At 44.6% G+C, this 140716-nt stretch overlaps 4 protein-coding genes across 8 annotated transcripts; 3 read left to right on the top strand and 1 right to left on the bottom strand.

Moving 5' to 3' along the window:
- Nucleotides 1-8641: 8641 nt before the first annotated feature.
- LOC104063990 (homeobox protein CDX-4) lies at nt 8642-17055 on the top strand. Its single transcript, XM_009566277.2, has 3 exons — nt 8642-9169; nt 14083-14228; nt 16867-17055. The coding sequence occupies exons 1-3, from the start codon at nt 8740-8742 to the stop codon at nt 17053-17055; spliced, it is 765 nt and encodes a 254-aa protein (XP_009564572.1). The 5' UTR covers nt 8642-8739.
- A 12637-nt stretch (nt 17056-29692) lies between these two features.
- LOC104063994 (cysteine-rich hydrophobic domain-containing protein 1) lies at nt 29693-52113 on the top strand. 2 transcript variants are annotated; one of them, XM_054075520.1, is made up of 6 exons: nt 29697-29932; nt 36740-36794; nt 43871-44026; nt 46770-46826; nt 47259-47318; nt 47997-52113. In XM_054075520.1, the coding sequence occupies exons 1-6, from the start codon at nt 29760-29762 to the stop codon at nt 48045-48047; spliced, it is 552 nt and encodes a 183-aa protein (XP_053931495.1). In that variant the 5' UTR covers nt 29697-29759; the 3' UTR covers nt 48048-52113. The 2 variants fall into 2 exon arrangements, with proteins under 2 accessions (XP_053931496.1, XP_053931495.1); XM_054075521.1 differs by lacking the exon at nt 36740-36794 and having other exon boundaries at nt 29693-29906.
- Nucleotides 50350-86836, top strand: LOC104063993 (pre-mRNA 3'-end-processing factor FIP1). 2 transcript variants are annotated; one of them, XM_054075519.1, is made up of 16 exons: nt 50350-50488; nt 55641-55680; nt 61781-61865; nt 63381-63487; nt 64544-64602; nt 65733-65843; nt 68535-68665; nt 69857-69981; nt 72896-73001; nt 74412-74610; nt 76861-76887; nt 78786-78843; nt 79693-79748; nt 81054-81240; nt 83172-83330; nt 85920-86830. In XM_054075519.1, exons 3-16 carry the CDS (start codon nt 61854-61856, stop codon nt 86050-86052), a joined length of 1470 nt encoding a protein of 489 aa, XP_053931494.1. In that variant the 5' UTR covers nt 50350-50488; nt 55641-55680; nt 61781-61853; the 3' UTR covers nt 86053-86830. The 2 variants fall into 2 exon arrangements, with proteins under 2 accessions (XP_053931494.1, XP_053931493.1); XM_054075518.1 differs by lacking the exon at nt 50350-50488 and adding an exon at nt 54141-54906 and having other exon boundaries at nt 85920-86836.
- A 1756-nt stretch (nt 86837-88592) lies between these two features.
- Nucleotides 88593-123067, bottom strand: LOC104063989 (ligand of Numb protein X 2). 3 transcript variants are annotated; one of them, XM_009566276.2, is made up of 10 exons: nt 122924-123067; nt 108882-109290; nt 106209-106435; nt 104197-104393; nt 102526-102894; nt 100061-100240; nt 98797-98971; nt 98413-98623; nt 92345-92503; nt 88593-91275 (listed from the first exon to the last, which is right to left on the bottom strand). In XM_009566276.2, the coding sequence occupies exons 2-10, from the start codon at nt 109268-109270 to the stop codon at nt 91140-91142; spliced, it is 2043 nt and encodes a 680-aa protein (XP_009564571.2). In that variant the 5' UTR covers nt 109271-109290; nt 122924-123067; the 3' UTR covers nt 88593-91139. The 3 variants fall into 3 exon arrangements, with proteins under 3 accessions (XP_009564571.2, XP_053931490.1, XP_053931492.1); XM_054075515.1 differs by lacking the exon at nt 122924-123067 and adding an exon at nt 111050-111083; XM_054075517.1 differs by lacking the exon at nt 122924-123067 and adding an exon at nt 109452-109551.
- Nucleotides 123068-140716: the final 17649 nt, after the last annotated feature.

Raw genomic sequence — 140716 nt, 5'->3', positions numbered from 1 at the left:
TGCAGGAAGCCTCTACCAGAGGATGCCCTGCTGAGTCTGTGCCGTGGGACAAGCATCCCTACAGCCACACAGCCAGGTGGGCAGGCACTGGGCGGGAGAAGAGCCGAGGAGCACGCACGGCCACTTCTTGCAGTATACTGCAGGCAAAAAATCCACAAAAATGGGCCGCAGGCAATACAGCATCGCTAAGGCAGTAACAGCAGCTCTGCCTGTCCCTCGCCCCTAGGTAAAGAGCATATTTCTTCTCCTCTGAGTTCCACCCAGGTTCCATCTACTCAGCTCACTTTCATGGACATTACACATGGACCCTGATAAGTGAAAACCTGGCCTATATGTTTGGACTCACTTGATGGAAAGCCTGGGTCATGGTGGTGGCACTCACTACATGTTAAGGGCAAAGGCCAGGGACGAGCCTGTTGGGATGGTTTGGGTTTGACAGGTCTGATCTCCAACGCTCCACACACTGGGATAAACCTGCACTCTGCAAGGTTTATATATTAAACGTTTCGAAAGCATTCTGGAACTGTGAGCCTTGGCCCAAATTCATTTCTGACAGAAGAAAAATCATGTCAGACTCATTTTATAACCAAAAAGAAAGGGAAAAGTGGGGGGAAATCTTTTTAAGAAGTGCAGGTATTGTACAGAGGGACTGCATTTCATGGGGTGGGCTAGCCCATGGATGAAAATAAGCCAAATCAATGACAGACACAACAAACAAATATTTCGCTTGAAGATAAGCTCTTAGCATTTTTTATGTGGGTCTCAATTGCTGAAGTGCTGCTCCCTTCCATACTAAGCAGAGCTCAGCAGGTACTCAGCACTCAGGAATGGTGCAGATAGGTACTTTCTAAGATGACCAACAATAGCATGTGCAGAAATTGTCTGCAAAGGCAACATTTTTAAAGCACACAAGTGATTTGGGAATTTATACCCTGGTTGGCAAAAGCAATATAGACATTTAGGTTTCCTATTCTCGCTAATTTTCAAGGTGTTCTCCTAAATATCCCTGTCACTGTTGCAAATAAGACTTAGGAGCATTAAGTCATTTAGGCACTACATTCTTGAGGTTTTCCTGAATTATAACAAATAGTACTATTAGGTCATCAAAGTGTTGGCAATGTAAAATTACTTTGCATATAAAAGACATTAAAATTAATTACTTTTTTCGTAATCATTTTCCAATGTGCTGTCAGCTACTGTAGCAAGAGAACATGTGGATTTTCATGATTAATCTGTTATTGAACTGTAATATCAGATTTAAAGGCAAGGTGACGGTAAAAAAACTCACAAAAAGCAGAGGAGAACGGTGAGTGCGGAATGGTTCAGGCAGCTGACAAGTTTCAATAGTGCTGAATTTCATTTATCATTTCACGGCTGCAAGAAGTGAGTCTCACCAAGTAAGAGTAAAATATCTACACTGTACAATTCCCACTCTTCCCTTTCACGATGCCGCTCCGCTTGCTGGCAAAAGGAGTTTGAAGCTTTGCACAGGTAACACAAATGAGATGAAGAAATTGTGATTCAAAGTTCAGCAACAGAAAGGTTCCTCCTGATGTCCACGCATTGTGAAAAGCAGAACATGCTACACGTGAACAGAAATTATTTACCATCCACATTGATGAGCCTGGCAATCCCACCAAAACACTGCTCTCCCAAGAGAGCTATCCAGTGGATGAGTCCAAAAGAGGAATTTGTTGAAATACACAGAACAGCTACTCTGTGTACAGAGGGAAATGCTGGAGATAGTTTACTTACAGTGAACACATACACAGCCACACACTGACCAATTAAACAGAACTTTGCTTGCACATTAAAGAAAAACCAACAATAATGTCCAGATTTGGACTTTCCCAAGGTAAGAATACAGAGAGAAACTTTTTCTGCTTTACTGATGCACAATAATTTAGGACCCAGTTCTAGCTAAATACACAGCACACTGGCCCCAGGGGTTTGCAGGATCAAGCCCGTAGCTGCCTGTTTGAATCACATTTCCATAACACAGCTTAAATTTGTATTAAAATTTCAGAAAGGAGAAAGTCCTTCAAGAAAGAGCTTTAAGAAACATATCTGACTGCAACTTCTTTCTCTTTAAAATTATTTAAACATCATTCAAAGAAGGGGAGATCTGGCAAAATGACCTGGTTTATCTTGTTTACATGTAGAAGAGTTATTGAGGAAGATAAGTGAGGGCTTTGAAGATGTGCCTCATTTCTGCTCCAGTTTGCTGAAAGCATGCTTGCTGTAGGTTGCTATGTGTTTCCAATCAGAAGCTGTTAAGTACACAAAATAAGGCTAGATTTTATTTGCAGAAGCACATGTTCAAAGGTTAAAATTTATTGCTCCAAAAGCAGTATCTATAAACCAGGGCAATACCTTAGAGATTATTAACTTTCTAGTTATGCCAGTGGTTGCTTTAAGGAGTACAATTTTTTTTAAACTCACCACCAATCTATCCAACTACATATTTCCAGTGTGCTTTAATCCTTTAACCAGTTCCCCAGGAAAAAGAAAAGAAAGCTATTTTTCTCTAAGAAGCTTGTGCAGTGCTGTTGATTAGAAGCTGTATTGTGTGTAATCAAAAATAAGAGACATAAAATTACAGCCAAATCAACTGGAAGAATCTTGGCTCAGCATCGTGAGTCATGACATACTGGTGCTAGTCCTCACAACAACACTTACTTTCGTCCTGACTTTGGGTGTATAACCTATCGCTTCTATCAGATCTAAAAAGCAGGGGCACTAAAGCAGAGTTGCTGAGAAGATGGATTGGTTGTTAGCACAGTGCCTTGAAGAAGAAAAGCATACTCCAGACAACATCACAAGAATACCTAAGCCCTTAATCCTAATTGTGATTAAAAGAACAATCAAGGTACACCCCATTTTCAGAGGAATTCACTAACCCTGGGGTTTAAAACCCCATTGCCCAGTAAGAGTTGTGATCTGTATGGTACAAAAAGACCAAGAAGAGCACAGCACCTTAGGATCTTCTACAAAAATTTCATGCAACTAAGCAAGAGATACAATTCCAAATGGCACTTTTAAAACAAAAGCCTTCAAATGTGCAGTGTCTGCAATTGCTTAGGGGTTACTCAATCATTAATGGACATACAAGAGCACATCAAGTAGATGCTACCTCCTGCCCAAGAGCAGATTCAAAAATGTATTCAATCTGGACAATCACATACAGATCACAGAGCCTGCTTTAGCACCTATATTCGGTTCGCACATGCAGTACAGGCTTACTCCAACCAAAGCTTTTACAGCTGAAATGACGTGTCCCTGCGAATAACTCACAGCCGGTCACACTTCGGAATGGCACTGGGTGTTACTGGTTGGACAGAACATCGTGCAGACCTCACCGTGTAAAAGAATAGGCACAGGTTTCATGATTAAAACATCTACCAGCTGTTCTCACACTCAAAAAGCAGAAACACTTTCTTGTACATTTTGTAACTCTGTTCTTAGAGGTGTCACAATAAATGGAAAGACTTAATGAAAATACACTCCGCATGTTCTTGGTCTGCTCAGCCACACTAAATGCAGTCACTCATAGGCAGGACAGACTTTATACAGACAGTGATCTTTCTTAGCCAAGAGTATGACAGAAGAGTTAAAATTGTGCAACAGAAATGCCAATCCACCATGAATATAAATCATGGACATGAGAGAATGGCCAGCAGTAAAGGAAATCAGTTCCTTTGCCACCTTGTGAAAGGCAGTCCCCACCAAAGGCTCTCTAGGACCCCATGGGGAGCACCCAGCAGCCCAGCCAGCTGCACCCTGGGCAGCATGTGCAAGTTGCAGCACACAGAAGCCCCATTCTACACGGCCCAAGAAGGGAACCACATCACCACCAGTAGAAGATTTGCTGTTTGTTTTCATGATTCTGCTACACATAAACAATTAAGCTGAAGTTCACCTGCACGCTCTGTAACCTTGCCATACGAAGCCTATTTGCTGAGCTGAGCAGAGAGACACGCTCTTCAATATCGACAGTATGGATTTTGTAGCAGATTTTAAATTATTTGAATTTCAGAATAGTAAGCCCCTCCTTTAGCTCCAGACCATTCCTTCCGGGCAAACACAACACTGACACAGGCCATATATGAAATATATCGTCACTTTTAATAAAATGCAGAAGTTCACATTAAAAAAAGAAGACAGGCCATCATTAGCAGCAGTTAGGAAAACAGCAGCGGAACAAGTAGCAGGGTAAATACAATTGCTGTGCACTCAACAAGTAACTTCTTATCATCTAACAACCAAAATTTCAGAGCATGGAATCAAAAATGAAACCATTGAGGAAGGCTTCATGGACAAGTGACATACTTATTTCTACTGCTGTTCTCTCATGAAAAAGAAACACACATTAGGAATGAGAGAAACATCCAGCACAGAACTGAAACATGGGAACAATCCCTTTTTCCCCAGAAGAGCTCTGTCCAGCAAGTGAAAACAGCTCAGCCTCTGCTGCTCGCTCAGCTCTCTGGGCCACGGCATATCAGAGGATAGAGACACAAATTGGTATGTGCTTACATTGTAAGCCCTGACAATGAGACCTAGCTAGGGTGTTGAAATTAAACCAGCCCAATTAAAAAGGGTAAACAGAATTTCCAGCAGCTTTGCATTTGCTGAAGCTCCAGTGAAAGCACAAGCAATCTCTTTAGCTGTGTGGTTTAAAGTTTTCAAACCAGCTGCCTTCCTTCCTGACTGGTTGGTTGTTTCCCATCAGAGCTGACCTCAGCTGACAGCGTGCCACGTGCTGACTGACCTTTCCTCGAGACTATACAGCTGACCATTAATGTGAGGAGGAATGGGTGCGCATGAAAAGTCCAACCGGAGTAAAGGCTCACTGATACCTGCAAAACACTGCATTAGAACCATCAGCAACGCACAGCTCACTAACAAAGTCCTCAGCTGCCCATTGCACCGACATTCCAAGCACGCAGTTATAAATGTACATGCAAGAAGCATTCCTAAGCCTGATGTTACTGATGTGTTATTGGAGCAGTCATCCAGAGACAAGACAACACCACATCTCTTCCTTAGCCAGAATGGGACACTCCAGATAGATTTCATATCATTTTCAGTGTTCAAAGATGGACAGATTTCTTTCTTCTTATTTCCATATAAAAGGAACAGTAACTTTATTGTTAATAAAATAATAAAAACTATCACTGCCATAACACCTTTGATATAAGTCATTGTTGCACAGGTCAGTTGTAATCCACGAGGAGTCCTTGCAATTGCAGTTATAATAGCTGTCATTAAAACATTTAATTGCATGTTGGTGATTATATTATTACCCAGTGTGGGAATGCTCTTTAGGACAGCACATCTACCATAGTGTACCAGCTACACTGCCTGCACAAACAACACTTCAACGGTTCCTTTGGCTATCTAGCTTCTTGTTATCACTAGATTTTCATCAGCCAATTCTAGGAAATCTAGAAAATCTTCTTCCCCAAATACCTCAAAGTACATTTAATTTTACATACATACAATTCACTTTAAGACTGAGGCAACTTGTGGACACTGGCTAAGCAGACAAATTACACAAGTCATTTTAACAGGTGGAGAACGTGGAATTAAAACCCTGGAGTTCTGTTATCCTGGCTTCCACCTCCCTGCACCATGGCAAAGAGCACAGCACTCTGGCTGCCAACACTACAGAGACTCTTCCTGTCCTGTATATCACCCACTGCAGAAAATGGTATCAATACAACCACCCACCTGGATGAGTTTTCCATATGTCTTGCCCTCTCCAAACTGCCTTTGCTTTCCCCCCAAGAAAGTCAGGAGAGGGCCCACACAGCAGTTTCAAAGCACTTTGCACAGGCACAGGCTGCTCACCCTCCCGTCCTCTGCCACCAGCAACTCGCTGCCATCCCCTCACAGGGCAAACATGGACAAGGCAAGAGCAGGCCACTCTTTTCCCTTCTTGTTTTCCGTTTTTTCTTTTCTGTCAGCAATGCCCACCAGAAGTGTTCCTGGAACTACAATGTAAGTCACTGCCGTATACTGAAGACGCAGCCATTCTACAACTCTGAAGTTACTGACATGCTGGAACCGAGCAGGAAGGACATGTACATGGTCAGGAAAGAACTCTTGAGAAGGCAGACTCATGTTAAAAGGCAATTAGCTCTCACAAAACACCAACCCCAAAATTTTTGTAGCCTCAAACTACTAGACTACACACAAAGATATGGCTCCTTTTTAATATGTCCACATGGTTCTGTTACACAAAATGACTGGCACAAGAGCCAGGGTGCAGGAGATAATTTGAATGCTACCATTTTAGTTATCTTATTCTCACTCTGGTGTTAGAAATCTGCATCGCTACCCAGCAATCTTATCCTGTTACGTAGCTCTTTTTAAACAAAATGCCTTACTCAAAGCTTACTATTGTTAGCCGATATCAAATCACTGTAGCAATTCACCATGGGCATATCTTGATCTAATTCCGTTCTGGAAAGAATCAAAATAGATCTAAAGTAAATTCAGATAATGGAACAGGCAAAACAAGAAAGGGAAAGGAGGAGCATAAACAAAAGATAAAAGTAGAACAGAGAATAAAGGATAAAGCTCTGAGGTACAAAAAATAGGATTAGGTGATACTGAAATTATCGGGGGTATGTGCAGAGGCATCCCATAATGAAATTAATGTCAGTCATGGAGATGTGAAAGTGGGGTGTTTAGAACAGAAGTTTCTCAGTGCATCTGGTCTGAAATCTCTGAGCAGCAATGTTCATTTGTGCCATGCCAATGGATTTCAAATGCAGTTGATGAAGACCAAGCTCCACCCTCGTGTGGCTCTGCCTGTGCCCAACAGCTCTGCACAGCACCCAGCAACACAGCGGAATGCATCTGCTGGCATAGCACTGGCAAATGGGCCAAAGACTCCAAGGATACCAGTACAGGAAACACATCATTTAGTGTGGATGATGCTCAGTGGAGTTCTATTTTCTTTTTAGCACACATCAGTACTATAAAGTCTGTGGGCTCTCAAAATTTGTATTACAATTCCTTTTCTCTTACGAGGAAGGGAACAAGTGTCTCCCAATTATTTGGTTTTTGAAGGGCACACCAATTACATATAGCCTTACTTTGTCCATGACCTATCACATGATGCAACTTTTCTCAACGTTCTCAGGATTCCAAGGATTAATAAAGAAATCTGTAAATATACCAACATCAATTATACATATTTTGCTACACTTCTCAGTAAAAATTCTTTCCTCAAAAAACCCCCAAACCCAAACCAGAAGAGAAATATCTTTCCTGTCTTTAGGTACACACTTAGAATCCTTCAGTGCTGGAATTAGAAGGGATGTGTGAATACAAGTAGTGTCAAAATACAAAGGGTACTGAATGAAGAGCCACACCTTTGCAAAGGGAAACAACTCATTGTAATTTGCACCTCTTTTGCAAGCAAAGCCCTTGACAAATCGCTCAGTGCAAAGAACCCAGCCAAGAGAAAAATACATCAAATTCACTCTACAAATTGTAGCCAGACAAGTGCACAGAGGCGATTCTCACAGTTGAAGGTATGGTTTAGTTCCCCTTGCCCTGTCAATATCAAGCTCTGTATAATGACATACAAAGTTCTCTCCATGGGAACACATGCACTGACCTGTGGAGCACCCACGTGTCTGGCACTCAATAGGAAAGCGTCATGGCAGTCTGGATCCACTAAAGTGATAGCCCAGCGGTTTCTCCCTGCACGTTTCACTTACCTAAGCTGCCACCACGGCCATCCACAGTTCCAGAGGAGGGCACCCAGCCCGGCAGGCAAGTAAAGGCTCTCTTCAGTTTGACACAGAAGCCAACAATATTACTGGGCCAAACCAAAGACTCTTTTCACTACTTTTTACAGCCATTATTTTGTACTTCTGGCACCACCTGAGTTAGGAATATTTATTGTCTGCTCTTTAAAATTTATCTGTTTGCAATAGACACCAGATGACCGACTGTCATGGGGAGAGTGTGAATACATGCTCTACAGTCAGTGCCTTAACTTCTCCCATGCTGGAAACAAATATCTTGTTTGAGCATCTCCCATGCTCTTACAAACACCAATAAAGAGGGGAATGGTTCTGAGACAGTTCAATCGAAGACGTGCTATTTACAAGATGCTCTGTGTTCTGAAGCCACTGACTTACAATTATTCAAATTGACCATGTCCCTTAATATAAGAATAAAATAAGAGTTTTTTGAGTATCTGAGAAATTAAGCGAGTATTAGATTTACTTGTTGATTGATAACACATAACCAATAAAAGCTTCAGATAAGAACCATTTGAACGGCAAGCATTGCTATTACAGTTACCACTGTCTTGTCTTAAGAAAAGGTCTATTTGCCAAGCTACAAATACAAGCAACTATTGCAACATCTGACAGTACTGCAACTGCTGTGGAATATCAGGGAAGGTTAAGAGGATAGATAAAAGTTCTGTGAAAGAGAAAGCAACAGAGCCACCAGAAAGGTGGGGTTGGTCAGCCCTTCATTTGAATGCAAATGCAATTATGAGGCAGGCAGTTAGGCTGACGTCAGACAAGATCTTGGTAAACCATTACCACCAGTACCTGGTAACACAGTTGATAATAAAAGAGGATGAAGTAGAAGATTCCAAGAAGAGAGACATTATTAGAGAAACTCAAACACAATTAATTTTAAGCAGTGGAAGAAAATACAGAAGAACAAAATGTTGTGACAACGTATTTAAAATCTGTGAGCATCATGTATGTGAGCTCCCTTTTGGATAAAGAGACCAGCATGTACCCAGGATCTGCGAGGGGTAACAGCAACCTGCCAGTGCAGAACTTTGTGTCTACTCCAGCCTATTCCGATTACATGGGATATCATCATGTGCCAACTCTGGATGCCCATGGACAGCCGGCAGGAGCCTGGGGATCTCACTACGGCCCACAGAGGGAGGACTGGAATGCTTACGGCCCAGGACCTTCCAGCACGGTGGCTGCGGCACAGCTCAATGGCTCGCCTCCTGCCCAGGTCTCCTACAGCTCTGCTGATTACAGCTCCCTTCATCCTGCTGGAGCTGGGGGGTTGCCGCCTGTAGAAACAATTAATGCACAGCAAATCTCTCCCAGCAGCCAAAGGCACAGCTCTTACGAGTGGATGAGGAAAACGGTGCAAGCTAACACTACTGGTAAGTGTAGATTCAACTTCCAACCTGGGAAAGCATCTTCTGCTATCATTAATCTTACAAATAATTAACTTCACTTGAAGCACACAGGTTGGTGGGTCATTTATGACACTTATTTAACCCACTGCTGTTTGAGGCAGTTTTAACTAACTTTGCGCTAGTTTCACTTTCATCCCATAAACACTTGATGTGGTTCCTGCAGCAGAATGGCTGCTGTGATCAGATATGGCTGCATCTCACTCAAGTCCAGGAATCTTTATTCTAACATTCTGTAAAGATTTTTGGATGAAAAACATAATTCTCTTGAGAAGGTCACAATGAATGCAGCAACATTTAACAGTTACAGGAAAAACACTAAAGAATTATTTTATGCTGCAAGGTAAATAGCAACATAAAACCAGCTTGATATTTTTAAATCTTTACAGACTTTTCAATATTTGTAAAGAAAATTGTGTGCTCTGATCCAGCTGTAGTGATGACACAACTTTCCACTCATGTCCCTGTGTCTTTTACTTTTCCACCTGGACCTATTAGGTGAGAAGAAATAATCCTAGAGAAGCAATTTCACTCAAATGGCCAGCACAGACTATGTTGTTTGCAGACCACTAATCTCATGAGTTAAGCTTCCTTTTCATTCAGTTTCAAATCAGATTTACATATTTTTCTGGTGTTCTAAAATTTTGTGGCTTGCCACAAGCACACAATTAAAAATTACTTTCTTTCAAGTGTCGCTCATTGAGGCGCCTGGTTTCTGTCACGAGCTGCACGCCAGATGAACCTTTCGGTGTATATTCCCAAGGTGTGAATTGGGTGTAGCAAGGTCTGCTAAATCTGTTAAGGTTAAAAGTAGTAAGTGTGTGTTAGAGAGCATCAAAGAAAATGCTGTATAGAAAGAAGAGCAATTACAACTAAAGGAGTCTTAGAAGACACAGAAAATCAGCACTGCTCCTTGAGACACAATCCTCTTTCAAATAGTTATTATTCAGGAGTAAAATTAGCCTGGTAATTGTTCTTAGTTATAAAGCAGATACACATGTTTTTCCCACTGTTACTAAATATAAAATGCCAGGTGAACACTGAAGTAGCACAATGCTGTCCTTCCACCTCCAGCCTCTAACAAAGGCCTTCAAAGCCAGGCAGATTTAGTCTGTTTTCTCCTTCTGTAAACTCATGTAAATCAGCAGCAACTTCATTAACATCCTTGGAGATTACCAAGTGTAGAAGTGATGCAAGACCTGAATGTAGACCAAATTCAGCCGAGACTACTGAATGTCAGGGAGGCAGCCCTGTGTCTGTTTTGTCGACACTGAATTTTAAATGTGTTGGCATTCTCAAACAATAAAACAGACTCAAAAATCTAGTTTTACACTTATTGCATAAACACAGAAGTCCCTGAAAGATTTCTCACACGCTTCTCAACTTCATAAAATAGAAATGCAATTAAGAACAGCAGATATGCGCTGAAATTCACCTCTGGACTGAGAAGCACTTAGACAGAGTGCACGCAAATGCAGTAACACTTTATGAACTCACTGGACAGGTGAGGGAAGGCCTGTCACAGATACATGTCCTGGGGCCCCGCATTCCTTGAGCCTGATCCTTTGAAGTATTACAAACAGTGCAGGACTTCACACAAGTGGGCTCAAGGCATCAACCTAGCTTAAAAAAAGGGCTTCGGGCAGTAAAGCATGAATGTGGTATTTTGCAAAACAAGAGAAGCACCAAATAGCTTGGGCTTTCCACTGGTGTTTTAAAAAAATGGTAACTGTAAAAACGGGGAAAATTTTAATACTGACACATAAAAGTTGTGAAAACCAAAAAGAAATTCAAGCAGATGAGAAAGCTAAAATTATGTGCATAACAGCTACACACCAAATGATCAATGCTTTCTCTAGAAGATCAGGTAAGAGAACTTACTCAACTCAACTTACTTACAACCGCTCGTTTAAACAGACCTGCTCTTTTTGCCTCACTGCCATAAGATTATTTCCATCAAAGTAGCTACTAGCTCCTCCCTTCAATACTATCGCCACTCTAAAGTTTCAGAACCACAGCTCTAAATGTTAAAAATATATTTGTATACATAAATATGCGTAAATCCTTTACTTCACTAGTGGCGCATACTCACATCTACTATCTAAGCAGCACGGAGTAACAGAAATCAAAACATATCTCCTGAAACACTGCCCTAAAGCTGAGGGGAATTATCTTGGAGGACGGGGTGGCAATTTTTTTCCCCTCTATCTCGACCACATCATATACACAATATCTTAATTCAATATTCATATTTAGCATTTTATAGAAAGAAAATAAGTTGCAGGAAAAGTAAAATGAAAATTTTCCTGACCAAGTCAATTCTCAGAATGAAAGTGCCACGAAGACAGAAGTAATGTGTCCTTTCAACAGATATGAATTGAAATGACATTGACAGACCGAAACTCCATATTCAGAACAAACCTTGTTTTATTTCAATTACACAGACCTTGTAAACAGATGAGGCAGTAGAAATTTTAAAAAACAAACATCAAAATGGGGTTTGGTAAAGATCTCTTCCCGGCAGGCTATCAAACTGAGAAAAAGAACAGACTGTATCCTGGTTTTACTAAAAACGAATGACAAAATGCCCTATCGACTCCAGTTATGTCAGCATAGAACTTCAGACCAATTCACTTGTAAAAGCTGTGTAGCCAACAGTGTAAAATGTGTATTCTGTGAAAGCAAGTGAGCCTGCAAAGCATGACCCTTCCTGAGAAGAAGGGTCTAAACAAGGGTCTGGAAAACAGACTCCATATCTTTTAAAACTTTACATGAAACTTCCTCAGGGAGTGACCCTTCTCAGACAGAAGAGGACTAAACAAAAGGGTATTATTTTCATAGTTTGCAACATCAGCCTCTGATGTTTTGGGGTTTAACTATAGTCAACAAATTCTATATCTTTGTTTAAACAAGCAGTGATGTACAGGTAATTCAGATTACATCACAACAGAAACAAAGTCAGAAAGCAAAACAGAAAAGCATGGAAAAAGGCCCAGCCGCTGCCCTGATGCTAATTTATTTTGCTTTGTAAACTAGTTGTGACATTATTTTCCACTGGCCTACATTGTCTGAGGTTTTGAGGCCTATCTGTCATATTGAGGCAACAGACCCTTTCAACACTTCTCTTTGCTTTGATATGCACTCTTGTCTCTTCCTTCTCCCTCTTTTCTTCAGGAGTTATATTGCCGGAAAGGGTGATGATTTTCACAGCAAATAAAGAGGCCTTCTCCCAGCTTTATTGTCTTCAGAAGAAATGCTCTGTGAATTTTATGGCCAAGGGGAATGGGGAAAACTATTCCTTTTCTCCACCCCCTGAAATCATGGTTATATTTGCTGATTATAGTGAAGCCAGAATAACTCTGTTGAATTTTAACTTGTTTTCAAAGATTACCTCCTAAGCTCTCAGTTTACAAGGAACCGTAATATCTACACTATTGTTAGCATTACAGCTGTCGCTTAGAGCAAATATTTCAAAGCCAACAATTTGTACCTTGAAAACAAAGTAAATTTAGTTTGATGATTGGTTTAGTCCTGCAATTTTAGGGAGGAAAACCTTGTACACGAGAAGTCAAAGTGGCAAAGGATTTGGGGAAAAGTCCTTGATTAATCATATTTCAAATTATCTTAAGCTATGTCTGCCTCCAGCCTCCAGATACAAATATCACAGACTGTCCTCAGTGCTGGTCCAAAATTAAAGAGAACTCAGGAAAAAGTATTCCTTCATCTATTTCTGTCCTTTTTTCCTCTGCGAAGATGAAAGAGTCTGACATTTGTTTAGGGCTTGTAAATTCCAAACCAATTGGCTTGTGTTTCTGAATGTGAAAGGGGTTCTTGATAAGATCTCCTTGTCGATCCTTTGTGTGGCGTGTGCTTCATCTTAACACCTCAATGGATTTTAGGGAACCATTTTAAAGGAGTCTTTGTCCTACAGTTTGTTCCAGAAAACTCACATCAAAAAAAAACCTGTGAAGATCAGAAGAAAAAGGCAAACCATCTCGTTGGCAGTTGAAAGTGCAATGAACAAATAAGTTGAAAAGCCATCTTTCTGTACTATTATTACATGAAGAATTGTTTAAGAAGTCCTTTAAATGAGAGCTATCTTCTAAACATCAAGGAATGTTTCCCTTAGCAGTATGTTCATCCAATATATCTAAGAGTATTTAGTCTTTATATTGGAGATGATGATACTGAAATCCTTTTACAAGTATTTTATTGGCTCACTTTACAAGTTGCCAAGCACCTTCAACCAGAGAGGGAAGCTCAGTGCCCTCAGCTCCCCCAGAACAGCTTTGTGGGCACTCAGCAGCTTGCATAACTGGACCTTTTTGAAAAAATGAATTCTAATTATTATTGAACTTACAAACATGTCCTGTGGCCACACAAGAGAAGAAATACATTTCTACTAGGACATTTCTTTGTGTTAAGAGGTGATACTTCAAAACTCAAAGAATTAGGACATGGTACAAAAAAACAAACTGCAAGCGAGCTTCAGTCCTGAAATTCCGTGTATTTCTGCCTGCATATACATGGAAGTCACTTCAGTGAGCACTGAAATGAAACCCCTCTGAGATCAAATATAGCACCAATTAGGTACTTCTATGAATTATTTAAGATGCTTCGGGGTGTTTTTCACTTAAGAGCTTTACATTTGAATGTATGTTTACAGAGAAAGGGAGATAGAGAGTGAAAGACAGTTATGATAACCCATACTCATTGACTCCTTCACTCTGCACCTCATATTCCTTCTCTCTCACTTAGAAAACAATCCCAGGCAAGCACCCGGTAGTTTAATGAATGTTTGTGAAAGGTTTGCACGTTTGAAAGAAAGATGTTGTAGAAAATATAATTCAACATATTAATAACATTTCTTTCTTTAACAGGCAAAACAAGAACAAAAGAGAAGTACCGAGTGGTTTACACAGATCATCAGAGACTAGAATTAGAGAAGGAATTTCACTGCAACAGATACATTACAATCAGGAGGAAGTCAGAACTGGCAGCAAACCTGGGACTCTCTGAAAGACAGGTACACAGAGACTCCAACATACGTACGCGCCCACGCACCAGACACTGTTACTGCCAGAGGACATGAGCAGCACTCACGTTCTGTGTCCAAAAGTAGTGCGAAGGCAACTGTGATAAAGTTTGTGAGTATATTTGGCACACAGAGAATACACTGCGCAAATACAAATTAATAAATAGGGTAATTTGACAGAAACCTCCACTTATGGGTAACTAAACATTAGGAGTTCATTTATACTAGAAGTACTTATTCTCACATGCTTAACTGCTTGCTAGACAGCTAGAATTCAAACAGTCCAGTTTAACATTATCTCAGCCACGTTCTCAATAGTTAGGACATTCTCCATTTTATTTCTTCTTGAAATCACACAAACTGGGGCCCAGAAAATTCTGAAGCATTGGATACATATCAGCTGTAAGCAGAGAAGATGAAAACTCAGCATTCAAAAAGCAATCAGTCAAGATATCTGTGTATTTTTGTTATGTCCACAGGCCACACTCTCCCTCAGTCAGTCAGATTTCAGCACATTCTAAGGAGTTTTTACAGCCTTTCATTGTCAAGCCAGGACTCCTTTCTGCTATTATGTTCACAGGTACTTCACCTATAGGGGGTTCACACCTACTATATATTGAATACTTTAGGCTGTAAAATTTGATGACAAATTCTTATGCCTGTTTTCCTGTATAGCCAAGACTACTAAGACTATCCACTCAGGCTATTTACAAGGGCATCCTTAGATCCATTGCTTTTTGGGAAAGCAACTTTGTGTTCATACCTATTAAGTATGTGCACATACACATACACACTGTCCTGAATAAAGACAATCTCCTGCGCAGGGCCCAGGTATCCGAGCTGTGTTCATAAAGACTAGGGAAATGCAGGATAAAGAATTTCCTAAAATCACCGTGCTGGAGAGCACACTTACAAAGCACAGCTCTGCAGTCTGCAAATACAGTCATTGTTGAATCCAGCCCTTCTTGTGCAACAGAATTCCAGTGGTTCTGGTGCAGCTGGAGGATAAGGGAAGATTTGGTGATACTAAATAAAGCATCTCACACCTTAGCAATCAGACTTTTTACCCACAGGTACACTTAAACAGGAGACCTTTCTTTTTAGAATTTCACAAACCTCTGTTCCTTCTGAACACGCACATTCCCGTCTCTAAAAAATTCTGCTCTTTCAGTGGCCTCTGCTTCTGCATTCGGTCTGTGCAAGAACACGGAATAGAGCAGGACCGATTGAGGCTGGAATTGTAAGGATGCATAGACAAGCAACAGTATTTAGGGATCAAGCACTGGACTTAAAAACATACTGTAGTGCAGCGACATTCAATCCCAGACCCGAACAATGCACACAGTACACTCTGCAGACTCTAAGTGGCCCTAGAAAGTAACTACAAGTCCATCAGTGATGGACTAAATGTTGTTATACATCAGGATGTAGTTGCACTGGAAAATGTTCAGAGAACTGCAGTTAGGAGAGATTCAAAACCTCCACCTTAACATGACACAGGCTTGCTGGTTTAGAACACTGCCATGCCTGGAGTAACCCATGATGCTGCATAAGACCTATTGCCTCCTTTCAAACAGCTGCTGCTCTTTAAGCCACCCCATGTTTGACCAGAAAATTTCTGTCAGGTAAAATGTAGACAAACCAGGCAATCTAGCTGCATTTCTACAGGACTCACAGCAAGCAAAGCTAAATGCTTCTCACTGTCATGATCAGGAAGGTAATTAAAAAAAAACCCAAAAACTATTTAGAAAATAAGAATGAGATTTTTAATACAAAGCAATGTACAACTTTCTAGATCACCTGTATTCAACACACATTAAAGGATATAACAAGAACTATAAAGAAAGAAAAAGAAATTAATGATAAAGAAAACAGAAATGGGGTTTCCTACTCATTCACACTTTCACATAAAGAAAGAAAATATAGATACTTAAATGAAAAGTAGATTTCAAACAGATAGGAGTCTTTACATTTGCACAATTAGCCTGGGAAATTCACTGTCATTAGGTAATGCCAATGCCTCTATTTATATGCAGGACACAGCACACATATAGCTGTAAAACACATACATATAAACAGAGCCCAGCAACAAAGACATTCCAAACTTGTAAAATACATAGTAATATATGTGCACACAAAAATAACTCTCAATATAAATGAAGAAAAAGAACCTTCACTACTTGATCTTGAATTAATCTGTAACACAGATGACACAGACATCTTGACAATTATTCCGTAGTTGCATCATCCCAAAGTACAACACGCCACTGTCAGAACTTAGATGCAAACTAGGCAGACCCTGAGCCCACAGGAGTAAGTCGATTACTATGTCCCTATAGATAACACAGCAGGTTCACTTTACACCAGGTCTAAGAAAAGAAAGTAATTTTCTGCCAATGATGATGCAGAAAATGACTATAGAGCAACTGAAAATCTTTAACTGCACAAATCCAGTGTTTTGGTTTGTGGGTTTTTTTTTTTGCTTTGGGATTTTACAGGATTTTGTGGGGGTGTTTTTTTGACGGGGTGGTATTTTTCTTTTTAACATATCTGCATTTTCATTGCTACTAGTACCGTAAGAAGTTGGCCATTACTTTGAATTAATCAGATACCATTTGTAACACCACAGGTGAAAATCTGGTTCCAGAATCGCCGAGCCAAAGAAAGAAAAATGATCAAGAAGAAAATATCTCAGTTTGATGGTAGTGGGGGCTCAGCTCAGAGTGACTCCGGTTCACTCAGCCCAAATGAAATATCAGGTTCTCTGTTCCCAGCACCACATGGACTAAATGGATTACAGCCTAGTGACATTCATTAGGTCATCGTTTCAGAATGAACAGGAGGGAAAAATGGAAAACAAAGAGCAAGAATGGATTTCCACTGCCCCCCCCATCCTCAGAAACTCAGATTTACAAAGGACCATTCTCATTAATGTCTTCAGAGCGCTGATTTCTAACACAGTATCTGGGACTGGTATCAAAATACTTAGTGCAGAAATCTCAGGGAACTTGTGCTGCTAAGATTCATCACTCAAAATCTTTGAGCAGGAGGTAATTTGTTTCAAACACTGACACAAAGAGTGATGCAACTGCAGATTCAAGTAAATGTAGTTCTAGTCTGATCATATATGTACCCAGAAAACTAAGTGAACAGATTATAAAATAGAGTACTACTGCATAAAATATAAGATGATGGGTGTATTTGGTTTGTTACATTTTATATAATTAAACTGTAGATTTAATAAATATTCACTGAAGTGTACCGAAAAGAATGCTACTTTTTGAAACAACAAAAACATTGAAAGCAATTAAACACAAGAAACATAACTATGTTGCTATACCAACATATTGTATTATTTAAAACAAATCTTCTCTGCCCTGTGCGGTTGCATTACAGCATGCCAGTCTCCTAAGTGATAGTTACAGGCCTATGATATCACACCAAGAGCTGTTCAGTGGTAGGAAATGCAGCAATTGCTCACACACATCAGTAACTGCCACAGTGTTTGCGAGACAGAAGTTATTACTTCAGGCTCCAACAAATGCACATATTCTTGCTCCAAATATGAGCACAAATGTAATGGAAACACAATTGTTACCATCAGCAAACTACCCAAATGCAAATAATGAATTTGTTTAATGTCTCTAAACCTCTAAGTGAGGTTTGGGCCACTGATTTTATATACATGACACTTACTTTGAGCAAAAGGCAAGAAATATCCCAAAACAGCTGAGGCTGTATTTTGCAGCTATTACAAAGCAGCTTACCACTCACAAAGTCACAGCAAGCACGTGACATAAGGATCATTCACACCATTCCGTACTCCTGAACAAGCACAGGTTAGGGATAAACACGCTTGCGGTGTGGTGAGCTGTAGTCCTTGGTCCCTGTTGGCTGGTGCAAAGGTAGCAGTGGTGTGTAGAAGACAGCTGATGAGTCTTGAAACAGCAGAAAGAAAACCCGAAGCACCAAAAAAAGCCCAAACCCTTCAGCAGTGCAATTCATTGAAATGCCATATCAGAAACTTCTAGGCAGCATACAAGTAAGTGCTCTATTTGAAAGATTTTATATTACCGAAAATTCCATCAGAAGGAAAGGTAATAGAAAGGGAAAACAGAAGAAAACAAATAGAAAACATATCTGGTATATGAAAAGTCATGCATCGTATCTCAACATCAAATTCGTGGTCTCAGGAGCCACTGATCGAATTCTGCTGGTCTGAATGTCAGTGAGCATTGACAATGCGCTGAGCAACACGGGCAGAACTTATCAAAGCACTTCTCATCTGGATTCCATTAATTAGATAACTTAGATCTGAGATGTGCCTCACTGTTTTCCAATTACATAAAAACAACTGTTAGAGTAACCCCATGAAAGTAATTCTGTTAGGAGTTACAAGAATAACACTCTTCAAAAAAAACTGCTAAATTATAACATTGCAGACAGAAATGTCTCAGATAAACCAGGAGGAAACTCTGTAGCACTGGGTAAGACCTTACTGATTGCAAGAATTGAGTGGGTGGTTCTCCAGTCAGTACATCACTAATAATTCTTGTTCATATGGTTAAAATAAGTAGGCGTATCTTAATGTAAACAAACTGCAAAACAGAAAATTTTGCGTGTGAAATATTTATAAGAATCAGCCCTATAATAAATTGAGGCTACATCTGCAAGGCTTTAATTCCAGATCTTCTAAAACTGTCTACTGACAGTGCGGTGTCCTATGATTGCAAGATAGTTCAGAAGGCAGAGCATGTTACGGAACCTGCACAGAAACAGACCCACTTCTCTTTCTATGTATATCTGAATACATGCTAGCAGGCAGCCACACACATCCATGCTGCTCTTCTCTGCTTTTCATTCAAAGAATTCCATGCATTTGCTCTAGAATAGATCAGGGAGAGGAGGTTTTCCCAGTTCCACCAGCCCCTCTACCCATGCTGTCCTTTTATACAGGAAGGATGTAGAAGATAAAATGACTTCCCAGGAAGCTCATGAAGAAAGAAGCTGTAGTACTTCAAATGTACAAGAAAAAAGGGTGGAGGATCTTTCCCTTGCTCCCCAAATCTCACATCACCAAAAGGCCTACCTTTTAGCAGGCCAACCTCTACAGAAGAGCAGGAAACAGCTTTTGTGAAGACTCAGCAACAGAGGAATACAAAGCAAGAGAAAATGTTTTTCCTAGTTTCTAGATTTTTTAATGCATGATCAGTATTCAAACTAGCAAGGATGAATAGCAAGTAGAGAGCTATAAAAATACATGTCATCCATTGTACTTGTGTACTAGAAATGCATGGCTTCACGTAGAATTTCTTTCCTTCTACTTTATTTCAAACTTGAAATAAACAACTTACACAGTTATTTACAAGGTTCACAGTCAACATGTTCAAAATCACCACCTCTCAGTCCCTAACCACGCTGCAGCCTACCTCTTCAAACTGCCAGGCCATCAAGAAACCCCACGCTGTTCTGACCCACTGGGCAGCAGAGCCACGGACTGCACCTCAGAACAACCACTGCTCACACAGGAAATATTTTAAATAGGGCTATTTCAGATATCAAAGGGGAGTTAGAATGGGATACAAAGCACCCTTCTATGAAATGTTTAAAATCAGTCTTGTCAATAAAAACTGTTTTACTTTTCTTCACCCTGAATTTTTTCCATCAGGTCTATTTTAAATTTATTCAAAGCATACATTAATTGGTATGTGTGGGAGACAGTCTCTTTCATACACAAGATAACTATCTCTAAGCCTAAAAATTACATGATTTTCTCTGCAATAGCTAAGTCAAATAAGAAGTCATTCCCCTACCTTGTACCGTGTATAATGACCCCCCGTCTAGATCATAACGTCCATTGAAATCCAAGTTTGGTGCCACAGCTGCTTCTCAAAATAACCTAAGGGAAAAAAAAACCCAACCACATCATTAATTCTTTTAGACTAACCTGGATCATTTTTAGTAAACTTAATTCCAGAGTGATTAAATATGTAGCCATATTACGAGGACCAGAGGCTAGAAAGCTGCAGAGAGGGGAAATGGCAAGTAGTTGGAAGAAGGAAACTCTTACTCTGCCTCTGACAGGGTTTGGACATTGTCTCTGACTGTAGCCTATGCCATTTCTTTTGCTAAAAAACATCATCCCAAATCAAATTACAATTAGGAACTCCATGCTGGCATAGTTTAACATCCCAGTAAAGACTACACAACAGCCTGACAAGAGTTCATCCTATGTTCACGTTCTGCCAAGAGCAGCAACAGAACACGGGGATCAGGATATGTAGTTGGGTGGAGGCAACGCAACCATTAAAAAGTCCCTACATCGCTATTATTTTCCAGGCAGCTGTGTTCGGCTCTTCTGCATTGCATACGTCAAGGAAGAGCTTCAGAAGATGTGATCCAGCCCCTGCATTTAATTTTTGTATTTATGTGAGTGAGAAGAAACACTAAAGGCTACAAATAATATTTTCTAATATTTATCTTTCCTCCTTTGAAAACTTCTCCAGGGACTGCAATTAGACTCTCCCTTAGCACCATTAGGCAATTAAAATAATAATAAATCAAACACAATCCCTCTCACCCAGTGAGTATTTTCCCCAAGCTCTCTCAGTTTCCCATCTTTTTAACTTTATGTAAATACAAAGCCATCACAGCTGTTTGATTTGTATTTCAAGTTTGCAAAGTAGTGAGCTACTTTAACACCATGCTGATATCAAAAGAAAATTCTGCATCACACAACTGTCTCATTCCAGCAGCCAGCAAATCCCTTCTGACATTTGTCAGAACCATCTTTATTCTTATGAAAATACTGTAGAGATGCCAATGCTTCGGGAGCAATAGCCCTTCTCAGTCCCACTACCTATAAATACTTAATCAAGAAGGAACACTTCACCACAAACTGGTCATGCTGAGCCTCAAATAGCAGCACTGTGAGCTGGCTTCATTAAATAACTCCTGAATATTGATCTGTGGGAGAACATAAAGAAAACTACAGAATTGTCTGTAGTTACAGTAATGACAGATAGTTTAGACAAGAAATCGAAAAGGACCTTATTGTAAGATATTTTTAAAAACCTGATTTACAGAGAAGAGAGCAGAACTTAACCACTTAATGGGCTGCTTGTAGTGGTAATACAGGTCAAGTAAAAAACTGGACTGACAGCCTCTGGAAACTAAGATTACTATTGAAAACTGATCTACATTAGGCACTTTCAGAGTAAGCAGCAGAGAGTTGCAAACCCCTGCACAAAGCCAAAAAAACTTAGACATTACAAAACATCTGTATCACAAAAACGCTTTCATTAAACCTCTTGCATCACTCTTGACTTGCTTTACTTCAAGAAAAGAACATGTCCAAATTTGCCTAATGAGTCATACATTTCTATTTCTAAGCAAAAGAATGGAGCAAGACAATAGATATACCCAGAATGGCAAAAACAATTCTTCTAAGTGCAACAACCAAACCCACAGAAACTACCAAGATCTTTTTCTTGTAGCAAATTCCACAGTGTTAAACAGGATCAGTCACAGTTCCCAGTGCAAAGTTATGGTTTCACTTCCCAAAGAGAAAATTGGCAGGAAATGCTAATATTTTGGGACTTATTTCAAAAAATCTCAGGTACTTCTCAAAGTATCTTAAAATGTGTGATTAACATTATTCTTAAAAGAAAATATTATTTGCTTTGAAGGAACAGTTCTTATTATTCCACTGATGCGCTAAACACTAATGACCCTACCGGAATGATCTGCAGCACATGGTACCGTGCTGTTTGAGTAGTGGTTTCATAGTCTGAGAATGAAAAACACTGTCACAGGTGAATGGCTCAACAGAGGGCTGAACGTGAGATGGCTAAGTTGTAATCACTGATCTGAAACCCATCGTTAGCTACTGCTCGTGTGCAATTTAGGTTAAAAGTGTTTGAAACGCCCATCAAATCTTATCAGCTTAATATTTTGATCCATTAACTGAAACTCCCTAGAGCCTGATACTCTTTCCACTGCCCCAGGTACCAAAAGCAAAGCAAATAAAATATGAAACGTTAAGATCAGTGACAACTCGGAACACTGTCTATGCATACCTCGAGAAAAGATGAGATATGCCAGTAAACACCTCAACATCTCACATAGCTGTTTCCTACAGGTTGCAGGGCTTCTCTCTGAAACCCGTCAGCAACACCAGTTTTCAGGCAGCCAGTGCAACTTTCTCTGAATGAGGTGCAATTCTGCCTCAAGACATGAGCAAGACCGTGCACGATTGTAACACAATGCATTCAGCACACAGCCACCCAACAGCTGTAGCTCTGAGCACCAAACGCCCCAGCACCTAATAGGGCTGCCCAGGCAGCACAAATGCACCTTCCCTCGCTCGCTGCACGGCTGAAGTGAGGGGCAATAAGAACACAGCGAGTTTGAGACAGCCGAAAACAAATTTAAACACTGACCTCACAACAGTTGAATTTTCAGTGTTTGTCACAATTCCAGTCCGAGTGACGCAGCCACAGAGGCTGCCCAAATTTCATTGTGCTTCAGGTGCTGTTAAATGGAACGGTCCAGATTCTTAAGGTTTCTCCTAACTAACCCTTTATCTGCTTTTCATGGAATAACTTCAATCAGATTAATTTCTTGACTTGGGAAATGGATGCGTATTAGTGGGAAAATCATAACTCAGCAGTATTTTAGAATTAAAAAATGGCTAAAAAACATTTCCATGGCTCTCTGGGCAGAGCTTTCTAGCACTGCAGAGCTGGTTCATCAGCATGAGTATTACTTTATCAATTCAGAGGCACAGGTCACTCAATTGCATTAGTGGAAGTCATGGAATATCCCTCCTGTAACAAGGCTCAAAATCGATAAAACAAAAGAAATTCAACTTATGCTATGAAATATCATGTTGTTTAAAAGCTGTTTAAAAGTATTACTGGAAAAATATTTGAGGTTTTCAATGATAAACATCATAGAAACAATACTTGCAGTCATTTCCTTTGTCTCAAAATTCAGTATGTAACAAGAACTATCCTGAGCTCAGATACTGGTAAACATTTCCATGTTAAAAAGCTCAACAGTTAAGCATGCACCACTACGTTCCAGGATTAAACCCAGCCTAGATCTGAAGTAAAAGAGCAACCTGGCAAAGTCATTGTTTGCAGTAAGGCTTATATACACCATGCACTGGCAGAGTGAGAAACAGTTGGATGTGGAAGAATACATTTTTAAAACTGGGTATGCAAGTAAAAATGGAAAGACAGAAGAAAATAATTCAGCACTTAAATCTACCTAGATAGAAGCGTTCTTGACAGAGAAATGCACAACTGCCCCTAGGCAGGCTTTGGTAGTGACTCTGTACTGAAAGAAAGAGCAAGGCCTTGCACTCACAGAGTAGCAAGACGTGAGCAGGCTCTGGGGGGTGGAAGGCTGCATGACAATGTGACACAATCGTACAGTATGCATCTCGGCTCTTCCAGGTTCCAGCCCCCAGCAAAACAAAACAGCCTCTCTGGCTTATGGGCATGAACCCATGTGTTAGTGACCTCTGCCTTCTTGACATCTGGTTCACCATCTACATTCCACACAGCACACAACTTGGTGTTCAGTCCCGTCCTGCCCCGCATGCCACAGCAGGATGAGGGGGCACAGCTACATTGCCGCTTCTACATCCAACTTGCAGACCGTTTTCAAGCTCTGTTTTCATGTGTTCTGCTACAGAGTGACTGCCTACTGCCATGGCAAACTCTTTAAATGCACTCAGATAGGACCCCTTGCTGCACCTTCCTCTCTTGGAAGAAGACAAAGTGCAAAAATCAGTTTGGAAGGCAATGTGAGTCACCAGCAGCTTACCGCATCCAGGGCAGCCCAGAAAACACAAAGCCTCACTGAAACAGGCTTGAAAGCAGCACTGAAAGCAAGTGGTTGTTCACCAAAACACTATGAAGCATAAACACAGATGTTCTGACATCACCAAAGCTTAACTTGCTCCTGTGTGAAGTTAATCCTGATTAACTTGCCTGAGGCAAGTTCTCCAGAGCTGCTCGTGTGTCATGTAGGTACAAACAGTTTTGATGAAAACTGCACTTTTTACATCACACAATGATTTCACATCAATGGAAATAATTTTCCATGGTCTCTCAAAAGTGCTTTGATTTAGTGCTGTGCTTTGTTTTAACTCCTGTTCTCTTGCATTCACTTCTCATGTTTCATGCTCTATACAAGAGCACTTTTTATTCCAAGAAAGGAAGTGATTTGGGTGGATAAACATTGCCAAGACCATCACCTCTCAATAAAATATTCAGGTTTTATGACTTAATAGCTTCATCTACTAAATGGCATCCTAAAAAAAATAAAATTAAGCATCTAACTATTTTTTCCTGGGAAGCCTTAAAGTTTGATAAATCATATTGAAAGAATTCCCTGTAGTATTTACATCTGAAACTCTATACCAAGCAGGCATCCTTAAAATAAAGACCGGGGCTGCAAAGGTAATTTTCTAAAATGATCTCTTTTCATTCCAGATAATCATTCCTCCTGCTAGGAGAGCTCACCAGAAATAAAAAAAATAAAGTCTACTGTAACTTCGGCTGAACTGTGACTTTAGCCTATTAATTAAAAAGCATAAGACTTAGATATGAAGCCAGTACAGCAAAGTATCTTTTTTAATTAAAGAGACTTCCTTTCCTGGTTTGCTAATACCTCAAACACTCATTATAAAGAGGTCATGCAGTATATTATGCCAAAACTCTACACCTGCCCGTTTTACACATCAGTTTAGGATATTATTTTACTACCTGTTGAGCACCTAAGAGAATTCATGCCTTAATTCCACCAAACGCTCACTTCTGTCACAGTGTCCATTTAAATGTCTATAACATCAGCTGCTTTATTAAATTAGAACACAAGCTGCATTAAAATGCAGACCTTTAAACTAAGCACGCGTTTCACTGCTGCTGGATCCTCACTGTCACCACACCCTTCCCCATTACCAGCATCTCATCATTGTCAGATCTAATGGCGAAGCCATGAATAATTGCCAACAAGTACATGGTTTCTTCAGGTCACTTCATAGTAAACACGCTGCCTGCCTCTCATTTTGCTTCATCCTTCTAAAGTTTTCAACATTTTTTTTGTTTGAACAAAAAGGAGTCCATGCAAGGAACAGCAAGCGGGCTTGGCTTTAGCGCATGGAAAGGGGTCCTAAGCGCTCTAAAGAAACCTAGCACGAGGCTTCTTCAGAAAGGCTTGACTCACATTGCCACGTCAGTGCAGAAGCACTTCTCCCAGTGAAAGCTGGACCATGCTGGTAGGGCACAGTGTTACAGTGTTGTGACCACACGAAATCCCAGACTACAGCCCTCACAGGGTGCCCCTTTTGCTCTCGTTTATTCACATAAGCATGCACGTTAGCCACCTGTAACAGTCTGCTCCCATGGTTTGCCTTTCTCCTTCACGGATCAAAGTGTTATGCAGAGCAATAGGCATCAACTGTCAGACGAGGCTGAAATCAGGTTAACTCTCTCACTGGCACTGTGCATACAGAGCCAGTTTTGCCAACAGACAGATCTCAGTGGCAACCTCTGTCACCCCCTGATTCCAAATAATTTATAATTAAGTTGAACAGCACTTATGGCTGCTGCACTTCATTAGTAATCTTTCCCTGGTATTAGGACTGTCGTTCTCACTATCTTTTATCATTTAACTGGTCATTAAGCCACCAGACATCTCTCATCTCAGAGTGGCTGAGTTTCAGCAGGGAGACATTTTTATAGAGAAATATTCTGAAACCCAAATATCAATGCAATTTGCCACCAGTGTATTTTTAGTCTTATAAAAGCACACCCATACAAAATCACACATACTCTAGCAGACAGGGACAGGACCTCTCAATTCCTAAGGTTACAGAGAGGCTGTTACAAGTGGTGAAGAAATCTTTGCTACTGACAAACTCACAATTCTATTAATGGGATTATTGCAAGGCCACAGTCCACATAAAATAATAATGATAATCAAGAAGTACAGAAACTGATAGTTAGTTAAACACAGAAACCCATATCATGTATCTTTATAAACATGCCTTTATCTAATTATTTAAGACAATGCATTTCATATCTGCCTTGGTAAGAGTTAGAAACCCAACCTGCGGCTCTCTATTCAAACTATTCCTTTGAGTAGGGAAGCACTGTGAAAACTCTTCACTTGTCAGCTTAAAACATTCTAAGGAACAGAAATATTACTGCAAGGTTCATAAAAATCAGTGGCCAAACAAAGCTTTAAAATAAATAAGTGTTGGAGCACTGTGAAGAAGACAAAGCAATTAAGCTTTCACTGTTTTATTCAGCATTCTGTAGGGACGGTGCTAGAAAATGCTTCCATAATAAACTTACAACATGTTCCACAGATGGCTCTGAAATAGTACCAGAGCTGACTGACCTCTGCTCAGCAACAGTATGCAACCTTGAACCCAAGGGCTTGAGTCCAGCTCTTTCTAGTAGGAAATGCTGTCCAAAAGGACAGCAGGTTACCTCCCCTGCAGTTATATTTTAAATAGAATTACTTTTCTCACAGACAGCTCACCAAAGCTGCCAAGAACTAAGACCATCACACCTAATATTAAGGCCTGTAATGTCAACAAACTGCACCAGACCTACCATTTCCTGAAGTGTTCTCAGGTCAGATTACAAGATCTGTCATTCTTACTTTAACATCAGTTAAACCAAATACCCCAAATCAAACTGAGAGCAAAGCAAAGGCCAGTACCTTATGAGTAATCTCAGATATAACATTATTGTAGTGGTTTCAAGACTTTCTTTCCCAAGTGCTATGAATGCTAATCATGAATACACAGATGAAGACGAGTGGAAAAACATTAGATCCTCAATTATAGGATAATTTTCACTTAATCGATGATTTTAAACAGGACATCTTTTTAATATATGGTCAATGGCAGTGACATATATTCTGTCCCGGACTTACTTCCTCTGGAATTCATTGACAATATTCATCACTAAACAAGTAAAAATCATTTCAACAAAATAGGGAGAAGACAGAGCATGTATTTAAGTTTCATTTTCTAACAAATATGGTCCCTTAGTTATGATTTTTTTCTCAAGTCCTTACAGCATGATTTACCTGCAACTCCTCCTAAGCTGTATAACAGGTGAAGTAAGACTGTGCGGTGCTGATAAAACTGTAGATCACATAACTTTGCTTTCAGAAGCAGCAAAGATTTTCACAATCAAGTCAACTCCATTTTGCTGCAGCCTAGAAAGTCCTGAAAAACTGAAATTTTATCTGAAAAATTATCACAAAAACTGAAAATTATCACAAAGATAATTTGTGAGAGAAGTCTTTTCCTAAAAACAGCAGACAGGGATGGAGAACCAGTCTTCCTCTTTCAGGAGGAGCTGAGCTGCCTCTCTCACAGCAGCCATAGGTCACGAATTCAGATTTGGCCACCTACCAGACCCAAAACATCACTTCACAGCAGCTACGCTAACATTAAAGAAACCCACACAACCCACAAACCCACTCAAAATTTTCTGGTTCCTATACCACAATTACCAACGCCAATGCTTTTTTGGCTTACTTTCCACTTCCGGTGGGTGGTGAAGTGCTTAAGCCTACCTCAAAAAAGATTTATACCTCTGTGTGTGGAGATTCATCTGCTCTCAACTGCTCTGACAGAATTTTCTTCCTCAGTTTTGGTACTCCTCCTGTATGGATTCTCCTCCTTCACCACCATAACTGAGTTCCCTCCACCGAACTCAATTACCACACCAATCAACAAACCACAGACAATCATCCCAAAGCTTCAAACAATCATCCCAAAGCTTCAGAAAAAGCTCCTCTACTCATACACCCATACCTGCACACTTTTAAACTGCATTCCTGAGCACTCATCTTTTAAATCCCTCCAGGGACAGTGACTCAGCCACCTCCCTGGGCAGCTTCTTTCAGTGCTTGACAACCCTTTTAGTGAAGAAATCGCTCCCAATACTGAAGCTAAACCTCCCCTGACACAGCTTGAGGCCATTTCCTCTTGTTCTACTGCTTGTTCCCTGGGAGAAGAGACCAGCACCCGCCTCAAACATCCATCTTTCCAGGAGCTGCGGAGAGCTGATGAGATCTCCCCTCAGACTCCTCTTCTCCAGGCTGAACAGCCCCAGGGCCCTCAGCCTCTCCCAGAACCCCTGGGCTCCAGACCCTTCCCCAGCTCCGTTCCCTTCTCCGGGCTCACTCCAGCTCCTCAAGGTCTTTCCTGGAGTGAGGGGTCCAAAACTGAACCCAGAATTCAAGGTGTGGCCTCACCAGCGAGGAGTCCAGGGGGACCATCCCTTCCCTGTTCCGGCTGGCTGCACCATTCTGTCCTATGACAATGATGAGATGCCCCCTTGGGACCCTCATGCCTCCCTCAGTACTGATCCAAGACGGAGTTACCATTACAAAAAGAGGAATATTATTTAAGCTAGAGTTAAGTTCCATCTAAGTAGACAGAATGACCCTCTGAGAGCATGGTTTCTTTGAGAGCAAGTTTTCTTTCAGGCAGTGTTTTTCCACTCATTCTTTGGAGATGATCACGTCTTTTGTCCACTGTGGTCTGTGCTGGATGTGTCTCCTGTGATCCCGTCTGGAGTTTCTCCCCATCTCAAACGCAAGGTCAGGCAGAGCGGGAGCCAGCTCTGAATTACCAAGATATTTGACTCTTGTGAAGCTCAGAATCACATTAAATCAGACCTCAGAAAGTAAAGAATGTGCACAAGAATGCTGGGGGCCCTTATACACATGCACGCGAGCAGGAAATCCACCCTGACCAGCTCCTGGCTGCACAGCATTAATGGGGGGCGCTCCCTCGTGCTGCCCAGCCCTGATGAAAGATGTTTGCTTTCTAAAGCTCTCAAACGACTCTCACAGAGTTGATCTGCGGGCATTTTCGCCACCAGTCTCCCGTCGCAGCCCTTGTGTCCCCTCCCCCAGCGCCTCGCACGTGCCTGTGCCCCGCACCAGCACACAGTGCGCATGCACGCTACTCCTCCTCCCCCCCTCGCGCGCGGTGGCAACCCCCCACCGGCGCGCATGCGCACTGCTCCTTTCCTCCGCGACCGTAGCTGTGCTGTCACCAGCACTCAGTGCGCATGCGCGCGACTCCTCTCCCTCCCCCTGTTCTGTGCGCGAGGCTGTGCCCCCGCCAGCACAGGGTGCGCATGCGCGCCGCTCCGCGCTCACTTTCTCTTCTAAACCACTCCCCCCGGCTTCCTTGCGCGCGGATGCGTTCCGACTTCGGCGCGCGCCGCGCATGCGCGCGCTGCTCCTCTTCCTCCGCCCGTTCCTCCTCTTCCTCCGCCCGTTCCTCGCGCGCAGCTGCCCCCCCTTCGGTGCGCAATTCGCATGCGCAGTGCTCATCGCCCCCGGTTCCACGCGATGCGCATGCGCAGGCTCCTTCCCCCCCCTCCCCCCCCGCCTTCTCCGCCGGCCGTCCCTCGCCCCCCCTCCCCGCTGTGGGGTGCGGCTGCGCGGTGCGGGGGGGGGCGGGTCGGGATGAGCGTGCTGCTGCCGAACATGGCGGACTTCGACACAATCTACGAGCTGGAGGAGGAAGAAGATGAGGAAGAGGAGGAGGAGTCCGAGTCGGTGGTACGGAGCCAGGAGCTGCCCCGGCCCCGCGACGCGCCCGATCCCGTAGCGGTACGGGGTGCTGGGCACATCACCGTGTAAGGAGGGGGCGGCGGCGGGCGGGCACGTGGGCGCCGCGGGGCCGGGAGGGCGGGGGCCAAGAGCACCGCGAGCCCCGTCCCCTCTGTGCCTGCTCCCCTCCGTCCCCCTGCCGTGGCCGCTCCCCCCCGGTCCCCTTCTGTGCTGCTCCTAACAGGTTAAACCAGCAAAGTTTGCTTTTCCGAGTTCCCCCAGACCCTGAGGGAACGCTGAGGTGCAGCCAGTGCAGGGGCTGCAGCCCTGTCAGCCCTGGCTGTACTTGTTCCAACCGATCCATTAGATAAAAGCGACCGCCCCTTCCCAGCCGTTCCCCTGGCTTTCTCTCCCGGTTGGGCCACAGACCCCGCTCTGCACTGCGGAGGGCTCGCGGCTGGCGCAGCGGGATCCACTCCAGACTCAGTTGTCAGCTTGGTTTAGGTTCAGTGTTTTTATCGTTAGAACGCAACACGACCCAGATGTTTGCTACTCTTTAAACAGAAAAGCATGTGGCCTTATACGGGATGTTTACTTGTAAGGATTTTCTCAATATCCGTACTTCTGGGAGTGGAGGACTTGCTATAACAAAGCACATCTCTAACAAGCCATTGGTTACAATCATTTTCCTGGCAGAGAGGGAGGTAGTGGAATTCTGTGTTGCAGAGACCCCCCCTAGGCTTGTGTGGCTGTGGGTCTGTCCCTGGACTGCATAAAGGAGTGTTCGTTACTCTCTGTGAATAGGTGCAGCGTGATATACCTACCCACAGCAAACACACGGGGTGGGGAAGGCTTTCTCATCCTAAGAGAACTAATGTTGGATTTGGTACTGTGTCTGTCATGTAAGTCGATAAACCAGGCTCGTGCCAGTGGGTCACTGCTCTGCGCACTGCAGTGTACTTGGTTGTGTAGACGGGACTTCCTCCTGTCCTGACCCCAAACAGCATGTGGCCTGACAAATGGGAGGTGTAACGGAAGCGGATGATCAGGATACCCCATACCCATCTGGTTGCTGATCTGATTTTAGCACTAAACCATAAAAAATGTTACACGCTTATCTGCTTGTGATGCTTTTTGTGTATTAGCGGTGTTACCTAAAAGTTCCTTCTTGGCTCCAGCATCTCTTGGGGATGGGCAGGAGCACTTCCAAGAACTCTGTCAACCAGTGGTGTCTACATCAAAAGAAAGTGATATTTGTAAATGATAAGTTAGCATATGTGCCCTCGCAACTACTTGAGCTCCCATCCACTTTGTTTTCCTTTTCTTCTACTCCTCCCAGTTCTCTTCCTGTAACAGGTACCTGCCTGAATGATAGGACACAGCTTTTATCCTGAAAGGACGCATTTTTAAATCTATTTATAAAAACAGTCAGTCGCTGTTATTGCTAAAATGCAGGTAAACCTTGGACGCGACAGCATGTCATCCTAACCTCCTTATAACATGGGAAATATTTTGCCTCCTAAAGAATTCCTGCTTAGTATGCATGACGTCTGAAATTCTCTCGCTTTTTGATCACACAGATGCTGCTGCTTTTGAGATCAGTTGGCTTCAGAAGCAGCCTGTTCTGGTTACCAAAGTGAGATACATCATCCAGTAAAACTTGTGTGTGTTTTCTGAACCCATCTGGAACATCACTGATAATAGCTTCTGTCCTGACAGGTCAGACACTCTTAATAAAAAAAAAAAAAGAAGAATCGAAAAGCTGTTAATTCATAAAAAGCCATTGCTTTCATTGGATTTTTGTTTCAGATGCCTTCTGTTCCTCTTATCACCCTGGCCTTTGTGAATACCTTTATTATATAGAGAAGGGATAATTCTCTGATTCCAGGGTCACCTTCTGGTCCAGCTTTTCATGTAAAGTCCTCTTAGAAAACTCCCAAGTTAGTAGATTCAAACTCTGTATTAGTTTCTTGCACAACCTGGTCAGTGAGCTGCTCAGCCTAACAGAGCTCTGCTGCAGAGTCCAACAGGACTAAATATAGATTCCAAGAATCTTCTGAGGGTTTTTAGCAGGGTCTTGCTTTTTCCACTGATGATTTTGCTAACCCTTTTACCCCCCATGCATGGTAAGAGTGATCATGTAAAGTGTACTTATTCTGTTTTACTCAGAGAGAGAGAGTATGTGAAAGCAGTTAGCAAACTTATTCTTATCTTGCTCAATGCTCTTTCAGTCTGGAAGATCCTTACATTGAAAAAATTAACTGTCATGTTTATTGTTTTCAGAAGGCTTTTGAGTTTTAGCGCAGAGAAGTTATTAAGACCAAATAAATGTCTTTTCTTTGCTTTTGAAATTGTGTTTTAATGAGTTCTTAAGCCATTCTTCCCTGTTTCTTGTGTAGTCGAGATGATTCTGGTTGGTGTGTCCAAATATGTCATGATAAACATTTTTAGTGGAGGCTGAGTCGTACACCTACCCAAGCAACAGCAATAACTTTCAAGAAATAGAGTGGCAGGCAAACTCTAGCTTGGTTTTAAGTTTTTTATTTATCTAATATAATTTTTCCATCTCATTAAGTCCATGTGGATGGGTAGTGACGAGGCAGTGAAATGGCAATTAAATGTATTTTTGCCTTTAGTGTGCAGCTTGTGATTCTTGCTAATGCCTGCAGACCTCCTGGGTTTTGATGTAAGTTGACTCTTGTTATTCTGTAATATTTTCTTTAGATGTGCCTTGGGGATCCACAGTCCTGGTGCAGATTGTCATCGGTTGGGGAAGGCAGGGTGCTCTCAGTTGGGATAAGATGACAATTATTGTCTGATATTACTCCATCTTCCACTTAGTTAAAATAGCAAAGTACCTCAGCCTTCCTCTAGTTACGAAAAACTTAGGTTTCCAAAACATCATCCGTGGGTAGGGATGCTCTGGTAGTTCTCTTGGCTTCATAGGAAAAGGGCCTGGGCTGGAAAAAGGGCCTGTCTCTAGTGCTGAACAAGGCTAAGATGATTCCTTGTAAAGAACAGTGTGTAGGAACGGAGTTCAGCTGTTCTAGACAGGCTACGCTTAACCTGGATTAGTGTGGGGAAAGGAGGCAGCAGAGCCTACTGTCTGAGAAAAGGAAAAGAAAGGTGAAGCACCTGTAAGTGGTCTGCTCTTGATACGAGATATTGTCCTCTTTCTGGAGGCCACGCCTCCTTGTGCTTTGTAAACCAGGGGAGAGAATTTACAGTGTAGTACCTGTTGCAGGTGGAGTTTCCAGCTGATGGTTCAGGGTGTTCCTTGCAGTCTGTGATTTCTGTAGGATTTAGGAATATGTCTTACTACAGCTCCGTATGAGAAGTTGCGTTCTGTCTGCTTTACAAATGGGGAAAAAGAGGAGAGGACTTGTCTGATGCTGTACATTCAAACATGGAAAGAGAGGCAGAAAGAACTAGAAACTGAGGCCATCCTAGTTCTGTTCCAGTGTTTTATGCCTATAGGCAACAGTGCTTTGCTTTTGGAAATGTTTATCATCCAGCAAGGCAATTGCAACCGCAGTTTATGGGTGACTTCCCTGAATGTCTAAATGTTGAGCTTGGGGCAGCTTTCCCTGAGGAGCCGGAAAACCAGCCTGGAGACAACCTGTCACCAACTGATGTTTTAAATTATTTAAAGGACAGGTACTGCAATTTATTTTACATAGTGATTTTTATGTATATGGAATTTTAGAAGACTTCATAGACCAAATCATGCTAGATCATTAGTCTGTTGTTGAAGGTCTAAGGAAGTTACTTATCTCTTAATCAGGACTTTGCTGCGTTAAATATTCTAACAATGCTTCACTACTTTTACAGAATTCCTAGCAAAGCTGTAGAACTACACAACATCCTGCTCTTATGTTTCTAAGAACAACATTTCTAAAAAACATGAAGACTCCAGGGAGACCTTAGAGCAGCTTCCACTGCTGACAGGGATTTCAGGAAAGCTGGGAGGGGCTGCTGATCAGGGAGTGCAGGGATAGGATGATGAGGAATGGTTTTCAGCTGAAAGAGGGGAGGTTGAGATGAGATCTCAGGAAGAAATGTTTTGCTCTGAGGGTGGGGAGGCCCTGGCCTCGATTGCTCAGAGCAGTGGTGGCTGCCGCATCCGAGGAGATGTTCAGCGCCAGGTTGGATGGGGCTTTGATCACCCTGATCCAGTGGGAGGTGTCCCTGCCCATGACAGAGGGTGGAAACTGGATGGGCTTTGAGGTCCGTTTTTAGTTTGGTTCTTTAATTGCCCCTCTCTAATAGGAGCTGACTGTTTCCGAGCTGTGTGGTGGATGATCTCAAGGGCAGTTTGTAAGATCTCTAGAGACCCTTCCCTTAAAACTGCTGATGACCAGCAGTGATGCTGCCTGCACACAGTATCAGTGCTGCATGGTCATGTTTTCAGTATAGCCAAGGGCTTTCGTGTTCTTCCAGCTGTTTGCCGGTGTAAAGAGATGCATTTCTGTTATTGAAAGGAATGTTTTGGCAACTGGTAAAAGTTTTGGATTTTAGAGTGTTTCATGACACTAGCAGCCTTCAAATTGAACTTAATAAAATGCATTGCAGTCTTTTAAAGCATGTACATCACAAAGCACTGATTTGTTATTCTCTGTGGAAATTGGTGGTGCAGTGGGGATTTTAATGAGCCTCTGTGACCAATGAAGTAAAGACACTCACTACTTGTGGCTTAGGCAGTTTTTTAAGTGTAAATCATTGAGAGTCAGAAGAGTGTTCTGGGTTTGCAATCTCATTTTCTTTGCCTGTTTCCTAAGCATCTGCTCCTGGCCACAGTAAGAGTCCATGTTCTGGGCCAGGTTAGCTTTGGCTCCATTTAGTGGAGTTACTCTGTATATGGGTGGAACAAAAGATTCTGCAGCGTTACTTGAACTTCTCAGAAGCTGATTAATTATGTTTTCTGATTGCTACAACTTTGTGACCATTTTGGGCAGTTTCATTGCTGATAGACAGAGGAGTCCATGTCCTTCAAACCAAGCTTGTGTCTGGGCATAGTGTTGGTCTTTTCTGGACTTTTTTAAGGCTGAAAAGATTACCTTACTGCTCTCTAAACCTTCTTAGAAATAAATACATAGTGTAACAAAACTTGGAAGACTTCAGCTAAGAAGAACAGCTATGAATTGTGGAGGCTGACTTGGCACATTGCGGTCACAGCGAATGGAAACGTGTTTGTATGAAGTAACCTTTGTGCTTGCCTAAAATTTTACTGGTTTCACTGTTTGGTTTTGTAGCACCAGTTTCACACTGGAGCTTTCCAGTTTACTGGAATGTGCGGTAGCCCCTGCTGTGCTGATGTTCAGGTCACTGCCATTCGCTGCCAGAAACCTTTCAGTGAAAACGTGTTGGGTGGAACCTACACAAATAGGTGGGAATTGGTTACAGTGCTTAGGATAGCTCAAGAGACCAAGGTTGATAGACTCTTCAATTAAAGTCTACTCTTTGTTTATTTTTTTGTAATGTTTTACTCGCCTTGTGCTCTAATAGCTGCTCCTCACAGGAGTCAGGGTTCTGACTTGGGTGAGCCATTGGAGAACTTGATTGGACTGCACCAGGATTGTGGCCAACATGTTAGTTGGCTTTCTGGAGTTCTAAAGACAGCACAATTTCTTTCAGTATGCTTCTCTCTTCTTTAAGGTTTATTTTACATTTTTTTATCCTTCTAAGCAAGTGACATTGGTTCAGATACCCAGACTTGGCATTACGCGGTGCAGACAGGTCTGTCTGTGCTGTATAGTGACTGAGACAGGTGACATTCCACCAATACCAGTGTCTGTAAGGACTGCTTCAGGTGTCAGTTTGACTCGAAGCAAATAACATCTCTTCAGAAGGTTTGTTTCTGCAATAAAATACTCCAGTACCAAGTGGATTTGTGTTCCTCTTTTTGGCTGTGATCCTCACTCAGGAGAAAATTCAGCAGAGCTGAATGGGAACTTGATGCACACTATATTTAACTTTACAAAATGAACACTAAGCTCTGTTCACATGTAAAGGTTGTAGCTGCTGCTGTATTTTGTTAAATTACTGAATTGCAAAGGTATAGGGGACGGAGGATCCACGTTTGTGCTCTGCAGAAGCTGGCAGGTTTAGCATCAGAACCTGGTTAACTTCTTCCCTACTTACGTGCTTTAAATAAAATAAAGAGTTCATGTCGGTCACACTGTCAGTGTCCTGCGGAACTACAGCACTAGATTGTGGAAATTCTTCTTGGTTCCATAGGTTTGGAGGCAGTGGTAGCATAGGTTTACAGGCAAAGCCCAGCTCCCTGTAGGTTTCACTGGTTATAACGGCTTACCTCTTGCTCAAAACCAGTAACGTTGCAATGAAGAACAGTCACAGCCATACCTAAGACTTAATTTTCTTGAAGTTTGTAGTTGTTTTGAGCTGTTCTTTGTGTAAACTCTTACATGTATTGTGTGAGAGAGTTCAACTCAGCCCAAAGCGTCTTTTTGAAAATAAATGGTTTTAAATTTCTAAGATGATGATGAACAGGTTCGTTATACCCAGCTTTATCTGTTGCATGTGAATAAATTGCATGAGTAAGAAAAACAACAGTAAAAGGATTATTGACCCTAGAGAATGCCAAGATTGAAGCTTGCCGCTCTCTAATCATAAAAATTGTTGCACTTTTAGCAACTTCAAGTTATTGCAGTAAGGTAACAAGCTATTATTGTGTGTCTCATAAATGACCTAATGAATGACACACAAGACTTTGTGTAAACCTAGGTTGAAAGCTCATGAAAGGATGTAAATGTAAGGGCAAAAGAAATTAATAGTTGGGGTTTTTAAGTACAAAATCTATTACTTTTTTTTTGTGAAGGGAAACAAAATAAGTTAGGTGGAATATATTTTTTTTTGTCTCTTTTGTTTTCAAGGTTTGGCTTGAGCAACAAGTTTGATACAGAATTTCCTTCTGTTCTGACAGGGAAGGTAAGTGTGAGATTAAACTGTTCTTTTAAATGGGAAGATTTCCCCCTCCCCCCTCCCCCACCGCATCCAGTGGTTTCTCTGTTACAAATATGTGCTCCTGAATCCGCAGGGCAGTGCAGGCCAGGAGGCTGGGATTACCACTGTCCTGCACAAACCAGCTGGTTTGATCACCTGTCCCTAAGATGTACTTTGAGACAAGAAAAAATGATTTGCAGTGATTGCTGTCACTATTAGTGTTCTAAACACAGAAAAGCTCAACATGGCTATTGCATAAAAGCAGGACTCGCTGCAGCTGGCCGTGTAGCTGTCTGGAGTTTGTGTGAATTAAATCACATCAAATAGCAGACCTCTCTGATGCCTCTGTCAAGCCTTCAGTTTGTGTTTAGACACATCTATGGAAGAGAAACTTTTCTCTGAAGCTTTAAGGAACAAAACATAGTGTTAAACCTGTGGATTAGATAGGAGTTTTTGTGCATGTTTAAGAATAAGAGCATTGCTTAGTTTTGAAAATTAGTGTAGACAAGTCCCTTGCTTTCTCTGGAGTTGTATCACCTTACTAAATGCAACATTAATAAATATTCATTTATAGCTATTAGCTAATGAAATCCTGTAACAAAATTCTTGGTTACGGTTCTGAATTCTTCTCATAAAGGTATTTTATTTTTAAGACTTCAACATTTTGAATTATTTTTCTCTTGCACTTTTTTCACTCTCTAGTGGTTTTCTTTTGCTTCATTTTGTTTCCGAGATGCCTTGTGTATCTTTTCCAGAATTTGTGAGGAAAAAGTTTATTTGCCTCCTACTGCTTTCTCTAATGTCACACCACACAGCTACACTGCCTCTGCAGTAGCTGTTGAGCCATGTTAGCAATGTACTGGAATGCAGCTGGATGACATTTCCCACTTCTGCCAAATCCATCTGGGGTTTTTCTCCATCAATTTCTTCACAGAGTATAATGAGGAAAATCATAGAATCATGGAGTAGTCTGGATTGGAAGGGACCTTAAATATCATCTAATTCCAGCCCCCTGCCATGGGCAGGGACCCCTCCCACTAAATCAGGCTGCCCAAGTCCCCATCCAGCCTGGCTTTGAACACTTCCAGGGATAGGGCAGCCACCACTGCTCTGGGCAACCTGCTCCGGTGCCTCACCACTCTCATTGTGAAGAAAATCCTCCTTATGTCCAGTGTAAATCTGCCTCTCTCCAGTTTATACCCATTGCCCCTCATCCTATCACTCCAAGCCTCTGTAAACAGTCCCTCCCCAGCTTTCTTGGACCCCCTTCAGGTACTGGAAGATTGCTCTAAAGTCTCCTCAGAGCCTTCTCTTCTCCAGGCTGAACAACCCCAACTCTCTCAATCTGTCCTCTTGTGGGAGGTGCTCCAGCCCTCTGATCATCTTTGTAGCCTCCTCTGGACCCGTTCCAACAGCTCCGTGTCCTTCTTATGTTGAGGATTCCAGAACTGGAAATAGGGCTCCAGGTGAGGCCTCACAAGAGAGGAACAAAGAGGCAGAATCCCCTCTCTCTCCCTGCTGTCCAAGCTTCTTTTGATGCAGCCCAGGACATGGTTGGTTTCTGGGCTGTGAGCACACGTTGAGCTCATGTCGAGCTTCTCATCAACCAGCATCCCGAGTCCTTCTCCTCAGGGCTGCTCTCCATCACATCATCCCCCATCCTGTATTCAAACTGTGGATTGCCCTGACCCAGGTGTAGGATATTGCACTTGTCCAGCTTGTTTTGACAGCAGTACAGTTTTAAAGCAGGTTGCTGATCGGAGTTTTCAGTGTTAAAGGCATCCTGGGAACTCTAGCCTTGCTTCAGAATCCCACTGAGCTCCAAAGGAAGAGTCTTACTGATTGTGCCGTGCCTGATACGCAGGCTGGGGATCACGCCATTTGCATTGCACTGCCTCGCACGTTTGTGGTTTATTCTTCTCTGAAAAGAACTTCACAGTCACTGAGAAGCCATAGGATGCTTTTTGGAATTAACAGATCTTGTTATTGGTAACTCTTAGTCAAGTTTTCATTTGTTATAAATAGGCCTATAGAAAATACCTAGCAGGAAATGTTAAAGCATAATTAGATTTATAGAATTTCAATTCTTTCTGTTTCTCTGAAATATATTTGCATGCATTAAAAAAAAACAAACGAAACCCAAACACCCAAACCTAAACTTTTAAATATCAGCATCCATGCCTGTCACATTTTTCATCTGGTTGTTCTCCACCTGTTAAACAGACAGTGAACAATGTTTTAATTAAGGTTCAGTGGACTGCCTGGACTTAACTTAGCAATGAGAGGAGGGACAGAGTTCCGTTCTTCTACTTGGCATTTAACCTTCTTGTTCTATCGATCTGATTGGCAACAGCATAACTCCTGTGCAGGGCTGTGCTGTATGTCCATGTGTGCTGCTCCTGTTGAGGGCCCTGACACCCTCTTGGTTTTTCCTCGCACGTGGATCTGAGGGACTTTTAGAGTAAAAATACCTTGAAAATAAATTTGTTCCATTTTGTGAGGAAAAATCACCAAGCAAATGAGGTACTAAACACATTTTTTTTTTACTGCCTGTCACACACTCCCATGAAAGACATTAAAAACCACAGCTGTGGGGTTTTTGGTTTTTACTACTACCATCAATTGCAAGAAATAAATAATCTGCTTCTTCCACTGAATGTGGCAGTCAGTCATCTTTATTGCAATTAAAAATGAGAACTCAGTTGGTTGTTCTCAGTATAATTCACAATTATAAGCATTGTAGTCAGTCGATACACCACGTTAAGACCTTTCACTGTTCTTAAAAGACAAATTTTTACATTTTATGGAATCAAAATTTATGAATAGCGTAGTGACTGTTTATATTAACAACTTGTGATTAAAACCTTTACTGTGAGTTGCATCAGTGCACAGGTAGCATGAGGCAGTGTTAGACTTTATTCTCAATGTTTACATAACATGAAGTTTAATGGTTTGTTGTTCACTCTGAGTTGGCGTTGATAATATATCCCATCTGCTGTTGGAGCATAAAAGATGAGGCCGTCAGGCAAGGCTTATTTCTCTATGATATTGGTTTTGTTTTTAGTAAATGCAGGGGAAGATCTGGGTTTTGAAACGTGGGATGGAAACCTATCCAACGCTTGATAAAAATTCTAGTAGGCAGAATTATCTGGCTACACCTTTCTCCCCAAAGCATTAACTTTGGAGGTTTGTACTGTGTAGTCTTAGGAATTTAACGTAGCTTCTTACCCCTCCGTTTGCCCGTCTGCGTAACCTTCTGCTGATTTTCCTTTTTTTAAAATCTGAAACACCTCTCCTCTTAACCCTTGTCCCTCACCACCTCATATCCCAGTTTCCAGACTGAATAGTTGCTGGAAATTACCCTAGGGCTAAGATGCATGTAATTGCATCTTAAATATCAATTGAAATATGTTTGTTGCTTTTTTTTTGGCGAATGTGTGTATTTGGGGATAAAACATAGACAGTAAAACAGTAAAGGAGAGGGAACTATCCGGTAGGTCAGATATTGGATCTAGCTATGTTGACAGTATTTCTCTTGTAGGATGGGATGCAAGCATCATCTGGTTTATAAATACAGAGCTGGGCTTTCTAACTGTGCTTTTCAATGGAACATTTTAAGAAAGGCAATATTTAACTGTTAATAATGTGATTGAACTTCAGCCTAAATTTAAATTCTGTGTGCTACTGTTTTATAGGATTATTAATTCTTTCAAAACAAGCATTTAAAAGCTTTTAACAAAGTACTCTTTGTGATATATGGCATAATAGCTCAGAGTGCTCCAGGTGACAAGAAGACGATGGAGGCAGTGAACCTTAAGGAAGCCGGTGGAGCTTCCTGCCCTGATGTTAACACAGCAAGGGTCCCATACAGAGATTACTGTGCGGCACAGAGAAATGTGAGCCATAAAATGTGGTCTTGGTATTGTGATCCCATTGCAGCGTGTGATTGATAGCAGTTTGTGGTCGTGATGACTGAAGGAGAAAGATCAGGCCTGCTGGGCTTTACTCGCTCTCTTCCTGTGTCTGTAGGTTCTCTTGCATCCTGTTGTAAAATATTATGATACCCTCTCCTTCCCTTTTATGTTTTCTTCCCCTCCCTTAAAGACCTGAAAGGAACTGGTGTCCCTTTACAAGGTGTACGCCCAGCCAGGAGCTATGTGCTTATCTCATTCTTTTCCAGACCCAAACGAATTCTCCTAGAGACTTCCCAAAATTACTCAGACTCGGCTTTCTTAGGGAGCTGGCTTTGTGCAGGAGGCACGGCAAACTGTTTGTTTGGAATACATTAGTAATTTCATATGAACCTCTCAGTATCTGTACCTGCAAGAAAGGTGAGATTTAAAGTTATGCCAGAAAATCAACAAAGTTCTTTGGTGGCTCTTTCATCTGGATGTTGTTTTATTATTGAATTAGAAGAGTTATTTTATTTACAGATATGTCATTCTTTGTCACGGTGTAACAGTGCTTAGCTGTTACTGAGCTGTAAACTGAGAGCCACAAATCTGTTTCACTCTTATTTACCACGGAATGAGGCTTACCTTGGTTCACTGTCCCTTTTGTTCCAAATGAGGATGTGTCCTTGACTGACAGAAACGTTTATTGTGATTGCATTTCCTAAAGCGAGAAATATATCCAGTAGTTTGGGTTAGCCAAAACCATCTTAAGGAATTTCATCTCATCTTGCAGCTCAGAGATTCAGCTTTTCCATGAAGCGTTTGAGGCAGCAGTGGTGCTTTCATAATCCCCTATTATGGGAAACATCATAACAAAATTCCTGAAATGGACATTTTCTCTGTTTCTTGTTAGTATCCAGTGTTGGTTTCTAGGTTAGCCGCTGGCAGTCTTATGTCCTACTGGCAGGAGATCCTTCAACATTGTTCTTATAAAATTGCTGTGAGCCTGATATGAACCAAGACTGCTTTAAAAGTGGCACAGAAATAGAGGATTTCACCATCCCCATGCTTTCTTATTAGGTCTCAAATTTTTCTGCCTGCTGTGATCTAAGAATCCAGTTGGCTTCTTCTCATGTTGGTTGTTTTCACTGATGATAAGGTTTCTTCATGTTAAACTAAGTCCTGGTTCCATTGTCTTTGGGAACTCTGTGCAGCTGTGTTTTGGGGTTGGAGTGCAGTGGTGTCAAGGTTGAGTAAATTTTGTTTCTAGAAACAGAGGAGGAAACATTCTCTTTTCTTTCTGGGATTCATTGCCAAAGTACTTAAGAGGTCAAGAAAAAAGACTTATTTTTGTTTTTCCAGCAAGACTACACTGCAAAGCTCGCTCCCACGTTGAAGGTGACATAGCTTTGCTTGCATCCATCATATAGTGTGGAGTCCTGAATACAGGAGCCAGCCCTGCTAAAGTACAGCCTTCTGTTTGTGATATGTGCAAGCACAGGCCACTTTGCCATCTTACAAAGGGATTTTTGTCCTGTTCATTAAAATGATCTAATACATACGATTGGGGGGAGGGGGGAGACTGCCATTTTCTTCAGTCTTTTTCCCCCCAACTATGATGTCTGTTGTAAAATCTGTTTAAAAGTTGATGTTCCAGTCAGTCTAAAAAAAAATCTTTACTTCATTTGTATATGTAAAAAGAAATATAAGAAAGTCCTTTTTGTATGGGGGAAGGGTGAAGAAGTCTGTATAATTGCAGAAGAAATAACTTTGTTTACTTACTAATTCCTGCTATCAAATGATCATCATGCTAAATGATGTTCTTATATGATGAACTGTAGGCCTAGCTGCTGTAGAACCCAGCTGCCCTCTGACTCTGCTGTCTGGTGGGCTGAATGGCCAGGAAACAGATGGTGCATTTATTTACTGCGTTACCTGTGACGTTTTAACCAATTTAGCTCTCATGAATAGGCAGAGGTAGCAGCATCAGGTCCTTTCCAGTTCCTGTCCGGTATATCTGCTCCTTTGGTGAAAGGAGCCTTTGTCATTAAGTTAACGCTTTTGTTGTAGCTGTTCCCTTGTTTGCAGAATGAGATGGGCAGAGTTGGGTTTGCTGGGTTGGAAGGATTGTGTAGTAGTTGTACAGCTTTGTATACATACTAATTCTAGGGTTTTTTTCCTTTGACAGCCTCGAGTCTGACATTGGATCAGGTTATTCTGCTTTGTGCGTTTGAGCGTGGCCTGTCTTACAGTTCAGAGTGCCATCTCAGAGTCGATGCCACAAATCCATGTTTGTCGTGTCAGGTAGAAATTATTTAGGTTTTATAGAGAGGTGAGGGACCTGGGGTATGGAAATGGGCGAGTGCTCTCACTCTCCTGTAAGAAACATGCTGCTATTGGAGAAAGGAGTTTATGGCTGGCAGCAAATGTAGTTCTGCACTGTGACTGCAGTGGCAATGGATCGACAATGTTATTTTGAGTAAGTTCTGCTGAGTATTCTGTAATTGAAATAAATTGTTTTTTCAGCAGCTGGGCTCTATTTGTAACCCTGGATAGGACGCATTTCTTTGCCTTGGCTATAATCCTGTATATGTCTTTCTGGGCTCCCCTATTGAGACCTTGTGGCCTTGTGTGGATATGGACCTCATTAGAATGGAGTTTATTTGTGGTCAGAGGGCCACCTTGATCCAGGCACAGTGTAGACTTGCATTGGTATGAAATTTGGACAATATTCTCCTTTGTTTCCCATGTGATACCTCAGTGTTTCTACTACAGAACTTCCTGGCACTCCCTTGGAAACCAGATATTTGCCATTCTTCTGTTTAGTTGGGCATCGTAGCCAGTGCATGTTTTGGGGAGCGGTGCCCCAATGTGAGTGTTGTTTGGGGCCACTGTGTTATCAGGACACTGGATTTATCACTGGTGCAATAGATAAGGACGAGGCTGTTCGTCTCAGCAATGTGTGGCTTTCTAATGCAAGTTTTTGCAAAGCACGCACCATAAATGAGTTTGTTACAGGCAAGCAACTGTTGGGTGAGGAGTGTTTTGGAGGATGGGCTCATATTGTACAAAAGGTTTGGTTTTGTTTGTGTGTTAACATGTAGGGGCAGTCACTGAGAAACTGCACCCATCCTGGCTTTCCACTGACTTTCAGCGCTTCCGTTGCAGGTTGCCCCAGAGGAATTCAAGACCAGCATCAGCCGTGTGAATGCCTGTTTGAGGAAGAGTCTCCCTGTCAATGTGAAGTGGCTGCTGTGCGGCTGCCTGTGCTGCTGCTGCACGCTGGGCTGCAGCCTCTGGCCCGTGGTCTGTCTTAATAAAAGAGTGAGTACACGTTTCATTTGCTTTATTCTGTTTAGTTTGCAATTACTGATGACATGAACTGCTGTTTGAGAATATTATCCCTGCTTCAAACTCCTCTTTTGTCTTGCTTGCATTCAAAAGATTTTTCTGATTTCCAGTCTATAGAGAACAGAAAAAAATAAATTTGGTAATGAAGTAAATTATACCAAATTACCCATTGAATGAATAGTCTTGGGAGTAGTCACTCTCATCACTGGTCAAAGAGCAGAATGGCGTGTTGGGTAACCTGAAACTTCAGGATTTCTAAAGGTCTAAAAACCAAATTGAACGAGTGCAGAACTGGCCGTTGACCTTCAAAGACTGCCTGGACTGGAATGAAAATTACTTTTCCTCTTCACATCCCCACCCTACCCCAATAAATATGTTTTTAAATTGAAAATCACTTTTTTGGTCTGTAATAACATTTCTGAGCTGTCATTTGACATATTTTGCTGTAACGTTTGTGTTAAGAACAAACACAAATTTCTATTCGGCAAGTTTAAAGACTTCCCTCCTATATTTTCTGGAGGGTGGTTCAAACAGAAATTTCACAATTCTTCTAATCAAGTCCAAGGAAAAAATTCTGAAGAGAGCTTTGTTAAAATCAAGGAAACATGATCCCAATTACCTGTATGGTTTACATTTGGAATTGGTTCATCACAAGAGTAAATGCTTAGGAAATCCATAAAAAGATGCAGTGTAATGTGTTCTTTGCAGCTACACAGCTTGTAAGACTTGGAGCCTTAAAACCTTATTATCCACAAATGTAAATAGGACATAGGTGCACAAGGAAAAAAACCTCTTACACTTGTCAATTACAGGAAAAGATGCTAGGTCAAAATCTGCTAAAAAAATAACACTTCTGGCAGATCAGCGTCTATGGTCTTTAATAAAATAAAGCAAAACCAAGGAGTAGGCACAGAGAAAATAAACCAGCTGTGTTTTGCCAAACTTTCCAACTTGCTGAAGAAAATCACAGTTGTATTGACTGGCATTGAGGTTTTGGTTAAACAGAAATGAAACGCACAGAAGGCACAATGTTACTGCGTTGAACTGCTGATGGCCGAAGCCTGTGTCACTAAACAGTCGCAGGACTTGTAGCTCATTTTAACCGCCTTTGAACATTGGCATTTCAGAGTACGCTTGAGATACACAGATGGAATGTTTGCAGGTTTAAACCCATAGAATCATAGAATCGTTTGAGTTGGAAGGGACTGTGAAGGTTATCTAGTCCGCTGCAGTGAGCAGAGCCATCTTCAATCAGATCAGGTTGCTCAGAGCCCCAAGTATTCCTGTGCTAGTGAAAATCTAAATGCATGCCCACATGGAGGTGTAGTGCTAATGCAGTTCTCAAGTGTTCTTTCTGTGGGTATGCTTGCGTACATATAGAAGCGATTTGATCACTCTTAACAAGCTTAAGATGGTTCTGAGCTTTCTGTTGTGGTGGATTGAACGCAGCCAGCAACTGAACACTGAACTGAACTCGCTGCTCTCTTACTGACCGCCCCCCTAGGTGGGAAGGGAGAGAATCAAGAAAGGACTTGATTCTTTTTGGACCTCATGTGTCAAGAGAAAAACAGCTTAATGAGTGAAGGGCAGAAAGGCAGGAACACCCAAGGGATGCCAAGGCAGATCCCTCACCACCTTCTACCAGCAGGCTGGTGCCAGCCTCTCTGTGGGCAGGGGGTGAGTGTTGTTGCTGAGCATGGTGGTATGTGGCACGGAAAACCCCTTTGGTCACGTGCTGCTCAGAAATAGCTCAAATGTTGATGTGTTATCAACACTGTTCTAGTCATAGATCCCAAACACAGGACCACACAGGATGCTGTGGAGAAAATAACTCCAGCCTAGCCAGTCCCCATACACTCATCTAGCAACAAGAGGTATTGTAAGATCCAGAGGCTGGAATATGAAACTAAGACAGCTGAAACCAGAAACAATGTGTACTTTTTAATTCAAAAGATAGCTTTGTCACTCGAAAAACTTAAAAATAAGTGGTAGGCTCTCCACCATTAAATCTTTGTTGCAGGACTGGATAGCTTTGTATCTCTTTTTAATGAGATTGTAGTAGCTCACCCACCCTTCCTAGCTCTAGCAAAGGAACTGGTGGGTTCCGTGCAGAAACTAGAGCAGATCATCACGGTGGACTTTTTGTGACCTTAAAAGTCACCAAAACTCCAACAAATCTTCTCCTCTCCCATAACTGTGAAAAGAGCAGAACATGAAGATCACATGCGCTTTGTATCCAGGAGTTGAAAATACAGGTGATGTTTGTTGTGAGCTGCAGTTCTCTGGTGGGGAGGTTTTTTCAGGACCTGGGTAACAACTACATTAGGATACCTGGCAGTTCCATGGATGTAAACACCATGTTGTCAGCAAACCATCTGCAGGTGGGAGATGCTCTTTGATGTCTTGGCTGTGCTAGGTAAAAACACTGGATTCAAAGGATCCCTTGCTAAGTGAGTGTGTTCTGGGAAGGCTGCAGTTCTAAAGTAATAGAAAAACCAAGGATGTATGCATTTTTATTCTGAAGCAGATCTGATGGTGAGAAGCAGGGAGCTGAAGTGGTAGCACTTTTCTCTCTGTACTTTTTCCTTTGCTTGGTTCTACTTTTGTAAAACTAGCTTATTTAAAATTGATTTAAGCCAGAAATGGAACAGCAAGATTCTTGTGGATGAGGCTGGCTGCTGAACCATTTATAATACAGTTTTGGCTTACTTTTTAGACTAGAAGATCAATTCAGAAGTTATTAGAATGGGAAAACAACAGACTATATCATAAGGTAAGAAAAGTTAGAGTGCTTGTTTCCTTCAGCTTTAAGAATAGTAACTTTTTTTTACATAAAATCATAGAATGGTTTGGGTTAGAAGGGACCTGAGAAAGCCCATCCAGTTCCACCCCCTGCCATGGGCAGGGACACCTCCCACTGGATCAAGTTGCTCCAAGCCCCATCCAACCTGGCCTTGAACCCCTCCAGGGATGGGGCAGCCACCACTGCTCTGGGCAACCTGGCCCAGGGCCTCTCCACCCTCATCAGGTAAATAACTGGCATGTGGGAATTTTGCAGTGTTGTTATAATACCACACTTTATACTGATCTTAAACCTGTCTCTAGATTGTTCCAGATCCTAATAATTTGATATTGCTAATGCTTATGTTCCTCATCAAAACAGTGCTTTGGTGTGCATTAAATCCTTTGATAATTTTTTTCTTAGCTTGGTTTGCACTGGAAGCTGAGTAAAAGGAAATGTGAAACTAGCAATATGATGGAATATGTAAGTATTGCTTCTAGTACTTACTTGGTATTCGACACACCTATGATTTTACAGACAAATCCTTACTGTACCAGACCACTGCCTGTCCAAAAAAACCCTCAGGAGAAGATGCAGTGGTGTCAGATGTACACCCACAAAGGCTGCTTTTAACAAGAGCAGACATGGCACATGGGAATTCTCACCACTAACCATGTTTTCTCTTGGTAACAATTGCATGCTTGCCCTGCAGGCATGCTGGTTTGGGCTGTAATTTGTAACAAGGCGCATGCGCTGGGACTGTGTGCATTGGCGGATTTGGTCTGCATCTTTTTTTTCCTTTGGCTAGATAGGAATTTCGTTAAGTTTTAACTAGGACAGACAGGCCATGTAGGAGACCAGAACTCAAAAGATTTTGGTGGTCCTACTACTTCCCTGTCTTTCATACTTTCATGTATGGCCAAGAAGGTTGTGTAGGCTTGAAGGAAAACACATCCCAAAACAGTCAATGGTCCTGAAGCCCTGTGGTGCAAAATGACTGACACCTCTGCCCTGTTACTTTGGGAAATAGTCCCCTCCCCTGCCAAATATCTCAAGACATGTTTAGTTCTATGTATTAGCTAATGTTGCATGAAATTGTGTTGACGGTTTGAACTTCTTTGTCACTGTGTTCTGTTCTTGTCTCTTTCTCTCCTTCAACAGGTAATATTAATAGAGTTCTTACCAAAATATCCCATATTCCGACCTGACTGAGGAACAGCGTTTGATGTCTTATGTTACCTGTCATTTTCTACCCTTAGTGCCTTGCAGATGATTTTGGAAAGAAGATTGTCTACTTTGCTGTGACTTAAAAATGTTCTTCAGTAGAATATCTTCCTTGCTATTTTACTTTCTTTTGTTAAGAAGAGAACAATTTGCACATTTTTTTTATGTTAACTGAGGCGTCTACGTTGCACTCTGAAATTTTGACATTAACTGATATAGTTGCCACTAGGGATCTAACGTCAGTGCTGCTTAAACTTGTTCTGAGCATGCTGCCTTATTGATTTCTATACTTGCCGTTGTCAAACACGCATCCTAATACCGTGTCATACTGTATTCCATTCTGTATGTTGCAGTCTTATAAACCCTCAGTAGAAATGTCCAGGTAAGCGTCTATTAGTAATGATTTCAGTATAACTTGCTTGCATAGGACTTGCAATCAACAGCACTGGTTTTGTCCTGCATTTTGCAAAATCATCATTTACATTAGGGGTTAATTATTTTACCCACTCTGGATTTGTAAATATTGTCTCTTTGCATAATGTACAGTGTGGTATGCCAGGGTTTACAGAACGTACTGTAGCTCTTACTTTGTTGCCAACAGCCTGACGTTGTTTGGTTCATCATATTTGCTGGCACCCCCTGACTGTACAGACCCCTTCACCTGCCAGTTTCATGGTAAAGCCATATCGAGTTTGTACATACTACCAGATGTGTAGGGCGCAGTTGCACTTTGTTTAGTAAACAGATGAAAAATGCATAGCATTTCTGTCTTTTTTTTGAGTATTTCAGGTGTTTGTAGCACCTGGAACAGGAAACCTGACTACAGTTCACCTTTGATAAAGCTGCATCTGTGGGTAGATGGCAGCTGTTGTTAGCAAAGTATCCTACAGCTCCTTTTTGAGTTAGGAATATCTGGATGTCAAGTTTTGGTTTTAGGTAAGGAAAAAAAAAATTTCATAATTGGAGACCTTCATTACTAAGGAGAGAAGTTGGGAACAGGCAAATAAAAGCGGAAATAACACTTTGGTTGGTTTTGTAGTGTGTAGCGCTTCAGCATTGTAACAGTTGAGTGACGGCATCCTTCCCGGTGGGAATACACATTCTCTAAGTCAGAGTGGTTCTCCAGAAGCTGCTGATGGGAGGATGCAGACAGTTTCATGCCTGTTTGGGTGCTCATGCACAATCTGCTTTGCGGAATTCACAACGGTTTTTAGATTCCTCCCCGTTTACCTGATCTCTGTGAGGGAAGTAATTGCAGAAAAGCCTCTTGTAGTGGCAGGCTGGAGCAAGACCACTTGAGAATAGTAAGCAAATTGCTGCAAGTTCCCTCCCTTTGCTAACTAGAAATAAGAAATCAGAAAAGAAAGAGCAGTAGACTTAAGTATCTGCAAGGTGTGAGGAATATCATTCACCTAAGTGTCCAGGCATTTCTTTGCAGCAGGTTGACTCCTTGCCACACCATCCCAAGTTGCTTTCTACTTTCAGAGTTACTTGGGATTTCCTCTGAATGTATTTGCATCTTTTCAGTGTGCAATATTGTATTAAAATGCAGTATTTATAAGACTGTTGCATTCTAATAACTGTCATAGGCCAGATTCCTGGTATGCAGTGTTACAGAGGGCCAGTTTTAATGCGAGTTGTGACTTGGAATCAAAGTCCATGCTGCTCATGGACGGCTGAGGGGAGTCAGCCTCCAGCACTTGCAGAGGTTACCAATCACAAACTGATGCTTCAAGTTCTGAAATCTGTGTACGTAGTGCAGAGGTTTCATTTGGTGACACCTAAGTGCGTAATTGCATTTGTAACTTAATAAAAAACTAGTTGCTTGAATTTAACATTAGCTACACCTTGCAACTCAGATTTCCATCACAGAACCAAGCAAGGTGTTCTTGCCAATTTATTTTTTTTGGGGGGATAGTGTTAACTTGAAGCAGAGAAAACACTTCATGGCATAAAAATACACTGTAAACTCAAACCAAAATAGCACACCCAATCCTGTGTATTGCCCTTACAAATAAATTTCTGTAGTAAGTGTAGAGGGAGCTCAGCTGAATTAACAGAGCAATGGGAGTTTCTAACTGTCATGCCAGAACTTCGCTAGTAATTTTCTTTTCTTTTGTGGAAGAACTCAAGAAATCTCAGCAGGTTCTTGTTTTCTTCCTTATGTGACTGTATTTTCAAAGTGTTCTTTTCCAACTGAGAGAGCAGGCATGCTGAAGGAAAGCTCTAGTGATTGCCAACAGTGAGTGCTGAGCAGACGGCAGTCTCGCTGCTAAAAGAAATCCTTTGCGGTCTGTGCTGACTTTATGGTGTTCGACTAAGCCTTTCTCCCTCAGACCTGCCATGTTTCTACAAGGTGCTGTGCCAAGCTGAGAGAACACCCAGAGCTCCAGGAGATCCCAACCCCCCATGCTGTAGCGTGACCAGAGGTATGCAGCACAACAGGGTTGTGCCTTGGCTTTCCCACCCTCAACCCTTCTTTGTCCCCTTCCCCTGAGCCTGATCACATCCAGTGCCGCTGCCGATTATCTGTCCCGGGTCTCTCCCAGGCGCCACAAGGGACTCAGGCACAGGATGTTAGTTTTCAAAGTTTACATTTTAAGTATGTAAATTCTATATGTTTTACTTTGGTTTTAATTGTTAATTGTGTAGTCTTCAAACCATGCAAGGGTCTCTTCTCTTTGTGCTTTAAAAGACATTTAAATTGGTGACAGTAAAGCAAGTAGTGAAGAGTATGAGAGCCAAACCTACCATTTACAGTAAGCTCCATGCTTTAGGAAGTAGATAATTTGCATTACAGTGCAAAGCCAACAGACAGTATTATATTTGCATCTGACAGACAGCGGTTCGGTAGCTCTTGTAATGGTTAAGGCAGCTGTTAGTGCTGCTGCAAACTGTGGACTTCTGTGCTGCCTACAGGTTCTTCTTGGCCTGGGATACCCTTTGCTTTAAGAGAAAACCATTCAGCAGTTAATTGTATCTCACAAGGCTGACAAATTTCATTTTGACAATAAGAAGTCAGCATGAATTGGTAAACCAGTTTATAGACAATACTTGTTAATGAGAGAATTTGTAGCCATCTATTAGAGATTAATGTTAGCAAAGTAGTGGAAGTAGGAAAGGAAGCGCCTTGCCTGTTTCCAACAAAGGAGAAAGCAGTGTGCACAGACTGAGGAGAAAAGGGAAAAATAATTATCCAGTGTGAGTTTGCAGCAGGTTTTTAAAAGCAGTTACTGGCTACCAAATCAGTGTTTAATTTTTGATACAAACATGCTGACACTATCTCTTATTTTTATCTAGGAGGTATTTGGGCTTGTATCTAGTAAGGTTTAGTATTAAAGGATGTATTAAAGTACTAAAGGATATGAGCAGAGCAGCAGAGCTCTTGGCTGCTGATTCCCCACCTGCATTGTGAAGTTGTTTTGCCATAGGAGGACAAAAGCAGTATTCTAAGGCATGCACAGACAAGTCTAGGAAGTGGGTATTTGTAGGTGTGGGGCTTTAAAATAGAAAATATTTTTGCTAAATCTGGTGCGGTCTTGATTAAAAAAACAGTTCCTGTGCTTTCCTTGATAGGTACAAAACTTCACATGCAAACCCATGAATATGTGTTTGGTACAGTTTATCACATTGTTTGTCAACACACTACCATTGGAGCAATAAAAATTTCAAGCTATTAAAATTCAATGTAAATAGTTTCTCATTTTAGTAACTGATGTTATGTGATTCTTCTGCCTTTCCTTTGTTTTCTGCTGTTGGTGTTCTGACAGTAATGTAACATTACTTGTACTGCCTAAGAAAAGTGGGATTGTTTCAGCTGTATGAAACTGTGTTCATAACTCTTTCTGTTTACAAGTGAACTGCCGCTTTTCTAATGGAACCTCACATCAGGAGAGTTTTGGGTTTTTTTTTAAATTAAAATAAAACGCTAACAGAGCTCGCTTTCTACAATTGACTGCACTGCTTGTGCCATTAAAAGAAGCTGGAAGTCAGACACGTTTAATCACTCTGAGATGTTTTTCTTTAAATCTAAAAATAAAAACCTTTGAATAGTGCAGTGTGTTTATGGAGAATCCCCTTCTGCATCTCCCTGGTGCAGCATGCTGATCAGCCGTGCCGGGGATGGCGATAGTGGTGAGATTTTCAATAGATCAGGTGCTGGCATTGGGACTTCAATTGTGGTTTGGCTGGTTTAAAGAAAAATCACGTTTAGTCCTCCAGGCTGTTTGTCTGATTGGCTTCCAGCCCTTCTATTGTAAGGACTTCTCGTAGGAATCCTTCACTGCTGCTTCTCTCCGAAAAGCAGAGGGAGTTATTTTATGCTGTGGTGGTTGTGCCTCAAAGGGGACGTGACATGACCGGGGTAGTGTGTACTCGCAAAATAAATCATTGGCTCCCAGACAGGATGGAAGCGTCAAACACTGACACCTTTTGTGTGTGGTAACAGACCAGCTTTGTAGCTGTGACAGCAGGACTTAAAACTAAAGCCTTTGGCTCATATCAGAGGGAAAAATACTGCGTTCCTGAAATGGGCACGTGCAGTGGTTTTGTTAAAAGCTGGTGTCAGTTGTTTTGGACAAATCTGGGTGCATCTGGGCTGACACAGAGTTTAAGCAAGGAACCATCACTGAATAATCATAGAAATTCTAAGAAGGTTGCTGTGGTGTTGGGCCAAACATAGGATAAGCTATGAAGCTCCTCTGTGAGGGGTTATGCGATGCAATTGCCCAGACCACTAGGGAAGTCCGTTGTAAGAGCATTTGGAATTTAGTGCCAAATTCAGCTTCAGAATTGCTCAGTAGTGAAGCTTATAATGTCTGTGCCATCTAGACTTATGTACATCTGTCGTGTCAGCACTGCTTTTGAGCATAAACAGCTGAAGTGTTCAGCTGAGCTTATTTTTCTAGTTAAGCTTATGGAGACTCAAATCCTCACAGGCTTCATTTGCTAGACACAATGAGATGTTAGTCTCTCAAAAGCAAAGTTCAGTGTTTCTGATCATCCTACTTGCATTTGCTTGCATTTATTCCAGTGTGAATTAAGTTTCCTTGAATACGGGTGACCAGAAACAATTAGGTATTCCAGATAACGGTTCAGGCACCAGGAATTTCAATGTAGATAGTTCCCTCTCTTCCGTGAAAATCATGTGACCTGTTGAATCACACTGGTCTCCTTAATGGCTGTGTCGTATTTATGATTCATAGCTGTTCTCTGATAAATCATGGGCTTTCTCATACGTGCTCCAAATAGACGCTGTCCTGACCTGTCCTGTCAGTACTGACTCCTCATCTGACACCTCCTCTGGAATTTTCTCAATACTGCTGTTACAGTGGTCCTCCTGATCCTCCGTCTCTTCTTGGATATACACTCCTGTTCCTTCTGAAAAAGCCTTTATCACTGACTGATGCCATCTGCAAAGTTTACACAAATGGTTTTACTAAAAAGAGAAGTTCCACAATGGATGCCTGAATTCTGCTCACAGTTTGCTAAAAGACTGTTTAGTTCGTCCTTTACCTTTTACTAAGTCCTGTGTGGTAGTTTACCTGGTGGATCTTGGATTTAGTTGACTCATACCTGTGTATTTTGTAACTGTGTGAGCAAGGAAGGTTTGGCTCTAGGCTAAACTACTTTCTGGAGAAGGGAAGAAGGCTCCAGGGAGACCTTAGAGCAGCTTCCAGTACTGAAAGGGGCTCCAGGAAAGCTGTGAGGGGCTCTGGATCAGGGAGGGCAGGGAGAGGACAAGGAGGGAATGGTTTTTAGCTGAAAGAGGAGAGACTGAGATGAGATCTTAGGAAGAAATGTTTTGTTGTGAGGGTGGGGAGGCCCTGGCCCAGGTTGCCCAGAGCAGTGGTGGCTGCCCCATCCCTGGAGGGGTTCAAGGCCAGGTTGGATGGAGCTTGGAGCCCCTGATCCAGTGGGAGGTGTCCCTGCCCATGGCAGGGGGTGGGACTGGATGGGCTTTGAGGTCCCTTCCAACTCAAACAATTCCATGCTTCTATGATTTGTAATGCTTTTAATATATTTACCTTTTATTTCACATTCTTTATATAAACCGTATGATCTATAGTAGCCTTCTTTGGAAATAAATATTTATATGCCAGCTCACTGATAACAAATACAACCTGAACATTTCTGCTGGTATAAAAAACAATTTTAGGAACACTGCAGGTCACATCAGATATCCAAAATTGTTTTAAAATTGGGAAGAGGAATTGCAGTAGCTCTCACATTAAAAAGACTTTAAAATTAAAGGCATATATTAAACTAAAGGTGACCACCTATGGGGCTTTGAGTAACCCGCCCCAGAGGGAGGTGCCCCTCTCCGGCTTTCCTGGAGCCCCTTCAGGTGCTGGAAGGTCGCTTTAAGGTCTCGGAGCCTTCTCTTCTCAGGCTGAAGAAGCCCATCTCTCTCAGCCTATCCTCGTATGGAGGTGCTCCAGCCCTCGGATCATCCTTGTAGCCTCCTCTGGACCCGTTCCGACAGCTCCATCTCCTCCTTCTGTTGAGGATTCCAGAACTGGACGCAGGGCTCCAGAGGGGGTCTCGCAGGAGAGGGGCGGTCCGTCCCCACCGGCCCTGTGGCCCCCGCGGCTCGGCCCGACGATGCCCTTTCCTCCCCGCGGGGTCCCCCCGCTCCGCTCTCCCGTTCCCGCGCAGGCGCGGCGGCTGCGCACTGCGGGGTCCCGGCGCCTTCGGCTCCTCCCCCCGCCGCGGCCATGGCGGCGCCCTAGCGCTCTTCCCGCCGCCCCGGCCATGGCCGCCGAGCTGGAGCCGCCGCCCGCGGCCGCCGTGCCGGGCGCCGCTCCGCTCGAGGCCGAGGAGGACGAGGAGCACTGGCTCTACGGGGGTAGGGACCGAGCGCCCGTCCCGCCGCGGCCCCGCCTTCCCCTGCCGCCCCTCCGGCATCCCGGCCGGGCCCCGCGGCCCCTCAGCGGCCCCGCTCCGGATCTTGTCCTCAGCGTCCCCTCCCCGCATCCCCCCGTCCCCTAAGTGCCCCCCAGAATCCCTCTGAGTTCAGATCCTCGCGGGACGTGTGCTCTTAGTCTGCATCTTTGGATCTGTGTTTCAAATCTCCCTCTGTGTTCCAGGGGTGAGATATCACCCCCGCAGACGGGTTTTGCTTCATAGAATCATGGAACTGTTTTGAGTTAGAAGGGATCTCAAAGCCCATTTTTGCCATGGAATGGCAGGTTGGATGGGCCTCGGAGCCCCTGATCCAGTGGGAGGTGTCCATGCCCGTGACAGGGGGTTGGAACTCGGTGATCTTCAAGGTTCTTTCCAACCCAAACTATTCTATGATTCTGTGGGCAAAGTCACCTCCCACTGGGTCTGGTTGCTCCAAGACCCATCCCACCTGGCCTTGAACACCTCCAGGGATGGGGCAGCCACATCTGTTGTTGGGGTGTTTTCAGTTGCTCTTTTCTAGTTGAGCTTTGTTGGAAAGGGACCGTTGGGGTTGTAATGCCCTGGCACTGCCAGGTTTTGCTGTAGCTGTGAGGCATTTTGTGCTTAAGTTCAGTGGTTTTTGCTTTCACTTCAATAATTCCCTTTTTTTTTTTTATTATTACTGTATTTTTGCAGATGATACTACTGGAAAGCAAGAAGATGGACCAATTTCTGGGTGAGTCTGAAGGTTGTTTATTCATTCTAAAGGTGTGTCCTACAGAGGAGACCCAGCCCTGTTCAGCACAGCTACATGGATGCTGGAAAGCCGTGCTGTTCCCAGAAACAGCAGACAGTCCTTTCCTGTCCCATGGGCTCATCCCCAGCCGCCTGGTGTGGGCTGGCTCAGTGTTCATAGATTTGGAAGGTGAACTGGATCAGTCATCTGATTTGACTTAAAACTAGCTTTTAAACAGTTTTTTCCTCTCCCTATTTAGTCTTCAATTAGATCTGTTTTCCAGTTTAATGGAAAAATGGTGCCTTGAGGATCAGCTTTTGTGCCGGCCTGGAACTGGTGAAACTATGGCCTGTGGAAAATCTAAAAAGCGTTGAGCCCAGGGTGGAAAGTCTTGGCATGATCAGATAAGCAGATTGTGTGAGATCTGTGCAGACTGTGGTTTGGGTCAGGCTTTCTGATAACAGTGTGGGGGAGACCTCCATGTTCAGCTTTGCTTTCTGTGGATGGGAAGCACTTTCTGTCCTTGAGCATAACTGCCTGGTACTCATCCTGGAGTTTTCTCCCAGCAGAAGTTTGCCATTTTTAAATGTAGTGTGGTTCTCAGGAGGCTTGATTTTCCCTGTATTTCTGTGCCTTCAGAAGTACAGCTTGATAGTTATTGTCCTGTAAAGTCACAGTGAAATCCCTATCTGGAATTTCTGAGACCGTTATAGGTACTGTCCTGCTTCTGAGGCTGAGGGGAGATCTATTGCTGTCTAAAACTCCCTGAAAGGAGGCTGTAGCGAGGTTGGTGTTGGTTTGTTGTACCAAGTGACAAGCGATAGGATGAGAGGAGATGGCCTCAAGTTACACCAGGTTCAGATTAGACATCAGGAAAAATTTCTTCACCAAAATGGTTCTCGGGCACTGGAAGAGGCTGGCCAGGGAGGCGGTAGAGTCCTCATCCATAGAGGGGTTTATAAGATGGGTAGATGAGGTGCTCAGGTGTGGTTCAGGAATGGTTGGGCTTGATGATCTCAAAGGTCTTTTCCAACCAAACAGTTCTGTTGTTCTCTAGGAAGTGTCCTGTGCTTAGGGAATAGGAAAACTTCTTCCAAAACAAGTTTTAGGTAAATTTAGTAAGTTATTATCCTTTCCCCCCTCCTTTTATCCTTTCCCCCCCTCCTTTTATCCTTTCCCCCCCTCTTTTATCCTTGCCCCCTCTTTTATCCTTGCCCCCTCTTTTATCCTTGCCCCCTCTTTTATCCTTTCTTTCCCTGTCTTTTATCCTTTCTTTTCCCCTCTTTTATCCTTTTCCCCCTCTTTTATCCTTTCCCCCGTTTTATTCTTTCCCCCCTCTTTTATCCTTCCCCCCTCTTTTTTCCTTCCCCCCTTTTATCCTTTCCCACCCTTTATCCTTTCCCTCCCTTTTATCCTTTCTTCTCCCTCTTTTATGCTTTCTTTTCACCCTCTTTTATCCTTTTTCCCCTCTTTTATTCTTTCTTCCCCCTTTTATTCTTCCCCCTCTTTTATACTTCCACTGTCTTTTATCCTTCCCCCCCTTTTTATCCTTTCCCCCCCTTTTTATCCTTTCCCCCCCTTTTTATCCTTTCCCCCCCTTTTTATCCTTTCCCCCCCTTTTTATCCTTTCCCCCCCTTTTTATCCTTTCCCCCCCTTTTTATCCTTTCGCCCCCTCTTATCCTTTCTCCCTCTTTTATCCTTGCCCCCCATTTTTATCCTTTCCCCCTTTTATCCTTTTCCCCTTTTTTATCCTTCCTCCCTCTTTCATCCTTCCTTCCCCCCTTTTATCCTTCCCCCCTTTTATCCTTCCCCCCTTGATCCTTCCCCCTTTTATCCTTTCCTCCCCTTTTATCCCTTCTTTCTCCCTCTTTTATCCTTTCTTTCCACCCTCTTTTATGCTTCCCCCCTCTTTTATCCTTTCTTCCCCCCTTTTTCATTCTTCCCCCCTTTTTCATTCTTCCTCCCTTCATTCTTCCTCCCTTCATTCTTCCTCCCTTCATTCTTCCTCCCTTCATTCTTCCTCCCTTCATTCTTCCTCCCTTCATTCTTCCTCCCTTCATTCTTCCCCTTCATTCTTCCCCTTCATTCTTCCCCCTTCATTCTTCCCCCTTCATTCTTCCCCCTTCATTCTTCCCCCTTCATTCTTCCCCCCTTTCATTCTTCCCCCTTTCATTCTTCCCCCTTCATTCTTCCCCCTTCATTCTTCCCCCCTTTCATTCTTCCCCCCTTTCATTCTTCCCCCCTTTCATTCTTCCCCCCTTTCATTCTTCCCCCCTTTCATTCTTCCCCCCTTTCATTCTTCCCCCTTTCATTCTTCCCCCTTTCATTCTTCCCCCTTTCATTCTTCCCCTTTCATTCTTCCCCCTATCATTCCTTCCCCCCTTTCATTCCTTCCCCCTTTCATTCTTCCCCCTTTCATTCTTCCCCCTTTCATTCTTCCCCCTTTCATTCTTCCCCCTTTCATTTTTCCCCCTTTCATTCTTCCCCCTTTCATTTTTCCCCCTTCATTTTTCCCCCTTCATTTTTCCCCCTTCATTTTTCCCCCTTCATTTTTCCCCCTTCATTCTTCCCCCATTTCATTCTTCCTCACTTTCATTCTTTCCCCCACTTTCATTCTATTCCCCCTTCATTCTTTTCTCTCTCTTTCTATTCCCCTCTTTTATTCTTCCCCCCTTTTGTTTCCCCCTCCTTCATTTTCCCCCTTCATTCTTTCCTCCCCTCTTTCATTCTTTATCCCCTCTCTTTCATTCTTCCCCCCCCCCCTTTCGTTCTTTCTCCCCCCCTTTCATTCTTTTTTCCCTTTTCTTTGTTGCACAATCGGAATCCTCCTGAATGCAGAGCCATGGGGTGTTTCCAGGAAAAGGACTCTTTGTTTGCTCTGTTATTGGGGGCTGCAGCTCCAAGGGTTCCTTGCTGTCTTGTCTACAGTGTCTGTCTCTGTCCCTGAAGCAGAGATCAGCGTAGGGTGCTTTGGCCATGTCAGATTGGGAAGCAAACAGGTTAGGGAATGCCTGTTAGTGAGCAAATGCTTATTTGAACTCCAATTCATGAATTTTAATGCACACCCACAGATATTTCATGTGACTTAAAGCTGAAGGTAATGGTTGTCGCTTTTCCTTAATTCAGTCATCATGGATTCTTAGGAACATTCTGGGGTTGAGATGGAAGTTATAAGTTGCTTGGATTTGGCCAACAATGCAGGAGGTTTTGGAGGCGCCTGTGAGATGCTCTCTAGTGGTCCATCTTTTGGTCCCTGTGTCTGCAACTTTGAAATGTTCTTAGGCTGATTTTCCCTTAGAACCTTGGCTACTTGGTAACGTGAAGTGGTTTTAGCTGTCGCCTTGAGAACTTGGTGCAGACAGGACCTATGCTGCCTTGGTCAGCTGCTGAGTTGCCTTCCCTTCTCTTTAGTCTTGGCTTGGTTGTTGAATTTCTTTGTATATGGTGCTTTTTCAATACAGGAGCTTCAGTAACTGCTGAATTGTCCATATTTGCTTGTTCTTTTTTGTGCTCGATAACTGCTCTCTGAGCTGCGTCAGTGTGATCTTTTGACTTACTTGCTTGGTGTGTCCTTTCTGCCACTTCTGACCTGGATGTAATCTGGCTGGTGTTTGGATTCTGTCAGGTGTCACCTGTGGTTCTGTTTGAAGATAATCTCTTGTGTGTTTATTATCCCGTACGGCATTTCAAATGAATGGCAAGGTCTCCACACAGTACTGGTGGAGAACTGGGTTTCCTGGGGTGTTCTGATTGTCTCCTTTGAACAGCAGGAATTATCTTGGAATTCTGTTAGGTATTACCTCTGACATCAGAGAAAAATGATCTCTGGGTTTTAGCTTTGTACATTTTGCATTCTCTTTTCACAAGACTTTTAACAAAGGCTTGTAGTGATAGGACTAGTGGCAAAAGGTATAAACTGGAGAGGGGCAAATTTAGACTAGATATAAAGAGGAATTTCTTCACCATGAGGGTGGGGAGGCACTGGCACAGGTTCCCAGGGAAGCTGTGTCTGCCCCATCCCTGGAGGGGTTCAAGGCCAGGTTGGATGGGCCTTGGGCAGCCTGAGCCAGTGGGAGGTGTCCCTGTCTGTGGCAGGGGGGTTGGAACTGGATGGTCCCTTCCAACCCAAACTGTTCTGTGATTCTCTAATTCTTTGTAGCCTGTGCACACCAATGTGACTTTCTTGCTTGGCTAATGCAATAAATACTGCTAACATTTTAATTGGAGGTAAATCTGAACCTGGTGATTGTTGCATTAGGGCTAATTTGTAATAAATGAGAAGACCGGGTGGCTAATTATCTGTCTTCTCTTCTTTGAGTTGTAACTACTCTTTTATGTAAACTGTTTGTAGAAACACTAAAATCACTTCTTCCCTGGTTGCTGTGGGACAGATGCCATTGCTGCTGACTAAACAGAAGTGTAATTATTAGCATCGTAAGGACAGGGTGAAGTTTTGCTTATGATGGTCTTGCTCCTGTCAGTTGTGCCAGTGCTGACTCGGAGCTGAAAACTGATCTGGCTGCTACCTGTATTTCAGCTGTGGAGCGGTTCTGGCTGGGCTGTCTGTCCAGCGCCCTTTGGAAGTTCTGAACTGATTCTTTCCTCCAAAAGCAAAGCCAAGCAAGGATGGTTCATTTCTTGTTGTAGAGTTGAGCTAACTGTCAGCAGAGGAAATTTACCACCAAAGAGTGGTGGTAAATGGAGTTAACTCCAGCTGGAGGCCAGTCACAATGGTGTCCCCCAGGGCTCAGTGTTAAGTCCAGTCCTGTTCAATATCTTTATGAACAATCTGGATGAGGGGATCGAATGCACCCTAAGTAAGTTTGCAGATAACAGTAAGCTGGGAGGAAGTGTCGATCTGCTGGAGGGTAGGGAGGCTCCAAAGGGATCTGAACAGGCTGGACCGCTGGGCTGAGACCAAGGGGATGAGGTTTCAGGGCCAAATGCCGGGTCCTGCACTTGGGGCACTACAACCCTATACAGTGCTACAGACCAGGGGAAGAAAGCTGCCCAGAGAAGGACTTGGGGGTCTTGGTTGACAGCCATCTGAATGTGAGCCAGCAGTGTGCCCAGGTGGCCAAGAAGACTGATGGCATTTTGGCTTGTATCAGAAACGGTGTGACCAGCAGGTCCAGGGAGGTTATTCTCCCTCTGTACTCAGCACTGGTGAGACCGCACCTTGAATCCTAGGTTCAGTTCTGGGCCCCTCCCCACAAGAAAGATGTTGAGGCTCTGGGGCGTGTCCAGAGAAGAGCAAAAAAAGCTGGTGAAGGGGCTGGAGAACAAGTCTTATGAGGAGTGGCTGAATTGAGGTTGTTTAGCCTGGAGAAGAGAAGGTGAGGGGTGACCTTATTGCTCTCTACAACTACCTGAAAGGAGGTTGTGGAAAGGAGGGAGGTGGCCTCTTCTCCCAAGTGTCAGGGGACAGGACAAGGGGGAATGGCCTCAAGCTCCACCAGAGGAGGTTTAGGCTGGACATCACAAAAAAAAATTTCACAGAAAGGGTCATTGGGCACTGGCAGAGGCTGCCCAGGGAGGGGCTGGAGTCACCATCTCTGGAGGTATTTAAAAGACAGGTGGATGAGATGCTCAGGGACATGGTTTGGTGGTTGATAGGAATGGTTGGACTCTATGATCCTGGAGGTCTTTTCCAACCTGGTGATTCTGGGAAATAGTCTACATAGTATCATGGAATGGTTTGGGTTGGAAGATACCTCAAAGCCCATCCAATCCTACCCCCTGCCATGGGCAGGCAGACCTCCCACTGGATCTGGTTGCTCCAAGCCCCATCCAATCTGGCCTTGAACACCTTCAGGGATGGGGCAGCCACCACTGCTGTGGGCAACCTCCACCCTCACAGGAAACCACTTCTTCCTAATATCTCATCTCAATCTCTCCTCTTCCAGCTGAAAACCGTTTCCCTTCACCTTATCCCTGCCCTCCCCGATTAGGAGCCCCTCCTTAGATTTTCTGTAGCCTCTTTTAAGTACATGAATTAAGCCGTGCTATGAAATTCACCTGGATGAATGCTTCAGAAGTGTTTATGGGTGCACCTCTCGGTTGGGCTATCCACTTTGTTTTATCTGTCCTGTTTACTAGACATGCAGAATCTTCTCATACTCTGCAAGATCCTCCTCAGGAGAACCGGCCTGTAAGCAGTGAAGACCGAGAGATGTCGCAACACGTATGTATTCTGCCACAAATAGTAGATGTAGTTATTTTTCAGTTTCTCAATGCTCATAGATAAAAAGATGGAAGTGTAAAAATGCTGATGCTGCCTAAAGTGTTACACGTGTGCCATAGGAGTGTATGGATGGTCGATTGCCAGTGCTAACACAGCACCAGGCTCCCTTTCTCAGCCTGCCTGGTGCAGGGAACCCTTATCCTACTGGTGCCCATTGGAGAGGCAGGTGAGGGCCTCTGGTACTGCAGCCTGGCAGGAAAAGCAGAATGTGGTGTTACTTCCAGCTCAGTATTTAATATGACTTCTTGAGGCTCAGGAAAATATGGGAGACACTGGGATGGAAAGACCAAAGTGCTGGGGATCAGTTCTGTTTCAGCCTCAGCTCTCTTAAAATGCAGCAGTGTCTCCGTGCTGAAAGAGGAGGCAGAGGCTTCTCTCCCTCCTGTCTTTTTGAAGGGTTTCTTTTCCAATGCTGTGTTATGTCAAGAGGGCTTGCATAGAGTTCTGACAAACCTGTGTGCTGAGGAAAAAGAGAGGGGGTTAGGAATGCCTTCCTCATATCCTTTTGTAGCAGTAAGGTGTTAATTCAGCTTATGCATCCGGCAGAACTGCGCTTCTGGGAGTTTGGAAGGCTTCCTTTGCTGTTGCGCTCCAGCAGTGGTGCTGTGCTGGCGTCACCCCAGCAGCTGTAGAGCTCTTGGGTAGAGTTAAGTGGCTTGGGGACTGATTGTGCTACATAAGTCAAGCCCAGCTCCTCAGCAGCTTCCTACCTGAAACTGATGCGAGAACATTCTCTGAGGTTCCTTGGGGAAGCCAGTGAATGTATTTTGGTGATTTTTATTTGTGATTGCATACTTTCACCATGGACCTGTGAAGGAGCTGTGTCAGAAAAGCTCTTTCAAAAAGAGTAGGGGAAAGGAGCTGTTGGACAGTGAAATTCTTAGAACCGAGCTAAACCTTCCCCATCTTCAGAAATCTTATCCTGACTCATGTAGAGTTGCTTCTTCAAAGAACATGGCAGTTTTTTTGTGGGCACCTGTCCATGTCACAGAGTGGAGTGAGTTGGACTCAAAGCCCATCCAGTTCCACCCTCTGCCATGGGCAGGGACACCTCCCACTGGATCAGGGGCTCCAAGCCCCATCCAACCTGGCCTTGAACACCTCCAGGGATGGGGCAGCCACCACTGCTCTGGGCAGCCTGGGCCAGGGCCTCCTTACCCTCACAAGAAAACATTTCTTCCTAAGATCTCATCTCAATCTCCCCTCTTTTAGGGGGGGAGTTTTTACACTGTTGGCTTTTAGTTTTTACATTGGTGGCTGGTTACTTCCATAGATTTTGCCTCCAGGGACAATTTTGTACAGCCTTGGAGTGCAGGGGGAAGTTATGACTCTGTATTGGAATCATTCTTTTTAACAAACCTTCATCTTACAAGTTTGTGGGATTTGGCTTGCTGTCCTGGGGGATTTATCAGGTTTATGTATTAATGAGCTCCTGTGTGCTTTTACTGTCGCTAGGCCCTGCCAAGCGGTGAAGATGATGAAGATGACAGCGATAGCGACAGTGACGATGATGACGTGAAAGTTACTATTGGCAACATTAAAACTGGAGCACCATCGTACATGTATGTATTGTGGGTTGCGGTGTTGGTGTTTGATCTGAGGCAGCTCCAGCACATGATTGGAATTGGAAGTAGGGATGAGAGCTCATCTTCTGGGAGACATGGGAGTGATGGCTGGAACACTGGAGTGGGATTAGAAGCTGATGGACAGCTCTGTCCAGCAATTGCTTATTGGAGAATCCATCTGTGAAATAGGAATGATAATTCCAGTCTGCTGTTAGAAAATTAACCAAGTCGTTACTGTGCTTCATTGGGCAAAATCAAAAGTGAGAGTTCTGTTTAACTCCTCATCTGTGAAAACTTCCAGAACCAAAATCCGTATTGCTAAGGATTTGCATAAGCTGTGGATTTACTGATTTTGAGCTGTCTGATATTTCATGATTTGGAAATGGTGAAGCTGGATTTGCGAACTAGGAAATTATGTCACTGACTTAAAATTCTACCTAATTTGCATTGAATAAAAATAATATGGCAGCAGTTTTGCTTGCTGCTAGCGTCTATCCTCTGAGGGAGATGTCTTGCATGTGCTGTGCAGCATAAGCTAATTTTTCCACTTTATGGATTATTTCCTCCTCTTGCAGAGGTGGTCTCAGTCCGATGGATTACTCTGAAGAGCAATGCTTCGTCCCTTAGCAGCTCATTACATTTTGCGGACACCTTTTTAGAAATCTGCTGCTTCTACCTCTCTCTCCTCCTCCTGTGATCTGCGTGCAGCTGTGATTTCCATGTTGTTCCGTTCCGTTTACACACTAAGGCCGTTCCTGGGCAGAACGGTAATTACTGCTTTGGGAATGCTCTTTCCCTTCATGTTCCAGGCAATCCTCTGTGTCCTAGTGTTGGTCAGTCAGTAAGTTTTCTGTGTTTCTGTAGGGTCAGAGGAGTGTAAGTGGCAAAGTAATCTCACTTTTAAGGTGTTGAGGCTTAGTACTAAAAACCATAGAGAGGTACAGATAAACCCGAGTGAGCTGAGCTTCTTCTGAGGGGTATGAATATGCTTTGCATGAAAGTCTTCAGCCAAGTAATGTATTCAAATACCAATGCAACGGTTCTCTTCCATAGGGGAACTCCTATGAATCTAAACTTAAAAACGGGTAGAGGTTATGGAGCGTCTGCTTCAGGTATTGCTGTTTTTACCCTTTGCCTTTTGCAACATTGCACTGCTCTGGCACTGGTGGCTGGAGCAGATGCAAAGCATGGTCTCGGTGTGGAAGGATAGAAAACCAGTGCATCTCATTATTTCTTAAAGATAAGGGCTCCTATAACCGCCTCAGGGTACAGGGTGCAACAGATTTATTTAATTACCTATCACTGAATAAGCTGATTATAATTATATCTAAACTAGAAAAAAATGCATCAATTATTATTTCTACAGTATAAAACGAGAATATTTCTAAACTATGTCCCTGCCCATGGCGGGGGGCTGAAACTGGATGATCTTTAAGGTCCCTTCCAACCCAAACTGTTCCATAATTCTGTGATTCTATGTTGTTGTGCTAGGGGCAAACATTCTAAAGTGCCTGGAGAATGTACTTTTTTAACTCTGTGGTCAGGGTGCTGAGCTGCGAGCAGGGTCAGGTAGCAAAAGAAACAGACTCTGGCCATATCACTGTGCATATTTCTGCAGGTTAAATTGTCCTCACCATTCACTTGAGTTTATACTCAATATTGAGATTTGGATTCTGTCCTTCCTCATACGAGGCTGTCCTTTCATGGGCTTTCATTTACTTCCTTCTATTAATTTCTTTATGCAAATGCCTTATCTTCTGATTGAGAAAATAAGAGCAAATTCCCCTTGAAGATTCCGTACCTGACAGGTTTTTGCTGACTCTAGTTGTACACTTCAGGCTGATCCGGATGAAGGCTCTTGTTATGAGAAAATGCATGTGTATCATGGGAGGGAAAAAGAAATATTTTGCCTGGGAAGGAAAATACACTTTTTTTCATGTGGGGTAGATTTTGTGCATGCTCTAATGAATTACTCGTTTTGCCTGTAGTACCGATCTGGGTTTAATTTGCTTCTCTGCCATTCACCTGCCAGTGTTGTGTACCCTGGCTATTTATTTATTGAGTGCCTGAAGTGATATTTAATAAAATCTTGATTGCGGTTACCTGAGTGCTGTAAAGCCAGCAGTGAATTTGCAGTAGCGCTTTACTTTTGACTGGAGTAAATTGCTCAGCAATTTGCTCAGCAAAGCAGTGGATTAAAGGCGTTGCATTAAAAGGAGTAACGGTTTCTCTCTCTCTAAAGCCAAGCTGCAGCCCAAAGGTATTGACTTAGATGCTGCAGGGAATATAAATGGATTGCCTGTTATAGAGGTGGATTTGGACTCATTTGAAGACAAACCGTGGAGGAAACCAGGTGGGGCTTCACAGTTTCTTGTGGTAAATATTTTCTGTAGTTTTAATTGTCTCTCTCTAATTTCACATGTAATTTCTGTCCATTTATTGCTTCTGGGGAGCAGGGAAATAGAACAGTACGTATTGCTCGGCCTTGATGCCTGTCTAGGCAATCAGTGATGTTTACTGCTTGGTCAAGCCTGCTTCTACCTAAAATTGGGCTGCATTTACTCTATCAATTTAACTCCCTTAAGGGGAATAACTGTTTTATTTAATGTTTGGTTTTATTAATTCCTTGATTCCAGAAAATATTGCATTGATAAGCAGTGGGCACTGGTAGACGCTGCCCAGGGAGGTGGTTGAGTCACCATCCCTGGAGGTATTTAAAAGATGGGTAGATGAGGTGCTCAGGGACATGGTTTGGTGGCAGATAGGAATGGTTGGACTCGATGATCCTGGAGGTCTTTTCCAACCTGATGATGCTATGTTTCTATGATATCAATACAATAATGTTGGTTGGCCTTGAGTAAAATGAAGATATGACTGTACGTGTGATGTGGTCTCCTCTTTTTCCTTGTTCTGCCTCACCACAGCAGAACAGTCCTCCCTGTGCACCCTCCTCATGTCCCTGCTTCTGCAGAAAGGGCAGTGATGGTGGGAGCTGCCACGTGTTACGATAGAAAGGATGTCTTTTTTGTGTTGAATCCTCCTGCTGCCAACAATGGAATGAAAGGAAGGAAAACACTGTCTCTCTGACAAAAAAAGCTAGGCTTTTCTGTTAGAAAAGCTCCGTTGCCTCATTCTTTGCTGGGTTCTGCCTCTTGGTGCATACCTGTGAGTGAGAAGTCCCTGCTTATTTCTTCTGGACAGCGTCATCCAGACTGTGTCTGGACAAACAGCACTTTACACAGCAGGTTTTAATATGTACATGGTCTCTTTTGTCTTCCTGATTAGCGTTAGGGAGATTTCCACTCAGAAGTGGCTCCTGCGTGAGAGCTGTAGAGCGCTACAAATGAACTTCTGCTTTTTGTCTGAATTTGATACAAAAGTAAGTGAAGGAACCAAAGAGATCCAAGTTTTTGCTGTGCTACTTTCGTAAAACGTGCTGTAATAAAATGTTAACTGAAGCAAAACACCCACTCGCCTCTTCTCTGAAATAATCCTGTTCCCCACCAGCCCCTGTACTTTATTTATCTTTGAGAAACATTGCTCTGCTGAGGGAGCAGTGCTTTCAGAAGGCTGGCCGTGAGGTGGGGTTGGGGTTTCTTGAAGGGCATTGGAGTACAGAGCAACGCTGATCACTACATTGGTGGGTGGTGGTATCAGATTAGCACTAAAGCTGTCTGTGATGAGCAGTAACTGGTACAGACCTAAGAGAAACCATAGCCTTTCATCTGCGGGGGAGTTCCCATCAAGTGTGCAATGAGAAAGGGGGCCAGGAAGAAAATTAGAAGAAAAACAGAAGTTCAGAGAGAAAGCCTGAAGATCATTGTGACCTTGCTGGCATCCCTTGAGCAGAGTGAGTCCCCCCAGCCAGAAAACAGTCTTGCAGTGCTGGTACAGGGAAGGTGGTTGCAGAGGTGTGTCCTGTCGGTTTATTTTAGGTGGCGAGTAGCTTGTTACTCAGCAGCCTCTCAGTTTTGTATCGTTTCAGTTAGTTGCTCAGCCAGTTGGTATCTCTTTAAGGGAGTGAGAAGAAGAAGAAATATGGTGTGGAAGGGTGATGGAGGGCTGAAATGTAGGCTGATAAAATCAACATGTAAATATCATGTTTCTGTCTGTGTTAGAAAAATTTGCATCTTTGGGTGGTACAGCAGGAAGAGCATCCAACCTCGAAGATAAATCTGGCTGTATAGATCCCAGCTCAACACGGTCAAAGTGTTTTGCTCAGCCCTTATGTCTCAGCTCCTTGGTTTAGAATTGGTCTGTCTAGGAATGACTTTGTGAGGGGGATATTGCAAGGACACCTCAGCAGGGTGAGGAGATGCTTTGTAAGGCGTCCTGTGGCAAGGTGTGTCTTACAGAGTTGGCTGCAGCTGTGCTTGTCCCTCCGCCTTGACTTTTTTGGCAAGCAGTTTGTGGCACAGTTCACAGGAGACTGTCAGAGTAAGAAAACAGTCTTGTAAGGAATGGTTTGGATCATGATGGAACTGCTGTTACTTGTGATCTGAGATATGTCAATAAAAACTCTCCCACTTAAGCCCTTTTTCACAAAATGGGCGACTCCCAGAACCTCTTCTCAAGACAGCAAAGGCAGTGATGGTAAGGCAGTGATGGTCAGGAGTACGATATGTCAGCTTGGCTCTGCCAAGAAGGTTCTGTGGCACCATCTCATTTCTTCGGCAGTGCCTGGAGCCACCATTCGTGTGCTTTCTCCAGTGCTCAACTCATTTAGGCAATTTCAAGAAATGAGTCTGAAAAAATCCGGTTGATGGGTTAAGTGGCTCTGAGCATCTTTTCTGATAGCCCACAGATGTGCTGCATTCTGTGTCCCAAATGGTCCCACTGCTGTTTGGGCTGTAGCCCCCCTCCCACCAAAATATGTGGCCAGCTCTACTGTGGCACACAGCAGTTTTCTGACAGGATGAAACAGAGTAATCTGTGCTCTGGAGGAGATTTTTGTTCTCTTAACTCCTCATTTAAGCAGTTAAAGGACAGTTTGAGAATGCAAGCCTGCTAGAATCCCCATGTTAACTTCTGCTCCCTTTGTCAGGTGCTGATCTTTCTGATTACTTTAATTACGGATTCAATGAAGAAACATGGAAAGCTTATTGTGAAAAGCAGCGACGGCTTCAGCTTGGGCTGGATCCTGCTCCTCCCATCAGCACGGAAAATAAGATCACAGTAGGTGACATATTACTGCTGCATGCGGCTACAATAAAACTGGGACTTGATTTAGTAATTGCAGAGGTGAGAGTATAAGAGCAGGAGATACCTTAATACCAAACTGTTCTGTGTTCCTTTCGGGGATGAGAAATAAAAAAATGTGCCCTTAAAGGTTAAATCTCTCTGCTAAAGTCTAAAAATACCTATGGAATGAACAGCTCCAGCGTCTGGCAGGTTTGAACCACTACAGCAGCAAGACTTGAGTGGATTGCCAGTTGACCTTGAGGCTCTCCAGCTATAGGGGTGTCTGGTTGGAGATCCTGTCAATACAAGAGGTGTAGACAGCAGAGCAGGGCGTCTGTGGCTGGTTTTGCTCGTTGCTGTGGGCTGTTGCTGTTCTGCGGCTGCCTTTTCTGTTTGGGGACTGCTTTGGCCATCAGCCTTTACGAAGTCCATCGGGTGGCCAGCATCTGCTAACAAGAACTTCATCCCAGGAGTCAACATCACAAGTGCTACTGTTTCCAGTTTTGACTTAAAGACAGGGCAACAAAGCTGGAGAAGGGTCTGCACAAGTCTCATGAGGAGAGGCTGAGGGAATTGGGATTGTTTAGTCTGGAGAGGAGGATGCTGAGGGGAGACCTCATCAGCCTCTGCAGCTTCTACAAAGAAGGTCGGAGCGAGGTAGGTGCTGGTCTCTTCTCCCAAGTAACAAGCAGTAGGACAAGAGGAAATAGCTTTAGGTTGTGCCAGAGGGGGGTTAGGTTATATATCATGAAAAATTTCTTCACTGAAAGGGTTCTCAGGCACTGGAACAGCTGCCCAGGGAAGTAGTTGAGTCTTCATCCCTGGAGGGGTTTAAAAGACAGGTAGATGAGGCACTCAAGGATGGTTTAGAAGTGGATGGGTACAGTTGGGCCTGATGATAGAAAAGGTCTCTTCCTACCAAATGGTTCTATGATTCTATGCTACTAGGACTACATGAAAAAGGATGTGAGATCATTAAACTTTTGGAATTCTAACAGCAGGCTGAGGCTGGAGTTGCCAACTTAAAGAAATGTCTGCCGTGGCTGAAGAATAGGTTGCTTTTTCACAAGAGCCCTGTGATTTTTCCTCGAGGGAGCCCTTTTCCTTTGCTGAGGATTAGTCTCTGATGCTACCTTTAGCTGAAAGTAAAGGCATTAATGTTGTGTTATGTATTGTCTTCCATAGGTTCAGCAAGGAAGAACAGGAAATGCTGAAAAAGAAGTGGAAAACAACGTCATCAAAACAGAATTTAAAACAGACTTCTTGGCGCTGGTGGGAGGACGCATGAAGGCTGGGCCTCCTCCTAATAGGTAAGAGGTCATGCAGAGAGAGCTTAAGGGTACGGTGTTTGTCATAGGGGTAGCTGGGATCCACCTGGGCCATATCTAAATCTGCTCAAGCCTGAAAAAGAAGCAGCTTTTAAACTTCACAGGAAGTTACTGTAGCTCTCATCTTCAGCAGTGCTTTCCTGAGGGTTGCGCAAGCCCTGCCTGCCCATTTACGTCTCCTTGGTGATGTGTCAAGGTAGTGCTGCACAGGGATGGAAACCTGTATCCCAGCTGAAGGGACACGTCTTGGGGGGATATCAGAACCAGGGCAAATACCTCAGCTTTGATGGCTTACATTGCTGCTGCATATGTGCTTACTTGGAGTCCAGAGGAGGCCACAGGTATGATCTGAAGGCTGGAGCACCTCATGTACGAGGACAGGCTGAGAGAGTTGGGATTGTTCAGCCTGGAGAAGAGAAGGCTGCGGGGAGACCTTAGAGCAGCTTCCAGTACTGAAAGGGGCTCCAGGAAAGCTGGGGAGGGGCTCTTGATCAGGGAGCGCAGGGATGGGATGAGACAGAACAGTTTTCAGCCAAAAAATGGGAGATTGAGATGAGATCTCAGGGAGAAATGTTTTGCTGTGAGGGTGGGGAGGCCCTGGCCCAGGTTGCCCAGAGCAGTGGTGGCTGCCCCGTCCCTGGAGGGGTTCAAGACCAGGTTGGATTGGGCTTTGACCCCCTGATCCAGTGGGAGGTGTCCCTGCCCATGGCAGAGCATTGGAACTGGATGGGCTTTCAGTTCCCTTCCAACCCAAACCATTCCATGATTCTTACACCCACAATGTTAATCTTTGTCTCCTTAAGTGGAAGTCGATGACATGTTTGGCAGCTGGTGAGAGGAGCCGTTGGTTTCTGAAACTTTGTGCTGTGCTGCTTGATGTGTGGTGGTCAGTTATTTTCTCTAGTTGGAGAGAGGATCCACAAAGCCACAGAAAGCAAAACAGTTGAGCCATTGTGACTAGCAGCCTCTGCAGGGAAACCACTTCGACCTTATCAGGTTAATGTTTTTTTATCAAAAGCTTCAGAAAAACAAAGCTGTGGGGAACCAGAAGAGAAGCTTTGGGGTTGAGTATTTCTATTGCTTTATTCGTATTACTTCATTAGTGCACCAGGCGTGCATTCCAACTTTCTGCTTTGTCTGAGAAAAGAGCCATCTGTGAGCTTCAAATGTAAGCTTTAAAGCCCTGCTCAGTTGGCATTGGAGCACTTTGCTGGCATTTCTGCCCTCTTCCTCAGTTGGGGTCATTTCCAGCTGTTATGCAGGGTGCTCTTGTGTCTCACAAGACTTTGGGAGGATTGCACCACTGATGCTCTAGTAACTGTTCAGTGTTTTTATCCCTTATAACTTGCCCTCTGGTTTTCAAAGTGCTGACACACCAGGTTCTGCTCCTGTAGCAGAGCTTTTGGTCAGGACCAGAATGCAATTCTTTATACCCTGCAACAGCAGCAGAATGATGGGCTTAGTAATGAGGTGTTTGGTTTGTGTGGTTTTTTTTTCTTAAAAGTGATTTCGGTGAGGAAACTTTTTATTGCCCAGCTGGCCAGCATTTTTATATCCACTTTGTCTGAATTTCCTGCTGAGATAGAACATTCTACGTGCTAGAAAGGAAAGGGAATGCACTAGAGGAAAATGGCCTCAGGTTGTGCCAGGGAAGGTTTAGATTGGATATTGGGAAAAAATTCTCTACTGGAAGAGTGTCAAAGCATTGTAAGAGGTGCTGTGGAGTCTCCATCCCTGGAGGGGTTCAAAAACCCTGTGGCTGTAGCACCTGGGGACATGGTTCAATAGGCACGGTGGTGTCGGGTTGACGGTTGGACTGGATGAGCTTGAGAGGTCTTCTCCAGCCTCAGTGATTCTAACTTGGAACAATGTTGATGTTTCCTGTCCTAACTGCAGGAACACATCTAAGGCCATACTTACACAAATCCATTGCTGCATGAATATAGAGAAAGGGGTTCTTAAATTTCAGTGCTTCTCTCTTGCAAACCTTTCCCTGTGACGACCTTACAGTGAGTTCCTATAAAAATGTTCTTCCTCCAAGTACGACCTGAGTATGGAGATAAAAAAACACAGAAAATTGCATGTTCCACTGGAGCATAGGCAGTGCTGTTTCCTGGCTGCATTAATGTAATTGTGTCCAAGGACCAGCCCTTGATGTCATCAAAGGCAATGGCAAAACTTTTGACTTTAGTAGAAATAGATTAGGTCCCAGGGAGGTAGGCTCGAAAGTGTCCAAGGATCTAGTTTGTAAATAATCTCAGTGGTATCAGCGACACTTGGAAGATGGGACAGAAAGCAGGAAAAATTTGGGCTGATAACATTAAAGGCTTATTCTGGTAAATACTCCCCACTTTTTCCCTTATGTGGGGATGCTTTGCATCACAGAATCACAGAATTGTTAAGGTTGGAAAATACCTCTAAGCTCATCCAGTCCAACCGTCAGCCCAACCCCACCGTGCCTACTAATCCTTGTCCTGAAGCAGCACGTCTACACAGTTTTTTGAACCCCTCCAGGGATGGAGACTCTCCCACTGCCCTGGGCAGCCTCTGCCAGTGCTTCACCACTCTGTTAGTAAAAGAAATTTTTCGCAATATTCAATATAATTTGGTCCCTGGCACAACTTGAGTCCATTTCCTCTTGTCCTATCACTTATTACTTGGCTGAAGAGACCAGCACCCACCTCACTCCAACCTAACTCACCCCTGCTGGCAGAGCTCAAGTTGCTCAAATGTCAAAAAGGGCTTCTCCTTCACCTCTTGTCCAATTTGAGTGCTGCCTGTAGAGGCTTTTTTTGCCTGGTGGAAAAGAATGGGTGCAAGAAGTCTGTTTAATAGTGGGAAAATTTCCTCCTCCTGATGTCTCTGAGCCTAAACAGATGCGTCTGCTTTGTACCAGGAAGCTGGGTGGGACAATTGATGTGATCGGTGGCCAGGCAGGCACCATTAGGAGAGTAGAAGGAAGACGTCGTGATAAGCATGCCTCTGAGGAAAACCCAATCCAGGTAAATGTTTTGCACCGTCTTGAGAAGTTTCTTATCTCATTGAACTTCTGGTGAACCTCAAACAAGTGTCGTGCATGTCCGACCTCCCGTGTTGCTGCCTCTGTCTGCAGAGCAGTCGGCAGTGTGTCACCCTTGCTGAGGCATACGCGTGCATCGCTCCCTCCTGCAGGTTGAATTAATTCCGCATTAAAAGCTTAATGTTGCTAGGAGCTGGGGACTGTCCTTTAAAGACAGGCCTTCCATCTGAGTGGTGACGTCCCTTTCCTCGTCAGCTGTCCCAAAGTATTCCTCAGGGCACGTAGCTGGGAGACCCCTATGTGGATTATTCCCATTCCCTCCACTGTCAGGTCGTAATCTCCAGCTCTGCAGTGGAGGGTTTCTGCATGGGCTCGTGTTTCTTTTAACTTGGAAGCAACATTTAGTATAAGCATCATTAGATACAGCCTGCACTTCAGACGTAGAGTAGGCCCGTGTCACTGGATCTTCTCCCTTCTAAAAAAGAAAAGCCTGGGGTTTAGAACTGGACTTAGTTCTGATCTGGCATGTCCATTGTAGGACTGTGGTATTTGGATTGGCTTCCAGGTAGGAAGGTGCCCTCTGCAGGGTTTGAGGACCATCTGCTGAAAACTCTCCTCTTAACCACCTTCCTCCTACCAGCTGCTCCAAGGTCACCTGGACCCCAAAAGAGGAACCTTTCCTCTCTCTAGACACAATTCCTGGCTTTGTTCTCAGATGTGGTTTTGTGGTCTGTTTATTTTTTTAGTGGTCAGTTTTCCAACTTTTTGGCAACAATCACCAAAAAAACAGGTTGCCTAACAGAAAAAGTTGCTAGGAAATGCTGGTTGTTCCTCCCACTTCCAAGCACAGATAAGCATTCTGATTTCTCTGCGTATCAATCATTCCTTTGGCAGCAGCGTTTACGTGTCTTGCTTGTGGCAGGCAGATTTGAATCCACGCTTCCTTTGACCATGTAGGCACAATCTAAATCAGAATTTGGCTTCTTGCTGCCCACAGGAATGATAAATTGGATTAAAATAAAAAAAAGGAAGCACTACTGTGTCATCCTCAGAACTGGCACGTTGTAACCTGCAGCCTGTGGCAGTTCCTAGTTCCTGTGAACTAAAGGTGCTCAGACACTGCAGTGTCAGCTGTCTCACACAGTTGTGTACGCAGCCAGAATCTAGTCTTGCTGCTGTTCTGCATACAGGAAGATGCCTTGCTAAGCAGATTAGTTGCTTTGGCCAGCTTTCCTTCCTCCCCAAAAGGTGTTGTCCACCGGGAATGGCATAGCCTGGTCCTCCCAGGTGTCACGGTTTTGGTGATATACTCCCTTTATGCCAGCACAGTGAGGTGCCAGCTGCAGGAGCAAAGAGATTAAAATGCTTTCTCCTCATTCCTTTGCCTTGTAAGGTCCTTGGAGACCACGGGAGTAAGCCTCAGCCTCCCCAGCAGCCCCAGCAGCCTTCGCAGGCCCAGCAGCCACCTCAGCAGCAGCCGTTCGCACCACCAGCAGGCCCACCGCCTCCCCCGCTCACCGGGCCACCTCCACCACACTTCCTCCACCCTCCTCCACCCGTTACTTCTGTTCCACCTCCCCTCCATCCTCCAGGTATGTGTTCAGCCAGCGATACGTGGCGGTCTGAAGCTGCAGGTGAGGATGTCTCAGGCTTGGAGTGTATCGTAGAATCATAAAATCATTTGGGTTGGAAGGTACCTTAGAGATCATCCAGTTCCAACCCCCCTGCCATGGGCAGGGACATCAGAGGTTCAGCTGTTAAATGCTGTGGAATAGTTGAGCGCTCAGGTCACAGCTCCTCAGACCTGGCTACCCTTTGCTCAGTGACTCCAACAGCTGATTTGATGTCTGGCCTCCAGTACTTCCAAAGTGGCAGCTGTTCCTTGAAAAAAATCCAGGCTTTGTTTCTGTGAGAGAGCCCTTGGCTGCTCCAAATCCATTATTTACTGATAAACATAAAGAAATGGGTTCCTGCTCGTCTGTGAAGAAAGCCAAGAACATGGGAACTGCTCTTCTGCGTCAGAGCAGCAGGCTGTTCACTTCAGGGTCCTGTCTGGCTATGACTGATTCCAAAAGTTTCGTGGGCGATGCTGGAATTGCCAGTTCTGCAGCAGCAGCTCTAACAAACAGCTTTCCTCCTCACCCAGGTCCAAGCTTGGTTAGTTTTCGCCTTGAAAAACCAAGATTTGTATCTGTCTGTGTTTGTTCCTGTGGATTGGAACAGATTGCCCAGGGAATTTGTGGCTGCCCTATCCCTGGAGGTGTTCAAGGCCAGGTTGGATGGGCCTTGGGCAGCCTGATCCAGTGGGAGGTGTCCCTGCCCATGGCAGGGGGTTGGAACTAGATGATCTTTTAGGTCCCTTCCAAGCCAAACTATTCTATGATTCTATTGTACCAGCTGTCACTGCAGGAGGATTCCTACTGCTCCTGAAAGAGTCCAGTATCCAGCGGAGTCATTAAAGTAGTGCTTCATTTTAAAAGCAAAATATAAGTAACGTGCATGAGGTCTTTGCCATGAGTTTCCGGCCCATTGGGTGCGATCAGTCCTCGGCACTGGCAGCTTTGTGTGCTCTTACCAATAACCAGATGGGTTTGTGTTGTGCTCAGACTGTCAAGCTCAGCCTTGTGTCTGTGGGAATGCTCTTAGCCTCTGCAGTGACAGGCTGAGTGCTGAAATCTACTGAGATGGCGGAGGCAACGCTTCTAGTTTTGTTCTGCTTTGCTGGCTGGAGCACTGAGTTACAGAACGGCTCCACGGTCTTTTCCGTGCACGTCATAGCTCTGGTTCTGCAGTTTCTTAATGCAACACAGATGCTAGTAGGACCTGTTCTGGGCACCAGGCACAACAGGGCAATGCTAGTGGAGAGAACAAGCAGCTTTGCAACTGAAAAGGCCAAATGCCCGCACTCCCGCAGCTTTCCAGGGCACACAGCATTGTTTTCATGTTGAAACCTTTTTGGTGCAGGTTTGCAGATGGTCTGGCCACAGCTGAACACACATTTTTCTGCCTTCACTTCCTGCAAAGTCTGCGCATCTTCTGATCTCACCGAGATCAAGTCTGTGCCCCTGCTGCGTCCGGCCTAAAGTGCATTGAGGTGGAAGTGAAGGCCATGCTGGCCTTTCCTTGCCCAACAGCAGTAGCCAGGCTCTTGAGGAGTCCCCAGGAGCACATAACCTTGTAACTCCTCTGTTTTGCACTGGCTTCATGTGCAGAAGACACACAATAAAAAGTACAGTTGTGGTTTTTAATGAGAGGAAGGTTGTTACTGCAGTGTTCCCTGGTGGGCTGTGGTAGCTTGTCTTACTGCCTTCTGTTACAATGATGGGCAGAATGGAGATGACTTCTTCACTCTCGGTTGCTGACCAGGACATCAGAGCTCACTGTGCAGTTGTGATTGACAGAAGAAATAAAAAAAAACTCCAACCAACCCTAAACCAGACAGAGGAGAGGCTGGCGTCTGCAGTGGGCTGTCCTCTCCAGCTCCTTCAGCTGTTGTGAAGGCCAAATCAATTGTTTGTATGTTGACACTGGGAAAAAGGAATTCTCCAGTGTAAGAGAGCACCAAAATTGAACATTTTATTTATTATATTTATGTAATAATTATATTTATTGTGCTATAATTTAAATTATAACACAAGGTAAAGGGATCATCATTTGTGAAAACAGTACAGTTCATAGGTTGGTAGCTGCGTAACAGCACTAGGTTTTCTGCCCACATGTATTTCTGTGTGTTCAAATATGTGAAATGTATTCAGAACTGTGCTTTTAGGTTTAGTTTGAGATACAAAGATACCGTACTTTACTTATTCTAACTTGTTTCGCTTGCTTGTTTGTTTCCGTAGGTCTGCCACCACCCGGCCCTATTCCAGGTAGGCATTAACCTTGCTCTTCATAACCATGGTGATTCTGAGCATTTGGGTTGGCAGCACAAGTGAGGCTGACACCAGAATCTGTTTTAGAGCACAGCTCATTGAAGGCCAATAAACTCCAGTGCAGTGTTGAACTGTAGCTGTTGCCTCATATCCTGGATCAAAATAATAGACTGTGGGGCTTCTTAATGCTGCCTTGTTTTGTCTCTGAAGACCAGTCTATAATGTGAAATGGAGAACTTCAGGTGGCAAAAGACACTGAGATTGGAAATGGGTTGGTTCCAGTTGTGGCATTTGCACAGCACAAGTTTGAGGGACAAACTGCTGCTTTGTGTAGGAGTTTGGGATGTGAGGAGCAAGCACCATTCCCGCCAGACTTTGCTCTCTGGTGTGTGGTGGAGCTGGTGAACACCAATAGAGAAACGTAACACCCAGCTGTGTGTAGAAGCGAGGAACTCCACTGATTCAGAACCACGATAAAACTGAGTTGCCTCAAGCTGTGATTTGTTTTCTTCTACTGGAAATTTTGCCTCATCCAGGGAAAACAAATGTAGGCGTTTGTGCAGGAGAACATGCGGAGCCATATGGTGACTGGGTGCCGTACATCTGAAAAGCCAGGGCTGCTCGTGCCCACATATGTGCAGTCAAGCCCCTCCTCTGTGTGACACCGTGTACTTGAGTCACGTATCCAAACAAAATCTGCACCCACAGTACTGTGGGCTTCATGCACTTGTCCTCACTGTGTGTCACCTGTGTTGGGCTTGAGTCACAGCTTTTGTGTCCATGCTTTTATTTATGCTCTGACCTGGGCTTCCCAAATGGAAATAAGGAAAACCTACAGTAGCTGGGCTCTCCGTAAGGCTAGAAAATTCCCCTCTTTGTAAAAATGGAACTTTTCATGCCCCTCTCGATGTACAGTACTACTGAAGTGCAGGTTTTCATTGTTGGAGGGAACCTGCTCGTGGGAAGCAGGATGGAAACTGAATGCAAACTGGTCTTGACTGTAGATGTTTCAGGACCCAGTTGTGAGTCAAGTATATTTATATTAAAGGTGTTCAGGAGGAGCGAGATGGGCAAAATGACCAGACTGTGGCAAAAAACTTCCAATCCAGATACTTGGGTTGGAAGGAGAGATGTACTGGAGTCCTCAGTGCAAGGAGGACATGGGTCTGTTGGAGTGAGTCCAGAGGAAGCCACAGAGATGAGACAAGGGCTGGAGCACCTCCTGTACGAGGACAACCTGAGAGAGTTAGGGTTGTTCAATCTGGAGAAGAGAAGGTTGTGGGGAGACCTTGGAGCAGCTTCCAGTGCTTAAAGGGGCTCCAGGAAAGCTGGGGAGGGGCTCTTGACGTGTTTGACCCTGGGCCCATTTGGGCAGTGTCAGACAGGGCTCTCTGCTTCTCTGGTGCTCCCTCTTCTCGTGATTTTTGAACGTATGTGTGCTCAGAAAATTGGATTTCTTCAAAAACAAACAAACCCAGGTGACTTCTGGTTACGTGCTTGGCAAGAGAGTGAGTTACTCATTTTAATCAATGGAGCCATAAACCCTTTGCTGTAGTTGCAGTGTGTCTGCATCCCGAGAACCAGACTTCTGTCTCCCATGGAGCTGTATGTCATGTTTACTCCCTAATGAATTTTATGTTTAAGATGAATAACCCAAGCCAGAAGGTATAATAATTCTTCCTTTATTTTTCTTCCCATCCCCGTACAGAACTAATATAGCTCTGGGGGTTTAATTTTGGTGAGGAGCTGCAGCCCTGAAGGATGATTACTGCAATTCAGACAAGGCCTTCAGTGAAAAGAAGCTTTAACTGCTTTTAACCGTAGCCAGCAATGAAGTCTTGTTCCCTCACATCAAACCATGGGATCTTTGTGATGACTTATGTTTCTGTGTCTAGGGTTGTTCCCGCCTCCGCTGGCACCGCCACCAGCTCTCCTCATTCCAACTTTGGATGGGTAAGGCCACACCCAGGCTGGGTCATTGCACGGCATCTCCGTAGTGAGAGAGGGGGGAGAGGTCCAAAATCAGTGCTGGTCCTTCGTAGTCTGGTCATAGACTGGGGAGGGGAGAGAGCAGAGTCCGTAGGGAATCCTCAGTGCCTTTACCTGGATTTATACGTTCAGGACACCAGAAGAAGTCCGTAAAATCCAGGTGTGTGCTTAGGTCTAGCGCCGAGTACATGGCAGCATGGTCTGTTTCTCCAGATTCTCAAAGGAAAGCTGGGGAGTGGCTTTTGATCAGGGAGTGCAGGAATAGGACAAGGGGGAACAGTCTTCAGCCAAAAGAGGGAAGATTGAGATGAGATCTTAGGAAGAAATGTTTTCCTGTGAGGGTGGGGAGGCCCTGGCCCAGGTTGCCCAGAGCAGTGGTGGCTGCCCCATCCCTGGAGGTGTTCAAGGCCAGGCTGGATGGGGCTTGGAGCCCCTGATCCAGTGGGAGGTGTCCCTGCCCATGGCAGGGATGGGACTGGATGGGCTTCGAGGTCCATTCTGACCCAAGCCGTTCTGTGATTCTGTTATAGATTCTCTGGGTACTTTGTACACCCTGGTTCTTTCCCAGGAACCCTGCCCGATCTACAGAAGGAGGGGGAAAGGAAGGCAAGCAGCTGAGTTACAGCAGTTCCAGAAGCTGTGGCAAAGCAGCTGTACCGGGATGCATTTTCGATAGTTTGCAATGCAAAGTGGGAGAGACACACTGGGACTGTGGGTTTCCCATGTGAGTGTTCCACCAGCCTTCAGAAAGGATCAGGTGGGCCTGCAGGGCGTCACTGCTGTTAGTAACTGCATCCCTGTCTCCCTCCACAGCCAGCCTGCCAGCTACAACAACCGGCAGCCGCCACCATTCGGCTACAACTCTGCAGGTGAGCACTGGAGATAACACACAGTGACACTGCTTACAGCACTCATCTCTGGGATTTGGTCATTCCAGCTTTCCTTAAGCTGATGGACACCGTGCTTGCTGTAACGCTGGGGTCTTGCTCGTGTCTCAGCCCCCTGGCAGACGCTGGGCTTGACCACGCCACGAGGGGTTTGGAGACCTGAGAGTTCTGCAGCAGTGGGGGATGCAGTTTTGTGGTTGAGCTAAGTCTCAGCTGCTGCTTTCAGTGCTGACGCCCAGCAACAGAGGAGCTGTCCTGTATGCTTCTGTTGGCACATGTACTTGCTTATGCTCACTCCTTCTGTCTTCCTTTTCCGCCACCCTCAGGGACAACCATCACCTCCACATCTCCTCCCTGAGCTTTTGAATGCGCTCCTCCCCAACTTTGTCATGTCCATCGCCTGCAGGCACAGGCAGACATCCCTCTCCTTTTGTTTTGTAATGGAAGAAGCGCTGCCAGAATTCTCTGGCTGTTTCCTTCCCTGTGCAGCCTTACCAGCAGTGTCCAAGTCTTCTCCCATGTCCTCAGGGACCAGCACTTGGAGCAGCATCTCCTCACTCACTGTGCTGAATGGGCAGAACCACAGGCAGCCCCACACTCTCACTCTGCAGGAGGTGGTTGGAGGAGTGGGCAGCAGGAGCCCTTCTTGGGAACAAGGAGCCTCCAGTGCTGTCCCATGTGCAGCTTTCCAGCAACAGTGGCTGTCTAGGATGTGACCCCACTGGTCCAGCTGGGTCGGCTGCAACAGGCCAGCACGGGCTGGAGAAGTGCCAGGGGCTCTGGGCTCATCCTTCCTTAACGGCTGGTGCCTCTGTTCCTCCCCAGCTGCCACCTCGGGTGAGGGGGAGCCTGGTGGAAAGCAAGGCCTTGGCAAGGTGGCAAAGGGCTCAGGGCTGGCTAAACTAACTCCTGGCTCAGCAGCCAGAGAAAGGGGCTCAGCTCTGCGGGCACCTTTGCCCTCTGAGCCAAGATGTCTGGGAGGGAGGGATTGAAACTTCCCGGTGGAGACCTTACAGCAGGATGCAGGGATGTGCTGGCGGGGGTGGGGGCTGAGATTTCACAGTGACATCAGTAAAGGTCTGGTCTGGCTTGCATTTTCCTCTGGGAAAAGGTGTTCACATGTTGTTAGCAAACTGCTGGAAGTAAAGAGGGAGAGTGAGGAGGGAGCAAGCTTTTGTCGTCTCCTTGTATTCAGCTGTGCCTCCAGAGGGAGTCTCCAGGAAGGGAGGGACAGAGAGGATACTGTTAGTGCTTCCGATGAACAAGGATTCTGTGCTGTCTCTGCAGATTCAGGCTTCATCAGCTACCCACCCATCTCCACATCACACACACCCTGGGTGACAACGGTGGACAAAGGCACAAGCGGTTCCAGCAGCAGCCATTGGGAGTACTCCGGCTCAAGGCGTGAGAGGGAGCGGGAACGGGAAAGGGACAGAGACCGAGACCGCACTCCAACCACCAGTGAATACAACAAGTGAGTGCCATTTTGTCAGATCCTGCACACAGCTTGCCCTGCACAGAGCTCTAGCCTTGCCCTGGAGCACAGGAAGGTGTTTGGTCAAGGGCTGGGATTGTCCCAGTTTTCTTAGATGTCTGGGGAAGAGGTGCTCTGGATCATCAACCAGAGGACAAACCAGGAGCCAGTGTCACTGGCCAATTCCCTCTGTCTGTTTTTTGTCTAAATCCAGCAGACCCAGTTATGCCGGCTCTCCCACCTGCAGTATGAGGCCAGTAAATGAAAGGGCCCCTTTCAGCGGGTGTTTCACAGCTCTGTGTGAAACATCAGCCATAGAAGCTGCTGCTTCTTGTCTCAATGCAATTGTCAGATCAAAGGGAAACAACCCAGGCTTTGCTCAGCTGTCCTGTGGAGGCTTTCAGGGCAAGGAGTGCCCTTCACCAGGAGTCAGCCAGGAAATGGAAATACTCAACCAGGCATTTCTGTGAGCAGTGCTGGAGACAACCACCTTGGTGGGAACTGACGTGATCTCAGAAATGCTGGAAGCACTTGGGAAAGGCAGCTTTCAACCTCCCAGTGTTGATCTAGAGAGCTAAAGTGCAGACTAGGCTGCAGAGACTCTTGCTAAACCCATCACTTTTTTGTTCTTTCACAGGCAGAATCAGTGTTTTGCAGGCGTCAGGCTCAGAAATATCAACAGTCATTCCAGCCATGATCAGAATGCACATTCCTGGTAGAGGGGTGCTGCCTGCCGGGGAACTCCCCCAGGCCCAGAGTGGGAGCAAACAGGGCAACCTTTTCCTAACCCTTTTTCTTCCCCTCCCTTTTATTTCCTTACAAGTTCATGGGCTCCGGGAGGTGTGGAGGATGAACAGAGCAGGAGACAAACTTGGTGCAGTTGGAGCAGCCCGGACTCCTACAATTCCTGCTGCAGCCAGGTCCGGTGATCAGCACTCCTGAGTCCATTGTTAGCATTTCTGGGTGCTTTCGGGCGTGCTGACCTCTACGTTGGTGCTTGCCAAAGCAGAGCAAGGAGCCCTGCTCAGCCGGTCCTGTGGAGCACTTGCAGGTGGTGGATATTGGACATTTGCCCAGCTTGTTCCCAGGAGAATTGATTGGGACCATGTTTCAAACTCTCTCAGTCTGAATTGTTTCACACAGTGGGACTTTTTAACCCTTTAGATTTTGGCTTTCAGAAGTTGAATAGGGACTATGAGATACAGAGGGAAAGGGAGCGTAAACTCTGTCTGAATTTGGGGTGCGTTATGCCCACCTCTCTGTATGGACTGGATAACATGCCTTAAGCAGATCAAGGTCTATAGAAAGACCATGTCAGCTACACTCACAATTTGAGGTTTTGAACTCATGGGGAAGAAAACAGTCCCTTAGTCTGACTCACATGAGAGAATTGCACATTAGGTGGGACATTAGAGTGCTGTGAGGTAAAATCCAGCACCAGGGGAAGCAGAATGGGAAGAGGAGCGTGCTCTTGTTGGGTTTGAGCAGGAGAGCTGGATGTCTTGGAAATATTCTAGGAGGAACGTGAAGGCAATAACCCTGATACATTGGCCCCATGCTTGCTGCTAAGGTAATCCCTTGGCAAATCCAGAGAACAGATTTTGTAAAGCCTTTGCCTTGAGAGGTGGAGGAGAAAGCTGTGGTATTCCAGTGGAGGGGTTACAAGCTATGGAATGGGCAAAGAGAGGAAGCTGCTTCACTGTGGTTAGAAACTGAGACTGGGTTACAGCTTGGGCTCGGTAAGCAGCAGCAGCAGCTCATTCTTACAGGTGTTTCAGGAGCACCATGAATGCCCCAGCCTGTTGACAGACTATGAGGTGACAGATTTTGCTGGTTAGCATGTGTTCCTACAGTCCTGTGAACATGGCTCCTGACCATCAGATCCACAAGTGATGTGTTCCTCTGCCTAACTTCTCCTTTCTCCTCTTAAGTGATGATGAACGATACCGCTACTACAGCCGAGAGCGCAGCTATGACTTTGAGCGAGACTACCGCCGGAGTAGAGATCGCAGCAGGGAGCGAGAGGATCGTCACCGAGAGCGCAGGCACAGGGACAAGGAGGAGAGCAGCAAGCATAAGTCTTCAAGACGGTAAGAGCTGTCTAGGGTCAGATAGGGCTGCTGGTGAGTACACACCTCAGCTGCAAACACCATGCTTGATATTTCACATTGGGCATGAGGAAAATCTTCTTCACTGAAAGGATTTATCAAGCACTGGCAGAGGCTGCTCAGGGAGGTGGTTGAGTCCCCATCCCTGGAGGTATTTAAAAGACAGGGAGATTAAGGGCTTAGGGTTATGATTTAGTAGTGGACAGGTACGGTTGGACTTGATGATCTCAAAGGTCTTTTCCAACCTAGGGATTCCATGATCCTCTGTTCTCGGTGAGCTGTCACCCTGGGTCATGCTGGCTTCCTGCGATCTGCCAATGGCCTGAGACGTGATACCCAGGCAGAGGAAGCGCTCATAGGTGCATTACCTGGGCAGGAGGCAGAACTCTGTCATAGGGAGAGGATTTCTCAGTGTTTGTAAGATCTCAGTAAAATGTGGGATCACTGCCAACAAGATCGCAGCACTGATTGACAAAGGAGAGGTTAACCTGTGCTAAACATCAGAATGGCTTAACTCCCACTGTTAAGAAAGTAAACACAAAGTAAAACGCAAACCCATAACAGAAGCATGCACTTTTGGTAGTGTGTGGTGTTATGCGGAAGAGAAGAGGTTTCTTCAGCCTGTAACCTGAAATCTCCCCTTGGAGCAGGAAGCTGAGCACAGCCTGGTCAGAGCTCCATGCCCAGTGTTTCCGATAGTGAGGTTGATGATGATCTTAAACTACACACAGGTGCTCTGTCTTGCTGAAAGTAGTAGGATGGAAGTGTTTGTTAGCTGAAGCAAACAGAGGGATCCTGAGAGTGTGTGTAAGAGTCCCTCCTAAGGCACTTGGAGATCTAAGCCTGTTGAAGGCATCTGCAGAAAGAAGAAAGGTTTTGTTGTAGTTTCCAGTTCAAATTGACGAGGCTGAAGGGCCAGTCCTGTTGTGTAAGTGTAAGCCACCACTGCACTGCTGTCCACACAGCAGCTGGAGATGTGGGGAGGAGAGACAGTGGCCTTTTTGTTTTCTTACTCTAATCACTCTAAACCCATTTATTAAGCAAGTCAGAAAACTACTTGAAGCCAGGAGCTTCCCAGCCAGAGTTTCAGTGTTTCAGCCAGTTTGGTGCCTCTGCCACTGACCCAGTGTTCCAGCTATGGCAGGGATTTTTCTTCCCCATCCACGTCTCCCTGTTCGTGGAGCTGGGTGTCCGTGCGGTGTCACCATACATCTCCCTGCAATCAATGTATCTGCTTTTTCCTGTCTTCTGTGCTCTGTTTGAATTCTGCCATCTTCCCACTTGGCCAGCATTGGAGAGCTGACTCAGATTTCAGCCTGTGAGGAGAAATTGCTGCGTGCTTGAAAAGCAGCAGCCGATCTCCTCCCAGGGGGAACCAAGAGCCAGAGTACGTGAACCCAGAGCTCCCCTCCTTCCCTGATAGGAGGCCAATGCTGATCTTGGGGGCTGTGGGCTGTGTCATGAGCACTGTGCGTGCCGCTGGCTCAGGAGATGCAGGGCTTGGAGGCACGAATGGCCTGGTCAGAGTTACTCCCACATCACAGAAATCCTTCATGAACGCCTACAGCCATCCAGCTGCATCTGGAAAACGGCACGGGGTTGAGGGGAAGGAGGCAGAGAGGTTTTAAAGTATAAAGCTAGTGAAGTGCCAGATTATTTATGAGTAAGCAGAAGCAGAAACATGCTCTGCCTCCCCTTAGGAAAGCCACGTTTCTATAGCTACATTGGTCGTTTTCTTGCCTCCAGTCCATGGATGTTCAGAGGAACGAAAGTTTCCACACCTCTCTGGTTTAGGACTCTTTCTCTCAGCAGCCTCAGTGCTTCGCATTGAAGCTTGAGATGTGTCAAAATTGTTAAGAGCTCCCTTAGGAATGGGAAAGACACACAGATATCAAATACAAGGACAAGCTGAGAGAGTTGGGGTTGTCCATCTGGAGAAGAGAAGACTGCAGGGAGACCTTAGAGCAGCTTCCAGTGCTGAAAGGGGCTCCAGGAAAGCTGGGGAGGGGCTCTTGATCAGGGAAGGCAGGGAGAGGATGAAGGGAACGGTTTCCAGCTGAAAGAAGGGAGATTGAGATCAGAACTCGGGAAGAAACATTTTGCTGTGAGGGTGGGGAGGCCCTGGCCCAGGTTGCCCAGAGCAGTGGTGGCTGCCCCATCCCTGACGGGGTTCAAGGCCAGGTTGGATGGGGCTTGGAGCCCCTGATCCATTGGGTGGCGTCCATGCCCATGGCAGGGGGGGTTGGAACTGGATGGGCTTTAAGGACCCTTCCAAACCACTCTGTGATTCTTCTGACAGCAGTTCTGGTGTGCTGAGGTACCGTGTGGTGTAATGCAGCCATCTCCAGTGGTTTACATAACTTGCCCTTGCTGCAGCCACAGCTGATCTCAGATTGTCCCGAGTAAACACAATGAAGTCTTTCAGCAGCACAGTGATGCCCTCAGCGCTCCTGATCTGTCAGATCCAAGTGCTCTGTCCCCACACCTGCTGTCGAGTCGGTGTGTTTGGGTCTCTCTGTGCTGATGCAGACTCTAAGGTGACTTTCTGCTCCCCTTCCTTCCCCTTCCCAGCAAGCAACACGAGAGCGAGGAGGGGGAGAGCCATCGGCGCCACAAGCACAAAAAGAACAAGCGGAACAAAGAGGAGAAGGAGGCCAGTGAAGACGGCGCCCAGGAGGGAGAGGAGCAGGATGCCAAGGAGTAACCTCAGCGACTGCCAGCCCTCAGCTCCTTTGGAAGCAGCGAGGCATCGGTGCTGTTGTGCTTTGCGGGTTGATGATGTTTTCCCCCCAGGAGGCGAGGCTGACTCTGGGTGAGCGGTGCAGCACAGGGTGGTTGTTGGAGCCCAGGCTGCACAGGCAGTTAAACCATTTTTTTTTTTTTTTGGTGTTGTTTTTTGATACAGTTGTTGTTTTTTGATACAGTTGTTTTTTTCAGCAGTTGTAGAATACAGAGCACTGAGCTCCTCATACACATTCCTAGGGGGAACTGTGCTCTAACAGATCCTATGGTTTCTGATGGAAGATGGCTTCAGCTGAAACTAACGCATTTAGGTGATAGGATTTTGTTATTTTTTGTCATCGTCATTCCTTTTTCAAAAATAGGACAGTAAGTGCAACTTGAAATTTATTGTCCAAAGAAAAGTGTGATTTAGATTCTGAGAGCCAGCTTAGAGCCTGGCTTCTAGTAGTGAAAAGTTTCATCCCCAAATAAATTCCTTTATCGCTACAAAAACTTCTGGTTCCTCCTTGGCCAACAGGCAGCATGCAAGGAGCTGCTTTTCCTGCAGGGTTCTGCTGTGCTCTGACAGCTCCGAGAAGCTGTCATGTGTGTGTGCAGAGACTTCAAACCCAACTCTTTTGTTATCCATTGCAAAAATAGTTCCATCCCGTTTCCACCTAAGTGGGAAGCTGGCGGGGGACCTGTAGGACAAGCATGAGTTTCTCTTTAGTTGGTTCTGACTAAATTTTTAAAGTATCTTCCACTACTTTGACTTGGTATTTAAAACTGTATTAAATCTTTGCTATAAAATAGTACGGTTCTGAAATTCTACATGGGTTTTTTTGTATTGTAATCGTGCACGTCCAGGTGTTACATGAAGCTCAGCCTGAGGGACCCGAGCCAGTACAGTGCAATGGTAATGCTCTGTGTGACAGTGTTTGAGCCATCAACTGCAAACCCTATGGGGAGAAAAAAGAGTGAGGGTTTTGCTCATTTTTTTTTAATGTAACTTTTTAAATGTGTTTTGGGATATTGGTGTGCACCCAACCAGAGTTAAAGGACAGAGCCTAGAATCGGGCTTCACAGCATCCCTCCCTCTCCAGCCACGTCGGAGTTGTGGTGGAACACCATGGTTTGGGGACAAGGATCTCTTATCAGTCGCCTGTGTGGGCATGGGCTGAGGACAGCTGTGCCACACTGAGAGGCAGCTTCAGGAACCACTGCTTCTGGTGCTGCGTGACGGAGTGAGGGGAAAGCTCCTGGCACAGCTCCGGGCTCCGGATGGTTGGTTTCAGATGGCATTGCCCAGGAGCTTGCAGGAACTTGGGATGAACCTGCTTTTATCCATTTGTGGCACAGCATGGGCAGAGGAGAAATCAAAACTGTTTGGTGCCTGCCCTGTGGAAACACACTTGTCTGCTGCGCAAAGACCAATGTGCCCACCCTCTGCTTCCAGAGATGGTTCTTGGGCTGGTGGCATCAGTGTTTGTCTGGGACCCAAGCTGGAAAGGAAAAAAGGGGCCTGTGCAGCGCTGAGTGCTCCAGGTGCCAAGTGTCGCTGAGAGCTGAAGATGAGCACTTCACAAGTCTCATTACCCAAATGCCAGCCAGCTCAAAGTGGAGAGAAATGTAAGGGATCAGTCCAGTCCTCCAGCTCCTGCCAGCACGCGAGAGGCTGCACTAAGGAGGAGAGGGGCTGACTCCATTGCTGTTGTGCAGCACGCACTGAATGGCAATGATGTCTCCTGGATCATCAGATGCTGCCCCTTCAGACAGGTCTATTCTGTGCTGCCTGCACTGTGGTAGCAGTCATGCCACAAGCTAACCCAGCCCTCCACTTGGACATGAAGCTCCTCTGGGAGCAGCAGTGGCAGCCCCAGCATTGTCCCGGAGTGGCTGTGCAGCACGCTCAGTCAGAGAGTTAAGCCTCAATAAATGAAGCTTGTGTTATTCCCTAGGTCAGCTTTGCAGTCCAGGTGCTACTGAGCCTCACAGGCACTCGTGGGCTGCAGCCAGGAGCCCGGGCACAGCTGAGGGGATGGGGGTGCAGGGGTTACTTTTGCCCAGGTCTTCTTCCTAGTCACAGCCATAGGACAGTCCAGCCTCTTTCCCCGGAGAAGCAGAAGACGACTGCGCTCTTTCCTGCCTCACAAGGTCAGTTTGTTGGAGAAGGGCCTGACGCCGAGGTGACCTTTCTGGTGACATTAGCAGCTGATACACTGGGAGGAAATTGTTAAAACACACCCAGGATCCATAGAATCATAGAATCACCAGGTTGGAAGGGACCCACTGGGTCATCGAGTCCAACCATTCCTAACACTCCCTAAACCATGCCCCTCAGCACCTCGTTCACCTGTCCCTTAAACACCTCCAGTGAAGGGGACTCGACCACCTCCCAATATCACAATAATTTATAATTTGTAATATCACAATAATTTATAAAGGCATCAAAACAAATTTAACATCTTTTCACACACTGATCTTGGAAATGCTTACATCGCTAAGACATTTTGGTGAAAATAAAGGCACCTTGAAACAAGATGGAGTAATAGGAAAAACCACACTGCAGAACCTGTCTGACGCAGCTGCATGGCCTTTTCCTGCTGCACAGCACTCGAGTGACAGTTGGGACTGCTTAGCAGGAATTGCCTTCTCCACCTACAGAAACATTTACTGTCCCATACCAGGCACTGATTCCGCACATTGATTGGAAAGAGATAAGCATCACTTTGGATATGCCTGTTCTTTGTGTCAGACAGGCTGAGTGCCTTGTTTTCCACAGGCACTTTCTGACTCCTGACTTTGCTCTCAGTACTCAGGAGCCCAGCGGGCCACATGCGCAGCCCGCAGCGGAGTTTATCACCCAGCCAAAGCACTGTGTGCCAGGGAAGCTTTGGAGCCTGATCGCAGGCTGTGCTACATACCAGCCAAAGGAAGGGAAGGCACCATGCGTGAACGCCTGCATCGCCCAGCAAGGAACAGCTCTGCTCTGCAGGAACATCAGATTACAGAGCAGCCAGCCCTAAGAAAAGCACTGCTTCGACAGTGACGGGCATGACCTGCAGTCAGTTACAGCAACAGGGAATTAAACGTTCCCTCTGGGCAGCCTCTCTACAGGAGAGAGAAACTACTCTGGTTCTGATAATCTGAGCTGGCCCGTAAAAGGTGGAGCAGAAGAGGCGTAAGAGGAAACACAGCGCTTACTGCAACCTGGTTTGAGAAAGACCTGTCATTTTTACTGCTGATTAACAACCTTCTTAAGAAAAGGGAACTGTTCCATGTGGACTGCCCAGGCACGAGCTTGGCAAGGCATCGTAGGTCAAACCAACCCGCCTTGCGTTCAGTTCTGTTATTCCAAATTTTAACTCTACAGGGGATGTGGTGGGCACGCAGGGCCCCTCTCGAGGCAGTGCATTTCCCACAGTCGGTATAACATGTTGAGCTTACCCCGCTCCAGTAAGGTGAGCGCTTGCTCCAGCTGCAGGAGGGACCTGAGCAGAGCTGCTGGAACTCATCTCGGTGCCTGACAGTGCAGGTGCCGTGTGGGGTACATCCTGCCCCCAACCTACCTTAATGCTGCATCTCATCACCAAGGAACTTGTACAAGTAAGGCAGCATCCCAGATTGAGGTTTCTTATAACACCTGTTTACAGAATGATCTCTTTTCTCTGGGAAAAGCCGGTCATTTTATCAAGTCCTAAAGCTAGGGAAGCCAGCCTGAGGAAGGGGATGAAAATTAAACAGTGCCTTATCCCTGGCTACTGTGACAGTTGCACTCCTTAACCAAACTGGCAGTAGTTTGATAGAGGCTCCAAAGGAGCAAAAGGCCTGAGCTATAACCAGGCTGAGAACTCTGAGAACAACCTGTTCTCTGCAAGCGGCATAAAGGCAAATGAGTTTGGGGCACCAATCATGCAGCTAACGCATGAATAGCGGGTGACTCTTCCACAGCTCCTTTATCAAGGAACAAAGGAGGTTGTGTGGACAAAGAGTCTTGCCCAGGCTTTTTCCATCACATGTAATTTGACTACAAGCCAGCCACTTTAGCCCATAAATACAGCAGCCTGAGTGAGCCTGCCTGGGGTTCTCCCTGCATGGTGCTGAGCTCCCCTTGCACAGGGACCCTCCAGGGTGCTCAAGGGTGAGAGGGCTTTCACAACAGCAGATCTTTGGTAAGCGCCCGATATCCTGCTTAACTTTGTGATTTGTCTTGATAACTTTGAGTCCTTGCTACAACCTTTGTGCAGCAGAGTGAACCTTGCTACTGAACTCTGAAATACCATGTGGTAAAAGTATGATTTTTAACAGTGAAACCACTTCTGCTCACACCTTTGACAGTGGTTCTTCAAGCAGTCTAAGTCACCCGTTTATGACAAATTGGCATAGTCGGCAGGATCCTAAATCATGATTCACAACAGCTGCCTGGTGATAGGACCTTCACAGAGGCCAACACAGCTCACCACGCAGCTCTTCAGCTAGGAGACCCTTTTAACTATAGGGGTTTTTTGATGTATAAACACATTCATTAGGTGTCAGTAACCTAACAATAGCAAGACTGGGAGCTACAGAACCACTTGACTGGGTCCCCTTACAGTGTTATCAGTGGCTTTTACCCGCACATATAACATGACTGAGTGTCCAAGAATGGCAGTCAGAGATCAGTGTTAAATGAGCAGGGAAATGACAGTCATAGTTGTTTTATCCTGTTCAAACCATGGAATGGAAAGCAGAGCTCCAAAACTGAGAAAAGCACCTCAAAGGCAATTTGTAGAGAAACGCTGGAAAAAGAGCATTCTCTGCCACAGCAATCCTGAAGAGCTTTAATGAGCCCAGGAAGCTACAACAACTGTTCAGATTACCCGTTACTTTGAGTCCAACAACCAGATTTGTTGATAACCTCAGCACGGTAGAGAAATATTGCCTGCAAAAAGGACCCTAACAGTCTCGCATAGCAATACGCTGTGCAGCGTGAGTTCAGCATTCCCTCGCTTTATCCACCACAGGCTGAGCTCTGTGTGATGGACAGCTGAGGTCTGATACCTGGAACTGTGGTGTTTTTCGCTTGAGCTTTCACACGAGGCTTCCTGGCCAGGACACCACAGTAAGGGTGATTTTGTTCCTTTGCTCCTTCAGCACTGGGATGAGTTCCGAGTTGCTCATTCCTATTGCTGGCACTCCATTTACTGCCACTATTTCATCACCACACCTAATCAGAAGACAAGAAACATGCTTATTAGGACTTATTTCATTGTTAACGCTGTCCTAGGACCCCCAAGGTCACCTAGAGCATCCTGAGCTAAGGCCATCAACTCTTTGTTGAAGCAACATTTTCACTTCTAAGTCAAAGAGGGCAAGGGAGGACGCTGCTAGTCCTCGAGTGACACAGCAGGAAAGGTCACCAGCAGCGTGACCAGCTGGCCAGGCAACAGAGGGGGAGGTTAGAGAAAACACATCTGTGCTGATAATTGCGGTCATCATCACTTGCCCGGCCACTGCTATGGGGAAGTGCTGACAGCACTGAAGCAACATAGCAGAGGTTCCAGTGCTGCCGTTGTGGCGCACCAAGCCACTGTCCTGGCACTCAAATGGGAACCCGGCTGGCCCCACTCCTCCCACCAAGGCTCTGACCCAGCTCTGCTCTTTTACACCCATTTCAGAGGAGCAAACCCAGCTACCTGCACTCAAACTGTGTCCCCTCAAGACAGCAGCCTCAGTTCTGTCTACAGCACTGCACCTGCGCTTGAAGCCCGCTGCATGCTTGCTGAGAAGCCGGCTCTGTTGGTTCCCAGAGATAACTCTGCAGGGATGTCCTGTGGAGTTCTCTGGCTCCCCTATTCACTCACCATGATTAGTAACCAGGTCAGCAAAGCTCGTTTTAAGTTTCCTGCACAGGAGGGCTTTTGATTCTTCCACTGGGATACTTTTCCTAATCCAGGAGATTGTGTTCTCTGGAACCTCCCAAGATTCACTTCAAACATCCCCTTTCTACTTTTATCTAATTATTCAATTAAAACTTTATAGCCTTTTAAAACATAACTGTTAATTCCTTTTAATTACACCTTTATAGAGAAACCCAAACTCCCTAATATAAGATTTAGTTTGTTACAGCTTTAGTAACAGTGTGCAAGTAAGCTACATGAGTGAGAGTCTAAGAATCAGCAGTGATTAATGTTTTGCTCTGCTAGTTAAAAGGGTAGAAGCCAGCCCCGCAGTAAAATGCTGCCCTGAGTAGTGTTCAGACACACAGAGAGACCCACAGGGCAGCTCATACTTACCTCAGTTTCCTGTCTCGGAAGGCAGGAGTCCCAGGCACTATGGTTTTGATGAAGAATGGCTGATTTCCTTTGCTTTCCTCAAAGCCTCCAACAATGCTGAAGCCCCAGGTTTCCAAGTTTCCTTTACTAAGGACAATATCCTGACAGCAGTGAAGGTAGCTGTGGAGACAGGCACAGTCAAAACCAGAGAGTGCTTATGAGTGTCCCTCAAGGAAAACCACCTGGTCAGAAGCTGATGTTTCCCCTTGCAGAAAGCAAAGCTGTGTAACAGCCTTGTATTTATTTTCCTTTTTTAAGGACATGAGGCAACCCCTCTGCAGGGTGTGCTCCAGGGATAATCACATAGAATCATAGAATAGTTTGGTTAGAAAGGACCTTAAAGCCCATCCAGTTCCAACCCCCTGCCATGGGCAGGGACACCTCCCACGGGATCAGGCTGCCCAAGGCCCATCCAACCTGGCCTGGAACACCTCCAGGGACGGGGCAGACACCACTGCTCTGGGCAACCTGGGCCAGGGCCTCACCACTCTCATAGAAGAAAATTCCTCTTTTTATAGAGGAAATTCCCCTTTTTGTCCAGTCTAAATCTGCCCCTCTCCATTTTATACCCATTGCCCCTCGTCCTATCACTCCAAGCCTTTGTAAACAGTCCCTCTCCAGCTTTCTTGTAGCCCCTTCAGGTACTGGAAGGTCACTATCAGGTCTCCTCGGAGCCTTCTCTTCTCCAGGCTGAACAACCCCAACTCTCTCAGCCTGTCTTCCTATGGAAGGTGCTCCAGCCCTCGGATCATCTTTGTAGCTCTCCTCTGGACCTGTTCCAACAGCTCCATCTCCTTCTTCTGTTGAGGATTCCAGAACTGGACACAATCCTCCAGGTGAGGTCTTACGAGAGAGAAACAGAGGGGCAGAATCCCCTCCCTCGCCCTGCTGGCCACGCTTCTTTTGATGCAGCTCAGGACACGGTTGGTTTCTGGGCTGTGAGTGCACATTGCCAGCTCATGTTGAGCTTCTCATCAACCAGCACCCCTTCAGATGCAGTCATTTTCTGCAGGGCTGCATCTGAAGATGCCAGTCCTTCAGAAATCTCAGTGTCGTTAAGGCTAGTTCAAGAGTTAGCAGAAAATTACCATTTCTCTAGAGGGTTTTTGTGACCTAAAGATTAATCAATAACTCAGAGAATTCTGCTAATGAAGACGCACAGTACTAGTGACTAAAATTAACTGTGAACTGCTGTTACACCCATGCAACTATTGGTAATCCAGCTTTTTTATTCCATCTGTACGCTCCATGGTTGGTACAAGGAAGGCCTTCAGCAGCTATGTATCACTGATGGCAAGCAAACATAGGAGGTAGGGCAGCCTTTCTTCTACCATCTACCAAATGGGAGTGTGAGAGGTCTTCCCCGCAGGACCTACGCCCCAGACTGCTGTGTACAGTGAGATCCTGGGCTCCTCAGAGAGGTCCCAGACCACTGGGTTTGGATGTCAGCCACTGAGGTCTGGTTTCTCAGAGGGGAGCAGAATAATGGGTAGGTAAGTGCTAACGGCATTTGCTCCTCGAGGTTGCAGCAAAGACATCACAGCCTTTGCGAGGCATCTGGAAAGGTGCGGCAGAAGTGCAGGCAAGCAGCTCGCATACTCACAGTCAGGTTACATCCTGGCACCAGGGCACTGCCAGAGCTGCACTGCCTGAAACTGCTGCTGATCACCCTACCGAGGTATTCCAGCAGCTAAACTTTTCCTAATAAACGTTTTTACCTCGAGGGCTTTGCCTTAGCAGTTTGCAGATGAGTTTCAGATTTCAAAAGCCTTCTCGGATAACTTCTCACTCAGAAAAAGATCCAATTATCTACCTCCAAACCATAATTCACTTTTCTATGAGTTCTTCACACACAAATGCTAAAAGACCCAGCTCTAGCTTACCAGCATCTGCATGGTTTTATTCTACGGGTACTACGCAAGTGTAGAAGCACAGCTATAGAAATGTATATGCCCTTCTATTCCTCTCTCGGAAGACCTCACCTGGAGGATTGTGTCCAGTTCTGGAATCCTCAACAGAAGAAGGAGATGGAGCTGTTGGAACAGGTCCAGAGGAGGCTACAAAGATGATCTGAGGGCTGGAGCACCTTCCATACGAGGACAGGCTGAGAGAGTTGAGGTTGTTCAGTCTGGAGAAGAGAAGGCTCAGAGGAGACCTTAGAGCAGCTTCCAGTGCTGAAAGGGGCTACAAGAAAGCTCGGGAGGGACTGTTTACAAAGCTTGGAGTGATAGAAGGGCAATGGGTGTAAACTGGAGAGGGGCAGATTTAGACTAAACATAAGGAGGAATTTCTTCACCATGAGAGCGGTGAGGCCCTGGCCCAGGTTGCCCAGAGCAGTGGTGGCTGCCCCATCCCTGGAGGTGTTCCAGGCCAGGTTGGATGGGCCTTGGGCAGCCTGATCCAGTGGGAGGTGTCCCTGCCCATGGCAGGGAGGTGGAACTGGATGGGCTTTAAGGTCCTTTCTAACCAAACTATTCTATGATTCTATATGGCATCTAGTGCAAGAAAAAAGCCCAGAGAGCAGGAGTGGCAGGCACTACATCAGCACAGAACATAAATAAAAACATTAGATACATTCTCGAAAAGCTGGAAAAGGCTGTTCACTAGAAAACAAGTTTTCTGTACGAAAAAGATGTTTTAGGAAGAGAAACGTTAATTTACTACAGTGGAAAATGACTGTGGGGAAAGAATTTTAGACTTTGCAGAAAGTAAAGGTGCAAGTTTTATTCTGACAAACATACTACTGAGTCTGCAGTTGTGCATCCCGCTCAGAGCTGAGGGAGTGAGCCGTTTCGGTGGGGCCAGGGCAGGGAGCACCTCACTGTTGTGGCAGGAAGAGCTCAGGCTTTATGGAGACCAGCTTCAGATAAACCTCAAGGAAAAAGGCAGGAGGAAAACTGCTTTTCCATGCCCCAAAAATTACCCATAAGCCACACTGTGCGTCGTTATTGGTTCGAGAGTCACAGCTTTTGCAGAGAACAGATAAATCAATCCATAAACTTAGTATTTCTGGTATCTTTAGGGTTCAGTACGCAATGAATTAGGACACACTGTCTTCTGTGACACATACATGACGATGATAACCATTCCGCAACAATAAGTATTAGCATACCTGGAACGCTCACTGCCACCAAGTAATAACAAAGCCAAGAGTGGAGAAGGACTAAGTTTACAACAACAGCAGAGCTACTCACCGTTGTCTTCCAGACAAAAAATGCGAGAAAGCTACAGTCACCTGGTTCAGAACAGCCAATACTGGTGGACAGAAAATATTACTACACTGTCCCTCTTCCAGGGATGTTTGCGTCAGTGGAAGTGTGCAGCACTGCCCATATCAGAGGTGGAAGATGCACCAAGCTTACACACCAAATGCTGTGGTGTGGAGGTACCCTTAGGACCGCAGAGTAGTTTTCCTTTAGGAAGAACGTGACTGAGATGCTCGTGTTATTCCTTCTGTTAACCAAGAGAGGTACAGGACTGGGGCTGTAATTTTCCTCCTAAAACCCTTCTGCAACAGCGAGCGCCCCAGCCCATAACCCCAGTTCTGCAGTGTGGGCTGCAGGGGCTCCCTGAGGCTATGTCCGCTTTAGCAGGGCAGCCCAAAAGGAACAGATCTGAGTGGAACAACTGTTCCTGAGGACTCAGGGTCCGGTTTTGGTACATTTCTGGGGATTTTCTGTAATCATAGAATCATAGAATAGTTTAGTTGGAAGAGACCTTAAAGATCATCCCATTCCAACCCTCCCACTGGCTCAGGCTGCCCAAGGCCCATCCAACCTGGCCTTGAACCTCTCCAGGGATGGGGCAGACACCACTGCTCTGGGCAACCTGGGCCAGGGCCTCACCACTCTCATCGTGAAGAAATTATTCTTTATCTCAAGCCTAAATCTGCCCCTCTCCAGTTTATACCTATTGCCCCTTGTCCTATCACTACAAGCCTTTGTAAACGTTCCCATACGGGAGGCGCTCCAGCCCTCAGATCATCTCGGTAGCCCTCCTCTGGACCCATTCCAACAGCTCCACCTCCTTGTTCTGTTGAGGATTCCAGAACTGCACACAATCCTCCAGATGAGGTCTCAGAAGAGGAGAATAGAGGGGGAGAATCACCTCCCTTGACCTTCTGTCGAAGCTTCATTTGATGCAGCCCAGGATAGTGTTCATGTCTGTTTGTGCCAGAGTGCAGTGAGCCTTCTTCTGCAGCAGTTTAGCCCCATTTGAAAGGAACCCAGTTTGGGCTAGACCTCTCTGCGATGTGAGTTAAAACAGCAAGTGAGGATAACTGGGATTCTCGCTTCCAGAGTGCATTCCTGAGCCAAACTGAAGTGCTAGCACAGAGGCTCTCTGAGCGTTCTCAGGTGACAAACAAGGGTGTCATTTCAGTTTATGGATTCTCAGCAATAATTAAAAATAAGTTGATTGTGGCAGCTACAATCTCAAATATAGATATATTGTTTAGCTGAAAAAGGCAGATTCTTAGTGGCTTTAGGGAAATCAGTCACTCTGTGGACATCTGGCTAATCGCTACCAGATCTTACTGTGAGCAGATGGGAAAATGAGTGAGGGAACACAAAAATCACAGCAACTTTTACTATCGGAAACAAGAAAGAAGATTTTGTCAGATCCTGAAACCCTCTTTTGTGCCTCCTAACCACCCTCACACCCACAGAAGAATGGCAGACAAATTCATATGCCTGAATTCAGGTCAGTGTAAGAAAAGAAGACTGAAGAGCAGAAAGGCTACGCAAAACCATTGTTCCTTTCTTCAGTAGCAAGGTGCAGTAACCATTAAATGAAGGGGAGCCAACATTAATGCCAGCAGCCATAGAATTTCAAGCAGTGCGTTAAATGGCACGTAATGTCTGTAGGCTCTTGAAACAAAGGGTGATCAAAGAGCAAAGAGTGGACTGCAGTCTGTGCAGCAGAAGGTGTGAGAAAGGTGCGAGCTGACAGATAGCCAAATACACTGGAAAAGGAAGAAGAGAGAAAGTCCAGCTGGGCTTTGCCTTGTACTTCACCACAGGAGCACATATGAGGAACAAACCCCAGCCAGCGTCTGAGGGCTTGCACTCAGGTTTGGGCTGTCCAGGTGCAGCTTTGGCCAGTTCATCCCAGGCCTGCCCAGAACAGATGGGTTGATTCCCTGGGGGAGCAACCAGTAGGACGGGGCTGGATACTGGCCAAGGTACAGTCGCTGGAGGCAAAAAAACCTACCCTCCTTGGGCAGTTTTGTTACAGGCTGCTAAGTAACACAAAGGCAACATAACAGAGGCTTTGTTATTTATTCTTCTTTCAGGTGCCTCAAGAAACAAGGCTGTAAATAATCTGAGCTTCCCAAAGAAGCTCAATTCTCCAGAGGTTCATCTCTCCAGGAAGGAGGCAGAAATTCAAGCTTTCAAAAGCCTCTGCTCTGTCATCTGGAGCTTACCACATTGCTGCTAAAATTTGGCTAAGTCTACAATCCAAAAGCCTTGCAGCAACTCAACTATTAAGAATCATTTCTGCTTCGTGCTAAAGATGACACAATTACGACAGCCAAATAGAATCATACAGGAAGAACGCCTGTTCCTAACTGAGATAACGGGATTCAAAACTCTAAAACGGCACAGGCATCTGTTGGCTTCTGTTACGCAATCCAGGAAGAGACACAGAGTGATTTCAGTTAATGATATTTCAGCAGTCTGTATCTATGTTGACTATGTGTCAACTCAGTGCCTCAAATCCCAAATCTATACTTTTTATTGTCTGTGTCAGTACTCTTAGAAAAAAGGGTTTCAGGAACTTCTGAAATATGGCTACTGTCCAACAGAAGTGGAGGAACCATTGGTCACACCATGAAAAGCAGTGCAAGTTTCTTACGCATTCATTATACTGTGATCTCCTTGACAAATAAGGCATTCCACTGCCTTAGAGCGAGATGAGAATACCATAAATGCTTCCAAGCCAACCAACCAAGCAATTAATTTCTAGTGTTTGAGTGAAAGTCAGCTCTGCGATTAAGCAAATCTCTGTACCGTCACAAACAAACGTACCTAGGCAATCCGAGCCAGGTGATCCAGAGGGGAGACCAGCTGAATCCTTGCTCCTTGATGTCCAGAGACTGTTCTGTTGAGTTCAATGAAACGATTTCCAAGGCCTTCAGTACAACTGAGTGGGAAGCTGCATTAGATTTCAGTGCTGAGACAGCTTCATAGTAGTTCAGCTGAGTCAAATCAATGCCATTTACGCTCAAAAGTACATCTCCTGTTGATTAAATAAGATAGTATTATTATGGACCTCTTGCTGTGAAGCCCATTTCTGCCTTAAGGTCTCACGTGGAATCCTGTTCCAGCCCCACTTTAGTGTCCAACTTTTGCTCAACAAAAAAAAAAACCCAAATGCTTCCTGAAAGATAAAGGGTCTGCGAACCTCCTTACCTCGCTTGATTCTGCCGTCCCTGAAGAGGCATCCAATCGGCTGAACACTAGTTACATAGATAGGGAGCTTGTTTTTGTTATCCCTTCCACCTCCAATTGTTATTCCTAAAGATTCCTTTGGTTCCTTTTTTATTGCAACTATCTTTTCATGACTTGTGTATCCCTGAGGTAAGTCCTACAAAGGAAAGACAGTACAAAATGCAGCTTCATTAATGCAATTAACATGGGAAGCCCAGTTCTGGAAGAAGATAGCAGACCATCTTGCATCTTTGATCCAGAACATTTTGGGAATGTTGCTAGATGGCAAATGCAGCTTCTAATGTGCTTGCTCTGCATAGAAATACTACCCTGTATTTCCAAAGTGACATCACCACAACTGAGGCACTGCTCTCCTAACGATGCCACGTTCATTTGCTGTAGAGATGCTCTCTCTGAGGAGAACAATTCTGCACTGAAGAACAAGCTGCCAACTCATTTCAAGGCCATTCATATCAAGCAATCAAATGCTCTCTCATGTGACGACTACGTGTTCAGGCTGCAGCGAAAGCACCTATTATAGTATACACTGCAGAAACTACATGTAAACTATGTTCTAAGATTTAAATCAAGGAACCATGTGCCAGTCATTTCTGACAGCTATTAACTAAACTCCAGAGACATTTAGAAGTCTAAGCAGTTCTAGCAAGTTTTCGCACTCAAATGGAAGCTCTAAATGTAGAGCAAATCTCACCAGATACAAGACACTGGCGATTCTCTTTATGCTCATCCTGTTTCTTATAATATGCAAATGGATGGCAGATGCAACACAAGCCATACAGTGTAACATGTGTAGTTTCTCCTTCTGTACCACAAATCCCTCTGGCTCCAAACCAGAAGCATGAATTGGTGTCATTGTGCAATACTCTGAACATGTTGTGCTTGATGGACGCCAAGAAGCAAGTCAAGTGTTTCATGGATGGTAAATGTCCCATTGCCCTTTCCAGAGTAGGAAGGATTAAACACTGCTTATGCATCAACATTAGAGACATGTGAAGGAATTTTGACGTATTTTTTCCAATATCTGTGTTTCACACTAGATAACAAACATACAGTTGTCCAGTACCAAAAGCCACGAACCTTCTGCTTTTCAACAGCTCAGGAAGAAATGGAGACAATCATCCGTCTCATGTGATAAATCACCATCACACAGCAAATGTAACAGATCTGACCAAGCGGTCTAAGACTAAGAATAACCAGCAATTTTGCTGCTCTTTACAAAACTTGCCTTCTGGTAGTTAGATTTTCGTCTGTAGTGATTCTGATCTAGTCGTCTCCGATGGTGCACTGGACTTCCTCTATTGCTGCTGCTGCTGCTGCTGTTGGATGTGCTGCTCTCTTCCACCGGCTCTGACAGCTGTAAGCCTGGCTGCCTCAGGACCACAAAGTTGACTCGTGATTCAGTGCTCTGCCAGGCAAAACAAAAAATGGGTAAATAAATCAGATAGAAAAATAAACTAGAAATTACGGACGGCCCCTGTCATTTTCTCATGGAGAGAGAAGTGTTGGCATGGGTTTCTACAGTCTGAAACAGGGCTGTGCAATGTGATACAAGGGGTTTTGTGAAGCACCACGGAGTCCTCTGGTGAAAAGAAAAACAGAACTAGCAAGCGTTAGTCAGAAGGAACAGGAGTAGAGACAGGCTTCACTCATGCCTTTCTCCCCTACAAGTGCCAAACAAGAGGAAGTGGAAAGGGATGATAAATTCCTAATCCCACTTCAGTACAAATAACCAAGAATGCTGAATGCTCTACATGACGGGTGACCCATGATATGAGTACTGTATGCTTTTTCTTTTATTGGAAAGAAACTCATTCAAGCTCTTTCCCTCCCAGCTGATGCACCATGCCTATTGTTCCACATCTCCCACCCATTTTTTTCCCACAGTACCTGAAGATGTGGCCTTTTGTCTAAAATTGCTGCCAACTAACATTTAACGAGCTGTACAGCTGGCCTTGGTAGAATACAGGGAGAGTATTTGCTATTGTCACTGCTCTTCTAATGTGGCTTGTAAGCTCAGATAAGTTTGGCAAACCCTTATTGTGAAGGACTCCAGTGAAGGAAGGCGTATGCACACTTGGGACATTTCCTGCAATCGAAAAGAGAAGTACAGCTGCCACCCTCACTTCTTGTTATGGGACCCCGTTTCCCTGGTGCCACAGCTCCCTGGCAGCAGTGAACTCTCTGGCCTTGGAAGAAGGACTGCATCAACTGCTCTGGGGTTTTCTGTCTTTTTAAAACTAGTGCAGGTGAGTTTTGTTTTCTGAAACAGAATTTAAAGCTTCTTGCCTCCAAAGTCACTTGAGGTAGAGCAATTTTTTTCCAGACAAGTTGGCATGTATCCATGTCTTAATAAAATATATTGCATACATCATGTCCTAAGATGAAGATTCACCCTCCCCTTCAGCCAGGGGTACCAGACTATGCACAGGACCTACAGATGTGCAGATGTATCTATAGAGCTGTGAATGGTACCTTACAATATGGGTAGATTGCAAATGGTTTGCAATCAAAATTAAAATTACATTTAACCAAGAATTCGAATTAGCACTCAGATGAACAGAGATCACGTTTGGAAGACTGTCGCAGTTTTACACAAATACCACTTCAAAAGGAACTCAATCCTAAAACCCACTGAAGCCAGGTCGAAGACTTTGGTTACTGATTTCAGTGGGATCAAGAAAGAACTCATCATATAAGAGTTTATACTTGCACATTACAAAGGAAATAGAGCAGCACTTAATGGGATGCAAACAAAATTCCCAGAGACCACAGAAAGGAATCACATCTATGACATAAAAAAGGATCTGAGTACTGGAACTCTGCTCTTTCTTTCCTTTTCTCCCACGCCACTGCACTCCTGTGCTGATTGCCAGGAAGAGAACTGGCTCCCTCTCACTCTGCTGACCTCCGGTCCTTTCCGGGATATAAACAGTATGTGATGAGATGTATTGTGTCGGGATCTTTAGGAAAAAAAAAAAACTGGAGTCATCTCCAGGTCTAGAAAGATAAAGAATTTAAACTGATCTACATGATTTCTGCTGCACACGTAACAATCCTCAATCCTTAATCTAAAATTTCTTGCTCATTCATTTCACCAGAACATCTGGCATGCTACAATAGCAGCACATTCCTATCACGCAGGGAGTGACCATTTCTCTTCTGCCCACTTAGTGGTTTACAATGTTTTTAGTCTGAGGTGCCTCATGCTGTTTTCTAGATTTCCTTCCCCAAACTAGGTAAAAATGGGGAGAAAGATCAGTCAAAAGGGTTCTCTTCTGTGCTGCCAGTCTATTGCATCTCCCAGCAAACGTCTTTAGTTTGACTGCTTGAAGTACAAGCAGCTGTCCTAATCTCTCCTTGTACCTACACAGTGCATACCAATATTCACGCTGCAAGGAAGACTCCAAACACCACAGCACAAAGGAGATCCAATTGCCTTAAGCTGAACTGAAGTGCCGTGAGCAACTGCCGCGCTTCAGACTCGTCAGAGGTGACTCACGATGGATTCCCACTCTTCATGTTTATCTTCACTTGGAAGCAGTGCTTCCCACACATCCACAGGGAAGTCACTTTCCCAAAGACATATTTCAGGGAATGCGGCTTGCTCCTTGGGTCAGAACAGGAGCCCTGCCATCCACGCAGACAGCTGCGGAGTCATTAGCCCTACAACCTCCCTATCTCATAAATTACCTGGATTATCTGCGCAGCAGCCTCAGGTGTTCCTTGCCTCAAATCCTGGCCGTTTATTGACAGGACTCTGTCATTCCGACTCAGCTTTCCATTTTTGGCTGCCAATCCTCCCTCTAACAGATCTAGAATAAAAATCCCTGCCTCATCTGTCTTCCTGATCAGTTTGATTCCCAAGGGTTCAGCTCGGTCTCTCTTTATCAAGGTAACATGGATCACTTCCCGACTGGCAGCAGAAGTGGAATCCTGCTGTGCAGTCTTATTGGAAAAAATCTTCTCCTGCAGGACCATGAGGTGGAGAACAGGACCTGGGTGGCGCAGGAAGGAGACAGCTTGGCAGTGAGTCACACTGCTGATGTTGACACCATTCACCTAGAAAGACAAACAAACCAGAGTCACTAATCAGAACCTCCATAATGTAAGCGTTGTCCACAGTGCAGAACATCACGAAGTTGGAGACAGGATGTACGACTCCCTGTGCAACGCCGTGACTGAGGCAGCTGCTTCTGACGCACATTAGACAGCAGAATTTTCTAAAGCAGAATGCAGAAAGCAGATGAAGTTAGACCATAATTGCTGGTGAATAGCTGAGGACAAGGACAAGGCAGGACAACTCACATAACTAACAAATCTAAGACTGCAAAATATTAAATCACTGCATCCATCCCATGGCAACGCAGAGCTGATTTCCCTTAACTTCTAGGGTTCAATACACACTTGGAAGAGAAATCGAATACCACCCTCCCTCACACTCAAGCTGCAGATTTGTCCACAGCTGCTGGAATCATCAGCCTAATCATGCTTTTACCAAGTAACTCTGAGAAGCTATCTTTTGCTTTGCCTGTTGTCACGTAAGACCAGGTGCAGTCCTCTTTTAGGATGTAAACAGGGCTACTGTGGGGGACCTGCCCTATTTACAGCCCAGTCAAGACTGAGGCATGTACAATTCAACTGGATAAACCAGAAGTTACTAAGATCTAAGAAAGCAACTCAAAGATCATATTGGCTACTCGTGCATGTGGGGCTGCCAGTCCACAGTCCAACAGGACAATGCGGTCTTTATGGCTTGTCAAATGACTAGGCAGCTGTCGCTTGGAGGTGCTAACAGTTCTTGCTGCAAGTAGGCTGTGCTGCTGCATACAAGCTTCCGTCACCTCAATTAGCCCACTGTAAGGCAGTGTGATTAATCTGGGGACTCCATCTGGCCCTGGGTTAGCCTGGTATGAGGATGGTGCTCTTCATTACTCACATTACATATCTGATGCTTACTTCAAGTCATAAGGTCTTAAACTTTGGACCTGCCCATTCTGAATATGCAGCTTAAGCAATAGAGCAGAGCAAGCAATTATAAGACTTCCTAAGTAGAGCAGAGTCCTTTGGAGAGAAACAATGCTCCTGTATGAAGTTTCTCAGAGAGATTTTTTTTTTTACTTTATCCAGAATGGTCTACATTTCTGGAAAACTATCAAATATGCGAGGAATAGGAGAGGAACCTCAAAAATCTGACTCTTGGCCCCAGCAGATACACAATGCTGCTGACATACAAGTCTGATCAGTGCTTTAAAACTCTCAGCTGTAGAGATTTCCCAGCTTTCCTAGGCAACTCTCCTCAACCAGACAGCATCTAAAGTCCAGAGAAGCAATGGGACTCTCAAAAGGACGGGTTTTACATACCTCAAGAATATGGTCCCCTGGTGCTATTCTTCCATCCACAGCAATGACAGAATCCCGCAAGACTTCCTGAACAACAATGTTTCCTAGTGGAGTGTCTTTACCCCCAACTATCCTCATCCCCAGCTCTTCCTCTGGGTCTTCTCGGTGAATTTCAATTGTGTTTGTTTCAGCCACAAGACTGGTTCTCTGGGGAAGGTCTGAATGGGGAAATTGAAGAGGGAAAAACCAACCCATTAATAGAATTTTCCTCCACATAGCACCACAAGATTTATAACACTGGCAGGCTGGGCTCAAAGTAGCATGTGAAGGGAAAGCAGCTATTAGGAGTGGACAGAAGAGGTCTTTTAAAAGCCCCTGTTTCTTCACAGTTTCTCCATAACGTTTCTCATCTTCTCTGAGCTCATGGCAAATTTAAACTCTTCCATTACTATTTCTAGGGTTTTATTATAAATCATAGCATCACAGAATGGTTTGGGTTGGAAGGGACCTTAAAGCCCATCCAATTCCACCCCCTGCCATGGGCAGGGACACCTCCCACTGGATCAGGGGCTCCAAGCCCCATCCAACCTGGCCTGGAACCCCTCCAGGGATGGGGCAGCCACCACTGCTCTGGGCAACCTGGGCCAGGGCCTCCCCACCCTCACAGCAAAACATTTCTTCCTAAAATCTCATCTCAATCTCCCCTCTTGCAGCTGAAAACCATTCCCCCCATCCTGGCCTCCATGATCAAGAGCTCCTCCCCAGCTTTCCTGGAGCCCCTTTCAGGACTGGAAGCTGCTCTAAGGTCTCCCCAGAGCCTTCTCTTCTCCGGGCTGAAAAAACCCCAAACCCCAACTCTCTCAGCCTGTCCTCGTACAGGAGGTACATCAGCTCCCAGATCATCTCCACGGCTTCCTCTGGACTTGCTCCAAGGACCACATTCAATCTGTTTCAATTACCCTTTAGAGATATATTTTCCTGCAGCGACAGCTGGCCTACCAGAAGTGCACACATCACAAACACCAAATTCCACAATGTCCATTAGAAAAGAGGACAACTGAGCTGTAATTACTGCTCTGCTGTGCAACTTCCATTCTCTAATTTCCTTTCCTCCTCTTTTCCCAACCCCGCTGCAAAACAGGAGCAATGTTTGCCTATTCGTAGCATACTGAAGACTAAGCAATGCTCCTCAGACACTTTGAAGATGAAAGTTGTTGTTAGCGTGTCATATTAACCCAACGAGCACCACGGCATTTAGGCAGGCCCATAGCTCTAACGAAGTCAAGCACGCTGCCTGTCAGGGTGAACAGCAGCTGGGTCATGAGAGATGCAAAACTGCACCAAGCATTCTTTGGGAAGAGGCTACCAGAGAAGTAAACTGACCTGTGCCTTAGCTCAGGCACAGGCACAGTAGTTGCCCGCTCCAGCATCTGCATCCTTGGAAACTGAGAATAGCTGTGAAACAGGGCCCAGATTTCTCCGCTGCTGCCTTCCAACAGTGGTTCTGTACTGAAGTGGAGGTTCACTTCAGTGAACCAGGTTACTTTTATCTGCAAGAGTTAGTGACTGTCAACCCAGAAACCAAGTTACACTATGCACACAGGCTTGTGCTAAGAAAGTATGACCACTCCAGGAAACCGACTGAGTATTCTTAACTTCTCCTAGGAAGAATCTAGAACATTTCCCAATTACTAATTAAATTATTTTGCTTCTGCAAGTGCTGTAAGTGCTCACATTGACAGAGATGTTCATTTCTGCAATGAACACTGCAAATATTCACTGCAGTCTAACAGAGATTCTCCAAATTGTTTTGCACTGACAGGTCTGTAATCCTGCCACACCTAATGCACATCTCCCTTCTGCTCAAGGACAAGTTGAGGACAGAGATTACTCCAATAGCTGCTGATGGCTGAATAGCGTTGAGGATATATAAGAATGTTGGGGACACTTTAAAAATTGAATCGCCCAGGATAATTACCTCATTTTTATATGATAAACGGTAATTACATAATTACATTTTCCATTACTCTCACCTTCTTCGGTCTCCTCAAAAGCTGGATTAACCAGTCCAGGCTCTGCAGTCCCCAGTGACACCACAGCAGCTGCAGAGCTTTCTGCAACAAGTGATGATCCTCCGCTCGGTACCTCTGGGTCCTTGGGCATGCCTGTCTCCACCTTGGTAGAAGGATCTTCCTTCCCTTTGGAAATGGAATTCTTTTTCCACTGTAGTTCAGATTTGTATTTCTTGAAACCAGGACACCTAGAGAGAGACTGTCAGAGCCTGCACGTGGCTGGTCTTCACACCTGTGTGGTCAGCCCAGCACATGCAAGCTCTGACTGACCAAGGTATGTGTAAAAGTATGTTCAACAGCTCATCAGCTGCAAAGCTTGTACCAAATTTATTCTCATTTGACCTTCAGCTTCTACTTGTACAAGCATAAGAGTGGGCTTGTTATTTTATTACTTTCAAAATTGTTAAGCAAAGTAAAAAAGCAGAATGTAATAGTAACGGGAGTCTCCCTTGCTAAATATTTACCTGGCAAACACTTGATAAAGAAAGCAATACCTCTTAAAATAGAGGCAAATCCTTAGCTCTGATCTTTCAGAGATGACTATGACTTCATTGTAAGAAAGGGGCTCAAGTTTCAAGCTCAGCCTTGAACTAGGCTTTGTTTTTAACAAAGCAGTAACATGCAAGTGCAGCAAATGAGATGTGTTTTTCTTTAGTGCAGAGAGAGACCTGACCCTCAGACAGCTCTCCCCCTCCCATCCACACAGACAACGGCTCAGCTCGATTGTGCACAAGTTAGAGTTTATAATGCCACTGACCACTATGCAAGCAAAGGTTCAAGAAGTAAATCAACACTCAACAAAACGCAGCCTATCTCAGCAAAACTGAGAGAGAAAAACCAATCTCTTTTATCAAGTATACTTATAAAAAAGGTAGCAGGTAAAGAGGTTGATGAATGCAAAAGTACTACTTTCAGAGACATGAGTAGTATTGGGTGTTTACCAGAGTCACTCTTCAAATTAACTTGACTATTTACATTCTAGCTAAACAAGTCTCATCCCAGTATTACTTCCTATAGTTTATTCCTAGTCATTTATTCTCCAAGCACTAAAATGACCTTGAAACTTAAAGACAGAAGCTGTTTGATCCACTTGTGCACATGTCCCAAGACGTGGAGAAACAAATTCGTTCTGCAAAAGACGGAGAAGTCCCCCATGGAAAAATGTTGCTGGATGTCTCATTTCCTGAAGTTGTGTGCTATTGGTTATTCTCACTTTAAACAGGAACATCCAAGGCCCAGTGCCATTTCTTTCTCCTTTTTTTTCAGCCTAACTATGCTCACAGCATAGGTGAAATAGCCGGGATTTTTAGAACATGTCCTCCCCAAGGAGAATAAAGAACTACAAAAGGTCTAAGAGAATGATATGGTTTCCAGACAGGTCTCCAAGGTAAACATTTAAGGTCGCCTCCTTCTCTTGCGCTGAATGGATTAACGAGTGATGGAAGTTTACTGATAGCAGAGTAGATTTACAGAGCAAAGGAAAGCTCAGCCTCACTACGAGCCCTGGCTCCAGCTACGCAGCCCTGTCCCTGCACTCTGAGTACCCAGCCCTGTTTGAGAGCAAGCAAAGGGTCAGCTGAAGAAAACGGAGATTACAAGCTTTCACAGATCAAGGGAAGGGGGCATGGAAGTATCTTCTGTCACTTCCCCTGGGTTCTAACACAAGCAAGAGTTGCAAGGATCTGTCCGTGGCTGGAACTGCAAAAGCATCCACAGCGTAACTGCGCCCTGCACACTAGCTGACCTGTTTTTAAAATATGTCATTGCCACAAAAAGCTAAAAAAGCTGAAGGGAAACAAAACTGTTGCATTTCTCATTGCTCTCTGACAAAGCGCAAACTTCTTCTGCCTGCAGCACGGCTTGTACTTTGCTCCCTTTCCTGCAATCATTAACTAGGGAGGAACAAGTGCTCTCCCAGTGCTCTGTGCCACCTGCACTTTGTTTAAAGCTACAATATTCTGCCTACTACCCGCTCAAAGAGCAGTGGAAGCACCAAACACATCTCTACTGACAAGTGCAAGAAAAAATTCTCCTTTCCTCTGCTCAAGTGGGGGAAAAAACTAAAAAATCGGTATTTTTCATTTGTTGCTCTTTCTCAGCAAAAGAATGAGAAAAGATAATGGAATTATAAAGTAGGTGATTCAGCAACTGCATAACATGCAGCTTGGACGGACTTGCATTATTTGGATCAAGGACTTATGTACTGCAGGTCTTAATTGTCCCAATTAAACTGGCAACTCTGCACGATCCCTTGCTTCAGTGTTGATTTTGTGCCTTTCTTCCCTGCAACAGTGAAACAAGAATAGGCATGTCTGTAACAATTTTCAGTCAGGTGCCCCAGACCAGGACACACAAATCCATAGGCGTTTGACAGGGCTCGTGTCCATAGACAACCTACAGGCAAGCAGGTGAACACCTCGCCCTTTGCCTCTGCAGCACACGTGAGCCGACCTCCCTAACGCGCACACACAATTACGCTGTCCTCACCCGCCCACCTTTGTGGCCTCACCCTCTGTCCTCTGTGGTGTCCCACCTTGCCCCAGTTTAAGAACTGCTCTGAGAATGGCTCATTCTGATCAGCAGCACAACGGACAGACAGCACAACACAAGGAGCAACATGGAATGGGAATGCACCTGTTCTGCAGATGAGCTTCCAGTTCACACCGTTGCATTTTCTGCTGGCATTCAGCCTTGAAGGGACAGCAGACAATCAGCTTATCCAACAGGTTTCGTACTAGAAGGCTGGACTTGTGGCACTGCTGGAAAGAGAGCTTCTTCCGATCCATAGGACAAAAGTTATACTCCTGCATGAAGTTTTCAAGGCACTTGAAACAGTACGTATGTCCACAGGGGGTGTCCATAGGCTGGAGCAGAGGCTGGAGGCAGATGTGGCAGATAAGTTCATCATCCACGTCATTCTGGAAGTTGTAGAGATGATTGTCCAGCAAGAGGTGGAACTGACCACATTCGCTGCAGAGTTTGCTGACTTGGGACGCATGTTCTTCTGCTACAGGATCAGCCATCTCAGCCAGGATCGGGCACCCTTGGAACAAGAACAAGGAAATTCATCACGTAATACTGTCTGACAGAGGGCCTCTAATGGAAAGGAGAGAGAGATCTCCAGCCAGCTGCCTGCTCTAGATGTATCCAATTAAATACTAAAGTGTATTCCTCCCTTAAATTCCCCTGGGATATTCAACCCACCTGCCCCCTTAGGGTTCCTCCTTCCACAGCAACCCTGTGAATGATCAACCCAGGGATCAGAGACCGCAAAGACCTCGTCCAGGAAGATGTTTAAGCATACGGATAAACTAAAGCTTAAATTACTCAACACATGCCAGTGATAAAACCCTGCCAAACGTATGAGCTATAAAAGCTGAGACAAAAGCTGCATGTTCCTGAGGGAGAACAATCCAGAGAGGGAAGGGAAAGAAAGGATAACAAAGACAGTGATTTTTAAACTGACGATTTTTCTCTCTAGCTTTCCAGATTATACCCAATACTTTAAAGATATGTGTGATGAAATATCAGTTTAGGGACTTCTAGATGTTTGGATTTTTGGTTTGTGTTTGGGGGGGATAGGAAAAATAAGAGGAAGAAATTTCAAAAGCAACTTAAATCTAAACCACATTTCCTTCCTTCTAAGCCCACTCCCTTCAAAAAAGTTAATTTTAACAAACAATGCATTGTTCCTCACTAATCCGTGCCCAAAATCACCCATGGAAACAATTTCCTATAAAAAGACCAAAGTTTCCTTAGTGGAGAAAGGTAAAGAATTGTCCACATCACAGTTTGTTGCAACATCACAGCAAGGCTTGAGCTTCAGCTTCTTACAGCCAAGGAGAACAAGGTAAGGGGGCAAATGGAGCTCTTTGTAGCTGCTGCTCTCCTGATTTTAACAGAGGTGTCTCCAGTCACAGACATTCTGAATACTGCCTATTGCAATGAGATATAAAACTCACTCGGATTTGCTCAGAGTACTCTACAGGCACAGACACTCCTGCAGGAAGGATGTTTTTAACCTGGCTGTTACTTTAAAGAAGTAGGAAATGTGGTCCTAGCTGAAGCTACCTCTCTGTATGACACAGGGTGGGGGGTTGTAGTGGTGGTGTGTAGTGTTTAAGTTTATGTAAAAAAATCTCACAGTTTTCTAAGACAAAATAATTGCAGAACTGTGATGAAATGGAAAATCTCTGAAAGACAACATGGAATATCTCTGAAAACAATTGCTTTATGGGGAACAGATAAAAGCTGAAGCAAGAGCGAACACCAGTCTGCACCAGTGCCTGGAGGACACGGCTGGCACACAGCGGCGGCGCTGGAGGAGGATAGGCAAGAACAATAAGATAGCAAGAACGGCAAGAAAAAATTAGTCATGGGTTTCTAATAAAAATCATACATCACTCCAATTAATTGTCAAGCATAAGTCAGCTTTTTAATTAAAGGCATAACGTATCACCAACAGAATCGAGCCACTTTTATACAAATTTATACCTCGCCACAGCAACTTGTTCACTTCAGAAGATTAAAACGTTACTGTCACGGTTCCAGGTGGGTACAGGACACAGTTGTTTTCTTGTCCTCCTGATGCTGCAGTGCCAGAAAGCATCTCCCCCTTGAGGAAAGCACTTAGGCTGGATGTACAGACAGCTTAGCTGTTTGCATTTACTCCTCAACCCTTGTGCGACCTACTATGCTCCCCGAAAGAGACAACACAGTTCACAGAGAGCACACAAGCAAAACAGAGCAGATGGATCTATGCCCTACTTGTTTAGTAATACGCCTGGCTCTTTGGTTCTTACCTCCAACTGAAAGAGGCATCCAGAATATTTGCCTTATACGGGGTCTTTGTTTGATCTTAAATTATCTGTGAAAAGGAGACATTTCAAAATCAGCCAATACTTATCATCACCTACCAATCCTAATCAATCAGCCCAGCGCCAGAAGGTCACCAAGCAAGCTTCCAAGACAAACACCTACCAATAAGAAATACCTGTGCTTCGGGTTGCAGTATTTGCATAAATCTTTGGGAGGTGATTAAACAAATCACTTTCTTTGCGAAAACAAACCCCACGGTCATTTTGCTGATAAACTACCTTTATATGGGGTTTTTTCAGATTATTTACCAAATCCATTCTCTACTCACTGTGTTTAAAGGTTATACAAGATGAATCCCATTTATGAGTCATTTCAAAACTGGTGGAAGATAAAAGTGTCACCACAATCCTGTTGCTTTTTTCTTCCCCATAACTCTAAGCTGTTCTGCTCTCTCAAGTCTAGATCCTCGAAAACAAGGCGTGAAGATTTCATTCAAAAGTGCCAAATTAGACTTCACTTTTATACCACCATCCTTTCAACAAGGACACTCCTGCAGACAACGGGGAATCCAAGGCTGACACCTTGGTGATGAAAGCCAGCCCATACCCGTCGGCGAGGCAGGAGTTAGTGAGGGCAGCAGGCTCCAACAAGCCTGCTGCTTGTTCAGTGATTCAGTCTGAAAGCAGATGTTCTCCAAGAGGAAAATTGCTGCCATCTTATTTAGCAAAGATGACTACTTCAGCACAACAAGATAGATTCTAAGTGTCTAGCAAATGCACTGTTTCAACGTAACAGGCATGGTTCCCCTCCACTCAAATAGCCCGGTTTCTAGAGAGTCTGTCAAGATGCCCTGGGAATTCCAGCTCTGGAGGTGACATTTGAGATATACTCCGTCTTTTGCAGTTTCTATCCAACTTCAGCTCCTCCTTCTAACCTCTGAAGGTCAGACCAACCCAACAACCCTCCTCATTTTTGTGTGGCTCTTCTTGTTATACCATCCCCAGCTTCCTCCTAACAGTGCCACGCCAAGTGGCATGTCCCCTGCTCCTGCCATTCTCTGTAGCACTGGGATGTCTCCCCAGGCCTCACAAGCGTTTAGCTTACACACACTGCATACACTAGGAGGGAATAAAAAAATAAGAATCTAGCTAATCCCAGTAAGTTACTACTTACTGACCACTTGAAAATGTTAAAGCCTGGACCACTCATGTTACTGCTCTAGTGGACTCCTGCTGTGCTAGAAGTACAATGCAAGGAATGCCTCTGGAGTCAGGATTACAGAATACAACCTCTTCCTATGCAAAGAAATGAAGGAAATAATCCATCTGAAATTTCTTTATGTTTCCCCATTCCTTACCCTTTGCAGGCTAGAGAAGAGATTTCTTTGGGACCACCTTTATCTTTACTGCATGGTTCTGAAAAAACCACCACTGGCTTGTTTTTCCTTTAAGCTGTACTGTAACACTGACTCAAAGAACATACTTCTTCTTTAAAGGAAGACTTATCTGGCTGTCTAATCTATTTCCCTGCCAAAGCAAGACTATTCCTGACACTATTAGCACATTGCCTGTTCTTGTTCTGGCTCTGCTGGGGCACAGCACATCAAACACCTCCTCTGCACATCTCCAGCGCCAATAACGGCTCTGGTAGGGGAGTGTGCCAAGAACCACACTGACAGCAAACCCCGTGGTACCACTCCTGAGGGACAAACTCTGCTCAGAACGAGTCTCCGAGGCATCCTGTGGTAGAAAACTGAACTGATAAATTAATTCTACCGCTTTTCTTAAAAATCCTTTTGAAAAGGCATAAATATCTAAGAAATTTTCCCAAAGCCATGCCTCCATTTGTGCTACAGTGATTGAGAAGGAACTGTGGCTGTGATACCTGGTTATCCTACAAGAGATATCCCTGCTTCCAATCTTAGAATCACAGAATAGTTTGGGTTGGAAAGGACTTAAAGATCATGCAGTTCCACTCCCTGCCACGGGCAGGGGCACCTCCCACTGGCTCAGGCTGTCCACGCCCCATCCAACCTGGCCTGGAACACCTCCAGGGATGGGGCAGCCACCACTGCTCTGGGCAACCCGGGCCAGGGCCTCCCCACCCTCATGGTGAAGAAATTCTTCCTTATGTCCAGTCTAAATCTGCCCCTCTCCAGTTTATACCCATTGCCCCTATTCTCAGCATTTCCAAGTACAACCCTCACTCCTGTTTTTTAAGGCATTTTACTCTGCCATAGTTAGCGTAGAGTACAAATTAGACCTGTCTGTTTATGCAATTCCAGCATTTGACACAAGCCACTTTCAGCCATGATCATATTTACCTTAGTGACACCTCTTCGAGGTATCCCATTGCTGCTATTCCCTTTCAGAGCCTGAGAAATGGCAGCAAGAGAAGCTAAAATATAGACCCACAGAGGCATCGCCCCCTGGGAACTTCACACTTCAGTGTGTCTCCGAGTATTATCACAGTAACCTAGCTCAGATCCCAGAGGAAGCTCCTGGCGAAGGAGGGGCAAAGGAAAATCAAGACTGTTTATATTAACTAAATGGTTTATAAACCCATGAGTATAGCAAGTGAGCCAGAGCACATTCCAGCACACAAAATAAAGAAACATGCAGCCAGCCTGCAGTAAGGACACAAACTAGAAGTGTCAGATGTTTCCTGACAGATTAAGATGATGGGAGGAATGTCTCGTGCTGTTTTAGGTAAAAAATTAAAAAAGAAATCTGTCAAATAACTAGTTCTCAATATTAAAAACTACCCGTAGCATGGAAATTATTTTGGAAATACATCAGATTTATGTTTTCCTGCCCCTGTAGGTTAGCACTTACATGATGATATAGCCCCTGTTATTGCAAACCTCAATACAAAGGCTGGCTTTGCGACTGTGGGCGCGTGCCCCACGTATGCTGCTACGCAGTAGCTCACTGCAATAATTATGCCAGTTATTACATTTATAGCTACATTTCCCTGGGAGACTGGAAATACAACATTCCAACCAAAGGCTAAACAATTAATTATTTTTTAGGGAGTGGACAAAACAAAGCCAGCACATTCTGGATTGAGATGACTGAGGGCACCCACCAGCAGGGCACTAACCCAAATCCATCTGCTTATACCAAAGCAAGTTCCAGATGGCTTCCACCACAGCAAAACCAGTGCTCCAGCAATGGACCGTAAGAGAAAGGGGCGGAACTTCTGCTGAACTTTCTTCAAACAGCTTTCCCTCAGGTAAGTTTTGTGTTGCACAGAACAGCAATTTGCTCTTTCATTCTAGAGATGGAGAGAAGCACGCTGTGAAAGCGTCCAGTAACAGGGCTGTTTTGCCCAATTTCATCGCTACTTTGAACAAGGGTTTCACATACATGAAACGGGGCATGTTTAATATGAAATTCCCCACCATCCTGATGGAACGCTTTCAGTGTGCTGCTGCAGTGTCTCACAGCCGAGTTCACAGTCACTCATCCTTGGTTCACAGCGGTGGCACAGAAAACAGTCTGGAAATACCAGAGAATTTCTATAAGCAGAGCTTAAACTGGGTCAGCTTTTACTAAAACCACACCACCAAAACTGAGAATGGTTTCAGGGAGTGATACGATGCCCTCTTAGCTTTCTTTATTATTTTCTGACATTGCAGATCAAGTCACTGAGTGTAAAAGCAGGAAGTCAACACTTTTGTAGATGGTAAATCTAAACAGCTAAAAAGCAGCCACCCTTCCCCTAATTAACCCTGCCTTCAAGCCAAAGGGCTTCTAATAAGCCACCTCCAAACATATCGGCTCACTGTGTATAGACTTTAGTTTCTTTGACTGAAAAACAAAACAAAAGCTGCTTTCCTATATTCAATATAAAGGAAGAACGACAATTACAAAAGGTTCTCCTTGTCCACATCATTTATACCCACTCCTTAGCCACAACTTTGAAAACAAGTCGTAACTTCCTGGTGTTCTTGTGCTCATTGGACACCTTTGAACTTAATCTGCTTGAACTGCTGGACGAGCATCAGTTTTCTCACACAGAAAACCAACGCGCTTTCATTAATTGTAATCAGAATCATTGCCCTGTTAAATTAGAAATGACTTCTTATTCACAGAAACCCTCTTCTAAGAGATGTGCTGAAAGGCTGGGCAAGGCTGTATGAAGGAGTTCTTCCTTGGGCAACTTCTGCAATACCAGTTCTCCAGCACGGGACATGGATTTCCATTTTAACATAATGCACTTCAAGATAGATTTAAAAAAACATATGGGTTTTTTAGTATATTTGAAAGTTCAACATAAGAAAAGATCTCTTAGCTTTGTATTACTTATTTTAAAAATCTTACTAGCAATCAACAGCTTAAATTGCCAACACATGTAATTTTAGGAGGAAGAAAAGCAGACATGAAAAACTAAGAAGCTGGCACTTATAATTCATTTATCTCACTACCATGTGCTCTTAACACGTGCCTTTCAGCTCAGTTAATGACACTGTGGAACAGCAACTCTCACCAGGGACCCAGCATGCCGCAAGAGCAGGACCACACAAGTGTAATTGCCACAACTGATCCCAATTCTTTCTACAGAGCAGGAAAGTCTGGTGTTATCATTCAATTAGTATTATCTAGGTAACAAGAACCAATAAATTTTCTCTCTCCTCCCTTCTTCTTAAGAAATTAGCTAGTGGTGCAAAATGTTTTCTACCTACACTTTTCTTCCAAGGGGGTTAAATAGTGACAATTCAACATACGACTCTGAAAAATGGAGAAATTCAATGCCGTGAAATAGAAGTAAAGACAAGTGCTGCAGAAAAAGCTGGTTTATTTATATTTCTTCCTCCTTTCTCACTGTCGCCAGATGCTTGTGCTACATCCACCATCCTTTCTACACCCCATCTTCTACGCTAACATTCAAGTCACTTGCTTTATGATCACAGGAATTCTTCTGTTGTATCACTCACTCAAATCAATTTGCTTCCTTGCAGAATTTGTCCCAAAGGCTCCTTGGAAGTTTCACCACTGGCAGCACAAATGGATCTTCTCTGTGTGTTCTTTATTTCTTTTCTATTGTGCCTAATCATCTCCCTCTAGGAAATTAAATACCCCTACCTCTATCCTCATCTCCCCTACATCTTGAATTTGGCAGCTCTCTGCAATTCTATCCCTAAAAATCAGTTTGAGTTTGTGGGAGAAGTTTTCCATAGACAAAGAAAGAAGGAATCTGACACTATAATTTAAGGATAAAGCACCTAATCTGTAATTAATAACCAAAATTTTTCTTGCAATTAAAGCAAAAAGCCCAAAAGCAAAACAAAGAGGGATTAGAAGATTTCGTGTTAAGATTTAGGTTCAGCTAAATATCTGGTAGCACACAGACTTTCCAAAGAGCTGAGTTTGCTTTTGAGGACAGGAGGCAAGGATCATGTGTCTATTGACTACATATGGATACCAGATGCTCTTACTCCATCGCTGTCTCTGTGACTACCTGTAAATTCCTTGTTTATAGTAAGAAAATAGCACCAGTTTACAGAATCTGAGACAAACATGTAGTGAGCAGAGGCCTGTCTTGGGTACAAGCCTTCACAACTCGCCAGTCCTGACAGCTGTTGCTCCTGCAGTAGCCTGATGAAAGCCAACCTGTACATCACAGCCTTCTTGTGATCTGGGTGTTGAAGTTCCAGCACAGGTGGGCAGAAAAGCAGATGCCTTCTTATCCCACAGTTTCTGAAGCATAAAGGGAAGCAGCAGACTGTGAGTTGTAATAACTATGTTTTTAGAAGTCACTGCTTAAATATTCTCAACTGGGATCGTTCAGCCTGGAGGAGGCTGAGGGGAGACCTCATCACTCTCTGCAGCTCCCAGAAAGAAGGTTGTAGCGAGGTGGGTGCAGGCTTTTCTCCCAAGTAACAAGTGATGGGATGAGAGGAAATGGCCTCAGGTTGTGCCAGGGGAGGTATAGACTGGATATTAGGAAATATTTCTTTACCAAAAGGATGGTGAAGCATTAGAACACCATTCCCAGAGGGGTTCAGAGGGCATGTAGACAAGACACTTCAGGACACGGTTTAGGCGGCACGGTGATGTTGGGCTGACGTTTGGACTGGATCAGCTAAGAAGTCTTTTCCAACTTTAATGATTCTATGATTATCATATATATTTAAAAGTAATGTGAGAAGGAGGATGGGGGGAAGAGAGAGACTGTTGCTTTTGGTAGACAAATGGTATTTCTACAGCTCTGAGCCCCACCTGTCTTTTGAGAAAGTCCTGCAACAATTTAATCTCTATCATACTCTATCAAGGTTTACTTTAAAATCAAATAAAATTCATTTCAGTTTAAAGAAACTAATCTTGGCTATTCTCAACCTTAAGCAGGAAACAATTCATTTTCTAGGTTCAAAAAAAACCCCAAACCCAAACCCCAACATTTTTGCAAATATTGTTTTCTACATAAGTTTACCATAAGTGATCCAGCAACAGGAAAGCAGAGTTTTGCACCTGGGGAGGAAATATTTCCTATCAACAGAGAGGCAGTTTCAGTTATTAACATCACAAACATCAAATCAGGCCCTCACTGCAGGATGAGGTAGCACAGAACTTTTCATTGCCCACACAAAGTCAAATTTTGGTCTTGGTTACATTAGCGCCGATTTTTTTTTATGGTGCTCTGTTCAAAGTTAATGAGTTTGGCCCAATCTATGACAGCAATCCCTCTATCAAGAATCTAAATTCTGCCAAGTCCAAGCAATAATCAGCAGCAAACAAGTAGCAAGGCTGAGAGCACCACATTTCCCCCAGTCCTGTCTCCGTTTTCTTGACTTCCCCAGCCTACGTGTGATGCCATCAGCCGCTGCAGGGCGTATCACTCCATGCAGCACCCCTGACTCCCTTTCACAGGGTAAGAGGGCATAGCACCAGAACCAGGACTAAGTATTTTCTAGCCCAAGCTTGTTCCTGCTAACTAAACAAGCCAAATTAAAAGATAATTAAGTCTGTAATTCCCCTTTACATCCCATCTTACCGTCAGATAAAGGCAATGGGGAAAGAAAGAAAATGTTATCTTAATTTAAACAAAAAAACACCACCTGATTCCCTGAGACCATGTCTCCTCACACTGCAGCTCCTCAGGGTGGCATGCAGCTAAGGGTGAAGTTGGCTTCAGCTCCTACCGTTGCCTGTGGCAGGCAGAGCTGCTGTGGCTGCAACCAGAGGCTGAAAGACGCTTCACCACTCATGGCAGCACCTCAGTAAATAAGTGCTATAGTAGAGGTAAAACAAAAAAAAACACAAACCCCTCTACATGAAGGATTATGTTCCCCTAGAGGTCGACAGAACGGTATCATGGCTCATTTTAATAAGGCTTGAGACATGTTCTGCTGCTTAGGACACAGAATCATAGAATAATTTGAGTTGGAAGGGATCTTAGGACCTTAAAGCCCATCCAGTTCCAACCCCCTGCCATGGGCAGGGACACCTCCCACTGGCTCAGGCTGCCCAAGGCCCCATCCAACCTGGCCTTGAACACCTCCATGGATGGGGCAGCCACAGCTTCCCTGGGCAACCTGGGCCAGGGCCTCCCCACTCTCATGGTGAAGAAATTCCTCCTTTTGTCCAGTCTAAATCTGCCCCTCTCCAGTTTATACCCATTGCCCCTTGTCCTATCACTCCAAGCCTTTGTAAACAGCCCCTCTCCAGCTCTCTTGTAGCCCCTTCAGGTACTGGAAGATCTCTATTAGGTCTCCTCGGAGCCTTCTTTTCTCCAGGCTGAACAACCCCAACTCAGCCTGTCTACAGAACATCTGTAGTTCAGGTTCCTCAGCTTCAGTGTGATTTAAGAAGCCTTTTCACCACACGGCTTCTCTTGGTGTATCTTGTTTACTTTAGACTTAAAACAAACAACCCTCACAAGTAAGGGGAAACAACACTGCAAGAGGCATTCACTATTTGGTTTTGGGGTTTTTTTCAGCTCTTATCCTGGTTTAAAGCTGTGTCCAAGCTGCTTTCAGAAACAGGGCTTTAAGGACCATTGCTATCTCACCTCGTTGGGCACATATTTACAGAATCCGTAAATCGATAATTATGTTATATTCTCCCTTGTTCTAAAAATAATTTAAAAATAGGTGTGACTGTCAGAAGGGCTGGAACAAGAGACCAAAGTCCTCCCACTGTCCACAAATCACTGCAGCAACCACATTCTTCCTTAGCGACCTGTGAACACCAGTCAGTCAGGGTATAAAGAGGAATAGGGGGACAATCTTTGGTCAGTTTTCAGCCTGTTGAGATTATCAGTAAAACAGCCAGGTGTTAACCACATAGGAACTTTGGCGCTTTTTTTCATTCCTAAGCACAAAAAAGGCCCAGCAGACCCATTATGTTTATTTTTAGGTATCCTACTTGAAATAATCACATGGCAATTTTTGTTCACTACTAACTGAGATCACATCCAGGAAGATATCCTCAAATCCATGGTTCCCAGGGCAGGGACAGCTTTATTTAGTTATTTATTTGCTATTTAAAGATATTTAAAGACCTGCAGTAGCACTTGCTAGGCAAGAAGAATTTATCTTTTATTTATTAGTCTAGGGGTTGAAGGTTAATATGTCTGAGAAGTTTACTAATAGGGCTGATCATGATTTACTGGACTTTCAACAACTGCAACAAAATTGGTGCTACGGGTGAGCCCCTTCAACTCTCAGAGGAACAGGTCAAGTTTTATCCCAGGCCCTTTATAACTAACAATCAGCTTTTAAAGAGAGCCTCTGCAGCTGTTTACAAACCTTGCACGAGTTAAGGCCCAGGCAAAAAGTAGAAAGAGATAGATAACACAGTTTTTTAAATACATAATCCCTTCTAGTACTTCCCTTCCAGAATATTCAAAATAAGGAACATCGCAGCCTTCAAACAAAATTTGCAGACCTTCTAAACTCAGGGACCACTGTATATACACAAAACCAGCCTTCATCTGTGAGCTGCTGATTGTCTCTCCAAACCCTCCAGCTTTTGTCCATTCCCCTGCCTTCAGTGCTTTTTTCCTGGACCAGCACAGTAATTCCTGCTTACTCACGTTCATCTGAATCCCTTCTGACACTCTAGGTGGCTCGTGAGATACTGGCTTACGGGCAGTTTCTTATCCAAAGTATCAAAAAAAAATGCCAGATATTTTCATATTCTCCAACTCAATTCATTTCCAAGCCCAGAGCAACGTTGAATGTGTTATAAATCAGGGAACATAAACTGACGAGGGACTGTCAAACACAACTGCTAACAACCCTAGGACCAGCAGCACTAAAATAAGCACCACTAAAGGAAAACCCAAACAAGAGGGTTTTGTGTTAAACCAGCAAAACGCACTCAAGCCTCTGAGTAAGACAACAGCTGCAACTACTCTGGCAAGATACACACAGAGTGAAATGATGCAGCTTAGTTTTCAAAGTGAAATCAATATCGCAGTTGCAGAGGGTTTGGGGTTTTTTTTAATGCAGAAAACGAGAAATATATAGCAATGCACAAACAAGAGTAAGAAAATAAAACAGAACTTCCTGAACTACAGATATTTTATTCTGCAGTTATAATTTTTCTTTTAAGTTTATTCTTATTGCACTACTAAGTTCTAAGTCCTTACAATCTCATAAACGTATGTAAATTCACCTATTAACCATACTTGGGGAAGTACAGAACAACCATGGTTTACGAAACCATTAATTACAATTTCTAATGGAAGTTCCTGGAATTGCCATTCAGGTAACACCAATGTTACCCAGACTAATCCTTAACCTGTTTCATCAGGTATCTTTGATCCTCATGGAGGTTTTTTTGGAGGTTATTTAGCTGCCAAGTCCCTTCTGGAGCTGTTCCTTCCACCTTTTACAGCTCTCTTTCCCTAGGCCATATGGTTGGGTTTGTTTCTTAACTCTTGCTCACTTCACCTGCTCAGAAACTTTGAAAGAAACTTGTCTTTCAGGAGAAAAGGTTTCTTTTTGCTACACACCACAAGTCCCTCTCCCCACTGCATTTCTTTCATTTATGCTAGTGCACCTCTGTTATTTAAATCAGCTCCGTAGCAGCAAGCTTGCGTGCTAGAGTACACACATAAATAAGGTGAATGGTACAGATTTACAGCAGACCTGAGCTTTCCAACAGCTAGCAAGCCCTGTAAAAAGCTGGGCTCCTGTTTATCATTTCCCTACTCCATCCTCAGCCTATGACCCCTTTGTTTTTCCCCTGCACAAGCACCGGTGCTATTTTGACTTTGTGAGCTGATTCAGGGAGCAAATCCCTTTGGAGGAGGGAATAAATATTACTGCTGCCTTAGTCCCTTTCGGCAGCAGACACGCTACATCTGCTTAGGTAAACTGTAAAAAGAAGAGTTTGAGCATGTAACTCAAGAGAAAGAAGTTTTGTTTTGAAGGTGAGGTGCACTATCTACTTTCTCTGTGCTGGAGAACTGCCAAAAGAGCTCTGGCCTTCAGGCATCAAGGACAGACATCAGCACCGTTCCTCAAAGGCACAGCCCACACTTGGCATTACTCCGGAAGGATAACTATAGTTCTTAAAACTACACCCAGACCTTGGGCTGTTTGGCAGTTTCTGGAGGCTAAAGGATGAGGCTGGACAGCCCTGGGGCTGTGTGACAGAGACAGGACCTTCCCTGGGCTGCCTGTTATGTCCCTGGGCCCATTTGCTGTGACCCTGCTGTAACATGCCCTTGGCACAGCACAGCCCTCCCCTAACACTCACTTGAGCTGGAGCAGGGGAGCCTTCATACAGTTCTGGTCCTGTCGCCTTGGCTTAAAAAATGAAGCAGAAAATGAAAACATGACCCTTTCTCACCTGGTAAGCAATGGGGAAGTACTCATTTTTGCATTCCTTACTTTAACAAGGTAAAGCAGGACTACAAAAAAATCAACCAAGGAATTGAAAGTGCAGTTTCAAGCATAGCTTAAAGCAAACTTAGCTGGCGCCACCTCTGAGGGACAGTTGTGCTCTCCCCACCACCTCTGATCTCTGCCTTTGCAATCAGATCACAAGGCTAACATCAGGAATAGGGAGATGTCAAGCGCACACAGCAAAGCAGCGAGGCAGAGACGGGATCGTCCCTCCAGCAGCAGGAGCCTCACCCTGCTTCAAACCCCTCACCAGACACCTCTAAAACAAAATAAAGGCTTTCCAGTTACATAGCATCACGCAAACATTTCACAGAATCACAGAATCCTTTGGTTGGAAAAGACCTTTGAGAACACTGAGTCCAACTGTACTGGTCCATATCCCCAAGCACCCCGTCTACAAACATCCCTCCAGGGATGGGGACTCCACCACTGCCCTGGGGAGCCCATTACAATGCTTGACAACCCTTTCCGTGAAGATTTTTTCCCTCATATTCAATCTAAACCTCCCCTGGCACAACGTGAGGCCGTTTCCTCTTGTCCTACCATTTGTTACTTGGGAGAAGAGATCAGCACCCACTTCACTCCAACCTCCTTTCAGGTTTTTTTCCAAGCCCCTCCAGAGCATCGCTTCAAATTTCACATCACCTGTATTCCCTACCTTTAAGGCGTTTCCAAAATATCCCCATCGTCGCACCGCTCTCCTCTGCCTGTTCACCCCACTTCTATGGATAGGCTTTCCCTGCACCGATTACCAGCACAGCACCACGAACTGGGTGCATCTCCATCTCCTAGCAAGGATGTCCTGCTCCCGCCAGTTCAGGATGCGGGGTCCTGCACCACTGGGGTGCTGAGAACCCAGGATGAAGCTGCCCCTCTCTCCCCCGGGGATGGAGTCGCCCCCCTTTCCCCGGGGATGGGACGGGGCAGGAGCCCCTGTTGAACTCGAATCCCCCGTTCTCGCCCTCCCACGCTCCCGGTGCCGCTGCTCCCCGCTCACCTGCGGGCTGGAAGGGGCTCGGGAAGGGCAGGGACAAGCCGAGGGGACGCGGCGCCAGCCCGGCTCCCGCTCCGAGTTTCCGGGAGGGGAGGAAGGTCGAAACCTACGCGAGGGGAGGAGGCAGCGCAGCCGCCCAGGTGCCTCCCGCCCGCCCCTCGCTTCCCGCGGGCTGGGACCGAGCGGGGCAGCTCTCCATCCCCCTCTCCCGGCTCTCTGCCCACATCCCTCCTTCTCTCTTTCGCCCCTCCACGTCTCTCTCGTCTCGCAGCCCAGAAGCCCAACAGTATCCTGGGCTGCATCAAAAGCAGCGTGGCCAGCAGGGCGAGGGAAGTGATTCTGCCCCTCTGTTCCTCTCTTGTGAGACCTCACCTGGAATATTGTGTCCAGTTCGGGAATCCTCAACAGAAGAAGGAGACGGAGCTGTTGGAACGGGTCCAGAGGAGGCTACAAGGATGATCTGAGGGCTGGAGCACCTCCCGTACGAGGACAGACTGAGAGAGTTGTGCTTGTTCAGTCTGGAGAAGAGAAGGCTCCGAGGAGACCTTATAGTGACCTTCCAGCACCTGAAGGGGCTACAGGAAAGCTGGGGAGGGACTGCTAACAAAGGCTTGGAGTGATAGGACAAGGGGCAATGGGTATAAACTGGAGAGGGGCTGATTTAGGCTAAACATAAGGAAGAATTTCTTCACTATGAGAGTAGTGAGACACTGGCCCAGGTTGCCCAGAGCAGTGGTGGCTGCCCCATCCCTGGAGGTGGTCAAGGCCAGGTTGGATGGGGCTTTGGGCAGCCGGGAGGAGAGGGAGGAGACACTGGGAGGTGTCCCTGCCCATGGAAGGGGGGTTGGAACTGGATGGGCTTTAAGGTCCCTTCCAAACCAGACTATTCTATGATTTGACTGGTCTGAGATTCCATGTGATTAAACCCTTGTTTGGGGAAGGAAGAGCAGCCAGCATCAGGCTGGAGCTGTGTGACGGCTGGAAGGGCATGGCCAGCTCAGACACAAGCACTGGAGCCTGGTGGAGACACCAGCCTGTGTTGGCATGTCAGCCAAGCTCACACCACAGCTTGTGCTCACAGAACACTGGTGGGTGTGCAAACAAGCAAAGGATTCAGCTGAAGGAGCGCTCAGCACAGAATCAGTCTCTCCTCTGGGCACCCAGCAGCTTGGTTGGTGAGGACAGGAAATGTGTGGGTGAACTTGGGGCGTTAGGAAGGCAAACCCCAGGGAAATTTCAAATGGATGTAAATCTTTAAAATTAGGAATTCTGTCTAGTTAGCACTTGCTGGAGATTGTTATCATGTGTGATGACCTGTTTTCCTGAGTGGACAGCATGCCCATATATAATTAAGACATGGTGAAAGTTTATTGTATACGTGTGCTGGAATTTTGGTTTGGCTTTGCAATAAAGGAATCGCTCTGAGTCATGGTTACTGAATGGACTCGTGGAGGATACAGATCTCTTCTGCAGACCTAAAACAAATGTAAGGAACTGAAATTAATTTCTTTCCTAGTCAGACAAAAGCTGCCACATCGTAAATAAGGCTGTGGCTTGATGACATGCCGCCTTTGCTCTACTACTGATTCCTACCCGCTCCTTGTTCCTGCCCTTGAAACACAGCACACCAACCCTTAGCTGTGTCTGCAACTGTTTGTGTGCCTGAACCGAGAACCAGATCAGGATTCTAATCCACCTGAAAAATAAATCAGGTGAAAATCTCTATAAGCATATTTCATTTAGAATATATAAATGTATTTTAAACCACATGCATCTACTTTTTAAGCCAGAAAGAATCATAGAATCTTTTGACTGGAAAAGACCTTTGAGACCATCAAATCCAGCTGTACCTGTCCACTACTAAACCAGATGGATTAGTTCTCCAGTCTAGTTTGTTATCAGAGGTTATGGATGGATGATGGTCTTCCCCACTAGCAAAGAAGCAAGCAGCTAGAAAAATGGAGTGGCTAAATATGACATTGATCCTGGTGAAGACAGATGCCAAACCACAGCTGAATATTTTGCCTGCAAAGCATAAATGGATTGCCTCTCCGGGTTGTTCAGCCAGCAGCTGAGGTGTTGTGTGAGCTGAGGTGTGTGTGCAGCTCCTGCAGTTTTGGATGTAAATATTTCACCTGAAAACCATGACAATATTTGGGAGAGAAATAGTTTCTCAGGTAATTCTCAAATTACTGCTTCAGTTAACTTTATGTCAAAGAGAATCTCAGTTTGCTCTCCCTTTCTGGCACTACTTGAAAACCCCACAATTTCTTGGTCTTCTCTGTACTGATTCTGAAACAAAGCTGTTTTACAGAACTCAAGGACTTTTTATTTACTAGCAGTTCTGCTAAATTACTGCTGTAGCCTTTAATAACTGAGAAGACTCACTGAAAAAAATACCGCAATCTCAGTTCGAGTTTTTATCTGCTCCAACTGCTGATAATTTCCTGATGGTGTAATTTGTACAGTAACCACCGTGCTGCTATATGGAGAAATATTACAGGCCACATACTTGTGTAATACATATGTCAGGACTAAAATACTGCTTTCTGACAAACAGAATTAGATAAAACAACTGAATATAGTTGCACATTCATGGAATAGTAATAATTCTTTTATTTCACATGAGGATTTAGAAGGCATTTTTGTAAAATCTGAAAAAGAAAATAGAAACACCTGGAGGTGTTGAAGGCTAAGTTGGATGGGGCCTCGGGCAGCTTGATCTAGTGGGACACGTCCCTGCCCATGGTAGAGGGAGTGGAACTGGATGGGCTTTAGGTCCCTTCCAACCCAAACTATTCTATGATTCTGTGATTCTATGAAAATCAGTAAGCAAACAATGAGGAAAATAACACCCTGAAAATCAAATAGGGAAACAAAATCACGTCATACACAGGTTTACAGATTAGTGGAATCCTATTAATGTTGCATAAAACTTGGTATCCGCATGTGTTTCTGTCATCCTCTTGTGGGAAGGTGCAAAGAATATGACTACGCAGTGTTAATTTGGGACTCAGCTTTGATGTTTCATCGCAAACAAACCTAAATTCCCAACCCACGCAAAAGAATGTAAACACAATTAGAAAAACCAAAACACAAACAAGGAGGGAGAGTCATCCCAGGAATTGATGATTAAATGGCCTGGAATCTCCCTTTTGTGGAAAGCAGAGCAATGGGAGTACATGTGCATGAAGACACAGTGGATTCTGGTAAATCCAAGGCCCTAAGGACATTGTTTGGGTTTGTTCTGCCAGATTCTATAGTACATTTCTTCGTTTTGCAGTATTTTGTTATGTTTGCTGCAAATTATTGTAACATATGCATTCCATACTATATGTTTATAGGAAGGAGTTGGAGTTCCATTACTTGAAATATATAAAATGAATATTAAGAAATACAGCATAAGAATCTTGCATGTGTTAATAATGACTTAGAACTACTTGACATTATCTCTTCTTGTGGTGTTTTATTAACAATGTAGGAATGCTTTATTTGATGGATCTGCTGAATGTTTTCATTAGAAGTAAACAGATTGATTCTCTGCTTATAGAAAAGTGTGTTTTGGCAGATAGACAGGGGGACATCTGGCTTTCCTTAGGAGGAGAATAACCCATCTGGCTTTTTGCAGTGGAGCAGATAGGATAGTATACAAATAAAAAAATAAAGGTTCATGAAGCAAATCCCTCTTGTTCTTCACTGTTGGGAATGATACCGCTGGCTGTTCCGTAGCTTTGAAATGACGCTGTTGAAACGTTGCAGCTGCTTTGTAACCAACAGATTTCTTTTTATCACAATGTTTCTTTTGCGGCATTTTAAAGGAGACTTCAGAAATATAACAGCTATCAAGAAAGATGTTATAGCAATAGATAAAATAACATTTCATTAGGCCAATTTCAGGTCCTACTGAATGTTCTGTTATTATTTTGCAGGATTAGATTTGATTTTTTGTTGATGCTGAGCCCAACTGCCTCAACTCCCCTCACTTTTTAACTTCTTGAAGAAAAGACATAAGGTACTGTCGAGTTTCCACCAAATGTTTGTATAAAGCAAGTATGATATTCTATTTACTTTATAGCCTGTAACTGTAACACTCTTCTCTTCATTAAAGGTGATAGCAGATACTAAGTAGACTTGATCTGATTCAGGACTATTATTGGTATAGTGCTTGGGAGGTGCCCTTGCTTTCTGATATAGTGTATGAACTAAATGAAGTGTTTCTGTAGCATTTAGAATTTGACCTTTAGCTACTTTTGTTCTGTCAACTGTTCAAATGCTGCCTTTCTGCCTCTGTGTTTATGAACACTGCTTCTTGGGCAGCCGGCTCAGAGGAAAAGGCTGCATAATACAGGGGTATTATCCTGTCCCTAAGCAGGAAACTCTTCCCATTTAAGTCCCAAGCAAGGCTGAAGGAGCTTGCCGTGGGCTTCCTGGAGGAGCAAGAGTCACAGGAAGCCTGCAGCGTTACTCCTAGTGTGCATAAACTCCCTGCCACAATGAGCTTGTCTGGGTTATGGAATATAGAGCATAGCGTGGTATTTCCGGAGTATGTTCAGGTCTTGCTTATTAATTATTTCAAGGTAGTGGAGCACCTTTATTTCTCCAGCATAGGTGTAAAGTACTCAGCAGATCAGAGTTTGGGGATTTTTATCACCTTTCATTTTGAAGTGGCTGCTCGTGGGTACTCTTTGGATCACTACAGGGCCAGCCCCCTTCCAGCCTTACGAGGGGTGCTGTCTGCTGCAGCAAGGTTACTTCTAGGACAAAGGCTGCTTGTGTTCTGCTTGGCCATGTGACATTCTTAACTAGCAAGATATCTATCTGCTTTTGGAAAACTAAACAAGAGTTCCCCTTGGTTCATGCCACCACAACATCTTTCTAATCTTTTTCAAGAGCAGTATCTCCCAAAGTTCCTACTTTTGATTGTGTTTCACACAGCTGTACAGATGCAACCAGCACTAGGATTCAAGAAATTTCTGCATCAAGTCCTACATGTGAGACTAGCCATCATCAGTGAGACTATGCATTTTGATAACTATGCAAAGAATAAAAATGAAGATCCTAAAACTCATAAAAACAGGCAGGTTACTTCCATCAGTTCTTTACCAGCAGCTTGCTGCAAGCCATTTGGCACAACAGGTGCCAAAGCCATTTAACTATGTGTGTAGAAAATAACTCTGTAAGGATTACTGCACCATTGCCTGATTTGCACCCAGTTCTGGAATGGAAGATGAGACTCGTTGTCAACTTATTTAATAGTATATAGCATCATTCTACAAGAGGGTGAAGCATGATCTCAGTATCTCAGGATGTTAGAGAGGCAGAGTATACTAGGACACCTTGGAATGTCTTTTCTTCCTGGAGCTGTTAGTTACTAAAATTGCCCTAGAATACCTTTAGTATTTACAACAATCAATCCTAGTAACAGCGATATACCCCTAAAAGGACTGACAAGAAGAATGTGGAATGGCTGCAAGTCTCATCAAGATCTAACACAGATCTGGACCTATACTAGTTAAACATACTTGTTCTTCAAAACTCTATTCAGGCAAAGTGACATATTTCTAGTGAGACTGTTCAGTCTACACCAGGGAAAAGACATGTCCTGAGGAAAAACAAGATCCATCCAAAGTAATTGCTATGTGCTGCAGCTGGATCTCTGCTTCCAGAAAATAGCTAAATATAAAATTCCTAACTGAATCGGTGGGAAGCCAAGATTGCTTTGCAGCAAAGATGCCCACTAAATAGGACTGTCTATTGACAGGCTAATCCACAAGGACTCATTCTGCCATAGCACTGAGAAAGAGATCAGAGGAATAAGCAATACAGGTGCTTAAAGGACAATTACACCATTAATCAGACTTTTCTGAGAATGCCATTGTGGTGTCTGGTATGAGTTCTCTCTCACATTCCTAGTCCAAGCTACTCCATATCCAAAGCATGAGGTTACATTTGTTTAGCTGACGGATTGGAACTCTGCAGACCCTCCCTGGGGACCTGCACTCTAGCTGTTTTCTTCTGCTCGTTGCAGTGCCACTGGAGACAACGTGAGAAGGAGATCTTACAGGCAGCACACACGTGGTCACTGGTTGTGTCCTAGATGCTGGCTTGGGAAGGACACTGCAAACCCAACTATAAGGTTTTCCATAATCTTTGTACTTTCAGATCACTTCTTGGTTTTTAAGTGAGCTCTAGAACAGAAAACTACAGTGTCACAACAGTAACACAGCTGTGTAAACCTTTCCTAGGAATACTTTATTTTTGAAAGTGATTCTGTCACAACTTGGAACTGTTACCAGGCTATATTTTGGCAGCCCCAGTTGTTAGGTCCCATATGCTTCTATAACATGTACTTTAGGCTCTTTTCTGGAGAAATATAATACTGCTGAGTTGCCACCTTAAATTCTGGACCAGATACTTCAGATTTTCTGAGAGTTTTCATGGATGTAGTGCATGATTTTATTTTTTTTTACCATAATTATGAATCTTTGCAGTAATGAAAGTCATAGAATCATAGAATGAATAGGTTGGAAGGGACCTACTGGGTCATTGAGTCCAACCATTCCTAACACTCCCTAAACCATACCCCTCTGCACCTCGTCCACCCATCCCTTGAACACCTCCCGGGAAGGTGACTCAACCCCCTCCCTGGACAGCTGTTCCAGTGCCCAATGACCCTTTCTGTGACAAATTTTTTCCCAATGTCCAGCCTGAACCTCCCCTGGTGGAGCTTGAGGCCATTCCCCCTTGTCCTGTCACCTGTCACTTGGGAGAAAAGGCCAGCTCTCTCCTCTCCACAACGTCTTTTCAGGTAGTTATAGAGAGCAATAAGGTCTCCCCTCAGCCTCCTCTTCTCCAGGATAAACAACCCCAGCTCTCTCAGCTGCTCCTCGTAAGACTTGTTCTCCATCCCCCTCACCAGCTTCGTTGCTCTTCTCTGGACACGCTCCAGAGCCTCAACATCCTTCTTGTGGTGAGGGGCCCAGAACTGAACACAGTACTCAAGGTGCGGTCTCACCAGTGCAGAGTACAGAGGGAGAATAACCTCCCTGGACCTGCTGGTCACACCGTTTCTGATCCAAGCCAAGATGCCATTGGCCTTCTTGGCCACCTGGGCACACTGCTGGCTCATGTTCAGTCGCTGTCAACCAACACCCCCAGGTCCTTCTCCTCTGTGCAGCTCTCCAGCCACTCTTCCCCCAGTCTGTAGCACTGCGTAGGGTTGTTGTGCCCCAAGTGCAGGACCCGGCATTTGGCCTTGTTGAACCTCATGCCATTGGCCTCAGCCCAGTGGTCCAGCCTGTTCAGATCCCTTTGCAGAACCTCCCTACCCTCCAGCAGATCGACGCTTCCACCCAGCTTAGTGTCATCTGCAAACTTGCTGAGGGTGCACTCAATGCCTTCATCCAGGTCATTGATAAAGACATTGAACAGGGCTGTGAAGAGTAGCTAAAATCAGGGGGCCATCCTGTGAGCCCCTGTGATACTAGCACTGAGTATCAGCATTTAGAAGGCTTCAAGGTTGAGGTGATTTCAGAGGAATTTTGCTGTGTGGTGAGAATGAGGGAGCTGGCTCAAGAAAACCAGAACCAAGCATGGGAACAAGATGTGTAATTTAACAATGTACCTTTGCAATTAGAATGTTTTGTAAATATTTTGATTCCACGGAAACATGTAACTTCAGAAATGTAAGCAATCACTGTCCCTTGGATGTGTTGTTAATCAACAATTAACACGATTATTAACTAGGGCTTAGTTAAGTATAAAACCAGACCAAAAGATTGAAGAAATGACTTCACTCTGATCATATTGGTCACTGTGTGTTGTTCCTCCTTCCGTCATCACAGGGCTGGACCCAGTACTGAGCCCTGGGAAACCCCACTTGCAACTGGCCTCCAGCTGGAGTTAACTCCATTGACCACCACTCTCTGGGCCATCCAACCAGTTTTCAACCCAGGAGAGTGTGCGCCCGTCCAGGCCAGAGGCTGACACTTTCTGAAGCAGAATGCTGTGAGAAACTGTGTCAAAGGCTTTACTGAAGTCTAAGAAGACTACATCCACAGCCTTTCCCCCATCCAGTAGTTGAGTCATTTTGTCATAGAAGGCGATCAGGTTAGTTTGGCAAGATCTGCCTTTTGTAAACCCATGTTGACTGGGCCTGATCACCCGGTTCTCTTGCATGTGCTTCATGATAGCACTCAAGATCACCTGTTCCATGACTTTCCCTGGCACCGAGGTCAGGCTGACAGGCCTGGAGTTCCCCGGATCCTCCCTGCAACCCTTCTTGTAGATAGGCACAACATTAGCCAGCCTCCAGTCAAGTGGAACTTCCCAGTCAGCCAGGACCGCTGGAAGATAATGGAAAAGGGTTTTGATAGGATATGCGCCAGCTCCTTGAGTACTCTTGGGTGGATCCCATCCAGCCCCATAGACTTGTGGGTGTCTAGCTGGGCAAGCAAGTCTCTAACCACCTCCTCTTGGATCATGGGAGCCACATTCTGCTCCTCTAACTCCTGGGTTTGTACACAGGGGGAACAACTTCCCTTACTATTAAAGACTGAGGCAAAGAAGGCATTAAGTACCTCAGCCTTGTCTTCATCCCTTGTCACTGTTGTTCCTTCTGCATCCAATAGGGACTGAATATTCTCCCCAGTCCTCCTTTTCTTGTTAATGTATTTGTAGAAAGATTTTTTATTATCTTTTACAGACTTAGCCAGTTTGGTTTCTAGTTGGGCCTTAGCCCTCCTGATTTTTTCCCTGCACGATCTCACTTCCTCCCTGTAGTCTACCCAAGACGCCTGTCCCTTCTTCCAAAGCTCATAGACATTCCTCTTCTTTTTGATATCTCTCAAGATCTCCCTACTCAACCAAGCTGGTTTTTTCCCCCACCGGCTCCTTTTCCGGAACATGGGGACTGCTTGCTCCTGAGCTGCTAGGATTTCATTTTTGAAGAGCGCCCAGCCCTCGTGGGCTCCCTCGCCCTAAAGGACTGTCTCCCATGGGACTTTGCTAACCAGCCTTCTGAACAATCCAAAGTCTGCCCTCTGAAAGTTTAATGTGACTGTTTTGCTAATCCCCTTCTTCATCTCACCTAGAAGTGAAAACCCTATCATCTCATGATCGCTTTGTCCCACGCGTCCTCCAACCATCACATCCCCCCCAAGGCCTTCTCTGCTCACAAACAGCAGGTCCAGCAGGGCACCCTCCCTCATCGATTCATTCACCAGTTGTGTGAGGAAGTTGTCTTTAACAACCCACAGGCACTCAGTCCCTTCCTCACTGTAATTGAGCTCGAGGGTATCAAAGCACTCTCTAACATAGAGGGCTACACCACCTCCTCTCCTACCCTTCCTGTCCTACCTGAAGAGTTTATACCTCGCCATGGCTGCACTCCAGTTATATGAGTAGTCCCACCACATTTCCGTGATGGCAATGGCATCGTAGTCACCTTGCCCTACAATAGCTTCCAGCTCCTCATTCTTATTGCCCATGCTGCGTGCATTGGTGTAAAGGCACTTCAGCTGGGCTGGCACACCTTCAGCCCTCATAAAGGGAATAGAGCTCATTCCCGATTGACTGGTCCTTGGAATAACTAACTCCACAGTGCCAGTTTCATCCTTACTGTCCCCAAGTATAATCACCCCCAGCTCTGAGGTGATGTACTGGCGGTTCTCTCCAGCACACCATCTCTCAGTTACTGGAGCCCCACTTCCAGGCTCACTCCCGACTAGCCTGGTCTCGTCCCCCTCCCCCTTCACATCTAGTTTAAAGCCATATTTAAGAGCCTCGCTAGATTTTTAGTAAAGACTTTAGTCCCCCTTGGAGACGAGCATGTCCCATCCCTAGTAAGAACCCCGGGGGTGGGTGGGTCACTCCATGATCAAAGAACCCAAAGCCTTTCTCATCACACCAGACTCCGAGCCAGTCATTAATCAACCGTTTCTCTTTACCTTCTGCTTCTCATTCCTTAGCACTGGGGTGGAGCTAAACACTCCTTGTGCCCCAGAGCCCTCCACCGTTCTCCCTGGAGTCCTGAAGTCTCTCTTGATGGCTTTCAGCTTTCTGCGCTGTAAGTCATCATTGCCTATTTGACATACTACTAGAGGGCAGTAGTCTGTCTCTTTCACCAAGGAAGGTACTTTTCTAGTTACATCTTTCACTGATACCCCCGGTAAGCAGCAGACCTCCCTGTGGAGCGGGTCCCGTCTGCAGATGGGTCCATCCGTTCCTTTTAGAAGGGAATCCCCTAAGATGATCATTCTTATTTACTGAGGATGTTTTTATGGTCTTTGGAGGATGGCGCGGCCTAGGGAATGTTTCTAGGCTGTGAGAGCCATCTTCTTCATCCTTAGGGATGGTTTCCACCTGCATTGCTTCATATTTATTCCTCAAAGGAATCTGGGGGTTTGTTGTCTGGGTGGGGGGAGCAGGTTTCCTGCACCGGGCAGGAACTTGACGCCATTCCCCATCTCTTGTTCCCCCAACCTTACAGTTTGCAGGTGGGAGTTGCTCAGCTGCACCAACTCCAGCAGCCTCCTGAGTTTGTGAGAGGGCACTGCTCCAGTGATCCATCTCCCTCTCACATTCCCTGATGGTTCACCTCCTCCCTCAGCTCTGACACCACGCGAAGTAGTTCCCCTACGCGAGCAGAGCTTCCATAAGTGGAGTCGGTGCCAGAGGCGTGAGCTGCTGTGGGAGGGGGCACTGCCTACAGCCCAGGGCCGGGGGAGCTGCACGGACCCACTGAGGCTCTGCCTGGAGGGACAACATCTATTCTGCTCGCTGCAGCACTCGGAGGGGTTTTAATCTTCTGCCGGGTTGCCACCATAGTCAACGGTCCTTTATGCCGGCCTCCAACCCCTCTCTGCGCCCTTCCTGCCAGCTCGAACCGCCCCGTTACCCTAACGTGCCCCACTCCTCTCTGCCGAGCTCCCGAGGGACGGTTTAAATCTCCCGCGGTGGCTGCCGGGACCGCCCCCTCCCGTCAGGCCCCGCGCGGGACCGTCCGCTGCCGCGTGTCAGGAGCCGAGCGCCGCCCGCCCCGCTCCCGCCGGGGTCTGCCTGGGGTGTTCCCGGCTGAGGGAGGTGCCCCACCGCCTCAGACGGCCGCCCCACCGCCTCAGGCGGCCGCCCCACCGCAGCAGTCACCGTCCTGCCGCTGGATGCCGCCGAAAAAGTCCTCTGCTGTTCTTCCCATTAAGCTGAATTCTGATGTGGAAGGTGGTGGCAAGTTCAGTTAAAAAAAGAAAAGGGCGCCGCCATTTGGTACAGTCTATTCCAATATTAGCCAGTTCTCTCCCTGAGCCCTCAAGTCATCATCCGCAGAAACCAGCTTTTCTGTGTTTGTACACAAGGATATTGAGTGGTATTTTCTAGGCTCCTCTTGTCAAACAACCTAAGCAGCCCTGAGAGGCTGTTCTGACCGGTTGTAGGAGCCTGCCTTGAATTCAAGCTATGCATGACTTAGGAAGAAGGACCTCGTTAAACACATTCCAATGGTGAGTTTACACAAGGAAACACATGTCTTCCGTAGAACATTAGCAAAAGCACTACTAAGTCAGGTTTTTTTTTGCTATGAATAATTTGCTTGACTCATGTTATTAAGACTGTGCAGTCTGAACATAATAAAAGAGTTTGGGGTAAAGCACAACTCCTCCAGCTCAGTCATCCATACTTGCATGAGCTTCAGAATACTGGCAGAGGTTAAAATGTTTTTACTGGGAAAATGAAGGACTGACTTTGAAGCAGTTACTTCAAGAAACAGAACGTGCCTGTGACTGCGGTCAAATGCTTTAGACCTTCACTGGAATAGCTTTCATTTGTGTGTGACTACCACGTTTCTACAAAGGGGCCTACAAGAAAGCTGGGGAGGGACTGTTTACAAAGGCTTGTAGTGATAGGATGAAGGGCAATGGGTATAAACTGGAGAGGGGCAGATTTAGACTGGACATAAGGAGGAATTTCTTCACCATGAGAGCGGTGAGGCCCTGGCCCAGGTTGCCCAGAGAAGTGGTGGCTGCCCCATCCCTGGAGGTGTTCCAGGCCAGGTTGGATGGAGCCTTGGGCAGCCTGATCCAGTGGGAGGTGTCCCTGCCCATGGCAGGGGGTTGGAACTGGATGGGCTCTAAGGTCCCTTCCAACCCAAACTATTCTGTGATTCTATGATTCTATGGTTCTATGGTTGTATGATCTGGCTCCGGAAGGAGGCTACTCCGTGCCAATGGATGATATCAATCCCTCTCTCCTGTGAGGTCCTGAATTAAATTTGTTAATGCATACACTAAGACAAATCTTGCTGCCTGTACTCAAGAAGTACCTTTAACAATACTTTTAATAAAACCTCAAGAGACATCAGGGGAAACAGAACACAGATCTATAATAAAGTATACATCAAAGTACATACCTTGCACCCAAATTAAAACAGCTCCTTTGGTCATAGCCCACTTCAACATTCCCTTTCATTAGAAATCATGGTCTGAATTCATTAAGAAATGGAATAGCTACACTGTTGGTCCCCCTCATAGGGACATTCTTAAGATGTACTTAAGAACCATCTGGTCTGGGAATATCATCTGGTACATATCCATGTGTGTTTTCTGACATGAAGGAAACTGATAGTAAATCTATTAATCAAGCCCAGAAATCAATGCTCACTTACAGTTCTGTCCTTCTTGCATCTTTCAGAAGATTCAAGGGTCAAAGTAATAATCCTTGTATATTAAGAAATAATAAAAGCCATACCCATAAATACTGCATGCTTGGTTTAGTGAGCGACATCCAAGTTATTTCTCTTTGAACTAGATTTTAGCTAGCTAAGAAGGATTTCTTCAACTGTAGGATGGAAATACATCTCACAAAATGAGTTACCAGAAACAATATTTTCAACTGGCTGCTCCAGCTCGTGGATACAAGATTTCTCTCCTGTGGTGGAAGATGCTTTTGTTTTGGTTTGGCAGCTCGTGTGACATTGTTTGATTTCTAGTCTAACCATGTTCCTCATCTTCCATGGACCTTCCCCTCTGCTGGTGAGTCCACTAGCAAGTTTGCCTTCTTTACTCGTAATACTTGGTCTTTCGTAATTTCTTTTCTTTAATTTCTTTCTCTAATTATCAAAAAGCGGTTTGCAGATATTAATTTGCATATTTGCCCCCTGGCAGTCTCCCAGGTTGCAATTTATATAGAAACTGAGGCACGTAGAACTTTAGATACTCTAGCACTACAGAGAAGGTCTGTGTTTAATAGAACTCATGGGCTGCTCTTATTCTTGTTAACATCAGCTTGTACTTTATTCTTTGGTAACTGTGAAAACTGATCCAGCAGTTGTACTGCTTTCTACAAAAAGGAAGGCTTCCTGAACCATTTGATTTGCTGCTGGAGAGGGGAAGGTTTATATATAGAATTTTTTTAAAAGCTTGCCAGATAAAGCCCCAAGTCAAAGATAGGCATGCTATATTTATCTCTGATACCACTTGTTGCAGTAGTGATATTACAGTGGCAGTTAATTTGGTGTTTAGGGTTCAAAATGAGGTAATAGGCAACTTGATATTCAGTAATTCTGTAATATTAAATATTGGTTATGGAATACCACTTCTTAAAAGGCTATCTCATAGGTACATCATAAGAGAATTCATTTTTTCTGGGGATTTTTGATGTCAAGATGTTGCTTCCATGTATCAGGGCACAGAGCAGTGCATATCTATCATGTTTTTGCAATCCAAAGGAAAAACAAAGGTGGGGAGGAGGAATCCAAATAGTATTTTGGTTCATTTAAGGTAATAAAATAAAAAAAAGAGACAGCTATATTAATTCTATTTAGTTGTCTAAGCATGAAAATGCTGATACCGATATGCTTCCCTGTTCTTCTTTCCATTACTGGATGGTCAACAAAGTTCTGCTACTTTTAAATTCGGATTTCCTATGTTGTTCAATACAGCAGCACCTCCGCAAAAAGCATGTTCTCTGCCTACTGGAACAACACTGCACATAAGGCTGGGTCACAAGGGAAGAGGCAGGTTAGATTCCTGTCCTCGTCTGATACAAGGTAGAGGCTAAGGTAGAGACAGAGCCTTGAGCTCTTGCCATGTGCGGTCAGACTATGACAAATTAAGGTTGTATTACTCTAAATACGGGAGTGAAAGTCCAAGTTGGTCATAAAGGAATAGATCATGTGATAGTTGAAACATGACTTCTTATTGCTCTCTACTCTCAGGCTGCCTTTATAATAAAATATAATCATAGTGCTTAATGTCCCCGAGGAATGGCTATCTTGTGGCTGAATGTTCTGGCTACTTCTAGCTCAGCATCCACTCCTGTGGTGGAAATTAGGGACTGGCGCAGAATGAGCCCAGCTCAACCCCCAGGTTTTGTAGTGAGGTCACTGCTTCAGTGAAAAGATTTGTGGGATTTTATTTTAATATCAATGAATACACCAGCATATGTAGGTAAACCGTGAATATAATCTATAGTTTATTTTCCAATCCCGTTTGCTATGAGCACAAATATGTTGATAATATTCTTACACTTGGACTCATGTAACATTTTAGCTACAGAAGCATAACAAATAGATTTATGATAGCTTAATCAATCTAGCTGTTTTGTCATAGTTATGACCTTCTGCTTGTCCTGGAAGACTGAGGGATAAGGAGCAGCTTTTTGGAAGCACTCTATAAGTCCTTGTCTTAGCCAGTATTTTTAAAGGTTGATATATGTACTTTTTTTCTGTCTACATTACTCACAGCTGCTCCTGATGAAGCTCTGTAGTGACAGGAGAGTGGTGAGCAGCTATGGGCATTCTTTCATTCCCTTCAGTCCTTTGCTTACTCTTGAAGGTCTGCTGCTGTCCCCCAGAGCTATCCCTCAGACCTCAGGAGCATCAAAGTGCTGAGATCTTAGAAGTAGGAGTACCCTCTGCCGTCGTGTTTCTGTACTGGGCTCTGTCCTAGAGCTCTTATCTGGTTCCCTTAATGCATGGATACCCAGTTATCCTTATCTCCAGATATTAATTTTTGAAATTTATTTCAGTAACAAAATTTTGGTAATACCTAAAGTACGGACAGTTAAAAGCTATTTTCTTGCTTCAATTCTCCTTGTTATATATATACTATGTATTTTTCCTCATTATGTATTCCCAGGAGGCCAACCATATCCTGGGCTGCATCAAAAGAAGTGTGGCCAGCAGGGTGAGGGAAGTGATTCTCCCCCTCTATTCCTCTTCTGAGACCTCATCTGCAGGATTGTGTCCAGTTCTGGAATCCTCAACAGAAGAAGGAGATGGAGCTGTTGGAATAGATCCAGAGGAGGCTACGAAGATGATCTGAGGACTGGAGAACCTCCTGTACAAGGACAGGCTGAGAGAGTTGGGAACGTTTAGCCTGGAGAAGAGAAGGCTCTGAGGAGACTTTATAGTGACCTTCCAGCACCTGAAAGGGGCTACAAAAAAGCTGGGAGGGACTGTTTACAAAGGCTTGTGATGATAGGATGAGGGGCCATGGGTATAAACTGGAGAGGGGCAGATTTACGCTAGAGATAAGGAGGAATTTCTTCACAATGGAAGTGGTGAGGCCCTGGCCTAGGTTGCCCAGGGAAGTTGTGTCTGCCCCATCCCTGGAGGTGTTCAAGGCCAGGCTGGATGGAGCATTGGACAGCCTGATCCAATGGGAGATGTCCCTGCCCATGGAAGGGGGGTTGGAACTGGATGATCTTCAAGGTCCTTTCCAACCCAAACTATTCTATGATTCTATGATAAAAAGTATTTTATAGCAGTAGATCAAAGGCCTGATGACATCTTGTTACATTATGAAAGATGCCATGCAAAATATCAGTGCTCAAATACAGAACACTGTCAGGGATAGAGTTCCCTGTGGAGGCATTTTTGTTCTTTAGTGCTATTCTACCTAATATTTTTTCTCATCCTAGTGTGATACGCAGAGGTCATCATAAGTAATTTATCTCCCTGCTTGGTGTTTAGAATATTGACAGAAATATCTTCCCCAACAATTAGCACTTGGACAAAGCGTATCATCATTTAAGTGATCTAGTGGCATGCCATGGTCTAGTGGTGGACTTAGCAGGGCTGGATCGATGGTTGGACTCAATATTCTTAAGGTCTTTCCCAACCAAAACCAGTCCGTGATTCTGTGATTTGGTTTTATGTACTGATACACCTGATACCATGCATGTTACATGCAACACAAATAGTTTGCAGAGATCATAGATCAACAGTGAGAGGCTCCAGGAAGAATCTGGCACCAGAAATACAAGGGGGAAGGATGAGTATTGTCTTACTCTCTACCAAGAATGTGAATGGCAGAGAAGAATTGCTCTTCTGGAGAAAAGATTGGTAAGAAAATGTAGCCATGGGCTAGAGGTAGTACTTGCCTGGCGGATCCGGGCTTACTTTAGTCACTCTTAGTTGGAATTCTGAGAGGAACCCCCAAGATCTGAGCCCTTTGATGAGTCTGGAATGCAATGGGAAGTCAGCGTAGTAGCTGGAAGAAAGGAGCAGCTACAAGTCAAGGCTTGAAATCCCCTGCAGAGCTTGGGAGGAGGAGATAGAGATCGTGCTGACTGTAGTTTGCTGTATATCTAGTTCTGACCATTCCCTCTCATAAAAGGTTTGCTGTGTCTTTAGGAAGGAAAAGCCCAGGTTCCCTCAGGCCCCTAATTGTCCTGCTGTGAATAACTCGCCTGCTGTCTACCCATCTGTGGCATACAGGAACCAACTGCTTTCTTAGGGGTCTCTCACAGATGTTCTGTAGGCTGCTTTATAACTGGACAGCTGCTGGAAGTTCATGGAAACCCACATAAACCATGGCAGTTGCTTTTAAAGCTACTTTAGTGACAAGTGTCTGAAGTAAAACCTGGTACCTCTGGTTTCCTTAAAACATGACACCCATCTAGAACAATAAAGCTATCACTGAAAATGCAACATGAAAGTTATTCTGAATTAACCCTTTAGACTGTACACAACGTCATAATTTAATGTATTTATTTTCTCTGTTCATCTCAAATAGTCCTTTGGAGGTCTGAAACAAAAGCAGAGCAGTGCTTGAGTGGTGCTGGTCCTCTGGGACCCGTTCTATAGCTTCACTACCACACCCATCAATTAGGTTACAACTGAATTGAAGAGAAAAAAAAACGCTGCTTCATTTCCTTTCCTGTCCTGGACACCTGGGAGATCTCTGGTGAACAGGAGAGCTCTGCTTAGATGTATCACCTTATGAGACACCATTTCTTGAGTACAGCTCTCTCCAGAGGCGCTTGCATCAAAGTGGAATTCAGCTCTGGATGTTTCTGATTTCTGCTGGTTAGTGTTGGCTATGAATGTTAAGCCATAGTTTTGCAGCCAACACTGCAGCCTCAAATTGCTTTGTATTCCCAATTCTGACAATAATAACAATTTCAAAATGGTTTGAAATTTGAAATACATTTCTGGAGGAACGAGGTCTGCTGTCTTTTCCTGATAGCTCTGTCTAACTGAAATGCAGCTGTGAAATACCTGGTGCTTTACAAATTCAACATACTCAGTAGTAGAAGTTTGCTAGTGTGGTTATTGCAGATAGAGAAGTCTGTTAAAGTAAGAGACTTGGATTTTCGTTTCTCAGAGGGAAGTTGTACTGTTTGGTTTGCTTTGTCTTGCTACTCTGATTGGTATTTAGAGCCAGATATCCAGTACAGCTTGCCTCAGCCCCTTTCTCCTTTCAGGGGCAATCTTGATTCAGAATCTTAGACATTAAAATTTCTGGTTTCTGACTTAAGATCACTGGCCTTCTTTTGGAGGGTCTTCTAATTTGAATGATA

This window comes from Cuculus canorus, chromosome 10 (assembly GCF_017976375.1).
Source record: "Cuculus canorus isolate bCucCan1 chromosome 10, bCucCan1.pri, whole genome shotgun sequence".
Taxonomy (NCBI): domain Eukaryota; kingdom Metazoa; phylum Chordata; class Aves; order Cuculiformes; family Cuculidae; genus Cuculus; species Cuculus canorus.
This window is presented reverse-complemented; position numbering and strand designations above follow the sequence as displayed.

Excerpts from the sequence above, each read along its gene's own strand:
- LOC104063989 (XM_054075515.1), bottom strand. Across the intron at positions 102,895-104,196 it reads CAGGGGACCATATTCTTGAG|GTGAATGGTGTCAACATCAG; the intron begins GTATGTAAAACC and ends TTGTCTTTCTAG. Across the intron at positions 98,972-100,060 it reads GAAAATCTAACTACCAGAAG|GACTTACCTCAGGGATACAC; the intron begins GCAAGTTTTGTA and ends TTTCCTTTGTAG.
- LOC104063994 (XM_054075520.1), top strand. The coding sequence starts at position 29,760 with ATGAGCGTGCTGCTGCCGAACATGGCGGACTTCGACACAATCTACGAG. Across the intron at positions 29,933-36,739 it reads GGTGCTGGGCACATCACCGT|GTTTGGCTTGAGCAACAAGT; the intron begins GTAAGGAGGGGG and ends TTTGTTTTCAAG. Across the intron at positions 36,795-43,870 it reads CTTCTGTTCTGACAGGGAAG|GTTGCCCCAGAGGAATTCAA; the intron begins GTAAGTGTGAGA and ends CTTCCGTTGCAG.
- LOC104063993 (XM_054075518.1), top strand. The coding sequence starts at position 54,663 with ATGCCCTTTCCTCCCCGCGGGGTCCCCCCGCTCCGCTCTCCCGTTCCC. Across the intron at positions 54,907-55,640 it reads GGAGCACTGGCTCTACGGGG|ATGATACTACTGGAAAGCAA; the intron begins GTAGGGACCGAG and ends GTATTTTTGCAG. Across the intron at positions 81,241-83,171 it reads ACCACCAGTGAATACAACAA|TGATGATGAACGATACCGCT; the intron begins GTGAGTGCCATT and ends TCTCCTCTTAAG.
- LOC104063990 (XM_009566277.2), top strand. The coding sequence starts at position 8,740 with ATGTATGTGAGCTCCCTTTTGGATAAAGAGACCAGCATGTACCCAGGA. Across the intron at positions 9,170-14,082 it reads GGTGCAAGCTAACACTACTG|GCAAAACAAGAACAAAAGAG; the intron begins GTAAGTGTAGAT and ends TTTCTTTAACAG. Across the intron at positions 14,229-16,866 it reads TGGGACTCTCTGAAAGACAG|GTGAAAATCTGGTTCCAGAA; the intron begins GTACACAGAGAC and ends GTAACACCACAG.